Raw genomic sequence first — 144,179 nt, 5'->3', positions numbered from 1 at the left:
TCTGAAATTTAACTTGAAATTGAAATGTTAATAAAAATTAACAAGTGATTATCTGCATAGAATGCTAAACATTAATTAAAAAATTACCATGATAATCATGCATTGGATTAACTTTTCTTGTCATAATGGCTCTCTGCATCATGAGAACTGCAACACATATTAATTTAAGCATACTACTATGCTAATATGTAAAATAAATTAGATTGAACTATGAATATCTTACATTTCACATAAGTTATGGCATGCACATGCATATTATTAGTTACTGCTTATGGAAATTGGATCCCAAGAACCAGGTGCACTAACTCTTTTAAATGTATATGCTCAATGAAGAGGAAATGAGATAAGCAAAAGATTAAAAAGTAGTTCAGACACGTTATCAGCATTCTTTTACACCTATGATAATGAAAAAAGATAAAATAGAAAAACTCAGGTGCAGATATAACATAGAGAAGTTTCATCTTCCCTTATGCTTTGATCTCATAGAAAATTTAACCAATAAATCTAATATATGAGAATTCTCAAATGATAACTGTCCTAAAAAATGGATAACTTACATAATGTAAAAGTTCTACAATAATGAAATAATGTAGCAAAAAGAAACACAATAGAGAAAAAGACAACACAAGAATTTGAGTAAACATACATATTGCCACAAGACAGCTTGCTTGATCAGGACAGTAAGCACTATACAGAATCAGAGTTCAGGAATAGTTTCATCCAACATAATTTGGAAATAGTGTTTACCATCAGGACTAGTAATCTTCACTCTTCGGTAGTCCTTGGGCATAAAATGTAGGCCAGGAAAGCACATGTAGATCCTTTCAAATAGGAAAATGTTTCAAAATTACAAATAAATTATCAGGTGATCTATGTTGTCAATACATCCATGTTAACTACAAAATAAGCGTGAGAAAAAAAAATATGCAATAGTGTGAAGAACATGAAATGCAGAGCACGTCTGGCTCTTGGAGTATGTCATATGCATATATCAATCTGCCCAACATACCCATTGTGTGCATGCAAATGCATATTATTAGTTACTACTTATGGAAATTGGATCCCAAGAACCAGCTGCAGGAAGTGATAATCTGTAGTTGAAGCATGCGTTCAAAGCATTCATCTATGTGTGCATGAATGTGCACAACATGCAAGCTAAGGCAGCTACAGATGGAAGACTTGCACTTGAACTATGCCAACAGGTGAGCAATATCAACGACAATCTATTCCAGTGCTGAAACAACAGGTTGCATACCACAAATGTGCCAAAAAAACAAACAGATGTATCGAAAGAGACAGATGAACCAAAAAAAAAAAGAAACAGATGTAGCAAAAGAAACATATGATCCAAAAAGAAAATGGCAAAAAACAGATATTGAAAAAAGAAAACTAACATATATAGGAAGGAAGGAAGGTCTAAAAACTGACTGAAAAGAAAACAGAGGACAAACGAAAGATGGGAACATTAAGCCATATCAAGTATTTACCTCTTCCTCAGCTACGCGATTCAACAGATGTGAATTAGCCAAAAGTTCCGTTGGTACCTGAAACTACAGAAGGCAAAACCAATCAGCGACATTTTGGGTGACTCGTTTGGGTGTTCCAAAAAGTGCCAAAGAGAGGTAGAGGGAGAGGAAGAGCAAAAGATAAAGGGAAGGATCTTACCTGCTGCAATGGGAGGTGAAGAGTGGCCCAAACGCTTGTTAGTCCAGCAGACAAGCCATGAGGTGTGCCAGTGGTGGACTGGAGATCGACGGTGAAGGTGGCAGACCAGTGGTGCGGCGACGGTGGTGGCGCCAAGGTTACTCAATGCACAACTTTCTTCTGTTCAAAAATCAAAACCCTAAAACCCCATTGTAAAAGTTTTAAGTCGTTCTTGAATCCATTATCTACCACTAACAGGCCTAACGGTCCCCAACGGGCCCATTAGCTTAACCCGGACTGGGCCTGTTATGATGACGGTCTGGGTCGGGCACAATGGGATAAAGCCCGATAGACCAAAACAAATACCCGGACCTGGGCCCGAACCAGGCCGGGTCCCGGGTACCTGGTGGCGTCCCGGCCTGCCACCCAGGCCTAGTAGCCATGGAAGGAATTCTTACCCTGCTGGATGAAGCTCTAAAGAGCAAAAGAATTCAGAAAATCAGCAGGTTATATGTCAGTTTTGTGGGGGTAGAAATCATACTATGCAAACGTGCTTTGACATACCTAAGGCATTTATGGCCATGGCTCTAAACGGAGGTTGCAACAATGCTTGGTACCCTGATAGTGGTGCGACCTGCCACGTGGCTCATTCTCAACTCAATCTCTCATTCCTTTCAGTTAATGAATGCAATGTTATCTCTCATTTTACAAAAGACAACAATTGCTTGGTGAAATTTGATGCTAATGGATTTGTTGTTAGAGATTTGCTGACAGGGGCAGCTCTTTTCAAGGTTAAAACTAAGGATGGTTTGTACATATGGACTAATGAAGCCAGCAAAGGATCCAAGCGTGCTCTTATTCTGCAACATTCTAGAAGTCTTCCAGTCAACCTTTGGCACCAACCACTGGGTCATTCTCACTTGAAGACATTGAATTTACTAAAAAAAATAATATCGTGCCTTTGAATGATAGTAAACTTGATTTCTGTTCTACTTGTGTCTTGACTAAAATGCATTGACTGCCATTTGCTTTTAATTTAAGTACTAGCATTCATCCACTTCATTTACTTCATGCTGATCTTTGGGGACCTACCCCAACATGCTCTAGAGAAGGCTACAAATGTTATCTATTGATTGTGGATGACTTTTCATGTTTTAGTTGGATTTTTCCCCTTGTTAGAAAATCTGACATGCTGCCATGCTTTCAAAATTTTAAGATGCTTGTGGAAAAACAATTGGGACATGCAATTCTGGTGGCGAGTTTCTAAGCAATGATTTCTCAAATTTTCTCAGCTCAAATGGAATAAAAAGATGGCTCTCTTGCCACCACACGCCTTAACAAAATGGCGTTGTGGAGGGCAAACATCTTCATGTTGTTGAGACCAACTTAAGAATGATGGTTCATGCATCTCTTCCTCAACATTTTTGAGTTGACTCTTTCAAAACAACAATTCACATCATCAATCGATTGCCTAGTTCATAACTTGAAAATAAGTCTCCATTTCAAATTGTTTTCAAAGCTATCCCTCAATATGATTATTTTCAAGTTTTTGGATGTACATGCTATCCCTTTCTTGTGCCATATAGAGAGTCCAAACTCTCTCCAAAATCCAAAGCATGTGTCATTCTTGGCTATGAGACATGTCATAAGGGATACATATGTTTGGTTCCCATTACTAACATGGCCTTTATTAGCAGACATGTTGTTTTCAACGAGACCAATTTTTTATTTCATAGATGTGGTTCTCCAACCACTGAAATGGATGTTTGGAAAATGGATTTCCAATCATCTAGACCTTCAGTTCAAACTCAAAAATGAGACAACTCCAAGAAAGCTGATCTAATCCAAATGGATCCAAATATATAGTCTTACCTAGTCTAAATTTATGGGAAGAAGATCAGACTCAAAACAACCAGTCGACAAATTCAATTGATAAAAGTCATACTTATGGGATTCAAGAAAATGCTATTGATCAATCTCCTCTAAATCTCACCATTGATGTCTCAAGCAGGACTCGCCCATGATCACAAGGTCCCATGATGGAACTAGGTGACCCAAGGTTTACATGGCTGCTACATCTTTGAAAGAATGAGAACCAGCAAGTCTTGAGGAGGCTTTAAAAGACCCACGATGGATCAAAGCAATGCAAAGTGAAATGGATGCCATTTACAAAAATCAAACTTGGGTCCTTGTTGCACCACCTAAGGGAGTTAATCTAGTCGGATGTAAGTGGGTCTTTAAAATCAAAAGATGTTTATATGGGACCATTATTTTCTACGAGGCTAGACTTTGTGTGGCCAAAGGTTATAGCCATAGGGAATGAATTAAATATATACAGACCAGTGATAAAACCTACCACTATATGGGTCATCCTCTCTATTGTTGTGTCCAAAGGTTGGACTATCCATCAATTGGATTTTAACAATGCATTTCTTCATGGGATTCTAAAAAAGGATATTCTCATGACTCCACCACCAACATTTGAGAATACTGCTAAGCCTCACCAAGTGCGTCACCTCAAAAAGGCACTTTATGGCTTAAAGCAAGCACCCCGTGCTTGGTTTGAAAGACTCAAAGCATATCTTTTTGAAATTGGGTTCATGGAGTCATCAGTTGGCACTTCACTTTTTGTTAGAAAAACCGAAGATAAAGTCATCTTTCTGCTTATATATATAGATGATATAATTATTACAGGAAATAATCCTTAGGAAATTAAAAGGATTATACATAGTTTTGGACAAGCCTTTTCCATAAAAAATCATGGAAAATTACATTTCTTCTTAGGCATTGAAGTGTCACATCAAAAGGAAATTTTCTCGTGTAGGGAAAATATATCGAGATATTTGAAGGCGAGCAAACATGGAGAATGCAAAATCTTGTGTCACGCCTACTGTTCCAAATATTCCTCTATCCAAACTCGAAGGCAAAAGATTGGAAAATGAAACTCAATACTGACAAATCATAGAGCTCTTTAGTATGTCGCTTTAACATGCCCAGATATTACCTTTGCAGTGAATAAAAGCTTGCCAGTTCATGCACCAGCTCACTTCAACTCAATTGACTCATGTCAAAAGAATTTTATGATACCTTAAAGGTACCATACAACATGGTTTTGAGATATCAAAATCTAATTATTTTGTTTTATCTACTTACTCTAACGCAGATTGGGCTGGGTGCTCAGACAACCAAAGACCTAGTGGCTATGTTACAAAAATTGGACACAATATCATATTTTGGAGATCGACCAAACAACAAACAGTAGCAAAATTTAGCACAAAGGTAGAGTATAAGGCCATTGCAGGAGATCTTTTAGAAGTGATATGGCTAAATAACTTGATGAAAGGTCTGGGAATTCAAACTGTGAAGCCAATTCTGTGGTGCGACAACATTGGAGCAACATATTTGGCGGCAAATCCAGTTTTCCATGCATGAACATAACACATAGAAATTGAGTATCATTTTGTCAGAGAGAAGGTGGTAGACAATACAATTAAGATTAAATGTGTTCAGTCAAGATACCAATTGGCTGATATTTTTACTAAGCTCTTACCAATACCAAGATTTCATTATCTCAAGTAAATGCTAAGCGTCCTTGAAATGGAGTTTGTTTCAAAGGGGCATGTTAGAGATAAGGTTGCCGATCCTATTCATCCATCATCCTTTCCAATCTTGCAATGTAAATCAAATTGCTTGGATCAAGTCAAATATGAAAGAAATGTGATTGACACTCAAAAAGCAACAAATCCTCCAACGTTCGAAGATGCCAAAAACTGTTTCAAAAGGAAAGAAATTCAATTTTTCAATCAAGATCCAAAAATATCAGATCTTTACAGACCAGCTTGAAAATTCCTATTTAGCTTTATTTCCTCTTCTAAAATTTAAGTGTTGTAACAAGAGATTTCATTCCTTCCAGAATGGTAAAACATACAAGTAGAACGCATGACCAAAGTAAATATATAACAATACAAAAATGAGAAAATCGACCTCTAAATTTAATTCGCAAATTAAGACGGTGGACTGGTTCAAAATGTTGAACTCAAACACCACCCTGAAGAAAAGTTCAGGAAAAAAATCAACTCAGCTATGTGGTATTAATATGATAGTGCTGGTACTAAATAATGCAAACATTTTGCTTGAGGTAGGTGGCCCACAGGACCAGCTCCAGAAAATAATGTCAGAGGTCTTGTCAACATAACAGCCATGAAAGTTGAGCAAAATATGCTATTATGCTACTTTGGCAATTCACTGATCTTATATGACTTTACCACCGATGCCTCGGAAATGACGTGTTGAGAATTGTCTTCATATGTCACATGCCAGTGTTACCCTTGCCAGAGCAGATGACACCTTCCTGTATGGGCCTGAGTTTCCTGAGGTTTACAATGCCTTTTCGTATGAGACTGAGCTTGCTGAAGTTGACAATACGTGATCCGGAGATGGATGCTGCAGAAGTACTTGGTTCATGCCTTGATCGTGAATACCTAGATTCTGGTGTTCTGGATCTTGTAGCGGCACATACCCATTAAGAGACTGAGTCAATTGCCGCATGTTTGGCCTTGATTCAGGTGCAGTCTGTGAACAGAGTGGTTCAAGCTTTAGCACAAGGTCTGCTTCACTAGTGGAGCCAAAAACATTTTTCTGGTGGGGGCACTCATTCAATACCTATAATTTCTTTGGGGAACTTACAAATATAACAATCAAATATATCAAAACATCAACATAGTTGCCACACCAGGCACCATGTCGCTACACCACTGCTCTACTTCCTCCTCCACATAGCTCGTTCCGAGCATTTTATCCATGGCATCCAGTACTCGTCCACCTTTCCACAGAGAGTGGACCAACTCCACTAGAATCATCTCCTCAGAAGGTCTTTCGGGCTCAATCAGCCTCCTTCCACAGGCCACCTCCAGGAGCAAGGAACCATATGAGTACACATCAGAGCTCATCTTTAATTTGCTGGTGTGAGAGAGCTCCGACGCCATGTAACCTAGACTACCAACGACATGGGTAGTCTTGGGATTGGTACCATGGTCATACAGTTTGGCAAGCCCAAAATCACCCAACTTGCCATTTAGATCAGCATCCAACAAAACATTACTTGCTTTAACATCTCTATGCATGACGACTTGCTCCCACTCTTCATGAAGATACAGCAAGCCAAAAGCAATTACCTTTCTAATCTTCAACCTCTGTACCCAACTCAATCTGCTCCCTTCCATCTCAAAACGATGACAGTCTAGACTCCCATTCAGTATGAACTCATAAACCAGGAGTAGATCTTTGCCTCGTCTACACCAACCATGCAATTGGATCAGGTTTCTACGCCTTGTCCTCCCCAAGCTTGACACTTCTGCCACAAATTCCCTCATCCCTTGCTTTGAACCATTTGAGACTCTCTTCACTGCAACCTTGATTCCGCTTCTGGGCAGCACACCTTGTAGACACTGCCAAAGCCTCCTTTGCCCAACTCTTCCCTGCAACCTTTAGTTGCCCTGTAGATTTTCCTGTAGGGGTGCCTATGTGGGTAGTGCATCTCCCATCCGTCTATATTCTCAGACATGAGCTTCCTCTCCCTCTTTGTCAAATAAGATATGCCAGCCATGTTGATGAGAAATAACAGGGCCACTAATGCTGCAAAAATGAAAAGGAACAACTTAAAAGGCTTCCATAGTGGAGTACAATCTTGAGGAATAGAAGGAAGGCATGAGAGGTCCAATTCTGGTGCTTTTCCATCCATCATGAAGCTCCATGCCAAGATATAGTGCTTGCTTTCTAGCTTTTGAATGCCAGTAGAGAATCCAACATACATGTGTTCAAGCAGAATAGGGGATAGATCAATGGAATATGATACGAGGGAATGGTTAGGGACAATGGAGCTATGGTGACACTCAGCTGCTTCCCTACCCATCATACTCTATCCATGCCTGAATGGTGGTTTGGATGTCAAGAACTTTCTTGCCAAACTCTATATAGTAAGTGGCATACTTCAAGAAACTGGAGTTCACACCATTCACGTCGATGCACACGTGGTTTCGATTTGTGTCATTCAAATTTACCTGTTGAACAGTGTCGAATTCAACAGCAAATACATGATTGGCTGGGTTTCTATTGTTCCCCTGGTTGAAAAGGCCAAGGTAGCAGCCCCTTGTGGCCTGCGAGAAGTTGGTGGCCCGGGTAAAGCCATGGCCCCCTGACTCTGGGAACTGGGATACAATTTTGAACATGAAATGGGTACTGAACAATTGGGTTTTCTTAGCACCAGGGGCCTTTTTGAATTGTAGAATGGCAGGGTAGAATGCGTGGCATTCGAAGCAGATTTGTGGCAAGGTGACCATTGTGTATAAGTATAGAGACAAGAGAGAGAGAGAGAGAGAGAGAGAAAGAGAAAGAGCAAACACAAAACAGCTATGTGGTTCGGTCAAAATCGACCTACGTCCATGATAGTTTATCTCCTTTACAATTGTGGAAACTAAATAGCAATTTCAAGCTAGTTTGTCAAGATCCGATATTTTTGGATCTTGATTACAAAATTGAGTTTCTTTCCCTTTGGAACAGATTTTGGTATCTTCGAACGTTGGACCATTTGTTGCTTTCTTCTTTTGAGTGTCAATCACATTTCTTCCACACTTGACTTGATCCAAACAATTTGATTTACGTTGCAAGATTATCAAGAATAATGGATGAATAGGATTGGCAACGTTATCTCCAAATGCCCCTTTGATCCAATCTCCATTTTAAGGACGTTTACCATTTTCTTGAGATAATGAAACCTTGGTCCTGGTAACGCCTTAGTAAAAATATCAGCTAATTGCTTTTTTGACTGAACATATTTAATCTCAATTGTATTGTCTCCCTCCTTTTCTCTGACAAAATGGTAGTAAATTTCTATGTGTTTCGTTCGTGCATGGAAAACTGGACTTGCCGCCAAATATGTTCCTCCAATGTTGTTGCACCACAAAATTGGTTTTTCCTCAGTCTAAATTCCATGATCTTTCATCAAGTTATTTAGCCATATCACTTCTGAAAGAGCTCCTGCAATGGCCTTGTACTATGCCTCTGTGCTAGATATTGCCACTGTCTATCATTCGGTAGATCTCCAAGATATGATATTATGTCCAATTTTTGTAACATAGCCACTAGTGGATCTTCGATCGTTCGGGCACCTAGCCCAATCTGCGTCAGAATAAGCAGATAAAATGAAAGAATTAGATTTTTATATTTCAAAGCCATGCTTCATGGTTTCTTTAAGATATCATAAAATTCTTTTGACGTAAGTCCAGTGAGTTGAAGTAGGTTGGTGCATCTACTGGCAAACTTTGTTCACTGGAAAAGTAATATCTGGGTGTGTTAAAGTGACATACTGAAGTGCTCCCATGATTTGTCGCGTACTAAGTTTCATTTTTCAAATTTTTAGCATCAAGTTTAGATAGAGGAACATTTGGAACAGCAGGCGAGACACAAGATTTTGCATTCTCCATGCTTGCTCGCCTTAAAATATATTTGATACATTTCCCTACGAGAGAAAAATTCTGTCGTTTTGATGTGACACTTCAATGCCTAAGAAAAAATGCAATTTTCCAAGATCTTTTATAGAGAAGGCTTGTCCAAAACTATGTATAATCCTTTGAATTTTTAGATGATTATTTCTTCTAATAATTATTTCATCTACATATATAAGAACAAAGATGATTTTATCTTGGGTTTTTCTAACAAAAAGAGAAGTATCAACTAGTGACTCCCTGAACCCATTTTCAAGAAGATATCCTATGAGTCTTTCAAACCAAGCTCGGGGCACTTGCTTTAAGCCATAAAGTGCCTTTTTAAGGTGACACACTTAGTGAGGCTTAGCTGCATTCTCAAATGCTAGTGGTTGAGTCATAAAAACTTCCACCTTTAGAATCCCATGAAGAAATGCATTGTTAACATCCAATTGGTGGATAGTCCAACCTTTGGACACAACAATAGAGAGGACGACCCGTATAGTTGTAGGTTTTATCACTGGACTACACATGTCAGAACAATCAATTCCTTCTCACTGGCTATAACCTTCGGCCATAAGTGTGGCCTTGTAGTAAGCAATTGTCCCATCTAAACATCTCTTGATTTTAAAAACCCACTTACATCCATCTAAATTAACTCCCTTAGGTGGTGTGACAAGGTTCCAAGTTTGATTTTTGTAAAATTCGTCCATTTCACTTTGCATGGCTTTGATCCATCGTGGGTCTTTTAAAGCCTCCTCATGGCTTTCTAATTCTCTTTCTTCTAGAGATGTAGCAGTCAGGTAAATCTTGGGTCACCTAGTTCCATCTTGGGACCTTGTGATCATGGGGTGAGTCCTACTTGGGACGTCGATGGTGAGATTTGGAGAAGATTGATCAATAGCATTTTCTTGAATCCCATGATTATAAGTATGATATTTCATCAACTCAATTGATCAATTGGTTGTTTTGAGTCTGATCTTCTTCCCATGAATTTGGACCGGGTAAGAATATATATTTGGATCCATTGGGACCAAATCCAGCTTTCTTGGAGTTGTCTTCTTTTTGAGTCTCAACTGGAGATGTGTCTAGATGATTGGAAATCCATTTTTCAACATCCATTTCAGTGGTTGGAGAACCATATCCATGAAATAAGAAATTTGTCTCGTTGAAAACAACATGTCTGCTAATAAAGACCATGTTAATAATGGGACCCAAACATATGTATCCCTTATGACAAGTCGAATAGCGAAGAAAAACACATGCTTTGGATTTTGGAGAGAGTTTGGACTCTCTATATGGTACAAGAAAGGGATAGCATGTGTATCCAAAAACATGATAATAATCAAATTGAAGAGTAACTTTGGAAATAGTTTCAAATGGAGATTTATTTATGAGTTATGGACTAGGCAATCGGTTGATGACGTGAACTGTTGTTCTAAAAGAATCAACCCAAAAACGTTGAGGAAGAGATGCATGAACCATCATAGTTAAGCCTGTCACAAAAACATGGCAAAGTTTTCTCTTCACAATGCTATTTTGTTGAGGCATATGGGGGCAAGAAAGCCATCTCTTTATCTCATTTGAGCTGAGAAAATTTGAGAAATTATTGCTTCGAAACTGGTCACTAGAATTTTTATGGAAAATTTGTATCCCATGTCCCAATTGTTTTTCCAAAAGAATCTTAAAATTTTGAAAGCATGGCACCGTGTCTAATTTTTTAATAAGGGAAAAAATCCAACTAAAGTGTAAAAAAACCATCCACAATCAATAGATAATATTTGTAGCCTTCTGTAGAGCATGTTGGGGCAGACCCCCAAAGGTCGGCATAAAGTAAATGAAGAGGATGAATGCTAGTACTTAAACTAAAGTCAAATGGTAACCAGTGCATCTTAGCCAAAACACAACTAGAACAGAAATCAAGTTTACTATCACCCATAGGCACATAATTATTTTTCTTAAGTAAATTCAATGTCTTCAAGTGAGAATGACCCAGTCATTGGTGCCTAAGATTGACTGGAAGACTTCAAGAAAGCTGCATAATAAGAGTACGTTAGATCTTTCGTTGGCTTCATCAGTCCATATGTATAGACCATCCTTAGTTTTCCCCTTGTGAAGTGCTACCATGTCTGCAAGTCTCTAACAACAAATCCATGAGCATCAAATTCCCTTAAGCAATTGTTGCCTTTTGTAAAAATGAGAGATAGATATAACATTTTGGCTGATCGTTGGCACATGCACTGCATTCTTTAACTGAAAGGAATGGGAAATTGAGTTGAGAAATATGTTACTGATATGAGAGATTGGAGCCTTAGCACCATTGCCTAAAAGAAGTCCTTATCCACCTGGTAATCGACTTTGTCTTTCATGGAGTCATCACTATGAGTCACATGGTGGGTCACACCACTATCAAGGTATCAAGCATTGTCGCGACCTCCATTTAGACTCATGGCCATAAAGGCCTTAGGTATGTCAAAGCGCGTCCATGCAGTATCATTTCTATGCCCACAAAATTGACATATAACCTGCTGAGTTTCTGAATCCCTTTGCCCTTGAGAGCCTCGTCCAGTAGGGTCAAGATTTCCTTCTGTGGCTATGGCCACCATGACCACTACGGCCACTATTTGCCCCATAGCCACCATAGTTTCCACGACCACCATAACCTCCTCGTTGAGTAAAAAAGGCAGTTGCTGAAGATTCAACTTGTGCAGGGCTTTTAGAAGCAAGTAATTGAAGTCGACGCTCTTGATTGAGCAAGAGATCATGTAACTTGGAAAAGGTCGGTGGGATTTTGGACAATATCCAGCCTACCGCAATCTGGTCAGATTGATTCCATTTAATGTACTCCGGATTTATTTCAAGTGGAGGTGTGGAAGAGTCATCAACATACCTTAATAAATCTTTGCTAGACCTGGCACTTCGGAGTTGCGATTTCCAGAGGAGATAGTTGTTTTCGTCTAGCTTGATAGATATGAGGCTTGCAATAGCATTCCATTGAGGACAGATGGTCATCATGGTAGATTGCTAAAGCAAACTTGGCTCTGATACCATGTAATAGAAACAAAAGAGAGAGAGAGAGAGAGAGCACACGAAACAGTTACGTGGTACGATAAAAATCGACCTACGTACACAATAGTTTCTCTCCTTTACAATTATGGAAAATAAATTCTCTCTTCACAATAACTTAACGTTTAGAAGAGGAAAGAAATCTAAATAGCAATTTCAAGCTGGTCTGCCAAGATTCAATATTTTTAGATCTTGATTACAAAATTGCATTTCTTTCCCTTTGGAACAGATTTTGATATCTTCGGACGCTGGAGCATTTGTTGCTTTCTTATTTTGAGTGTCAATCACATTTTTCCATATTTGACTTGATCCAAGCAATTTGATTTATGTTGCAAGATTGGCAAGAATAATGGATGAATACGATCGACAACCTTATGTCTAAGACGTTGGTCAGGGAAAGAGCCCCCGTTCTCGTAATAGTTGCAGAGTTGGATAGGTTCAGGTCTGAGGATTTGAAGCCATTGAAGAGAAAGGTGTTGTTGAGAGAAGTTGCAGTTGATCTGCAGATATGAGCAAGAATGTGAAGGAGGAATATGAGAAGGAACCTTGAATAGGGAAGGGCCATGACATAGAAGAGGGCTGAAAATCATAAAAAACACAACGTATTCGTTTCCATGGTTAGGTGTCAATCGGCACTTTCTTAAGTATGGATGGGGAAGAAAAACTGGAATTTATTCGTAACTGGTCATTGGAATTGGAGGAGAATGAGTTCTCTATGCTGCGACCTCATCTACACTGTATGCTGCGACCTCATGTACAGAAAAGTTTACGTCAGGGGTGCACTCTATGATCAATACATAGTAAGTAAATAGCGTTATGGATTATTTTTTTATTATCTTATACTCTTATTATTACTTCCTTATCATTACTTCATGCTCATTATAAGATAAGGAGTGATATGAAATAATAACAAGAGTATAAGACAATTAGTATGAGATAATGATAGAGCCATGAGATAATAGATATAAGATAATAGGTTTAGGTATGAGATAACAGTACTGGTGTGAGCTAATGACAGAGGTATAAAATAATTAATATGAGATAACGAGATGAGCGAGACAAAAAAACGAAGAACTGTTCAAAAGGGTATATTGGTTATAATGATCTGCACTTACACACTCACATGTTGAACAACTATTATACTTGGTTCAATGAGATTTTTCTGGGTTCTGGAATACTATTTAACATAATGACCATACGTATGGTGAGAACTTAAAACAATAAACCCTTTAAATTTTAATGTCCTTTAGAATAGTACAGTTTTATTATATCATTTCAATTATCACATTTCACGTATCCATCACTGTGCATCCAGGAAATATTGTGGGCAGTAAAAGAAGAGCAAGATTCGAATGAGACTTATATCCAACGTGCCCAGATCCATTTATTCAGGCTCGATCATTTGTAGCTTGGATATTGAGTGAGATTGATCTAAAAATGTTGTTTAGGGATGTTAATATATCCAATTTGGATCAGATACCTGACTGAACCGTTCTGAAAAATCAGATATAAACAAAATTTTAATACCAGATTAAGTAACCAGATCAAATTCATATTTAAGAAGTGATATCCAATCGGATTCAGATTCAAATTCAGATACATATAAATACCCACTCTGGATTCGTATATGGACTCAGATCGGATTTAGTTTTAAAAAAATATTTTATATCCAATGTGCTTACATTTTGAAAATCAGCTGGATTCACTTCAAAATTTCAGATTCAGTTCAGATTTAGATTGTGAACCAGATTTTGGATTGGGTTCAGATATGACTTTATTTATACATATTGGAATCTGAATTCAAATCTGACTATGTAAATATCCGAAAAAGGAAATATGGTTAAAAGTATATCCAACTTAATGCCGATCCATTGACATTCTTAACATTGTTTGATAGTTTAAATTCACCCCCAGACATATATTTATACATGTTCAAGATTATCTATCCAAAATATTTTAATGAAGATAACAATAACTGATTATACGTGAAACATGAAGGGAAGGAATCACATACAAAGACTCTGGAAGATGCGTGGAACTTCTGTAATTATTGAAGGAAGAAGAAAGGTCCACGACTGGAAACTGGCTTGAACCCAGGGTAGGATTGCATTTGTGGTCCTTATTTTGTCGGTACAAGTACATAATTCTCAATTTTTTTGATTAATAAAGTTTGGGGATTGACCTCCCGTGTAGGTGTTTCCTAGAAATTGGACAAACTGAATAATTCAACGTGAGAGAGTTGTGAGCGTCTGGCATTTTACTAATAATTGATATTTTTTGTGTATGCACAAATTTAGAAAGTCAAAGCTCCCACCAAACTCCTTATCATATTAAGGTACATGGGACTATATATCAACTTGCATATAAGGTGGTTTCCGTTTGCAGCATAAAAGATTGATGCTGAAGGATTTGAAATAAAAACTGGCTGCCTAGAATTCCTACCTAGACTTTGCACCAACCCCTTATCTGAGTAACCGTTCTCCAAATAAAAAATCAGGCTAGTGGGTCTCAACTTATTTCCATCTCGTGTCAGTATATAACTATCTTAATTTTATTTATTTTCATATTAATCCTTCCCTTTTCCTTTATATAGGTCAATTGCACACATGCACATTCTCAAGAGATTAAGTGTTTATATTTCAAATTACAAAAAGTGACCAAGTCATAATGAAATAACAATTGGAAATCTCACTTAGTTTCAAAAGAAGACATAAGAATCACATCACAATTTGACCAAAATAAGTTTGAAAACAATATATTTTCTAACATTTTGAAATCTACGTTTCATCAAAAGAGTGAGTTACACTGGCTACTAAATCTTCCCTAAAAAGAGAATTCACTTGAAATCAAGTTTATATCTGATACCAAATCATGTGATTTGGCAAAAAGAGATTTCAAAATCAATTTATTTGCTAAGAAGATTTAGCTATATTTTGTCAAAAATCAATACATTTGCTAAATGAAGTTAGCCCTTTTCCCAAAAACTTAATCACAAATTGATCTCAATTCAATTCAAAATCATGCAATGATCTTCAGTTTGCAACAAAGAACTAGATATCCACCTCCAAAACCTCAAATTTTCAAATAAATTTTCAGTTTCTTGTCCAATATTTAATTGAAAATTGCTAAAAATATCAAGAAAAACTCCAAAATCTTGTGTCGAAACCACAATCCAAGTCAAGCTTGAATACCTTTGCCATCCAATGACACATTTTTTTTGTTAAAACAATGGTCTCCAATTTGAACATTGTTAAATTTTCAATTTTATTCAAAGAATTTACCCAATTTTCCAAACAAACAAGTTGAATTTTCAAATAGTTTACCAAACTAAGTTATTTTTTCAAACAATTTGTTCAAATTTCATTCCAATTTCCCTAAAACAAATTTCGAAATTGATTGTTCAGAACCAAGTTCAAAATGAACTTCCAATTGTCCTCTATGAACGAGAATATAGGATTGCGTCAAATGACATGTACGTGATCCAAGATATATTTAGTCTTTGGTCCAATTACCTTTGCTAAAAGCAGTAGGAACGGTTGGACCTCATCCCAATTAGCAGATCCATTTATCTTAAATTTTTTCTCAAAACCCAATTTGAAATATTGCTGCTTCGCGTAACTCCTCACACTCAATCGACACCTTAAGGATAGGAGGGGTGCTAACCAACAAGTATTCAACCATGGGATCGTAGGAGTGATTGTAGCTTAAAGCATTGTTATTTGCAAAACCAGATGCAAGGACTATCAATCCTGCAACATAAGCATATGAAACAAGAGATGTATGAGGAAGTAGATATTGATCTGCACTAGTGGGTTGTCTTAGTAACATGATTGAAAAAAAGAAAACCACCGTTATACAAAGTGAGAATCAATAAGGATAACATCAAAATTACCTATCTAAATTTAAACAACATACTCTTCAAAGACCTCAAAATAGTTCAACATGTAGCATGGACAACTATTAGCCAGTGAAACACTGTAGCACATGGGAAATGGTTAATACAACCCAAAAGGAAAATTGTAACCAGCTATAAAGAAACCCGTTCATATGCAAATAAAACGGAGTGAAACTTTCATAACATGCTAATTGATTTCATATGCTGCTTTATGACTGTTAAATTGTCCACAATACTCCTTGATGCCGAGTCATTGGAAAGTGGAGGAACATGAGTTTAGGTACGCTTTCTTTCTCCTTGGCCTTTGCTTGTGCAGAAACTAAAAGGATTGATAGACTAAGGAACATTTGATAAGGAGAACTTACAAGTGACCCAAAGGTGATGTCTGAATCTGGTTCACTTGAGAAGAATATGTTGATGTTCGGCAAGATTTCCATGAAAACTGTATTTGCAAGAAGAAAAATTTAGAAAGTTGGGTCTGAAGGAAACATAGAAAATACTTGACACCACTTTGTTTGTATTATACCTAACAGAATGTATCATTTCCTAGTTTTAACATCATTGTTGAGTTTTTTGTATCTTGTAGTTTTCATACCTTGAAGGCTTGAACTGAGTTGCCATAGAACTCAAGCTACGTTCAACTATTGATAAAAGAATCGATTACTCTAATTGATAAACTTTTTCTAGTTTCTGGATTTGCAGAAAGCTACCTCATATGCTGAAGCTTAATTTCTTTATATTCTTATGGCACTTGGCAGTGAATCACAAAGGCATCTAGAGGAGTGTTTATAGGAATATTGGCATCACTCTCTTTTTCCATAGAATACTTAAGATAGATATCATGTGTTATTAACTTCATTTTTTGAAAGTAATTTTGTTGTCTTACATTGATCAAATTCCTACCTATTGGTACTTAAGAGTTTGCTTTCTCTCATTTGTTGCAGGTTTCTTGCTCTGTTTCTCAAACCCAAGAAGTATCACAAGTACCGTATCTACTGAACTTCTACCACCATTCTATTGGCTATAGAGCCTTCATCTTGAGCATTACTAATGTGTTTAAAGGGTTGAACATATTTCAAGAGAAATTGTAATCAGAGCCATCATCTACCACCCTATCTATTGAACATCATTCTACTGGCCACAGAGCCGTCATCTTGAGCATTTAAGATTGTAATCAGCTAATTCTACGTTGCGTTATGTTTTAAATTTCAGCTACTAAATATGTAATCTACTAAATTTTAGGTTGTCCCTACATATTCTCGAATGCAAAATTTTAGTGCAGCCTTCACTTCTTTTTTTTTTACAGACTGAATTAGTAAATTTGTTACAAAACCATCAATTTGGAGAAAAGAAAGTTAGTTATTGGTGATGAAGGTTCAAAAATGTTGTTTAGGAAATTCTGGCCACCGCTGCTATTATTCCAGCAGCCATTTGGTGCCTTCCGCCGTTCATTTGGGGGATCCGGCCAAGGCACTCAACTGATCTCGAGCTGCCCTAGAGAATCTCCAAAAATCTCGGCTTCATTTGGGAATAACGTGTGCATTGTGGAGGATCTCCTAGGTGTTCACACCTAGCCGCCGGTGCACTTGGAGTTTCTGGTCGTCTCTCCTGTTTTCGAGGTAAGTGGATCTGACTTTTGGGCCTTTTGCCATCTCCACCGTACACCTAGCCCATGTGGCAAGCATCGGGAGTGTTAGAGATCCATCAAGATTGAGCCGAGGGATCTCCTTCCACATTTGTTGGGCTCGCCCTCCTTGTGGAATCGAGTGGGATTCTAGATCCCAAGATTTTAGGCTAGTGACCAACATTTTAGGCTTTTGAACCCCCTAACTCCGCCACTTGTCCCTAGCCCCACTCTCTTGTGTCCCACCTCAGCCTCCCTTCCTAAACTCGAGGAAGGTAGCCTCCACGCACCGTCCACCTCAGCCAATGCCTTAGGAGCTCAATACCCAGCTGGATTGCCATCCCAGATCATCGCCCCATTCCCCTCACTCGTCCTTAGCTAGCCGCCGTTCGAATTTGATCCAATTACCCCAGCCATTTCCATTTCCCCCTAGCTTTGACGCACATAAAGCTACCCTTCCTAGATATTAGGAGTTGACTATTGACCCTCGAGCCCACATTTGATTGAACCTAGACTTGCCCTCTTGAACCTAGTACACCTAACCCATCTCGTGTCCCACTTACAGCCCCATCCGAACTTAGTCATTAGTGGACCTACCTAGCCTAGATTACCCAAGCCCACTTTGGTCCACCGCCTAGGCGGCCACAGCCTTAGCACCCAAGGCAGTCCGTGAATACCTTCACAGCCTTGGCTCCCTCGTGGCCGGTGGATCTCAGCCCGCAACTCACACCAATGCTGCCGGCCTTGTGCACGTAACCAGCCCAGTGTGCGGCTAGGGGGCCGCCCTCGTCGTCCAGTTACCTACCGCGCTCGGCCAGGAGGGCCATCGTCTTCAGCATCATCGGCGTCCGCCCTAGCCTCCCGCAACCAGGCATTCAGAGTCCAGCACCGGCTTCCGTGGCCGCAACCTGCCTGCTGCCGGCCACTCTTATGACCTCTCCTTGTCGCCCATGGCCTGCTCCTGACTGTGATAGCGTGACGTCCGTGGCTACTGCTGCCAACGTCTGCCTGTGACCAGCGGCCAGTTACTACCGCCGATCCCCGTCTACGGTTGTCGGCCACCTGCGGCCAGATAGTCCCTGCCTTCGACCAGCGAGTCTCTTTCCTTGCGGTGGGTGACTCCCTACACGTTCCAGCCAGCATGGGTTCGTGACTTCTTCAGCCTCATCTGACCTTTGAATCAGGATTTCTCTGCCTCGTAGCTGCAATACCCGAGAGTGGAATCTCACCTCGTGGTTTTGATTTCTCGTACGTCAAGCTAGCCTTGGCCGGTACTTTCTGAACCCCCTATAGACTCGTGTGTGGTAGTTTTTGCTTTCGTTATTTGCTTTCAGCCCGGCTACGGCCATTGTTGTGCATAGAGGTACCTCGGAGGCTCCAAGCCGAAGACTCGCCCTCTAGCCAACTTAGCCTCCAACGGGTGGGTGTGGTTTGATTAATTAGGTTTGGTTTGATGGTTTGCTTGAGTGAGTTGTGAGAGATTTATCATTGTATTGCTTGCGATTTGCACTGGCCTCACCTCTCTTAGTATTTTGTAGTAGGATTGCCTTTTGGGTTGGGATTAATCTCACTTGTACTCCTAAACCTATTTGGATTTTAAGTCGGGGTTCCTGTCCGACTGGGTAGTGTCTTTGTACTTGTTTGCTTTAGGTTTAGCGTTAGGCTGTGTCAAGGGTGATCTTGGGGTAGGCGCGACCGTCGGCGTGGATTTTGGTTGATGTCGGGTTAGATCCTACCAATTTGGTATCAGAGCCGCCTTGGACGCAGTCAGAGGAGTTTGGTACACTTTTGGAGGAGATATCTACTTTCAGCTTCATCAACAAGGCAGTTTTAGAGCAGATTTGAGCTTCGGTTTTCTAGATTGAGCAGTGTCAGTTTTTGGTTTTCCAGACTTCCAGCATTATAGTCAGTTTTCAGCAGATTGTCCTTTCCGTTTTTGAGTAGTTTGTTCCCTGCCCGCCTCAACAATGGGCAAGAAGAAGCAAAACCTCGTGATAGATTCCCCTGAGATAGAGGAAGAGGACACATCTGCACCCGAGGAACAACCCTCGGCAGAACTTGCGGACAACACAATTGAGAAAATGGTCCATATTGAGAACGAAGTTCTCAAGATACGACATGAGATGAGTGACTACAAGAAACAACTCTCCAAACTCAACGAATTGGAGGAGATTAAAGAGATGATAAGGGTCAAGATGGGTAATCAAGGACCCCACCTCCCAACAATGACAAAGGGAAGGGTATATTAAGCGGACCCCCGAATGGAGACCCAAACCCTTCACACTATGGGGCGGGACCAAATCGGCCACCTCTAGGAGGACACAATGGCCGTAATGGGCAACACTACTCTTCTCCTGAACTGGAGAATTGGGACCCATTCGGACCTCAAGGTAGTCAGCATCGGCCCAGATTCGGCGGGCCTACATATGACCAAGGAGAGCATAGTCGAAGATGGGGAGACAGGGTCGACCATGACCAAAACATGTGGGAACCTTACAGGGAGCGCCAAGCAGCGCTTAGAAATCAGCCTCGTATTCCTCTTGTCCGAATAGACTTTCCAAGGTTTAATGGTAAGGAGGCTAGAAATTGGATCTTCCAAGTGGAAGAGTATTTCACCTGCCAGTGCATTCTGGAAGAGGAATGGCTTCAGACCTCCGTCCTCCATTTTGATGGTGAAGCAAGAAGGTGGTATAGGTGGCTCAAACACAATGAGCCAGCCACAAATTGGGAAGGCTTCAAAGAAGCCCTGTTAATTAGATTTGGTGAGTCAACCTATGTGGACTACGATATAGAACTGCGCAATTTGAAACAAACCTCAACAGTTCAAGAATACCAGAGTAGGTTTGAGAACCTAGCAAGTATGGTAGAGTGGATGCCAAAGTCTCTGATTCCTGCATTCATAGGAGGATTAAAGGAGGAAATACCGATTGACATGCTGGCAGAAAAGAACACCGAACTTGTAAAGTGTTTTGCCAATGTGCGATCTATCGAGGAACGGCAACAACGCAAACAGGCACTCCATCGTCCATGGAGAAACCAATTGGCCATTCGACCGAGAGAACACCCTCATCACAAGTATCTCCCACCCCCTCGTAAGGAAGAACCAAGGCCCACGTACAAGGGCAGAGCACCTCCCTCCTTAACTCGTGAACAGAGGGAAGAACTAATTAAGAACAAACAATACTTCTTGTGCAAGGAGAAATGGGATCCAACACATAAGTGTAAGCACATCAGGGTTTATGCAGTGGTTGAGGACAGCAGTGAGGAAGAGGAAGAGGAGGATCAGCCTCCTAAGATTGAAGAGATATACGACCCTGAACCAACTAAAGAACCAGAACCTGAGAACCCATCAGATACCATCTGTCACTTGTTGGCCGATCCAAACCGGCCCAATGCTATGAGGGTACCAGGGCGGATAGGGGACAGGCATGTGCTTGTGCTTCTTGATTTAGGAGCCACCCAAAATTTCGTGGGGGATCACGTGGCAGAGGATCTTGACTGCATAATGGAAGAGCATCCAACTCTCAGGGTTCTTGTGGCCAATGGAGCGAGCCTCACTTGCAATCGCAAGTGCACCAATGTAGAGCTCACTTTACAGAACGTTCCCTTCCGTGTGGATTTATTAGTTGTGCCTTTGTCGAGCGTTGACGTAGTGTTGGAAGTTCAATGGCTAGAGACTCTCGGGGTGATCTCATGGGACTTCGCCAAAATGACCATGAGGTTTCCTAAGGAAGGTGGCGAGGGACATGTTACCTTGAAGGCAGTCAACTCAAGTGTGGAACCAAGGACCGCACTTAGAACGCTTGATATTCAGCAACCAGCGATGTGTTTAGTCTCTGTGGCCAAGGATGTAGTTCCATAGCCAAAGTCAGAAGAAGAGGTACCAAGACAGATTCAGTCAGTCCTGGAAGAGTTTAGGGATATTTTTGCAGAATTCACAGGGTTGCCGCCGAAAAGATCGTATGACCATCGCATAGTCTTAACAAATGGGGCAGAACCTGTGAATGTGCGACCATACCGTTATGGATATGCACAAAAAGCCGAGATCGAGATATTGGTCAAAGAAATGAAAGAGAGTGGGATTATTAGACCGAGTGCAAGTCCATTTTCATGACCAGTCATTCTTGTGAAAAAGAAAGACAACACATGGAGATTCTGCGTGGACTATCGCGCTTTGAATGAAGCCATGGTCAAAGACCGACACCCCATCCCTCTCATCAAGGTCTTTGACCATGGCTTCATTCAAAGCACGATAGTCCACGCAGAATCTCCATGTGTTGTCTTTCTTTTTCACAAGAAGGACTGGTCATGAAAATGGACTTGCGCTCGGTCTAATAATCCCACTCTCTTTCATTTCTTTGACCAATATCTCGATCTGGCTTTTTGTGCATATCCATAACGGTATGGTCGCACATTCACAGGTTCTGCCCCATTTGTTAAGACTATGCGATGGTCATACGATCTTTTCGGCGGCAACCCTGTGAAGAGCTACCATTTACTCAAAGCTAGATCTTCGAGCAGGCTATCATCAAATATGTATGGAAGAAGAGGATGTGTCAAAAACAGTATTCCGAACTCATGATGGTCATTACGAGTTCCTGGTAATGCCCTTTGGTCTGACCAACGCCCCAGCTACATTTCAGAGATGTATGAACGACGTATTTCGACAGTACCTTCGTGACTTTGTTATAGTATTTTTTGATGATATCTTGGTCTACAACCAGTGTATAGAGCAACATGTGGACGATCTTCGCACGGTGTTGCAAGTTTTGAGAGACAACACCCTGTTCGCCAAAAGGTCCAAATGTAGTTTTGGACAGACATCCATTGGGTATCTGGGACACATTGTGTCCAAGGAAGGAGTCAAGGCTGACCTGACCCTGAGAAACTTGAAGCGATGGACCAGTGGCCTATGCCAAAAGACCCACGAGGGATGAGAGGTTTTCTAGGCCTCACGGGCTACTACCGTTGATTTATTCAGGGGTACAGATTGATAGCATCTCCCTTAACGCACATGTTAAAAAAGGGAGAATTTAAGTGGACAGATAAGGCAAAAGAAGCCTTTGCAAAGTTAAACGCGGCAATGGTGAGCGCGCCGGTGCTTGCCTTACCAGATTTCATGAAAGATTTCGTAGTAGAAACGGACGCTAGCAATGTTGGGGTTGGCGCGGTGTTGAGTCAGGATGGCCACCCCATAGCCTTCTTGTCCAAGGCCTTGACCAGCAGGGCCCACCCGTTGTCTACCTATGAAAAAGAATTATTGGCCATAGTATTGGCTGTTGATAAGTGGAGGCCCTATCTCATTGGGCGGAAGTTCATTGTGAGAACCGACCATAGTAGTCTGTGCTATATGGTCAAACAACGAGTCTCAACCCCAATTCAATAGAGATGGTTGGCCAAGCTTCTCGGCTACGATTTTGCTATAGAGTACAAAAAGGGGATCGAGAACTCCGCAGCAGACTCCTTGTCGTGCATGCCCGAGCATTTGATGAACTTGTCGGTTTTGGAATCAGACATTTGGGAATGTCTCATTCATGATCAGGATAGAGATCTGAATTTGAGATTGCTAAAGCAATTCCTTAGACAGAACCCAGATTCAATACCTCACTACAAGTTGAAGGGTGACGTTCTGTATAGGAAAAGGAAAGCAGTAGTGCCCAAAAACTCAACTTTGAAACAAGAACTATTAAAGCACTTTCATGACTCGAGTGCTGCTGGGCACGAAGGGGTAGCCAAGACCATGGCACACATAAACTCCCAGTTTTGGTGGGAAGGCCTCAAGGCAGACGTACGAGGATACGTCAAATGGTGTACCATCTGCCAACGGGAGAAGTACGTGGCAACTAAGCCTCCGGGTCACATGAACCCATTGCCCATTCCCGACAGGTCTTGGAAGGATGTTTCAATGGACTTTATTGACACTATGCCCCGGGCAGAGGGGAAGGAAGCAGTCCTTGTGGTGGTAGACCGCCTAACTAGGTACAGCCATTTCATGGCCCTACCCAAGAACTACCATGAGCCAATGGTTGTGAAGGTCTACCAGGACTATGTGGGGAAACTGCACGGCATGCCCCAAACCATTGTGTGTGATCGAGACTCCATTTTTCTCAGTGCTTTTTGGAGAGAGTATATGAAAATGGCAGGAACGGTCATAAATTTCAGTACGGCACACCACCCTCAAACGGATGGGCAGAGTGAGGTGGTAAATAGGACTTTGGAGACATACTTGAGGTGCTATGCTGGCGAAAGGCCTAACACATGGGTCAAACATCTATCTTGGGCTGAGTGGTCTTATAACACTAGCCATCATTCAGGAACCGGCATGACGCCTCATGAGGCATTATATGAGTACCCGCCAACTTCAATCCCGCGCTACGAAGTTGGTACAGCTAGGGAGGACAAAGTGGATTGTGCTCTGTGCAATCGCGATGAAATCCTGGCTACCTTGAAGAAGAATATTGAAAGAGCCCAAGCAAGAATGAAAAAAGCTCACGATAAAGGGCGGAAAGAGAGGGAGTTTGAAGTCGGCAATTTGGTCTGGCTGAAAAGACTGCCAATGAGACAGAAGTCATTGTTAGGGCAGCCTTACTCAAAACTTTTTCCCAGCTACTACGGGCCGTTTAGGGTTCTACAAAAAGTGGGAAAAGCTGCCTACAGAATTGCGTTACCTTCCACGGCACTAGTGCACCCGGTTTTTCATGTGTCCTGGCTTAAGCCTCACCATGGGCCCGTCCCTGAACAAGAGGAGCCCTTACCAGATGTTAGGCTGTGGTCGTACAGAATTTTGAAGCACAGATGGGTTACCAGGGAAGGTAGGGCAAGACACGAGGTACTCATTGAGTGGGAAGGAATTGATGGTGGTACGTCTTGGGAGTTGTTTGATACGGTCAGACCTTCATTGAGGCCGAGAGAGGCCGCAGAAGAGGCCGAGAGCAGTCACCATGGGCGGGACCAGCTCGCCCTACAGGGCACTGTGGCCGACCAAGGCCATGATGACCCAAATGTGGGTCAAGAGGGAGGAGTGGGTGGCGCAGACCAAGACCAAATCACCACTTGTGGGGTTAATATTGAACTTAGAGTTGATGCAGAGGGAGGAGAGGGAGGAATTGCAACGGCTCTAAGGAAGGTTCAAGAACAAGGAGGTGACCTAGGTGCGGCACTTGAATACCAAAGCGGTGGGTATGAGCCGGTCTAGATCAAGTCCACCTAGGGTCGGGTTGAGCCTAGACACTTAGGGGCAGCTTAGGGCAACTCCTAGGCAAATGGGGTCCAAATCCAAGCCCAGACTAGTGCAGGAAGGAGGAGGATCCGGTCAGGATTGAGGCAGTAGGTCTCGAGCTTTGCTTTTGCATTTTTGATTCAGCATTTTCTTTTGCGCTATTTAATTTTGCTTTTGGATTCCAGCTTTGATCCGGATCAAGTGTTAAGATCCGTTGTTTAGTCCAGACTATAAATACTTTTTAGACATTTGATTTCGTATGCTAAATTTGAGAATTGAAGTTCATTTGTTCCTTGACTCTCTCTCTCCTCACGGCTCTCACCTCTCCCCTTGCGCACTCTCTTTCCCCGTGCCTCTTGTCTTTTTCTTCCTCGTGTGTCACATTTGGGGAAATTGACCTCCAAAGTCGAATTCTTCAAAGGTATTCTCAAAACCAGCGGGCTTTTCTTCTCTCTTTGCCTAAATCTCTTCTTCTCTACTTGTCCACTCGCCCAAGGATTGACGGCTTGAAGATCTCTTCTTACTCCGGCGTGAAGAGTTCTCCACGTTCCACGAAATTCCCCACTTCAACTTGGCAATCAAGGTGCAGCCATCACTTCACCACTGTGAAGGCTAAAGGCCATGTCGTCCCCGGGAAGGCTCCTTCTCCTCTAGGCAACTAGGTGAGATTGAGCAATCGACTACACAGATTCACGTTGCAAGGTTAGTACGTTAATTTAAGAGGTGCAATTGTGTATTTTGTTGGGTTGATTTGAGTTAAGATTCGACCATAGGGAGTCATGAAATCCTCTCGGTTCCAGCCATGAGTTTCATTGCTTTCCCTCGGTAGAAGCTTTCCCCAAATCCACCTTTACGAGCCACAAGGAATCCCCTTGATTACTCGTGCTTGCTTCCATGGATTGAAGTAATTTCATCGGATAATTGTGACCGAAAAAGTCATCTTTTGCTCTCGGTTCTAGCTTGTAATCTTGCTGGAAAAATCAGAAAGAAAAAGTGAAAAAGAAAAAGAAAGAAAAGAGGCGAGAAAAGAAAAAGAAAACACCTAAAAGAAAGAATTGAACAAATGGCAAGCTAGGCAAGTTCGGCCCAATTTAGGGGGTGGCCGGAATTTACAAATTCCAGCCACCACTGCTATTATTCCAGCAGCCATTTGGTACCTTCCGGCATTCATTTGGGGGATCCAGCCAAGGCACTCAACTGATCTCGAGCAGCCCTAGAGAATCTCCAAAAATCTTCGCTTCATTTGGGAATAACGTGTGGATTGTGGAGGATCTCCTAGGTGTTCACACCTAGCCGCCGGCGCACTTGGAGTTTCCAGTCGTCTCTCCTGTTTTCGAGGTAAGTGGATCTGACTTTTGGGCATTTCGGCATCTCAACTGTACACCTAGCCCACGTGGCAAGCATCGGGAGTGTTAGAGTTCCATCAAGATTGAGCCGAGGGATCTCCTTCCACATTTGTTGGGCTCGCCCTCCTTGTGGAATCGAGTGGGATTCTAGATCCCAAGATTTTAGGCTAGTGACCAACATTTTAGGCTTTTGAACCCCCCAACTCCGCCACTTGTCCCTAGCCCCACTCTCTTGTGTCCCACCTTAGCCTAGTCGCCCACATTTGTTGGCAACACCTCAGCCTCCCTTCCTAAACTCGAGGAAGGTAGCCTCCACGCACCCTCCACCTCAGCCGACGCCTTAGGAGCTCAATCCCCAGCTGGATGCCGTCCTAGATCATTGCCCCATTCCCCTCACTCATCCTTTGCTAGCCACCGTTCACATTTGATTCAATTACCCCAGCCATTTCCATTCCCCCCCCTAGCTTTGACGCACATAAACCTACCCTTCCTAGATATTAGGAGTTGACTATTGACCCTCGAGCCCACATTTGATTGAACCTAGACTTGGCCTCTTGAACCTAGTACACCGAACCCATCTCGTGTCCCACTTACAGCCCCATCCGAACTTAGTCATTAGTGGACCTACCTAGCCCGAGCCTAGCCTAGATTACCCAAGCCCACTTTGGTCCACCCCCTAGGCGGCCACAGCCTTAGCACCCAAGGCAGTCCGTGAATACCTTCACAGCCTTGGCTCCCTCATGGCCGGTGGATCTCAGCCCGCAGCTCACACCAATGCTGCCGGCCTTGTGCACGTAACCAGTCTAGCGTGCGGCCAGGGGGGCCGCGCCCGTCGTCCAGCTACCTACCGCGCTCGGCCAGGAGGGCCGAGCCTTCAACTTCAGCAATGGCTAGGAGGGCCATCGTCTTCAGCATCATCGGCGTCCGCCCTAGCCTCCTGCAGCCAGGCATTTAGAGTCCAGCACCGGCTTCCGTGGCCACAACCTGCCTGCTGCCGGCCACTCTTGGCCTCTCCTTGTCGCCCGTGGCCTGCTCCTAACTGTCACAGCGTGACGTCCGTGGCTACTGCTGCCAACGTCTGCCTGTGACCAGCGGCCAGTTACTGCCGCCGATCTCCATCTATGGTTGCCAGCCACCTGCCTTTGGCCAGCGACCAGCGAGTCTCCTTCCTTGCGGTGGGCGACTCCCTACAAGTTCCAGCCAGCTTGGGTCCGCGACTTCTTCAACCTCATCTGACCTTTGAATCAGGATTTCTGTGCCTCGTAGCTGCAATACCCGAGAGTGGAATCTCACCTCATGGTTTTGGTTTCTCGTACGTCAAGCTAGCCTTGGCCGGTACTTTCTCAACCCCCTATAGACTCGTGGGTGGTAGTTTTTGCTTTCGTTATTTGCTTTCAGCCCGGCTACGGCCACTTTTGTGCATAGAGGTACCCCAGAGGCTCCAAGCCGACCTCTAGACAACTTAGCCTCCTATGGGTGGGTGTGGTTTGATCGATTAGGTTTGGTTTGATGGTTTACTTGAGTGGGTTGTGAGAGATTTATCATTGTATCGCTTGCGATTTGTACTGGCCTCACCTCTCTTAGTATTTTGTAGTAGGATTGCTTTTTGGGTTGGGATTAACCTCACTTGTACTCCTAAACCTATTTGGATTTTAATTCGGGGTTCCTATCCGACTGGGTAGTGCCTTTGTACTTGTTTGCTTTAGGTTTAGCGTTAGGCTCTGTCAAGGGTGATCTTGGGGGTAGACGCGACCGTTCTGCTATTGAGATAGACATACATTTATGTTTGCTTTTCATATGCTATTTTATAGATATCAACTTTGATTCCTTCTAGTTTTTACAGTCATGTGACTGTTTGCATTCAAATGGCATCTTATAGAATTTGAATTGCATCAACAATATAAGTAGGTACTTCAATGTACGGAACAGGGACAGGCATAGGAATTGGTGTGGCCTGCTACAAATATTAATGTAGCTTTATTTTCATCAGATGTATGCTGGAATTGAATCCTGAATCAGCTTTTTTCATTCATGATGGATATACTAGTGATAAAGTGCACGGAAAAAGCGAACGCCGGGTTTGCATCCTCTAAACCGGTGAAATAAAGTACCGCTAAACCCTGAATCGTGGCAATGTAAGACGTTAAACCAGCGACTTTTGCACCGGTAGAGTTAGCTGTAGCGATGAAATACATCACCACTATCGAAAACTCTACCGGTGATGCATATTCACCGCTATAGGAAACCTCAACATGACCAACTATGGTGCCAGTACCGGCATTATTTTAACCGGTATAGGCTTGTTTTTTGTAGTGAATTCTAAGGAAGGAGTGTCTTGTGCAGATATAGTTATCTAGACGTGAAGCTTGATACTGGTTAATTGGTATGGCTGCCTTTTCTCATTGGTTGTGTTTCGCTTAGTACCTGATGCGTGAAAATATTTTGGTCAACTGATACTTTTTTTTTTGGGAATAAAAGTAGGTAGCCTAGCTATCACCTAGCATGTCCTTAGTTAGAAAAATTTCTTTGTTAAATTGAGCAGTAAGTTACTCATCCTATATGCGTCAAGGGGCATAGTATAATTGGTTGCATGGGTAGATGCGTAGAAGAAGACATGTTGCTTGTTTGATTTCCTGGGGTTTTACATTCCAGGACTGTGAGAAGTGATATCCTGACACTCAAGTTGGAGGGTGTACCACACCCCGGCCCACACAGATCTGATGCAGCCAAGACCCCTGAAGCAGGGAGAATGGGGGGTCTTTTTGGTCTTTTTAGTACAATCCACCTTGGCAAAAGTTAAATGGCAAAAATACCTACACTAATTACAAGACACAAAATCAATACAAAGAACTAAACTCGACACTATGAATAAACCTCAAAATTAAGAAATATTGTTTTAAATTAAAGATACTATGAATAGGCCAAAGGCCCTCTCCCCTTTCGCTTGCCACTAGTATTCATGGCTACTTCGGGACCTGGGTAAAACATGGTCTACTTTAGTGTTTACGATTTTTTTTTCTTTCATTTAAATTTACCTTTTTCAAAAAGTAAGTAACAAATTAAGGATCACAAGTGTTCATAGAAAAGAAAACAAGTACATGATATGTGTGCACAAGGTTTATTAATATTAGATTTAGTTGCTACTATTTTAATCAAAATCTTTTTCAAATATATTTTTTTGACTTTTTAGTTTTCTATGTCCACTAAAATTTTCATTACATTAAATAATTACAACGTCGAATTTATTCTAGTTGAGACAAAAAAATTGTTTTAAAATCATACTCTTCCTTCTTATCATAATGTTTAATTTTCTGAAAATCATATAATTTGTCATCAACTTTTGGAAAGCTTATTTTTCCTCCAGATGCAGAATCTTTATAAAGAGAATAAATCCATGCAAATTTCTCTATTTTATTTATGTGGCAACATGTTGGTTGGAGAACAAAAGTTGTTACTTAGAGCTACGTATCAAGGGTACATTTCTTAATCATTTTCATTTCTTCACAGTCAAGAGAGAAAATCCATGAAAATTTATCTATTTTTTTTTGTGGCAACATGTTGGTTGTAGAATAAAAGTTGTAATTTAGAGCTACATATCAAGGGTATATGTTTTAGTCATTTTCATTTCTTCACAGTAATTATAGGTCCATTCCTTCCAAGTGCATGTAACCTAGATACCATAGATTAGTAATGTTGGCTGATAGATAACAAAATTAAAAAATCGAGGGCATTAATTTTTGAAATAAATTATTTAAAACATTCGAAAATAAGGTATTTAAATTTTATATGGAAATTTTCAAGAAATTCAATATTTTGGTTTCCACTCATATGATACAACAAAATAAATCTTTTACTTAAATATTTCTTTTTCATTCTATTGCAAAGCAAGTCTTTTTATTCATTTCAAATCAGCCATTGATGTCATTCTAGCAAAAAAAAAAAAAAACTCACGCAACAAAGCCATCCCTCTCTTTCGCATGAAAACTCGACAAAGGCATATGCAAAACCATGTGCGTTTTGCATATGATGCAAATGGAAGAGACAGACAAGGTCACATGTCTGAAGCACAGGGAAATGAAGCCTAACAAAAAGCACAGGTGAAATTTGAGATGGCATGAACAGGGAGCAGGAAATCTCAGAACACGGCATTGCAAGTTACAGACTTACGGTTTTCACAGAGCACATTATGAACAATCACGCCATTGCAAGTTACAGACTTACAGCTTTCACAGAACACGGCATGAACAATCTCATTTAGTCCACTCACTACCCCTTAGTCTGAGATTGTTCATGTCTTTCACAGAACACGGCATGAACAATCTCAGACTACAATTTACAAAGAAAAAGGGGAAGATGCACCTAATACAATATATAGGTTTTAAAGTTATCATGTACTCTGACCATGCAACATTGAGGTATTCTTTTAGGGAAGAAAGACATGAAGTCCAAGCTCATTCATTGGATTCTGAAATCTGAGATAAAAGGGGTAGTGAGAACTTAGTTGAAATCAGATATAAAAGGGGTAGTGAGAACTTAGTTGCAGACCAACTTTCAAGGCTCAATGTGGAGTTGGCAGGTGATCAGTTGCCGATTCAAGAGTAGTTTCCTGATGTGCAGGTCATAAAGGTCAAACAGTCACAGTTGCCTTGTTTTTTCACACATTGTTAATTATATGGTGGCTAGTTAGATGGCTGAACATAGGATAAACATGAGACAGTGAACTTTATGTCTCAGGTTATGTTCTATTGTTGGCATAACCCACAACTTTACAGATATGGTGCAAATAAAGTGATTCAGAGGTGTGTAGCAAAGGAGGAGTTCAAATCCAACCTTTCATTTGGTCATTCCAGGCTTGTAGAGGGCACAATGTACGTGGGAAAGGGGCTTATTGGCCATCTCTTCACATGCATTCTTATGAGTTTTATAACTATTGTTTGAGGTCCCGGTAGATAAGGAGCATTTCACAGGGACTCAATGCCAAGTCTGTCTACATAAATTTTATGGGACCATGCCAAACGTTGTTTGGAAAAGCACATATTCTTGTTGTGGTTCACTATCTTTCCAAGTGGGTTGATGCCATGGTGGGAAAAACAAATGATCATAAAATGGTTTTAAATTTTAATAATCTCAATAATGCTAGTTAGTTGGTGTACTACGAGAACTGCAATATCAATGTGTGGTGACTTCCCTTCTGAAGAAGTACTCTATGCATCATAAGTTCGCCACTCCGTATCATATAGGGATGTCCAACAGGGAGATTAAGTTCATCCTGGAGAAAACAGTCCATGCAGATAAGAAAGACTGGTATGAGTAGTTGGATGATGTATTGGGCTTATAAGACTGAATTAAGGCCCCAATTGGTATGTCTCCCTACTGCCTTGTCTTTGAAAAGGCATGTCAATTGCTGGTCGATTTGGAGCATAAAGCCTTTTGGGTTGTAAAGTTGAACTATGATTTTGCCCAAGATTGGGAGGAAAGACACAATTGTCATACTTGAAGAGGTTCAAAGTGATACAAGAATGCCAATATTTATAAGGCTTGAATGAAGGCTTTTCATGATACAACACATTAATAGGAAGTCATTCGAGCCTGGCAGAATGTTTTGCTCTACATTTTTCATCTGCATTTATTCCTTGGGAAATTGCATTCACGTTGAAATAGATTTGCTAGTGTATACCATTGAAGTTTCCTACCTTTTTTATGTAGTCTTCATTTCCTTAGCGGAGGTATAGTTTTTGGCAAGTTCTTGTGAGTTTCCTTGTAAACAAAAAAATGTTTCTTCTTTGCATAGAGAGGGTATCTCCTATCCATTAGCCCCTCACTTGGAGTCATTCCCTTTAATGGTCTTCATAGTAATGGTGGAAGAAGGTGAATGAAAAACAACAGTGTGAGACTTCCTGATTGTGGATGTAGGTTGTATAGCCGAACCACATAAGTTTGGTGTTCTTGTGTGATTGATTGGTTAGATCTCTTTGATGAAGATAATCCCTGACATGGTAGCAGAGCGTGGTTACCTCAAGTAAGTGCAAGTTTCTTTCCTCTCCTTTTTGTTCATGTCTTGAAAATCTCGAGTCCATGGCATCCGATCTTACCTAAGAATCAAGGAATGGGAGTTCCAATTAGAATAACATTTGGTGGATTACTACCAAACCCTTTTCGAGGATAGATTATCTCAGTTGGTCAAAATATGTAAAGTTCTTCCTAAATAGTTGATCCTAGTTTTGAAAAGTGGGAAATCAATGAATTATCTTAAATTCAATGATTCCAGAGATTAAAAGGAGCGAGTCTTCATAGGCAATTGTCACTGCTTAAAGACCGAACCCTGGGTGATGTATCCATGACTAGGATGAAGCTTGGGTGAAATTAAGTGGTCTTATGTATACTACGACTGCCCAAGAAATATGGGACAATGTGAAAGAAATGTATAGTGAAAAGTATAACCTAGCCTGAGCCTATGAGCTACAACAAGTGATTCACAACTTTAGTCCTGAAGGAAATTCATTCAATCAATATGTCGAAAATTTTGTGGAATGTTTGATGAATTGCTGCAATATTGCCCTCCATCCGTTGACACTTCTAAGACACACTTTGAAGAAGATAAAGTTTTTAAACTCATTGCTGGTCTTGGACCCAATTATGAGCAGTTTAGGAGTTAAATTCTATTGACTTCACCGCTGCCATTTTTCAATTCTATGTGTTCATTGATCCAACAAGACGAGCAACAAAGAAAAGCTATGAATCCAGTGCCCAATGTTAGCAAGGTTAAAGATAATCCACCTGATCAAAGGACAATGCAAGCTGACAAAAAAATCAGCCCGTCACACAAACAACTCTGGAACTAATGGCAGCCAAGATTGTGTTAAAGGGCATTTGAAGTTTAAGTGCATGCATTGCAAAAACTTACGTCATACTGGAGACTGTTGTTCGGATCTTGAAGGAAGGCCATCATGGGTTAACGATGCCACCGAAAACCCATCAAAAGGAGAATATACCAAGTGGCCAAAGGGCATCTAATGTACTTGTTTGACCAAATAACTAAGACGAGCCTCAGCACTACCGACCTAGCATCAGTTCAACCAATGCCTGAATCATCTTCAAATGACATAGGTAAGCGTTCAACCTCTTATTTGTCACATGCTCTTGATTTAGATTGGGTAGTCAACTCCAGTGGATCAAATCACATGACAAGTCAAGATCTTGTTTAGATTATTTTAAGCATGTTCAATCTGTTTATACTACCGATGGTTCTAGTATGATAGTCAAGGGAACAAGCTTTTCTACGCAACAGTCTTGTGGAGCGTTACATTCCTATCAGAACTTATATTGTCGCTCAGTGCATAGAGTTATGTGTTTGAATGTGTACTCTATGTTGTGTTGACTATTTATTGCTCAAATGGAATAACTGAGATGGCATCTCCATTGTTCTACCTATGTTATTTATGTCTAAATGGATGATGGCTTAGGGATAGGCCATACTTAGAATTATCTCTGATGCTTATTCTTATTTGGTTTTGAGTACTCACCATCAGAAGGGTTGTGGCTCAAGATCGTGATACTATCAAGACAGAGGGTGATAGTTGGCAATGTAACTGGCACTAAACCGTATCCTATTTTGGTTATGGGAATGCTTTGTGTACATATAGCCTTGTAGGATGATAAATTTTTATATTGTTATATTTTGTTAAAATCCTAGATTCAAAAATAGATAAACTGATTAATAGATCTGTAAAATGCTTATTTATGGGATATCCAAAAGGATTCAAAGGCTATAGATTATATCATTAGACTATGGGACTTGTCGAAAGTAAGGATGTAAAGTTCCTAAAAGGACTCAGTAATGAGGACAATGACCTAGTAGAATATCAAACCAATTTTCTCATACTTTGTTAGGTCAAAATCCAGTTTAGAATAAAGTAGGCTAGACAAAAATAAAATATATGATGAATCTTGGATTTATACCAGAAATAAATGTGTCCACATTTACACAAGCAGCTAAACTTACAATAGTATGAACTTATAAATTCTTATATATTTTTAAACGGCTAGAGAAAGTTTTTTTAGAATCTCATCATGATCATCTTTTTTAGGCCTTTTTAATGATGTAGACAATTAGTTCATCCTTGTAGTGATGTTGGTAATCAATTTATTGATAACATCATTAATGGCCATCTGCTTTGACTTACTACACGTGGTTTGCAACATATACTACAGGATGTAATATTTTGAATGATAAAAAATTATTAGAATATGCTTGAAAACCTTATGTAGAAGAAGTCACTATGTCTTTGTTAGCTGTTGGTCATAATGAGTCACAACCATGCATGCCAAATACATTTAACATTCAAGTCAAATAGTTAATAAGTATGTCACTCTTGTCTTTCATATATTACGTCAACTAGGGAAAAAAAAAAACATGTGATGGCCATACAACAACACTCTTTCAAAAAGTATAACTCAATCAACAGCTCTATCCATACTTTAAGGTAAGCATATTTATGTGTTCTTCTTATGCTTGTGAAAGTGAAATGCATCTAACTTTTTCCCAACATACACATGATTGATTAGGGGCAATAGATGGCACTCACATACTTGCATGGGTACTTGTGGCAACTCAATCAATGTATCATAATTGGAAAGGATATTCTTCACAAAATGTGATGGTAGTAGTTGGATTTGACAAGCAATTTCACTATGGCATGGAGGGAAGGAACTGCAATTGACTCAAAGTACTACATAGTGGACTTGATAATGAAAATGAGTATAGTGCACTTGATAATGAAAATGAGTATTTTGTTGTTCCACCAAGTGAACACAACATTTAATCTTTCATGTACATCTAATAGAGTGTTCAGAATGTGTCAGTTGATTGATAGTAAATGAGAATATTGTGTGGAAAAATATTATTTTGCTGATGGAGGATATCCAAATATTTTTGGCTTGCTAACTCTATGTGGAGGTCTGTGTTTCCATCTTTCTCAATTTAACACCCCCAAGTCATGACATATTACAACTCAATATGAATTGTTTAATTATCAATATTCATTATTAAGATCAACAGTTGAACTATTATTTGGATTATTAAAAGGGTGTTTTGATATAATAAAGCAAATGTTAACTATTTGTGTTTTACATGATTTCATTTTAGAACATAATCCTAGCGAGATCAGCTTTGGTAGTACCAGGAAGCTGTTTTTAGAATTAACAAAATAGAATATTGCCTTCTTAAGCAATAATTAATCAAAACAAACATGCACGTAATAGCTTCAAATAGCCAAGAAGTATCTACAGTAACTAAAGGCACATTTGCTAGCCCGACAGACTGTAGGTAGGGAATCCAAATTCAAATATTAAATGCCATTTCAGGTCAATCAAACATGGGATGGATTTTATAGCTGTTGGCGAATGTTTCATAAACACTTGTCTAGAATTTTCATCCCACCTTGATGGCTGGGACAAAATCCTAACACAGAAAAACTACCTTTTAGGGCATCAATGGCTCCAACAAAAGCCACAGATCCATAGTAACACATGAGGAAGCTGCATGTGAGGATGTTACATGTGAGAAAGTTGCATGTGAGCATGTTTTACGTTTCTCACAGTGATTCTCTGCATCAACAAGAGGCAAAAGCCTGTACGTCTCTCTCTATCTCTTGCTCACTTACTCTCTCTTACTATATTTTTATACCTCTCTCCTTCTTTCTTTCTCGTTTTATATAACCCTCAGTATCTCTCATTCCACTGTCTCACAATTTCATTCTTTCTCTGCCTGTCTCACAATTTGATTGAGCCAAGCCTTTTTGAGCAACTATTTAGAATTTTTCCAAATTCTATGGGATTCTATGTAGCTCTATTTTTGTGGAGGGAGTGTGGGGCAATGACCCCTTTCTGTAGTGAAGTTGGCGGGCGGGGGAGGGTGGGGGTGGAAATTGTAATTATGTATCATGCTTCCCCAATCAAAAACATAAAACTATGTATTTTAATTGTGTTTTCAAACGATAAAAGTTCACTACGTTCTCAATTTTAATGGAAATTCGATCTTGTGAACAGCAACAAATGCATGGAGGAATGAACAAGAAGTGGAAAAAACTCACATTTTAAAGCATATATGAAAATGGAGAAAAATATTCATTCCAACCACATATAGATAGTGATTCAGATTCCATCTGTACTGACTTGCTCACAAAAGAATTTTGCAAGGTTGATGTTTTTCGCACGAATGGATATTACGGATAGAGTGAGAAATTGAAGATGCATTATATGAATGTAATATGCCTTAGCATCACATGTGGTTCTCAAATCTTGATTTGATAATGGGATCATGATTTGGGTCCAGATCTGAATAAGATTCTAAAACATGAATATAATATGATACGAAGATCTCGATCATGATCTGATACCAAGATCTGAAAATTGAAATAATGGATCTCGACCTAATAAGACACACCTTAATCTGAAAATTGGATATGAAATCTTGATAAGGAATCTGGGCATGAGATCCGGATATGAAATCCAGATATGAGATTTGGAATTGATGTGAACCTCGACCTTGCTCGATCCATAAATTTGATGTGGCTAAGTGTTTTCTGATTGAAAATGGGTTCAATTATATACTGGGCATAGGTTTATTGGGCTCAGCTTAGGTGTTATTTTTGAAAACCAAATTCAATTGAGATTTGAAGTGGTTTTAGCCCAGGCTCATGCCCATTAGGTTTATTTAAACTTGTATGAAATGCTAATTAGGTTCAGGTGACTTCTAAGTTATGTTTTATGAAATATATGCATATAGTGGCAAAAGGCTAAAATAACCTTAGCATGAAAAATGAGTTTGGTGGGTCATGTGGGTGTGCTGATCACACTAGAAGGTGCGTAGGATAAAAGTAAGGCTTCTTGTGAAATTTGATTGAAGAATGACCCTTAATGTAGTTACCTCCAAAACTCAAAAACTCAACTTTCACAGGTAGTGAGAGTTTAGCCAATGGTAAAATGAAAACTTTTGGTATAAGCTACGTCCGTCTTGTCCAGAGCTAGAAATACATTGCTAAGGAGTTGCTAATCGCAACCATGTGAAGAAATCGAGAATATTGGATGCAGATCTATAAAGACGGATCATAGATCTGAAATTTTCATATGAGATTGACATCTGGAATTTGGACATGAGATATAGATATGGAATCTGGTATGAGATTTGGAAATAGTGTGAACCTAGACTTGTCTTGATCTGGTCTAAGTGCGGTCAGACTCAGTCACTCGTATTAGACCTGGGTGGGGTTTAGTTTGAAAATGGGTTCAGGCCAAGACTGGGCGCACAGTTTATTGGGCTCAGTCTAAGTGCTATTTTTGGAGATCTAACTTAGTTCAAATTTGAAGCAGCGTCAACCTAGGCTTGAGGCTGCTGGGCTGGTGTGGACTTGTATTAAATGCTAACTAAGGTTCATGTGGCTCCTAAGTTTTTTTTTTTTTTTAAATTATGCACATATTATCAAAAGACGAAAATACACTTGACAAGAAAAACAAGTCAGTGGGTTGCCTGACCATAATGTGAGGTGTGTAGGGTAAAAATAAGTCTTGTGAAATTTGGTTGAAAGATGACTTTGTTTGCCCTTCCAAAAGTGAATTTTTACAGGTAGTAATATGACCCTTTTCTCAACACTAGGCAAGCGTAAAATGGAAACTTTTAATCTATGCCATGTCCATCTGATCTGCAGCTAGAAATACCGTGCCAAGGAGTTGCTGATTACAACCATGTAAAAAACTTGAGGAATTGATCGTTCACAAAATTGAGTTACACTGAAACTAGATGTTTGGAACTGGACAACACTTAGTAAATCTGTAAAATGGAAATTGACCTCAAATATGGATTTATATTGAAATCAAAATCTAAAATGCTCAAGTCAGATGCTGAAGAATATGATCCTAGCTTGGTGTGAGCTAACATTTTTTGAATTAAAATGATTTTAGCTTGAACCTACTAAAGCTGGTGAGGGTGCATCACTCCGATCTTAGTGTTTTAAGTAGTGGGCTCTAAAACGGGTATTATTGATGTCTTTGAAGATAGATCTAGGGTTAAGACTCAACGTGTACATGACCTAGGTTTTTAAATATCCATTTGAAAAAGTTTTTTTTTTAAATCAATTGTAGAAAATCTGTTTTGGAAAGTGGTCCTGTATGGTGACTGGACTAAAACTAGTTGTTTATATGCTACAGCTATTGGCTAAAGGCATGCTATTGGGTTAGGTCAATCTAGTTTCAAACAGGGACACACGTCAGTGAGAGATGGCTAAGGTGTGCGTTGAAATCATTGTGCAATGCACGCTTAATAGGAGAATAAAACATGTAAAATATATGAATGATTCAGTGGAAGAACTAATTGAATAGAAAGTATAAAATTAATGAAGAAAAGAGAGAAGAGATGGGCATACCTGACCCATGCGTCTACCCTAAGACATTAATTTCGTTCTAGTTTAAGAAAGCAAATAAACTAAACTATTGCATTACGAAAGCAAATAAAGAAAACCAACGAGCTAAGCAACAAATAAACTATATTAAGGACGTGCAAAAAAGAATAACTAAGAAATAAAAACACTAAATTACAAATAAAAAAAGAAAGATGAAGGAAAATACTTGAGCCTGGTGACCTAACACAGCCTGCTCTCAAGACCTGTACATTGAGCTCGGTCAGGTCTTGGTTGAGTTCTACAGCAGCTCGAATTCAAGACTTAGACCGAAACTCTACGGAAATTTAAAAAGATTTAGCCAAGCCTTTTTGAGCATCTATTTAGAATTTTTCTAAATTTTATGGGATTCTGTGTAGCTCGATTTTTGTGGAGAGAGTGGGTGGTAAGCACCCCTTTTATAGTGGAGTATTGGGGGGGTGCGGTTACATGACTAAACTTTTAATCATGCTTCCCCAATCAAAAACACGAAACTATGTATTATAATTGTTTTCAAACGATTTAAGTTCACTATGTTCTCAATTTTAATCAAAATTCGATTCTGCAAACAGCAATAAGTGCATAGAGGACTGCTGATGGATTCACGATAAAGAATTTGGATTGACATTAAGCATGGAGAACAAATGGTGCATGAACAAAAAAAGGAGAAAACACACATTTTATATGAAAATAGATGTGAGAAAAATATTCATTCCGACGACATATAGATACTAATTCAGATTCCATCTACACTGACTTGCTCACCAAAGAATTGTACGATTGGTGTCCTCTCACACGAATTGATATTATGCATAGAGTGAAATTGAAGATGTACCATATGAATGTAATATGCATTAAGCTCACAGTGGTTCTTGGATCTAGATTTGATGTTGTGACCGATCTACAAAATGCATAGAAAAGGTTCCCCATTGACAATCGAGGAGAAGTTGTGAACTCACACTTTTATTGGATCTCCACCACCCATTAGAAAATCAGAGAAAATAAGACCACCACATCGAGCTTCTTCTTGCACTTGCTAAGAAAGAATGTCCAATGAGGATACTGTTTTGAACTGATCTACCTTCTCTATACTCTTCAACCTTTTCTTTTTAAGCTTTATCAACATATGGCAACTCAAACGAAAAGGGAAACATGGACTACAAAACACGACAGAAATCTGTACATTAATTGAAAGCATGATGTCTTCCATGATTTACTTTTTAAAAGTCATACTGGTTTTTGGCATGTGTATGGTTGTCTATGCATGATCGGTTTAATGGCTGTCACTATGGAGAAAGAGGAAAAGAGAACTTTGCTTGCTCAATCGATTCGACTGATAGTTTTTCATGTTGTTGGTAGCTTGCACTAAGCAGGCCCTCTCTCTGTAAGGCATACTTCACTATATATTGAACTGAATGATTGAGATTCTTCCACTCCAAAAGTTTTAGATCCAACATCTAGTTGGATAGCAATGCCAGCAAGGCTTGTTCTTCGAAATGCCCAAACAAAGGAGGGTCCTTTTGGTCCTATGAAAAAAACAAATTTGCATATATGCGATACTTGTAACTAGAAGTGGTTCTTATATTGCAGGAGATTCTTCATTTAATGTTGTTTAAAGAGAAAACTATGATATCTTGGAAGTAGGATATATCTAAAAATTTTTCCACTTTCTGGCATTGTACTGACTTTGGAATATCGTGATGTTTTGTTGTTGAACATATATTGGCATGAAATAGAAATATAGGGATGTTCTTTTTATTTTCCTTTTCTTTTTTCTCATAGAGGGGGAACAGAGATGGTCATGGTAGATGCGATCCCTTTTCCTCTTGAGATCACAACATCCAAGCCGTTGACTTTGCTTGGGAATGGTAAGGAATCTTTTCCATATCAATGCCCAAGCTGACTTTGGAAGCAAGAACTGAATAAGGTCCAAAAAAAAAGTAAGCAGTTAGCAGCTGTGGCAGTAATGGTTGAAGCCTTTAAGCTTATGCAGGTATGCGTTAACATATAATTGGCATGCAATATTTCATGTAACTATGTCTTCCTTAGCTTATCTATCATTATCACAAACAATATCAACATGGTTCTGAAAGTATGATTATGAACAGGATACAAACACATGATTGGTGGTTTCGCTTCCAAGGAAAAGACGTTGAATATTGGCCTATCTCTCTTTTCATCAGCTTGAGAAAGTGGGCTAGCTCTGTTCAGTATGGTGGGGATATCGCATGGGAAACAGTGACTTTCTAAAGTGGTGATACGGCAAGGCAACCTACATCTCCAACATTGCATAATCGTAATGACAATATTGATATGAAGACCCTTGAGCACTGTAGAGCTGTAATAACTGACAGTGGCTTCTACAGCTTGCAAGTATCTGACAAAGGCAATCTGTGGCTCCATAGATTCTATAATTTGTCACAAATTCTGATTCTGTTTGATGGATTCTACAGAAAATAAAGCAAGAAGTAGAAAAGAAGTAAAGATATGGATCTACCGTGATAGCATTATATAAATTCGTCTTTAGCGCCATTAATTTTTCATTGTAATTCATTTGTTTAATTAATAATGAAATTGCAATTTTAAAGAACTTTTCTCTTCAATTGATGTTTTATATATATATCATGCAACAGGTATATATTATACATATACAAGGGGGTAGTAGGGAGAAACGTTGCCTGGCATTTGAAAAGGACCAAAAGTTGCATTAGTGCTTCACCACGGTTTTCCCAATAATGACTTCTCAAATCTCATAGTGTCTGTTTATGTGGTTGTCCAACTTTATATTGGTGTCACAATCTGCATATATTTTATATTCTATGTGTTGTATATATGCATATTTTCCTTTGCAATTAGAGAGAGGCAGTTTGTGGATTATACATCTGTACATTATTGACTATGTTCCTATCATAATTGTAAAGATTCATTTTTAAAATTAAATTTGTATGGGCACAAACAAATCTTTTTCTGTACACTTATGACACATATTTGTGTCATTAGTGGAGTACTGGAGGACTTCATGAATTCACTGTTCATGTTCCATGATTCCATTCATGCGCCAATCAGGTAAAGGTTTGAGTTCTATAAGACAGGAGACTATTTGGGTCTCTTCTCAGGTTGCATTCTGAACATTTTGGAGATACCTCTGGTAATGGCAAGATTAATTAGTGACCACTGTACTTGGTTTGTTTTTCAGAGACCTCCAGGACTTGGAGGGTGTCGAGAGTATTTAGCTAGAGGCCTATAACATAATTAAGAAGAAACAAAACAAGATTAAAAAGAACTGTCATAAAACAGTTGCCAATTCCATTCCACCAAACTACAGATTTTTAACCTGGAATGAATATTTCACTCCATCATACACATGATGGAAAATTGGAATGGGAAGCACGATTCCATTCCATGGTTCCTACAAATAAATTTCTGGAAATAATATTCTAGTTCCACTATCCAAACTATCAAACTGTACTTAATAAAATCAATTGCAAAACTGTAATGAGAAAGTTTAGGTACCCAGCATGCTTCTTTTACGCTGTTGTGTGCTTTGAACCACTGTTCCCAGCTGAAAATATGGGTGGAGAACATAACAATAAGATGATTATAAGTAATTTATATGTTAATATATATACATACGTGTATATAAAGCTATGTGTAAAAATATAGTAATCTACAGTAGGCCTGTAAGGCCACAATCAAGTAGATGAAGACTGCCAAATATAACCTCAGTGTTACTGTTTTTCCCAATATCATCTACTCTTTCTTGCACATAGAAGTTCCTAAAAAAATCATCTTCAAAGGAAGATACCACTGCCTTTAAGATGCACCTATTGAGGATATTGTTACTCTATGTAGGTTAGTTTTTGCAAATTGTAAGTTCAATTACGTCTGTAATTTGTTTTTTTTTTTGTAGATTTTTCTTCCTTTCTTTCCTTCTCCTTTAAAGTTTCTAAAACTGTCTTGAAGCGAATGACACAAATCAAAAGCCATAAAAATGCCGCAAAATTTTCGGTTTCAAGAAAACCTATGTTTCTTTGCTGAGAAAATACAAACAGATAGTAAAATTTTAGGGTCTTGATCATGCCAGATACTACAAGTAAGCCATTGGATCAAATGACTTTGAATTTTGCAATACTAGATTGCATGTTCACACACTTATAGCAAATTAACGCGCTGTCAACATATCGACCATGACAAATTTCATCTCACAATATGGAGCACATAGTGCCAAAATTATTAAAACATATATTTATTCATATTCGTTCATCATACTCATAAGTGATGACTTTTTCCTGAAAAAATTTTCATCTTCATGGAATAACCCAAGCAATCAAACCTTGTACAGATCAGTTGTCTCATTCATTAAAGTTTGTCACTAGGGTAGTGGTCAAGTTGCTAGGTTGTTAAAAATGATCCCCTCTCCTCACTCATGACAGCAGAAACAAGAAAAGAAGCAAGTACCTAAGAAGACAACGATTGGCATGGTTCAGAAAAGCAATGGTTTTCTTACATCCATGGCTGCACTGAGTCCCCTTTCATAATAGGGTGAATAGTGCAAAATGAAAAAAAAATAATAACACTCCTAACTCACATATTTCCCCATAAAACATGGGAAGCCAATTAACATGGCATCATGCTTCACACTCCAATATCAACATCACAATGAGAAAATATGTCATCAACCACAGCATTAAGCGTGGGTAATGGACTCAAAAACCATGGCTGGTTGCACTTTCTCAGTCTTCATTGTGGCTATATCTAGAGGTTGTGGCAATAGTCAATGTAGCTATTGAGCTTTGTCTTGGTTTTGATTGTGCTGTTGCCACATTTAGCCACAGTTTAACATGACAAGTAGGCATGGACTTGGCTGTGGGCATTGCTACCATCAGCCATTGTTTAACCAAACCATTATCCATGATTTTGGCTATGGCTGTTTGTATAAATTATATAAATTATATATATATATATATAGACATATATAGAGAGAGAGAACTATAAATTTACATTTAAACTGAAGTTTTAAACGAAAGAGTTTTGCAATCTTTATTTTCAATGTTTTGATATAATTTGGCTCTTTATTGACACAGCTTAAAAGCTCTTCTTCACATAGTTGTTTCTCTTTGTCCATTGCCTTGACTTTGCTAGCTCTTGTGCTTCCCTCTCTAGAAAAATATCTACATATTAACTCACATCCTTGCTTCCCATCTTCCAACATATTAAAAACAGGGAAAGTGAAACCTGAAATTGCCTATATGCATGTTGTAGTAAGAAAGCATCCTTCTATGTTTCAGTAAATGTATGCCTAAATAAAAAATAAAAATGAACATAGCCAACTTCAAGAAATTTGAACCAAAATGATAATGTTATTTTGATTAGTTAACGAAGGGTAAAATTCATAGAATTCAAGAACCAATACTCAAATGCATAAATTTAATGTTTAAGGACCCAAGCCACAATTCAACCCAACCTATGTCAAAGAAAATCTGTTTTTAGTCATTTCTAGAAGCCAACCATTCAACATATCAACAATAATGTCTAGTTTCTCTTGGTTATTGACAAAGGTGAGACAAAGAACCATAGCTGTTTTAGTGAACAAATCTAAAAAGGCACACATAGAGCTAGTAGATGAACAAGAATGATTAAAAGCTACAGAATGAAGTGGAAAAGTGTTAGACATATTTGATATACAACTTGAAGATTAGCATTTATGGATACCACTTGAAGACAATCATAAAAATGTTTTAGATGTATTTGTTATTCCCAAAATTGCTGTTAATATTAGGTCTATTAGTAAGTTTACAAAAGCTTATGATTGTTTAATTTTTTTTCCTAAAGATGTTTTTTCAGGACATGAGTATGGAGAAATGATTGGTAGGCATTGAGCGAGAGGCTTTATATATCATCAAGCAGCTTGCTAGAGCATTTTTTTTATATAATAAGTCAAGTTTAGACTGTAGTCTTTCACAATATTCTCGGCTGGGACATGCACCACATAGAGTTTAATAACTTTTAATTCCAGACTTCTCTAGTGATGATTTATCATGTGATGCGTGTGAACTTGCAAAGTCTCCTAGACTTCCTTTTAGGAGTTCAAATTCTAGACATAAAGGTTTGCTTGATCTTGTTCATTCTAATGTCTGAGCACCTGCTCCAGTTGACTCCATGTTTGGTTTTATGATATTTTGTTACTTTTTTTGACAATGTCTCACAGGACGTGGTTGTATCTATTAATGCACAAACATGACGTAGCTTTAGTTCTTTAAAAGCTTTTATAATATGATAGTCATTCAATATGGCTTGAAAATTAAGCATGTTAGATCAGATAATGAGGAGAGTGCATTAATGAGGTGTTAAAAACATTCTTTTGATTTTCATGGTATTATGCCTCAAAATTTCTATGTAGGCACTCCCCAAAAAATGGCATGGCCAAGTGTAAAACTAAGCATTTGGTCAATATTACCCATTTTATTATGTTCACATGAATGTTCCTCTTATTTTTGGGTCAGATGGTGTCTTGTTGCTTGCTACCATGCTAATCGGTTACCTACTTCAAGTTTTGAAAATCAAATTCCAATGAAAATTTTGCAAAAATGAAGATTATCAGTGAGCCATGTCAAGGTTTTTTGGGTGCAAGTGCTTTATTTATATACAAGAAAAATTTTGAAATTCACTTGAGCAGTATGCAGTCAAATGTACTTTTGTGGGGTATTCCTCATCGAAAAAGGGTTTAAAATGTTTTGATCCGATGAAAGAATCCTTTATATTTCAAAGGATGTCAAATTTTTTAAAAATAACCTTATTTCTTGAAACATGAGGTTCAGAATCAAAATTGCAAAAAATGAAAGTTCTTAAATGCTGAACACTATTTTAGTGCCTACTTTTTCTTGTGACTTAGGTTCCCAACCAGTCTTGTTTGTCGATCTAGGATCTAATGCAGCCAGAAAATTTGAATTTCCTAGAAGTGGTGAAAGTGAAGAATCAGATCATTGTATCCAGAGTGATCAACCTCTGAGACGGTCTACTCAGATAACTCAGCCTGCGCCTAGATTACAAGATTACTATTTCTATTATTCACATTTTGAAAAAGGCCATTCACTTTAACAGTTTGATCTTGCTAGGTTGAGCAAAGGCTCTAAAGAGCATTCTTGTCCAATGTTTATGCCAATGGTGAACCATGCTATAATGATGAAACAATGAAGGACCCTAAATGGAAATAAGCAATGCATGAGGAAAATTGAAAGCTTTGAAAAAAAAAAAAAAAAAAACTTGGACTATGGTTCCTTTACCTTCAGGAAAAACCATTGTAGGAAGCCATTGGATATATATGATCAACTGCCACAGTGATGGTTCTTTAGAGAGTTGTAAAGTTAGACTCATAGCAAAGGGAATATTGAGAAGAAAGAAGCCATTTTGTTGAAACATTTGCCCCAGTAGCTAGGATAAGCTCAATCTACAATTCATTGTCTGTTGTTATGAACAGCCAATCGAGTGTTTAACAATTAGATGCAAAAAATGTGTTTCTTCAAGGAGAGTTAGAAGATGAAGTTTACATGGACCCCTGCCTGGATATACTTGTGACACTGGGAAAGTATGTAGGTTACAAGTGTCTACATATAGATTAAAGTATTATCCTATGTCATGGTTTTTGAATTTAAACTAAGTTCTTATTCAAATGGGATTTAGATGTTATACTACTGATTACACTATATTCGTGTGGCACTGTAATCAAGGTATGATATTTCTTTTTATCTATGTAGACAAAATATTATCGTGATTGGAGATGATATTCTAAAGATTCAAAGTATAAAGCGGACCTTGCACTCTAAATTTGATAGGAAAACTACAATATTTTCTAGGGATCGAGGTGACATGTTTGGACAAAGAAATATTTCTATGTCCAAGAAAGTACATTTTGGACCTTTTGAAAGACACAAGTATGTTGGCATCTAGAGCAGTTCATACATCTCTTGATGCTAACTGCAAATTGAAAGGGATCAAGGTGATTTCATTAAAGATGTTGACAGGACAAACAGTTGGTAAGTAAACTTATCTACTTCACGATTACTTGACCAAAAAATTCTTATGTTGTTAGTGTGATTAGTTAGTTTATGCACCAACCGAGATCAATGTGCATGGAGGCATCATACAGAATCTTGTGGTACCAAAAAAGGTAGTCCAAACAAAAGCATACCCATGCATAAAATGATCAATTGGATGCAGTTGGTTTTACTGATACAGACTGGGCCGGAGATCCTAACGGTAGAAGATCCATTATAGGTTTTTGCACATTTGTAGGATAAATATCATCACTTGGAAAAGTAAAAAATAGTCAATCGTAATTTGTTCAAGTGCTGAGGTAGAGTACAAAGCTATGTCATACTGCACATGTGAACTTGTATGGATCAAACCATTATTGACAGACATGAATATCCCAGTTAGTCAACCCATGGAGCTCAAATGTGATGAGATGGCAGAAATGCATATAAGTGTGAATTTGGCATTTCATGAAAGGATTATACACATAAAGTGGACTGCCATTTTGTCTATGAGAAGATTCAAAGCAAATAAATATTCATCACACATGTCAGCAATTGAGATCAATTTGTAGACAATTTTACCAAGACTCTACACCATGATCAGTAGAAGAAGATAGTTGACAAGTTAGCCCAGATTATAACCTGAACTCCAACTTGAAGGAGAGGATGCTAGTATATACCTTTGAAGTTCGCTACCTTTTTTATGTAATCCTCATTTCTTTATACGGGGAATATAGTTTTGGGCAAGGTCTTGTGAGTTTCCCAGTAAACATAAAAATGTTTCTTCCTTGAGTAGTAAGGGTGCCTCCTACCCATTATCCTCTGATGAGGAGCTATTACATTTAATGCTCATCATTGTAATGGTGAAAGAAGATGAATGAAAAGCAGGAGTGTAAGAGATTTCCTCAATGTGGATGTAGACTGTATCGACTAACCACACAAGTTTGGTGTGCTTGTGCTAATTGCTTGAACAGATCTCTTCTAGGAAGATTCTATGGCAGGACCTTTTTTTTCATTAGGGGCTGTGAAGATTAAGGACTCCCACTTCAAGAAGCAGTTTAAGGTTAATTGATAACGTCTAAAGGCCTACATCGATGGAGCACCACAAGCTGCTGATCTTGAGGAAATCAACTCGTGGTAGATGTGGCATAAGCATGATGATGTCTAAGTAGAGCACTTATGTATCCTATATATACTATACTACTTTAGTTAATAGTTACTTACTTTGTTTTCATTTACTTTTGTATGCCTTTTGTGTTTTAGTGGTGAGTAGTTTTGTTAGGCAGATGGAAGTTTAGTGCATCTTATTTGGAGCTACTCAATAAGTAGTCATGGTTTGAGTAATTACAATTATGGAATGATGATGATGTAGAAAACTACGTTTTCTATAAAGACATGGTGGTGCATACTTTCTTCTCATACTGATCAAGTTGTATCATTCCATTTCCCTTATTTTATTTCTGTTTTCAGCTTTCATATCTTCCATGCATAACATATTGGTCCAACAACATTCTAAACCATGGGAAATGGGTTGTTGGGGATCGTAACATTATAAAGCATTCTATTATCCTCACACCTTAATCTTGAAAATTTTATTTCCCCCAGTAAACTGCATTTCATTGTTAGCAGCAAGGGCCACTTTGTTGGTTTCAGGGGACTCGTGGTTGGTTTCCTAATGAGTGCTCGACCTTTCTTCTAGATCCCTCATGTATAAGAGGAGACAAAATTGTTCTTAATGGGGTCAGGCAGTTCTTCCATCATAAGAATTTAGCTACCCAATTGTTCATAATCACTCCCTAGACCGGCAATATTTGGAAGGCTATCTCTTGCTCCCTTTGTTTTTCAGCCTTAGCAAGATTAATGATAAGAGGAACATAAAAATCAATCTTATCCCATATGCTTTCAAACATTCCCATATATTTATCAATCCATCGATCCTTTCTTCAAACAGCCTGAATGTTGGATCAGTTGATATATCCACATGACAGTATATTATTTACTAAACATCTTCTTTTGTATCAACAAACATAAACACACTTTCTGTCTTTGGCTTTATGGAATTAATGAGGCAAGATGCAATAGTACCATCTGTCAAACTCTATTCTTTGAATTTGTTATCATTAGTAGGTGGTTTACACATACTTTGATGTTTAGATTTTTCAACTCCAAAGACAAGGAATAGCCTTTGACCATGATAGATAATTGAAACTATAAAACAAAATATTAGTAATCTTAAGACTAGGATTACCTTGTTCATGAACAACAATCTTGTGATCGGACCTATCGTTGGAAATTACTTATGAGCCTCATCATTGTTTCCCTCTTTCTCATTGGAAGCTCAGTGAAACTAATCTTTCTAGCTCTGATACCAGGAAAATTTGAGACGATGAAGATGAAGAAGGAAATCAAAAAACAATAAGCACATTGATTTACGTTGTTCAGTAAATGTTGCTTACAACCACTAGTGGAGTTATATGTAATTCTCGTTCATCAATTGGGAATTACAAAAGTTGACTAAAAAAAGTGGAGCTCGGGCGATACAAGATATGTATGAAATCTCAACAAGTCTGAAAAATACAACTGCTGGAGGGTAGGCCTCCTACCTTTTATTAAGAATGAACTAGGGCCTGTATGGAGAAATAATCAGGAACAAAAAAAAAAACTCATAGGGGTCATAAACCCACTGTCCAAAAAACACAAGAATTGGGTGAAAATCATTTGTTCCACCCCAAAAGCATCACTTTAATCAACCAAAATTCCTCTGTACGTTGGAGGAATATTATTGGCTATCTCCCTAGTAGGGAGGTCGTTAGTAGCATACAGGTTAGCAGCATAATGCTTGATCCAAGTCAGGTTGTCCCTGATTCTTCCTCTTCCTTATCGACCTGCCATAAAATTTATGATCCACCTTTTCTGGTTGGTGACAATTTTGATTTTGGTCTAGTTGTCTACTAAAGCAGAACATTCCATAATATGGTCAAAGATTTTTTCGTTCGTGTTGCCGTGACAGATGGAAAGAATTAATCTTTTCCCCTCCCTTAGGTACAGTCCTGATGCCACTATGATTTTTCTCTTCTTTCAGAAATTAACTGAATGCAGATTTCATTGTCACTAAGCAGTAACCAACTCTGTGGTTACTCCTGTTTTGCAACCAGGTGGAGCAGCTTTCCAAATCTTCTTTCCTATCTTTTAGACAAGCTTGGAAGGAGTCAACACAGACCCTCCACACCTTGCTTACTAGCCCAGCAATAGATATCTGTTTGTCCTCCACCATACACTGGTTTCAGTTTGTCCATGTGCTTGAAGCAGTGGTATGGAAGCAAAGTTTCCAGCATTTGGTTTTTCAAGCCTCCATGAGCTTGCAGCTGAACCACTTCTTGAAATCATCTTCTATGTTGCCTGAAAGGGAGATATGCTTACTAAAGAAGTTGCAAATTTAATTATAACTTTTGGTGACAACTTTACAACCAAAGAGGATATGAAAAGCTGTTTCTTCATCCTCCCTACATAAAAACCATCTGTTAGCAAGTGCCATTCCTTGTCTTTCCCATCTGTCAAGGATCAGGAGGCAGTTATTGATTGGGACATATAGAAACCATCTAGCTATAGGGTGGGCCTCTTTCAGTCAAATCTCTTTTTTGAATCAAACCCTGCTGGGAGTTTGGGCTTCCGACTCTTATAGGACAGATGAATAGAATTATTATACACAAAAAAAGACAAAAACCAGTGAACATAGACTAGTAATTACAATGAGGAAAGTGTAGCAGTAGCATCAAAACATGGGTTGGTTCGAAGGATAAAAAATCTACATCTTGTCTCTGAAATATTGGGCAGATCATGAGAAGTCCATGTTGCCTTCAAGGAACCTACAAAACCAGCTAAGCCAAACATTGCTACTAGTAACCAACAAAAATTCATTTCACTGATATCCACAAATTCTTGGATAATTCTTCCAACACTATGGTTTTGGCTCGGCCATGCCTCTGCTCAAAGTACCTAATCCCAAAATGGAGGGGGGTGGGTGTTGTCATACACTGCTTAATAGCAAACACCACCACCTTGCTTTGGCATTTTGAGGCCAGCACGAATTGATGCACACATATTTGTCTGCAATAACAGGCCAATCATCAATTATGAGCTCAGATTTTAACCATAGATCAAGTTCTCTCCGATCTTAGAATCTTCCTTTAATCAAAGGAGGAAGAGTTCCACACAGGCTGCCGAAACTCCCATATTGAGGTTCCTAGTTGGATTCATATCACGTTCATTAAAACTTGCATTGTGTCATCCAAATGATGATCTGAAAGCAACCTCCAGCATCGCATCTGCGTACCTCTTTTGAAGCTACAAGAAAGCCACCATTGGATTTCTTTAGAAAAATTTCTATGAGGAATATGTTGTCTACTGAACTTCAAAACAACTAATTTCCAAACTTTGACAGGCTTATGATAGTGAAAAAGGACATCTGTTAGGAACTCTGCTCTTGCTTGCAGAAAAGGGGGCATTGGTTCACCATTTGAAACCCCTTCGCCTTGAGATGGTCTCGAGTAGGTAGCCTCTCGTGGCTGGCTATGTACAAAACAAGGCCTCTTGTAAATGACTAAAGCAAGGGACTTGCAGAAAATATCCAAGAGTACTGCCACAACAAGGAACTATATCCAACTCCACTGAGAGAATAGAGACTTTCTAGCAGTAGGAAACAGGAACCATTGCATATTTAGGGAATTCGAAACCACCAATTTGTCCATTTTCTACGCATCTCAGTCCCACTAATGAGCTGGTTGCTGCCACAATACTGTTGCATCTCTAGGCATTTGTTTTAGGCTAGATTTTGGTCCCCATTTAGTTATTTTTTGCCATTCTTTTTGGGTTTCCTTATCCATTGCTTTTCATGGCTTACTAAATGGATGGAGGCCTATCCTCTCACAGAGAGTTTCCAAAGAAAACTCCTTATTCATTTTAAATCCAACATAATTTGATCTAACTACAATAAACTCATGCACTACTTATCATTGCTGATTTTCAAAACCGGGTGCGTTTTTTGCTTCTTATCTAAGTTCATATGTTCGAAAGGCAAAAAAATGTTTTCTGTACCAAGTTCTTGTTTGTGTTTGCACCTTCCATACGGATAACCATACGTTAAGGATGGTTAAGGAAGAAAAATTACCAAAACTAAGACATGTTTTGGAAATATCTAGACCTGCAATAACGACATGAGTTAAACTGGCCTGATTTTGGGAGTGGTTTTTCAAACAAGAACAAAAAAAAAAGTAGTTGAGGTAGTGAGAAAGAGATGAGGTAAAGCGCAACCAAAAATTGTGATATATATATATATATATATATATATATATATATATATATATATATATATATATATACTCAAACTAGAAAAAAAGTAGTTGAGGTAGTGAGAAAAAACTGAGGGAAAGGAAAACAAAAAATGTGATATATATAAACAAAATTTGGTTCAAGTAATTATTAAGATATTTTAGATAAGAAATCTTGAATTTGTGGATGTATATATTGAGAAATTGAATTTAAACGGCCTGACTTGGGGATATTAATTACTTGATCCCAATCCAGTTCCAAATTGGACCACCTTTTACCTATACAATTGCGTATGTTGAAATCCAAACCAAGCCAAAATAGATGGATCTGGCTTGTGTATATCCTACGTGCTTGTCCCTTTTTAATAAGAAAAAGCGCATTGGATATACACAGGTATGTACTGTTACCAAAAGCCAGGGTTGGGGTCCACCGGGGTAGGAGGATTGAAGAAGACACTGCCCCATCCTCCACGTCTTCCCGTGGAGCATGCAAACCGTCTCCTTGTTAGTAGATGCATGCAAATGGGATACATAGACAGGCATGTACTGACACCAAAAGCTAGGGTTGGGGCCCCGTCCTCCACGTCTTCCGGTGGAGCATGCAAACCGTCTCTTTTGAAAATGGGATAATATATATACATATGTATATTAAAATTGTTATCATTTTTTCTCCCAGCATACTGCCGTTAGACTAATTCCAAATAAGACCCTTAACTGCATACTTGAACCGGTTTGCTAAGCTAGATATAATTTATTTGTCCACACCAACCCACAAAATTTATTGATTTTTCGTTTTGCTGCATTCAATAATTAGCACCTATGTGTATACAATTAGCACCTTTGTATAGATTTAGCATCTTGAGAATCTAAAATTGTTTGTCTCTGCCCTTCAACCAGCTTATTCCATTAGATAAGAAAATATCTTCTACAGTTTTGTAAGGTGTGAAGGAGATTAAGCATTTATAAGAAGCCTGACATAAAGAATTTGCCGACATTTGACAACCATCTACATGCCACGAGTTAATAATTAAAAAGGTAGCTGGTAAATTTTTTCCCATGAACATCGAATTAACTTAAAAAAAATTATGATAGATTCACGAATCAAATAGAAAATATACAGAGCTGCCATTCATCGCCAGCTTCCTCTGCACAGCTTACATTAGGATAGATTCACTCACAGGTCTATTCATGCTTCCAAATAATGAGAAAAAAGAGCTGCCATTCAATGGAGAATATACAGACAGGACAACAATTAATGGCAGCTTTTCATCGCCAGCTTCCTCTGCACGGCCGGCCACAATTAAAGAAAGAAAGAAACGAGTTGACATTTGGTGTAGGATTTGCATTGACCCAATGCCCCTACCAATGTACATTGACATGAATGAGATCCTTATTTTTTGTCACTGAATTGCTGAACGGCTATCTTAAACCAAATGGACAATGACATATACAAACAAGTTGGAAAATAATTGGACGTGACTTTTGGGTGCTAACTAATTCCTCTATCCTTAAATTATCTTCCACACTTTCATTATTCGTGCCGTAAATTTTGAGAAAGTTGTTAACTGGATTAAGTGGTCAACTAAACTAATTTCTACACATTTTAACATAATATATTTCTGTGGCCTTCATCTGCATGGTTTCCCAAGAGCAGCTTTACCTGTTGAGTGTGCTTTTTAAATCCATTCATTTTTAGTTCTTGTGTTTCAAACCAATTTTCTAAAAGACTATGAGGCTAAGAGAGGCGTCGAGCCTCTCGGAGGTGAGGCAAAGCAAGAAAATTGGAAAAAACAACTAAACTGGCAAGCCTATTAGCAAGAAAATGATAAAACCCGCATTTAGTTCTTGTTAATTATCATCTTTCATATACATATAATACCTAACATCACACTAAGCCATGCCAAACAGATGCAGTACAAAAAATCGATCAATTTTACAACATGGGATTAAATGAAAATCATTAGTTATAATTTTAAATTTTATGCATGTAGGTGTAAATATAAAATATAAATGATAATAACAACCCTACGATTGTAATCCTTCAAGTCTATGTTTGGATGCTTAGGAGCTCAAGTTAGATATGTCAACACATGGTTCAGTTATTATGTTTTTTTTATTGAACCTATAATCTGCGATGAAAACAGGTTGGATGGTGACAAGAAGCACAATACAGCCCTTTCCCACTAATTTACTAAATGAAGAATATCAACAACAGATCATGAAGTTATAAACTAGCTGACTTTGTTCTAGTTATGCAAGAAAAGTAGTTTCCAGAGATTATGCACCTGCATTCACTAAAAAAACCTTCCACGGAAACCTGAATTTCATTGGAAAGTAGACACAACACAAACAGATAGGTAATGAAGAAAACTAATATATGGTTTAATAACATGCGCATATACACCCCAGCAGCAGCCACATCAGTGGTGACGTTAGAGGCAAATGAAGTTGCTGGTGTAGAGCTGACTCTACTGGTGAATCTGTCACCAATATAGGTTTTTTTTTTCAATTTGAAAAAAGAAAAGAAAAAAGGGGTGTGGTTCCTGATGTATATACCTCAGGCACGAGGCACACGTTCGGGTAAGTGCATGCTTCGGGCAAGAAGCACCTCTCCTCTTCACTTCCAGGCTTTTTTTGTAAAAAAAACGCCTTGAGACTACACTTCAAGATATGAAGGGTGCACCTTTTACAACACTACTTAAAACTGTCATACTTTAGGCTAACTCTTACACAAATGGAAATTAGACAGACTGGCATATGTTGTTGCATGGTTGATGGATGGGCAAAAGTTAAAATTATAACCCATTGCTAAAAGCACTACGAATTATTGCTGCTACATCATAAATAGTCGTTGAAACCAAAGTGGCCAACACTTCCACTGACAATTTTAATTTTTAGCAATCATGCAGCATTTAGCAGACCACTGAGTTCAATTCCCTCAATTATTAATTATTTTATTTTGAAAATACATTTAACAATAGTGCCTTTAAATATTCTAGTCAACTCTCCCCCTCTTTTTCTCTCTCTGTTTCTCCCTGATTGCTGGCCCATCCATTGGTGGTGCAGCATCTCTCTCCCTCCCCCTGCCTCTCTCTCCTCTCTTTCTCTTGCCCTCTCATTCAACCCAAACTCCGCTCTGTAGTTGTTCTCTCTGATAGTCTTCATTGATGGTTCATGGTTCATCTTACGTGGCTCTCTGCTACCATCCTTGATCACTGGTTTCTATTCTGGCCTGTGGTTGACTCTTCATTATCCTGCTCCCTGTTGCCCATCTCGGCTCCTGGTTGCAGGTTCCATTCCGGCTGGTTCGCACTGGCAGCATTCATCTCTGGTTTTCCACCTCTCATCCCTATTGTTTTCTGACATATTTTTCTCAGCACTTCTACTGGTGGATTCTGGCCTTCGTACTCTCAACTGGATTCACCTTCTATAGTCTCATCTTGTCTATCCAGCACTGACGTTTTATTGTGAAAGTCAGTAAAGGCAGTGTCATTGATACTTTTATTGGCATTTCTGCACTATATTGTAAAAATTAACTTTTACTAATGCAAAAGAATTAAATGTCACTGAAAATTGATTTTGATGTTTTATGTTTATTCTTTTTTCTCACACGATTATCCACCACTAAAGGTATAACAATTTTATTGATGTGTTGCTTTCATTAGCAAAACATAGTCACTAAAAGCGACGGACCTATATCAGTGAAAATTCCACCGCTACCGTCTCTTGAATTATTTTTTTCAAAAAAAAAAGAACTTGCATAACTGTTCTTCTCAATAGAGTGAGTTCTGGATCTTTGGTAGTTGTCTAGCAGGTTTGACAAAAATAAACGAAAAAATAATAAATAATAAATAAAATTAGTAAGAATGAGAACAATGAGAATTAAGAAAGAGAAAATGAAAAAGGAACTTGCAACAATGTTTAGCGTCCAAAGTTGAATGGCAATTAGCATCCTCATTTTTGCAATATATTATAAAATGAAGATGAGTTTAAAACAATAGGCATATAAAATACGTGGAGAGAGAGAAAGACAGAGAGTGAGGAACATACCTTTGAGCTGGTAGGATTGGGGAAATAAGGATGAAAAGGTATGCAAAAGGAGGATGGAACATCTATTTTTATTAACCGGCTAGAGATTTACTAATGTGAATGTTTTCGTGTCACTAAAAGTTTACATATGGGCGGGAACGGAAGGATGGGAAAATTTAAAAAATTAACCTTTATTGATCCAAAGTATCACATCACTAATGATTAGACTTTTTAAATTCAAAAAAATATGGGAGATCAAAAAATTAAGGCTTTTACTAACGTTTACAGGCAACGTCACTAGAAAGCAAAGAAAAATAAGATTTTTGTTGACATTTTGTGAAAAAACATCATTACAAACTTCCAATAGGAGAAATTCTATATAATTTTACTTACATTTTAAAGGGGATGTTAGTAATGATTGACCTTTTATTGACATTTACTTCACATGAGTGAGTTTTTACTCTGTAAACTTGTACCTCAAATATTCTCACCGCTATAGGCTTTTTGACAACACAAAAAGAGTAGTGCACTTCACGAGGATCCATTCTCGTCAGTATAGATACACACATTTACTGACATTTTAGGTGAGATGTTAGTAATAATGGACCATGGCTAACATTAGTTAGCAGTTTTGTAGACATATACGGGTGATCACCACTATCGGATACTTGACATAACACCAAAAGAACAATTAACTTGCAACGACTTAGATCCATGCTCATCAGTAAAGATTCACACCTTTACTGACATTTAATAAGTATTGCTAGAAATGATTGACCATCAATGGCATTCATAACATGTCGTTGAAAGTTTTCATCGTAATAGAGCTATACCAATAACCAGTTTCACTACTATAGGTTTTTTCTTTTGAACTTTGCAAAGGATAAAAGTTTTACTGACAGGGATCCATTGCATGTCCATATGATTCCCCTTTATTGACGTTTGGTTGGGAATGTCAGTAAAGATGAACATTTGTGACACGTGTTTTTTCATGTCAGTAAATATCAATTTTTTTTATTGTTATCTGCTGCTGGTGTGTTGTTTTCCATTTTTCAGTGGATAGTTTGCTCGAGTATTGTGGCCTCCTTGGTATGTGATTGTGCTTTGCTTAGCCTCATTAATGGCTCCTTTCTTGGCTGTTGTGGATCTATTTGGGCCATTCTTTGGTTTTGGGGCATCACTTTGTATTCTATTGTCTACATTGCTTTTGTCTTATTGACTTGCTATGTATTCTTGCATGTTTATCGGAGTTGTTTGACCCGTTTAACAAATTTTGTTTAGCAAGCCCTTTGTTTGCTACATATAGTGGTTTATGCCCTCCTCCACTAAGATTTGGTCATTTCTTTCTTTTTTATTTCATTCTACCCTAGAAGCAAGTATCTAACTAAAAAAAGGTTCTGTAGTAGCTTTAACTGTTAAACAAGATTATATTATCGTGGTTGGACTAAGAGCAATCTAGGTACCCACAAAATGCTTGGAACTGCCTCTGAGGAGCAGCTTGGTATAGCTGCTAGGACCCTGTCTTGCTTAAAATCCAGAATAAACTGAACCACTGGAAAGGAAACTGTTGAGCTATGCAGACAGATTTTGTTTGATCAAAGTTGTTTTCTTGGCCACTCCTAATTACTGGATTTTATTGTAAAATTTGCCAACTAAAATTTACAATGCCATGGAAGGATTATTTTCTAAATTGTTGCAGGGTGATTTTGGTTGATGTCATAAATTTCATCTTATTTCTTGAAGTGCTCTGTCTGACACCATGAACAAAGGGAGCTGTGTGGTTATTTGAAAGTTTACTGAGATGAATTTGGTATACGTACTCTATTATGATATAGAGCTATTTGTTGCCAATTTTTATGGGCAACATCTTGCAACGATAAATATCTTTCTAATAAAAATCATGGGATAACAGTTGAGGAAATAGGATATTGCTGCTATAGAAGGAATTATGGGGGTTTGGAAGAGTATTTACCAAGATATTGAATGAACGGTGAAATGTAGCTCATTAGCAAAATCCTGGTTTGATACCTGATGTGACAGTCCATTGATTAACTTTGTCTTAGGGGAGAATTTGTTAAATGTTGTAGATAATGTCTTTTTGGAAGTCTCGGATGCCATTTAATTTTATCATGCTAACCCTCACAGCTGAAAGGGAATGACCAGAGTGTGCCAAAGTTGCTAGGTATCTCATTCAATGAGAGAGATGACTATTTGATATGGTCTGATAGTGGATGAGTTATCTCTTCTAGAAAACAGGTGACATTATATCAGACTTAAAGCAAAAATGCTTGAATGGCTAGTCAATTCCCCAGGGCCTACTGGTTTACATATATTCAAATTTTGTAAACTGCAAGTGCATGCTAAAGTGAGCAGAGGCAACTGCCATGGCCAAATGTCATTGCAGTAGTGAGAATGCAATGGAACAGGGGCAACAACAAACGAGATAAACAAAGAAAGCATGAGCAGAAATTCAGGAGAGAAACAAAGCACTGACTTTTTTGGTTGACACCTCTCTCCATTACATTTCTTATTGCAAGTTATATGAAATACATAAAGAATGGTTATAGAATTGTGGTTTAGATGAAGTCTGAGATAATAGAAAATATTATGTACAATGCTTAATTATTTGATTGATGATTCTCCACAATGTGTGAATCTTCTCAACACTTGTAGAAGCTTCATTTAATTCTCATTTGAAGAGATCTGGATCTGAATCAATACAATTTTGCACAGCAGGCTCCCCCTGAAACTGGTGCATGCAAATCACGCAGGCCCAATTTGAACTTAAGTTACCGAAACTGAATTCTGTCCAATGTTTACGTAAACAAATCAACAAGTTGATTTTGAGTTGAAACATGGGCTCTCTGAATTACTCCATCTTTGATCAAGTCAGGAACAAGATGACAATTGATCTCAATATGTTTCATTCATTTGTGAAATATGGGATTGTCTGAAACATGAATACCCACCTTGATGTCACAAAATAATTAAATTCTTGAAATGTTTCTTAGCTGCAAATCATTCAATAATGCTGTCAGCCCACAAGTACCCCATCATCTATTGTTTCTTTTTGTCTTCCAAGAGAAAAAGGACTCACCTAAGAACATGCAGTAACTAGAAACTAATCATCTAGTGTCTCTGGACGTAGCCTAATCTGCATTGCAGTAAGCTATTAGTTGAAATTTTTGTTACGCATTCATAAATATTTCTTATCATGGATTGTTGTCCAAATATTAATTATTTTTATTGTTGCATCACAGTAAGATTTTCTCAACTTCTGGATAAATCTGCTGAGAACATAGACAGCAAGAAGAATATCTGGCCGTGATATGGTTAGATTGATTAAAAGACCCAGCAAATAACAATAACTTGATGGGCTCTTGAGCCACTTGACTTTCGTATAGGACAATTTTAGACAACTGTCTATTTGAGTGTCCCCCGGTTGCATTGCTAGCATTTCTTCTTTTTTTTTTATAATGTTATACATATGCTTCCTTTGAGATATATAAATCCCTTTTTTCTGTTCTTGACAATTCAATGTACTGAAAATATTTCAAGTGGCCAAGGTCTTTCATATGAAATTTGTAGCTAAACTTTCTTTCTGGTTACCTATGACTATGCGATTATCTTTATAAATCAGCAAACTGTAAAGTTGTTACCTTTGCTATGTGTGAACAATTAGCAAACACACTTCAATTGAGGAAATCCAAATTCAAGTTGGACAGTTGAGACCAATTTTTGGGTGCCTGCTTTACATCTTACAATGACATGATCAGCTTGCAAATTCTTGTCTAACCCTTGCTACCATATCATTGAGGAGGTTGAATGTGTACTTCCTCTTGTGTTCACATTGCAAAAAATGCATTGTGAACATCTATTTGGAACAAAAACTAATGCATTTTAGTTGCAACCATTGGTTGACAGATCGTAGTAGTAATTTTAGCAACAGAAGCAAACGTTTCACTGTAATCCAACCTCGGTTTGTAAACAGCCCTTGGCTACTAGCTAGACTTTGGACCGTTTGATTTCTTCAGTCACTTTATACTTTAGTCTATAAGGCGATTGGCTTAATTCCAGAAAGAAGATGCACTAAAATCCAAGTTTGTTTTGCTTCCCATGCATTAAACTTTTCAATCATTGCTCGACCCTAGCTTGGATCTTTCACAACCTAATTGCAGGAAGTTGGTTCACTAACTTGAGACACATTCAATAGAAATGAATGATGATTTGGTGGAAATGTGGAGAATGACAACAATACGTATTGCATGTTCATTATTTAGTGGTTCTGAGATCAGATTTTGTTCATGAAATGAATCAATTTCTACATACCTATCTCTGCTAAAGAATTTTTTTTCTTTCTAAATCAAATACAATGTATGCTTTTTGCCTAAATACATACCCTAGTAAAAATACATCTTCATTTTAACATCTAATTTTGAAGTTGAGTTCAAGTTGGTTGCAAAGCAAGGGCATCCAAAAACTTTCAAATGAGTATAGGATGGTTTTCGATTGCATAAAATCTCAAATGGTGTTTTGCCTTCTAATTTTTCACTAGAAGTCCTGTTGATTAACTTCCATTTCATTCCCCTGATAAACACAGAGGTAAATTTGCTTTATGTTTGAGAGCATAAGTGACATCAAGTATGTCCCATGCTTCCACTCTACAACACCAAATTTTTGTGGTGTGTAGGGGCAGACATGATAGTGTAATATTCCTTTACTTTGTAGAAATAATTCAAATCATGTATAAAAAATTCAAAACCCTTGTCGGTTTTGAACTTTAATTTGCTGTTTTTAAATTGGTACTGATTCATTTCACTTTAAAAAATTCAAAATTCAAATAATGTATAATAGACCATGTTTCATATTTATGTTCCATAAAATATGCCCACACAACTCTTGAATGATCATACACTATAGTTAATAGATGGTGAGCACTATTAAAGGAAGCAACAAAATAGGGTCCCCATAGATCAACATGCACATACTCAAATGCACGGTTTGCTTGGAAGTTACTCAGCTCAAATGGTAGTCTAGTTTGTTTGGGTAAAATGACATATTTCATAATACTGATTTTTCATGGAATCCTGAGCTTGGGACAACTTGTTTCTGAAGTTTGAAGGATGACCTAGGCACCAACACCACATGTTGATTTTGTTTAGTTAAGTCAATGAAGCAAAGGTGCTCTTACCTTCATGATCTTTAGGATGTGCTTGAAAGTGAAACAGTCCCTGCCACAATTCACTGTTTCAAATCACCATCCTAGAATTCAAGTCCTGCAGAAAAACAACCTTTATTAGATAACATAACAACACAGGATGTATGCGAAATCAATTGGCTAATAGACAATAGATTAAAGATGAAGTTTGGTATATAGAAGACTTGATTGAGCATGAGTTCAATCTCTACAATAGGTGGCATATACAACATTGTTATTAGTTAGTTTTATTGAAAATAAGGCAATGAGTTGAGAGACATTGATCATAAATTTCATAGATCGAGGTTTGTGGTCAATAGCTCCACTAATTATAATCCACAACTTGGATTGGGTACAAGACATACCAACAAAAGTAATTTGTGATGAAGAAATAGGGTTGTTTGGTTTTTCATTAAGCAACTGTTTTAGGAGGATTTATTTATCTATAGTGAAGGCTGGTGCCATCTCCTTGCTGGTCTGTTTAAGTAACATGTCAGAGGCTGAATTACTGTTGGCAAACAACTTGTTCTTCTCTACTTCAACCTATGTCTCAGTAACATGTTTCTCTGATTTTGATTCAGTAACATGTTTCTCTGATTTTGATTCAGGATTGTTGAATGGAGGTGGACAATCCTTCAGCTTAAACCTATTTTCCCTTGAATGGCCAATGATTGACAATGTGTGCAGAAATATTTCTTCCTCTGGTTCTTGTTTTTGGTTGATTTAGAGTCCTAATTTGCTGCTACTAGTCTAACATGATCCACAATTGAGTGCATACGAGCCTCACACTGCTTCTCTCCAATAAAACAAGTGAGTATACTTTCCCAATAGTGGAAAAAGCATCCAATGACAAAATTTTCCATTTAATGCTATTAAATGAGTCATTTAAACCCATTAAGAATTGTATAATACAATCATCTTGCTGCTAAGTTACCACTTTTAAAGGGCTTTACAGAAACAAGTAGGAAAAGTGCTGCATTATGATCATTCATCTCAAAGAGCTTCAAGTTTGGTGAAATAAATTGCGACTAATTGCTACTGTAATTCAATCGGCTTATGGTTGAATTTATTTGATACTTGCGAGGTGAGGTGCATTAAGTGAGTTATTCATTCAAGTCCATCCACACTTCCCTAGCCATTTGGGCAAAGATTAGGCTGGTAGCAAGTTCATGTAAAAGGGAGTTTAGTAGCCATGAGAGCACCATATCATTGTTGTGTCTCCAAAATATGTAATTAGGTGTTGTTACATTTGATTCAAGCATACTTCCATCAATGAATCTTAACTTATTCTTGGTGGAGAGGAGCCTTCACCATTGTGTCGCTCCACATCAAATAGTTTTCACCAGTAAGTAATTGGCACACAAGAATACACAATGGCTGACTACCCATGTGTGGTTCACAATCTTCAAATGCAATTTGAGATAATATAAAGTATCTTGTATAAAGCTGAATTATTTGATTCATGACTCTCTACCATATGTGAATCTTCCAAAGGCTTCCAGGACCTTCATTTGGCTTTCATCTGAAGAAATTTGGATATGGTTCAATACAATTTTGCACAACAATAATAGGTAGAGAGTATAGATTAAGGTTATGTTGGAAAGGTCTTATGTAAATAACAATAATGAGGTTAAGTATGAGAGATGAAAGGTACATTGTTTTCAGTGACAGCTATGTTTCAAGTAAGATTGTTTCCTTGCAAAATGGGCAGAGGATAGGGCACGTGGCCCAATTGATTTCAAATCTTTTTTGTTTTTTAGTATTCTTTTGTATAAAATTTTATTTTCCTCTTTCTCTATTTATGTATTCTTTTGGATTCCTTTATAATGTAATTGCTATTATGCATTAAAAAGACTTGTCGAACAAAGTAAAATTATAAAATCATAAAACAATTATTCCACCCCGCTTTTCTCATACAACAATATCCTTAGATTGTCATGTATGTTAAATTGCTTTTTTTTTTTTGAAAAATACACTAGTACTTCTTAATTCATTTATTTTTGTGGTAGTTGATCATTTCTTGATTCACATGCATTTCCTTTAAAAAAATTTCCATGCACTAGACTTTTTCATTGTTAATTTGCTATTGAGTTGTATGCATTTTTCCTAGTCTCGTCCAATGCCAAAAGTAAGTATTAAATATACTGACCAACCAACTTAGCTTTTGAAAGTAAAACAACAAAACCACAGAAATCATAAAATACACAATGAATAAAAAGACCCAATTTGACACATTGATAGCATCAAAATTAAGAAATATGGAGGATATCAGATAATAAAATGTTGAAAAAGCAGAATGGATGTGAATATCAGTATCCCGGATCTTCCTTTCCTCTGAAGGATATTCATGTGCTTCAATGTAGACCTTGGAAGGAGGTCATTGGTTTTTTTCGTAGGCCCAACCCTCTCAACTCTTTGGATGAGTGGTTGATATTGCCAGTATTCCATCTCGTGGAATATGGCATTGAATGTATAGTGTTGTTTTTCCTTTTTCTTGTACATATTCTCCATTCGTTTTAGTTTTTAGTAATAATGGCCAGGGAGAGCTCTTCCCCAGCAGTGATTGCTTCTGATAGCATCACAAGAAATATGGAGTAAAAGTGAATCATTGTCCACTATGTCGGTGTTTATGATTTTTTCTTATATTTAAATAATGGCCATCGCTTTCAAAAGGTAAACAATGATAGGATCATTAGAGTAGAAAAGAAAATTAGTAAATATGTATCTTCAAGGTTTAATGTCTGACTACATAGTTTTTATACCACCATTTTTAGTCAAAATGAATTTCAAATGCTTTCTTTTTTTTTTGCTTCTTATTTTTTTCCCATCAACTTAATTAGCTTCTGTTGACATTATATGACTACAAACATTGAGCTTATTTCAACATATAGATACAAAAATGGTTGTAGCTAGAATCATATTCTTTCTTGTTATTCTATTTTTAAACCCTGCAAAAATGATATAACTTGCTATAAACTTATGACTAACTTATTTTTATATATTCTAATGTAGTGATTTTATACTAAGAGAGAAATTTATAAAAAAATCATCCATTCTATTTTTTTAAAATAGAAACAACTGTAGGAAATTAAAGGAGAAAAAAAAGCTATTCTTAATTAAAAGTACGTACATTTTCATTAATTTTGTTTTTTTTCAATTTGTCTGTAATAAATAAAGGTGCGTCCCTTCCTAAAATAAAAGTCTAGTAATGCTAGATTAAAAGTACAAACTTATCATTGTTTCTAAACATATTATTTCATTATCCTGGCAACAACGTTAAAAATGGCTTTTCCTAAACCCATGCCAGTTTACTAATTTCGGCGCTGCATGTATGCATTTCTATGAAATAAAGAGCATGGAGACTTTTACTGGAAAAAAAATTTTTTTTCGGTCCTTTACAAATGGAGTCTTATTCATTTCATCCCAACATTTATGAATTTCCAACAAAATAAACTCATATGAATTTGTTGTTTTACAAGAACATTCCTGTCTTTTGCGGCTTAGCTAAATTCTCTTTTGCTCAAAGGAAAGAAAGACATTTCACTCGCACTTAAACTGTTTGAGTGTGAATAACTTTGTTTCCTTATAAGGGTCCATTTGAATACCGTGAACTAAGTACTTGGGCTTAAAACTGCTGCGTATTTAGGACTGCTATTTTCCTTGGTGGAATTTTTGTTTTACATTTCATTTACCTATTTCTTTGCCTTTATAGGACTTTTCTTAAGGTTATTGAGAAGTTAACAGGTAATTTTTTATTTTTGTAGCATTAAAGTTTTGAGTTTGAGTTGTGTTTGCTGCTTGGTGCATGCAACAAGCATACGCCAAAACAAAAAAAATGGGACTTTTTTTAAACTATTGAAAACAAAATGTCATTTTAAGTCTTTCACTTTTTTCAATTTCTTCTTTTGTCTTTACAAAAATTTTTTTTTTTGTCAAACAGGAACATTTTGTCATTAACTATACTGGTGATGCACAAAATTTCATGCACAGTAAGGCCTATAATCAGGTTTGTAAAGTTTCCCGTGTTCAAGTGGAATTTTAATACTGGAACTAAAGTTTCATTATGCGTCTAAACTCGAAGCGCTAAAGTTTCATAATTGTCTATGGGAACTTTGCACCGAATTTGAACTAAACTTCCATCTCTTCAGTAAAATTTAGTATATGCAAATGGGCCCAAGGGTGAAGTGGTGGAGGTTATATGAGTCTCTTGGACAAGGAGGTCTTTTCATTGTTGGTGCAAATCAAAGCATTGCAATTTTCAGCGCTCTTCTGTATTATGGTTATTCAGCTGTCAAGTTTTCTCCAGTTCTTCCTTGCCGTTCCTATCTGCAGATCACCTGCAACTAATACACCCAACAGCACCTTTCGCTGCAATGGCTTCCACTGGAAGACTTGATCTTATCTGGCTCTGCAACCATTACCAGCGTGGGGGGACATTCCCTGACCAACGGCCACCAAGATACTGAAGAAATAGACAAAGAGAGTAACTCTCAAGGACTCAGCAAGACCAAGAGTGACTCTTCTTCATTTATCTTTTCTTTTGTAGTTTACAATGACGAGAGGTACATCCATAAAATGTAAGGAGAAGAAACAACCTCAAAAACATGTAAGAAAGAAAAACGAAAGGTTATCTCTCCATGAACAAAAAGAAATACAAATAGAGTAACCAAATAGGCAATATCTCAATACAAAGAAAGAAAGATAACATCGTTAAAGGGCTCTCCAATCATATCTTGTTTAACACTCCCCCTCAAGTTGACAATCCGGGATATCCACGATTCTCAACTTGATCATCTTGGTTAAACTATCTTGTGTGACAGCCTTAGTAAATATATCTGCATATTGATCTTCACTCTTCACTAACGTTGTAGTTATCTCCTTGTTTTGAACTTTCTCTCACATAAAATATCAATTGATTTTTGCATGTTTTGTTCTTTCAGAAAAAAACAAATTATAGCTATGTGAATCGGTGCCTAATTGTCACAATACAAATTCATGGGCTTAACTTGTTTAAAGCCAACCTCCTCGAGTACAGATTTAAGCCAAACAAGTTCACAAGTGAAAAGCTGGAGGAATGAGAGAGCACAAGGGAATGAAAGAAGGAAGAAGATTCAGAAATGGAATCACTTGTATGTATGCTATTGATTATACAAGGTATTTATGGAGTACAAGAGAGATGACGTTACAATGAATAAGGCAAGAAATAAAATCATAGAATCAGATCCCAAATTAATAGTGATTGATATGATTTTATTTGTTGCAGAAATGATTTCGTAATTCAAGCTCTTTCCTAATTCAAGATCTTTCCCTAACAGCCTCCCGCAAACTGAACAGCGGCTCCATGACGTTGAGGTTGTTTCTAAAATCTGTGAACACCATTCCTCCTACAGCCTTCGTCATTCCATCCACTAATTGCTCTTTAGTACGAATGAAATTCACTTCGATTTCTCCTTTATTGACATGATCTCTAACGAAATGAAAATCAATTTCAACATGCTTTGTGCGAGCATGGAACACAGGGTTTGAGGCTAAGTATAGAGCTCCTATATTATCACACCATAAAGTTGGTGCATCTGATAATGCAAACCATAGCTCTTTCAGGAGAGATTTTAACCATAGTATTTCTGCAGCAGCACAGGCTAGAGAATTGTGCTCAGCTTCAGTGTTGGACCGAGCAACTGTTCTTTGTTTTCTAGAAGCCCATGAGACAACATTATTGCCTAGGAGAGCAACAGAACCTCTGGTCGACTTTCGATCTTCTGGACTGCCAGCCCAGTCTGCATCGGTGAAAATACTCAACTGCAAAGATGATGATCGAGTCAAGCGAAGGGCATGATGACTTGTTCCTTTTAAATACCGAAGTATTCTTTTGACCATCGTCCAATGAACAGTCTTTGGAGAGTGCATGAATTGACAAGAGCAATTTACACCAAATGCAATATGTGGACGTGTGAGAGTGACATATTGTAATGCGCCTATTATACTTCGATACATCATGGAATCCCAAAATAAATCCTCAGTAGCTGTAACAGATTTAGTGACCACCATGGGGGATGTTGTGGGTTTTTCACTGTCCATTTGAGCTTTGTAAAGAATGTTAGTAATGTAACGATGTTGACTCAGATATATCTCCCCAGGCCTTCGCTTGACTTCAATACCTAGGAAATAGGTATGGGGATCAAGATCATTTACCGAGAATGCATAGCCAAGCTGTTTAATAATACGAGAAACGAGAGACGGCGTGGATCCGGTGATGATCAAATCATCGACGTACAGAAGAAGAAAAATGTGATTGTCGTCGCGGGAGTAAATGAACAGAGATGCATCAGACTGAGAAGCAACAAAGCCAATGTCATGAAGGAAGCAACTTAAGCAATGATACCACACACGTGGAGCCTGCTTGAGCCCATACAAAGCTTTGTCTAGCTTGCATACATGATGAGGATAGGTGGCATCTTGAAACCCCTCTGGTTGAGCCGTATAGACATCTTCAGAAAGATACCCATTAAGAAAAGCATTATCAAAATCAAGTTGTCATAAAGACCAGTCAAAATGAATGGCTAAAGAGAGTAGTACTCGAATCGTAGTTGGTTTGACTGTGGGACTGAAAGTTTCTTGATAGTCAATACCGGCCGTTTGAGGAAAACCCCAGGCGACAAGGCACTCTTATGCCATGCGATAGAGCCGTGAGGATGACACTTGATTTTATACACCCATTTGGGACTGATAATGTTGAAGTCAGGTTGAGGCAAAAAAGATGCCATGTTTTGTTTTTCTGTAATGCTGAAAACTCTAATTGCATAGCTTGGCACCAACACGCGGAACAAATAGCCTCTTTAAACGTTCCTGGTTCTTCTTTTTCATGGATGGCAGAAAAGACTTTGGGTTTTAACGAGCCAGTCATGGAACAAGTGATCATTGAGTGAGAATGACGTGAAGCATCTTGAGTGGCTGTGGCGTCAATAACTATGACTGACAAAGGAGCAGCTAGTGAGGAGGACGCCAAGGTCATCGTGGGTGTAAGATCCTTGGTCGGCTACCCTAATGTGGGCTGAGCAGGCTCATGGATGGGCAAGCTGATACGGTCAGAAGAAGAAACCATAGCAGATGATGAAGATCCAATCATTGGTGGTGGCAGAACAGTATATGATGGGGATGAGGCTGGCTGTATTGGAGCAACGTGAGTACTTGAAGGAGGGCTGGTAATGTGTGGAAGCCAAGGAGATACAATATCATCTGAAATATTTGGATATTGATCAGACTTGCTTGGATGAGTTTCATCAAAAATAACATGCCTAGATATAAAAATACGGCGATGGCTCTTGTCATAGCATAAATACTCCTTATGATAACTAGCATAACCCAGAAAGATTCATGGGCGTCAATAATGGATAACATGTGGTTCCAAAAACCCGAAGATGTGTATACTCTGGATCTTTTTGAAAGAGCATATAAAAGGGTGATTTTCGCTACAATTTTAATGTTGGTAATCGATTGATAATATAAATAGCAGTTCGAAATGAATCAACCCAGAAATTATATGATAAACCAGCATCATAAAGCATGCTTAATCTCGTTTCAACAACATGATGATTTTTTCGTTCAACGATACCATTTTGTTCGGGAGTGTAAGGACAAGAAAATTGATGAAATATCCCATGTTCTTCACAAAACAAGGCTAAGTCAGAGTTGACAAATTCTTTCCCATTATCGGATTGAACGGAATATATGTGAGCATTTAATTGTTTTTCAACCAAGGTTTTGAAATTCTTGAAACATGGAACAACTTCAGACTTAGCTTAAAGAGGAAACAACCATGAAAATCTGGAATAGTTGTCAAGAAGAAAAAACTTGATGCCCTCACGAGAGAGAATAGGGGCAGGTCCCCATACGTCCATATGAAGCATTTCAAGAGGGCGTGATGCTTGAAAATCAGAAATTGGAAAGGGTTGTTTATGTGCCTTCCCATAAGACAAGACTGACAAACTCCTTTCACAATAGGAGAATTTATTGAAATGAACCGACTAGAGTTTAGAAAGCTAACAATCTTTTTGTTTGCACGACCAAGACGCCGATGCCATAGATCAAATGATGCTGAAAGTTTATTGATGCCTGAAGGAAACCAGCAACTAAACTCTGCACCCTTGGTTGAAAATGCCTCCATGTTCGATCGAACAGCCTTGATGGGGTAGAGTACGTTATGCATCTTTGGTCCTTGAAGAAGAACCTTGACCGTCTGTCGATCCTTAATAATAAAATCATGTGGTGAGAATTGAAAAATACAATCATTTTCAGACGTAAATTTACCCACTGATAAGAGATTATGAGCTATTTTAGGTACATGCAATGGATTAGTAAGATTGAATGAAGTCCTTGCAGAGTTAACTAGTAAATTGCTTGTATGCTTAATAGAAAGGGTTGAACCATTACCAAACATGATATTGCCCATTCCATCATATGGTGTTTTATTTTGCATCATCTCATCACTGTTGACAATATGATTGGTCCCTCTTGAGTCGGGATACCAATATTCACTCGTAGACTCCTGTAGATTCATGGCTGAAAATGCCCGTGTGATATCATGACACGTCTTTGCCGAATGCCCCTTCCGTCCACAATATTGGCATGTTACAAGAGTTCGAGAATGACTTCCATTTCTTGCATTGTTGTTCGGATGTTCATGTTGTGGTTGAGGCTGGAGAGGAGGTTGCCTTCCTCGTCCTTGGAATCGACCTCCTTGCCGACCCCTAAAGTTGCCTCGACCTCTACCGCGTCCTCGAAAAGTATTAAAAGCAACTTGATTTTCACCCTGCGGTAATGCCTGAATGGATCTGTTAGAGTTGGGCGTTGATGACTTGAACATCTCAAGTCTCTTCTCTTGAGTGAGTAAGAGATCGAATAACTCAGAAAATGTAATTGAGGCATTTGAAGAGTTAGCACTAATGAGAGTAATAAAACTTTCATATTCAATAGGCAAACCGTTCATCGTGATCTGAACAAGATCACTGTCGATTGTGTCTATTCCCGCCGCAGCTAATGTATCTGCAAGAAATTTGATCCATTCCAGATAGGTATGCATATCCATATTTCCTTTTTTAATGAAGTGTAATTCCTTCCTCAACAACATTATTCTCAATGGTGATTGAGAACCGAAAGACTTTTTCAGCATTTTCCATGCTCCATGTGCCGATTTGCTAGACACAATTTGCCTCAGCCAGTGAACACCTTGCAGCGATCCATATAGCAAAATCGGACTTCTTCCAGGTAGCAAAATCTAGATTAACTTCACTTTTGCCGTCCTTCATAATAATCTTTGGAGGAGGATGAAGTGTCCCATCAATGAACTGTACAAGTTCTTGGGACTCCATGACTGATTTCAGTTGGCTGCTCCATATAAGATAATTGTCTCTTGTGAGTTTGACATAGACAAGTGCAGCGATAGCGTTCCATTGGGTTGACGAAAAAGATGGGTTTGCCATCTCAAAAAGGCATGATAGTAGAGCACCAAGGAAAAGGCCTTCTCTCTCCAAGTTCTGAAGAAAAAAGGTTGTTGCCCCTGGAGGATGACAATGAGCGGCGACGGACTAGGTTTCGCCAATCAACAGGCTCTACAGATCAAAGGAGAAAAAGCTGGCGGTGACAGAGAGAAGAAAACGGAAAGAGGGTCTGACCAGTGAACACCTTGCTTGAAACAGGGAGCACCAAGAAGAACCAAAGGGAATGGCGACACTAGCAGCAGGCTGTGAGCACCAAGGGAAATGGGACACACTAAACACCGCGCATGAGGCGATGATGACAGCAGCAGGGATTGAGAAACGTTGGTGATTCTTCAGTGTCTGAGCACTGGCGACGCTTCAAAAATCAAGCGCTTCCGCCTCTGGGAACAGGACAGAGTCTATATATATACCAGCAACTTGTGAAACAGAAAAGACGGTGGCTGGCAGGAAGGACAATGGTGACCAGGCAGCCTGGTGGTGGTGCGATGACAGGGATGGCAGAAAACGTTCAGAGGCTGCTGGTCTTAGGGAAGGAGGCCCCAACAGAGAGTAAGGAAAAACAAGATTCACAGCGAGCCCAAGAAGAACTTTCAATCTTGTGAGAATGAAGCGAGCCCAGGAAGAACTTTCGATCTTGTGAGAATGAGGCTCTGGTACCATGAAAAGATTGAGGAATGAGGCACGAGGGAATGAGAGAAGGAAGAAGATCCAGAAATGGAATCACTTGTATGTATGCTATTGATTATACAAGGTATTTATAGAGTACAAGAGAGATGATGTTACAACAAATAAGGCAAGAAATTAAATTGTAGAATCAGATCCCAAATTAATAGTGATTGATGTGATTTTATTTGTTGCCGAAATGATTTCGTAATTCAATCTCTTTCCTAATTCAAGATCTTTCCTTAACAACAAGCAATATTAGCCGTGGCTTTATATTTTGCTTCTGCAGTTGATCTCGAGATGACGTTTTGCTTCTTGCTTTTTCAAGAAACAAGATTTTTTACAATTGTCATGCTTTTGTAGACTTTCTATGAGAGTTACTCCCAAATCAATCCGCATCAGTGTAACCTTCAAGTTTCATCTTGCTTTCAATGGCCAGTCTTCTCCTTGGGCCATAGGGTTCTCTATTAGGCTTGGGCATCAGCCTCGGTACCCAAAAAAATCACCCCAGGTTGGCCCCATGGGACCCGATTCGGACCGATTAATTTTTTTTATAACATTTTTATTTAATAATGATATATAATTTTTTTTTAATAATGATATATAATTTTTTTTTCAAAATATATTTTATATTCAAAAATTTGTATTTTATATTTAAAAATTATTGTTTTATTTTAACCGGGCCTGGCCCAGGCTCGGGTTTCGGTCATCGGGCCAGCTCAAGCCCTCAGGCTGGCCCGATGCCTAGATGTATTCTCTATATCAGTTGTTTGCATATTCATATTCATCCATTCCTGTAACATCTCTCCCACTTCACCCTTGGATTTTTAACAAGAGTCCATCCCTCCTCATTCTGAACTCTTTCATTTATTTCAACCAATGGCATCCTTCCTCTCCCAATCACGTTTGCTTCTTTGCTTCCCACCCCTTCCTTTTTATTGAATCTTCTTTCCCCCCTCCCTCTTCCCTCCACTTCTCATTTTTGTGTACCCTTTTTTTTATTTCCACTGCACTTCCCCATCTCTTTCTCAGAATTAAAGGCAAATCCAGGAGGTGCATCCGTTTCATTAAGAAATTTAACCCCCTCTAGAGTACAAAATGGATTAATACAGATGGTCGGGAAGAGATTACCTTTCTGTTTGCTCTTAGCAGGTATCGGGCTCTGATAGTCTACCATACTAGGCTTTCCACGGAGGCCTATCTTCAGTTGCCCTCTACCTGTTTGTTTATCCTTCCCTTTTATGACTCTCACCTGTGATCTGCACCCCTTTTCTGCTTCCTTCACCCACACGATTATCCACCATTCTGATATTTTCCCAAGGGTTGACAACTAATCCAGCTACCAAGCATCCATATGGGTGAAAGCTCCGCACCTGTGACAATAGGTTATTTTTTATTCATATGCAATTACTTGCTTATAGATTTCCTTCTCCGACACCCTCATATTCACCACTGGAATCCGCTGAAAGCACACTAGAATCTCCTCCCCTATCCTCGTAAAATTCTATCTACCCCACACTTTTGCGCATTTGTCTTCTGCTATGAAACCTCCCCCCATTACCATCACCACCCCTTTGAATGCATATTCATTCCATAGATGAACAGGCAGATTCGGTAACTGAATCTATAAGAGCATCGATTGAGATTCCTTGATCTTTAGTTCTTGACCTGGTTTCTAGTGGCTCACAAGCAAGATTCGTTTATCCACCGACTAGGCTCTCTGCCTCAACACGATATGTAGCTCATCTTTCGACTCAGCCCTAATCAAGAATCTCCCATTACCTATCACTGAAAATTTAGGATTCTTGATCATCGGCCATTGTTTACGAAGCGATTCAAATACAAAATTGAAGTCCAGGCCCAGCCGGGAAACACGTCCAAGCAGCCCTGCCACCACAACAAATCCAAAACGTTGTGCCAGTTTTTCATATGCATCTTGATGGAATGATATCATAGGCCCCTCATCAGTTAACTCTACTTGTGCTTCAGGAATTTCATCTAGGGATGGCTTTTATAGTTTTTCAACCATGTCCGCGCAGTTATGGCCTTTCCTTTCTCCAATCCTTCCCCTTCTTCCAGTGGTCGAAGATCATCCCGCAAAATCCCATCTATGGCTAGAGCCTTCCCAAAGCAAGCTCTCAACTTCCATTTTCAAGAGTGTGCCAGTCCAATGACAGCAAGGTTATAAAGATGAAACTATGAACCATGATTCCACCTCTAGAGGTAGGGAGGGTATGGTCCAGATTAAGGGGTGCTTTTTGTCTTTGTCCGCAATTCCATTTAAAAGGAAGTACTTAATGAGGTGATTGAGTCGCCATTCAATCTAGGCAGTCGACCATGAACAATGCAATATTATCATATGTGGCTTACTGACACTTACAAGTGACATTTTGTCCGAGCCATTTGAAACCCTTCACTGGCATTTCTTCTCTACCATGGGAACCCAACCGTGACGTACTTTTTTGGAGGCAGCGCGATTGAAAGCCCCTTCATTGATATCCTCTAGAAGCTGTAAAAAAACAATAGAGGCACTCTATGAGTGCCACCAAAGGATTTAATTGGTACATTGTCTTTTCTATAGAAGGTTCCTATTTTGGCATTTGTGGTATATGTAAATATTGTGATTAAGCATGAGTCACTAGACTTTCTGCTAAGCTTTGCGCAGCATCCTGCCCATAAATGGTTTCAGATTTTCAGTGACACTTGATACGTGCTATTGAGGATCAGTATTCTTGTTGTATCTTGTTTTGTTAAGAGTTGGCATTTAGTTCGTGCGCGCTGTCCTTAACAATGTTTTGTTCTAGGAATTATTAACAGAAAGCACATTTTAAAACTAGTAGCATTAAAAGTACGAACAAAATTAAAGCAAACATGAAAATGAGTAGAGGTAAGATAGTAGTTGATGAAAAATTGACCTTATATGTATGACAATACAATTTCACAAACATTATCTAAAACATATAAAATGCACTGAGAAAAAGATAGAACAATGTTAAACATGAGAGAATCAACTATGAAGTCTTGAACATTTTATTTGCTACTAAAGACGGTGGAGCGGGTAGATGATGAACTCCTCAACACCTAAAAGAAGAACAAAAGCGAGAAAAACTATCAAACTTAGGTAAGTAGTACAGATCATAGACATGTTTCTGCAAGCCAAGCATACACAGCTTGGAGTGGAGAAATGGCAGAGGGAAAAGCAAGATGGCTCGAACTCGGCTCCAAAGAATAACTGACATGGTAGAGCTTGTTCAAGTATGTGAGCAGCAGAAAGGTGACCTTGTTCAAGTTTGTGTCTACGCAACAAGGACATCACCACCAACGGCAGTATGAGTGAAAAGGAAGAAGAAGAAGAAATGTAGTTTTTTAGGTTTGTTTCTAGGATGCGCAGGTTTTTTTGGTTAATCTCACAATTTACCCTAAGCATAAGATAAGCTGGGCTTTTATAGACCGCCTCCTAGGGTTTTCCAATGGCCAGCAACGGACGGTTATGGCTAGAGAGATTAATGGGCAGTTTTCTTATTTAATCTTGCAACTGCAAATGGCCTCTCTTGCAGTTACAAGATGTAGAGATAGGGCTCAGGGCCACTATCCAACATCTCCCACTTGGCCATGAAATCTTCAGATTGCTTCTACTATTTATGGGTTTCCTTAATATTTAGTTACGAGGTTTTCAATGATTGGTTTATCCATCGTAACTTGAATTTTCTTTCAAGGTTTGTAGCAAGATTTTCCTTTCAATGGTTTCCGATTGCAGCCTTTTAAGTATTCAATATATTTTAGTTACGAGATTTTCTTCATGCACAAGTATTTCCATCGTGACATGTTAAAACTTAGTCCCATGTGGACTACAAGCTTTATGAAAAAAACATCAAGAATTCTCTTGGTAATAATGTTAGCAATCATGTAAGCATTTGAAACGTACATGTTTATTAAGTCCGTCTGGATACTTTTCAACTACCTCACAAAGAGGCAAGCCAAGATGTTCTTAGCCTCATATGGGCTACATGCTTGGCAAATAAATCATTAAGAATTCCTTTTGTTAAAAATGCTAGCAATTATATGAATATATCTTTTGTTTCATTCATATATCTGAAAACATTTAACTAATATAAAACCAAGCTAATTTGGACTTTCTTAATGTATACTGACAAGCTAAATTAGAAGCTTGTATCAAGTCCAACACACAAACTAATATACATTGAAAGCAAAGGGTATATTTCCTTTTATTGTATTCCATAATTACTTAATTCCTTTAACAATAGGAGTTCCAAAACATTTATTCTAAATTAATGAAATACATAGTCATATGACAAAAACATGTATTTGCCTTCAAACAGAGCAAAGGGTATACTTTTCAAATGTTTCATCAGCTTCATCAACAACACCTAATCTTTATCATGACTATTTAAAAGAATGAACAATTAACTCATAGTCTATCATACAAGCACTTTTCATCTTGTATAGTTTTCATCAATATACTCTTTCATAGAAAGAATTTCATTTAATTCATCATTCATATAATAATTTTCATGACCAAATATTGAAATCATAATAAACAAATAAATTGCTTACTGTCATGTCAGATTTGTCAAGTATTTCATAAAGTTCAACACATAGTTCCACTATTAAATGCATAGAACAATAATTCAAGTACTGTCATTCAAGTATTCCAAATATATATATACAAATCTAGACCAAAGTTGTATGTAAGGTGGATTTCAAGCAATAAATAGATCGAATTCCAAAAGCCACATGAATATAAAGATTTGGATTATATTAGCATAGATCTAAACTAGTAATATCCACAATACAACTAATGTGAATTTAAAACACATGATCTTCCCAACTCGTGTCAAACGCGAGTCGTGTGCGGTCAAACCACACCATGTCCTTTTTTATTTCTACCTCCATCCTCTCTATCTTTCCACTTCTTTTTCACTCATGATCTGTGCTGGATTTTACGAAGATAAACTCTCTCTCTCACTCTTTGCAGTGTGTTTTTCTTTTAATTGTTTGATTCTGATATCATGCTCTTTGTAGTGTATTTTTCTTTCCAATTCTTTTTATTATGCGATTCTGATATTCTCGTCTCATCTAGTGCAGCAGTGTGTATTTTTCTCTGTTTTAGTGTGTTGTTCTTTGTTTTAGTGTGCTGTTTACGTTTTTGGAATAGTGATGCAACCTGGTGGTTTGTTTATGTGGTCAGTCAAGAGAGGTTTTCTTAGAGAGACTTCATATTATCAGGTAGCTAGGTGGCTTTGTACTATTCTGTTATTCTTAGGTTTTTATTTTCCTGCTTTATTTAGCAAAACATTTTGAAGGTCTTAATGCATGCTTTCTTTGACTTACATTTTCTTTTTGCATATCATAGCTAAAGGCAGCATTGCTACGTTTTCTTAGCTTGCTTTATCTTTAGTTATCCTGTTCATTGTATCCTATTCACTGTTAGTTGTGATTCTTGTGAAATTTTCTTAAGTTCTATTTTTACTGTAGTGGTAAAATGCCTTGTTTTTCTCTAGTTTTTTTGATTCTCCGACTTCCTGAAAGCCTGATACCATAATAAAATGTGCATACTACATGCTCATATAGTCATATCTTGTTTGTATAACAAAATCATGGTTGCATGCTAAGCTGTCTGACTCTAAATCAATAGCCGGACACAAGTCAGTCATGGTCTAAACTCTAAAGCTAGTTGATGATGATTAAAGTATGCAGACTATCTATTCTTAATTGAGCTAAAATTGTGCAACTGACCCATTAAATTTGTTATATTTGAAATTTTCATTTTGAACTTTGAAGGTAAAACCATAAAAGATGGCAAACAGAAGGAAAGCAAAAGAAGTTATTTTAAATTCTCATGCAATAGGTTCTTCATCTAGTGTGAATGTGGATAAAGGTGATGTTTGAAAGTCTTCAACTCTACTTGGTGAAACATATGCATCCGAAGAACAGTGGTGGAAAGAAATGAAAGTGATCACTATAGATGTAGGCAGTGGTGGTGGAAATGTGCATTTTGTATGTAAATATTATGAAGGTACATTTGTAGGATATTACACAAGAATTAAGGCACATCTGTTCAAGTTGTCAGGTTTTCGAATTCAAGGATGTAAAAGTGTTTCTACAAAAGAAGCTCGAGAGTTGAAGAAGTTGCAAGATCGTGCTGATACAATCCACAACAGGAAGAAAACAAGTATTATTATGACAAATCCTAAGTGTTTTGATAGAAAAAGAAAGACTATAGAGACATGTTTTGATTCTTACGGAAGAGCGGAAATAAATAAAGTGGTTGCTAAGTTTTTCTATTCTACCTGCATTCCTTTCAATGTAGCTAGAAATCTATATTGGAAGAATGTTTGTACTATGCTTGCAACTAGCAAATTATCAAGATATATACCTCTCGGTTCAAAAAGGTTGCGAACATCACTTCTTCAGGATGAAAAAAACGAGGTTGAACAAAGTTTAGAAAGAAAAAAGTTTAAATGGAACACAATTAGGGTATCAATTCTTTCTTATCGGTGGATTGATATTCAAAGATGTCCACTAATTAATTTCATTGCCATGCACGCAATGAACCAATATTTTTGAAGGCAGTTGATGCATCTAGAGAATATAAAGATGTCAAATATTTGAAGCAATTATTTGTAGAAGCCATCAAGGAGGTTGGTCCTGATAAAGTGGTGCAGTATGCAAAAGTTTTTTTACATATTTTGAGGTATGATTTTCCAAATAATTTTTGGACTCCATGTGTTGCACATACTTTGAATTTGACACTAAAGGACATTTGCAATCCTCCAATCCAAGATGCAGATCCTAAGGTACATGAACTAATCTCATAGGTTCAAGAGATTGAAAAAGATGCAAGAAATATTAGAAATTTCATTGTTAATCACCAACGTGCATTGTCTCTTTTTAGTAGTTATTCTGATTTGAAATTGTCAAAGGTTGTTTTGCTTTGCTCAATTTCTTATGTTGTATTAGATTTTTTATATTTTTGTGGTAAATAGTTTTTTATTGTTTAGCTTTCGTCTTTAATAAAATGCAATGGTGGATCATGTCAATATTAGGAAGTAAATCTAGATGAATTTGATTTCGATGGAGAACACAATTTCTATACTGCTAACACGGCTTTATCTGATCCTATTGGCCCTATTATTCTTATTACAGCGTTCTCTACCATAGAATTCGGCCTTCGGGGTCGACCCAGCAGCCTCTATGAGGAAGGTAATATTCCTTTTGAGGAGTTTGATGATGATGATATCATCGAAAGCATTGCAGAAAATTAAGATATTAGTGGAACTCGAACTGGAACGCAACTTTGATTGATGATGTAATATGTATTGATGTATGAACTATGAAGTGTGACCTTGTGAACTGTGATTTATAAACTCAAAAGTAGAGTATATTTCTTGTTGAATGTTGAATTGATGATTGATGATGATATCATGATTAGCAAATTGTAATTTTGATGTTGTTATTTAATAAATTTGTGATTTATAGACAATTTTTTGTCATATATGTTCTAGATATATATATTATTTTTATAATAAAATAATAATAATAATAATAAATACTCTCGCCGCACCGCTGCACATAAATTTTTTGAGATGTGCCACACGGGCACCCGCACCCGCACCCCACACCTTGGTGACATAGGATGTCAGCTTCCTCTTCCTATGGGTCAAATAAGAAATAATAAATTATGATGATGAGATATAACAAGGCAACTAATGCCACCGAAATGCATCGGAACAGCTTGAAAGACTTCCATAGAGGAGTATGATCCCGAGGAATAGGGGGAAGGTGTGAGAGGTTCAGTTCTGGTGCTTTTGCGTCCATGGCGAAGCTCCATGCCAAGGGATAGCACTTGCGAAGCTCCATGCCAAGAGATAGCACTTGCTTGTTAGCTTTTGCATGCTAGAAGAGAAGCAAAGTAGCCAACGTACATGTATTCATGCAGAACAGGGGATGGGTGATAGGATAGGTCAATGGGATATGATATGACTGAACGAATGGGCTTGAGTGGGTGTGACAAATGGAGCTATGGGGACATTCAGCTGCTTCCGGTTCTTTCATACTCAATCCATGCTTGGATGCGCGTCCGGTTGTCCAGGACCACCCGTTCTTTCTTGCCAGTCACCATATAGTAAGCCACAGTTGCAGAGGTATTGGAGATCACACTGTTAACGTCGATGCCCACATGGTTTGAATCGATGTCCTGCAAATTTACTTGCTGAGATGTGTCGAATTCGACTGTGAATATATGATTGCTTGAGTTCCCGTTGTTCAACTCGTTGAAGAGGCCGAGTTAGCGGCCTCCAACAGCAGAGAAGTTGGTGGAGGGCACCACAACCAAGGCCTTGCCCTTGCCACCCGATTCCTGGAACTCTGATGCGATTTCCAGCACAAAGCATGTACTAAAGCATTTAGTTGTCTTAGCAGCAGGCAGTTTTTTGATTGCGGAGTGTTGGGGAAGAAGGCATGGCCTTTGATGCCAGGAAGTTCCGGGGTATGTCGTCAGTTAGTTGAAGACCCCCTGTTCTGGTGACGGGTGCAGAACAAGATAATATCAAGTCTGACCGATGGAAGCCATTGAAGAGGAAGGTGCTGTTGAGTGAAGTTGGAGATCTGCAGAATTGAGCAAGAAGGAAGAACAGGAGAAACCGTGAAAGCCGAAGTGCCATGATCGAGAAAGCGGCCAGAACTCGCAGAAGCGATCAGTGCTCGTTCCCGCCGGTTGGCGTCATGAATGCCTCCTATTGGAATCTGTTTGTGTCTGCTTATTGGAATTAGTGTTCTTTTCAGAAATAATTAGCTTGTGGTTATAGTTTATCGCGTCTTAATTTTTACCTTTTTTGCCTGTTATTTTTTTCTCTCGTTGCTGTTTGAAGAGAACTCTTGTCCTTACGTGGTAAAAAGGGAAATGAGAAAAGGTAATCATTCAGGGAAACCCAAACCATTTATTAAGAATGAATAGAAGAGTACAAGAATTTATTAGAATTTGTTAATGCACGTTGGAATTGAAATTAATAGAAAGACTTACTTTGTCAGGGAATGAACAAGGAAAACTTTTTCGGGTAGAAAATGATTTGCTAGCTATTATCCCAAGGATATGCATTCTAGATTAATAAATTCTTATATACGGTCTTAGAAGAACAAATAACGTAATTTTTTTTTATCCTGTTACCATGTGACACACCTTCTATTAACCTTATTAAAATATTTTCAAAAACATTTAGTAACCTAATTTTTAATTGAATTCATTATCGAAAAATTTTTTGCCTTCCTATTTTTAGTATTGTCACTCATTAACCTAGTATTACTAGTTTATATATTTTTTTCGATTATTAGAAAGGAATGCACCTATATTTATCGTGGAAAAAAAACTTAAGAAATACACCTATAAAAAGTTGTAACGTGTCTGTTTTATTTTCCAATTTGTTGTCTTGAGTAAAACAAAGATAAAATTGAAAAAATTCATAGATTTTTTTTTCTTTTTATAAAAAGACTACATTAGCGTAAAGATAATTAGTTATTTAAAATTTCGTAACTGATTAAATGATTTATGCAATGGTGTACAACAAAATACAAGACTAAAATTTCGTAACTGATTAAACGATTTTTGCAAGGGCGTACAACAAAATACAAGAAAGATCAATATAATTTTGCAACCAGTTTTGTTTCAATGGAAATCTAAAATTATTTAACGTTATGAGAACTTGGGATGTAAAGAATAAATAAAAATATAAACTAAAATATTTGTAGCGGAATAAAATACTTAAACTATGTCTAATAGTTGTGGAGCCAGATGTTTTTGTTGAGGAGTACTTGATTCAAGACCTGGGTCTAGTGTGGAACCGTATGTGGCACGTCGTGGGCTCGTGTCAATAAAATATATAAAGGAATGATATTATTTGACTTCAAGACAGGTCGGTTAGGAGAAGCATATTTAATGAACCTTAGTTGGACCCTCAGAGTTGTGGGATTAGCATTCCTTGAAAACTCTTTCATCATATTTCGGGTCCACGAATGCATGCAATTTAGATCTACATGATGATGCAATAATATTTTCAAAAAGTAAAGGTTAAAACTAAGTTTGACATCAGTCCTAAATTTATAATTTAAGCTTGGTTTAGGAACAAGGGTTAAATCAGTGTCATATATTTATAAGCCATTAATGATATGTTGACTTTCTGATTGAAATTTATTGTGACTGTTTTTCAAAATTATGTCTATTTTTTGGTTCTTAGCTAAATTCATTTTTTCGAAGGCATAAAAGGCTTTTCATATAAAATTCTTGTTTCTATTTACTCCTTTAATCACGGATTAGCCAGGAAAAAAAGTAACAAAGGTTATCAAGAGGGAGTGGGTTTTGAGAGGGAAAAAGCAAGTAAGGTAGCTACAGAAAAATTACGAAGGGGGGCAGGGAGGCCCCTGGGTGAAGGGGAGGCTCGGCCTCCACCTGCTTCCGAAAAGAGGAACAGTACAGACCCTCATCTCCTCCTCTCACTGGGCTGATAACTCCACCCAGTGGCGGAGATATATGGAGGTTGGTGTTGGTCACCGCCCACACCAGCCTATCAAAAATTTCATTATGATTGCTTAATAATTACATGGAGTGCTTATATCAGACCTGTGCTAGTGACTCGAGCACCCCTCAACCAAAATATTCTAGCTTGGCCACTGCCTTTCATCCCTCGTCCAGATAGTGGAGTTGCTACAGTCAGTAGTTTCTACACAAAAAAAAATTACATAATTTATTAGCACAATACACCAACTGCATACTTCTGTAGTATTGAAGTCACATATTGAGCCTCTCTGATTATAAAATGCAGAAACATTTTGAAACATGGAAGAAGAAATGAGTTGATATCTTTATTAAGATATTTTAGATAACAAATCTTGAATATGTATAAATACATATTTGTGAAATTGAATCTAAACAATCTGATCGAGTTTCAATGTAATCCCAACCCAGATCCAAATTCCATTGTGCTTACTGGTACAACTGCTAGTCTCGAAAATTCAAACAAGACCAGATAAATGATCTGGCCCTATTGGGGTGTAAGTTATTTCTAATTACTAGCTTTTAGTGGTACAATGGCGAACTACCGTTTATAAGGCCATGGAGGAATTGTTGTTTAAATTTCTATGGGGTGATTCTAATTTGGCTAGGTTCTAAGTCTATCTTATTTATTGGAGTAGACAAGAAGATGATGAAAGTGACTCTTAGACGACCGTAGATAATCACCAATCCTTTTCCAAAGCACTTTAAGGAAACAATATCAATGATCTGACACCCATCTACCCCATCCAAAAGAGCCCAATCTACTTTATTGACGAAGATCGAATGGAGGTGCCTTGCACAACGATGCTCTCCATATAACAATGACAACATTGGGCATTACTGTTACCCAATGTGTTGGTCGATGGTGGGGCAAGTCTAAACATTTGTCCATTTCAAATGACACAAGTACTGGGGATTAGAGGATCAGAATACGCACCTACACCTATCACGATTTATGGGTATGATGGACAAGGACAAACCTACCTAGGTTGTGTATTCTGAAAGTTGAAATTGCAGAAACCATGTTTGAGGTTCTATTCCACACAATCGACATAGAGTCATCCTTCAACATGTTGTTGGGCTTACTGTGGATTCAATTAGCCAATGCAGTTCTATGAACCCTGCACCAGTATGACCAGTGGGCCAAAGGCATGTATGTAGCCATGACATCCTTAGAGGATCATCAAGAATGTCATCTTCACCCAATATTAACCGTGCCTACTTTTTTTATATAAGTGTCCAACATAAAAGTTTGTAAAGAATATGAAACGATACAAATTTTCAGCAAGATGTCCTTGCACAAACCAAAGAACAGAAAGCCTAGTCATTATGGATCCAATTACAAAGATCACCCTCTATTAAAGCAATTTTCCCAAAGTGAAAAGGGATTCAAGCTCTTTCTATGTCAAAGGTATCAACCATTCAAGAAAAAATATTGCAAATCGGGAGTAAACTCTTTCAAGAGCAAAAAAACAGAATTGATCGAATTTCTCACCAAACATCAAAAGACTTTTGCATAGACTTATGAAGACATGCCAGACCTTGACACCAAATTAGTCAAGTACTGGCTACCTTTAAAACCGGAATGCAAAATTAGACAAAAACTAAGAAAATTTGATCCTTGACTTGAAGGACAAGTCAAAGAAGGACTCCAAGACCTATTAAAAGTTGAATTTATCCGGCAATTGACTATTTTGAATGGTTGGTAAATATCATGGTAGTTCCTAAGAAAAATGGCAAAATTCATTTGTACAATGATTTAGAAATTTGAATAAAACTGCTTCTAAAATGATCACCCGTTGCCAATTATTGACTTGTTAGTCGACAGTACGGCAAGACATGCAATGTTCTTCATAAATGGACACTATGGGTATAACCAACTCAAACTGTTCACTCACAGCCAACCCAAAATCTCATTCACAATCCCATGAGGGAACTTCTGTTACACAGTGATGCCTTTCAAATTAAAAACACTGGAGCAACTTATTAGTGGGTAATGACCGCTATATTCCATGATCAAATGCATAACGTTATCAATCCTTATGTTGATGTTATCCTAATCAAACAAGAAAAAGAGAAAATCACATCAATATTATCTCCTAAATATTTCAAAAACTCCTATAAGATAAACTTAGATTAAACCCGAAAAAAAACATGTTCAGAGGAGAATCTAGAAAATTACTAGGGTTTATGGTCAGCAAAAGGGGAATTCAAATAGACCCAGCTAAAACAAAGGCAGTTATATAAATGCCTCCACCATCTAATTTAAGAGGGTTGCATATTTTGCAAGGCCAAATCCAATCAATATCTCTAATTTGGCTATGAGATGTGAACCATTCAATTGACTCCTAAGAAAATGAGTTAAGTTTGAACGTGGATCTGGATGTCAAGAATCAATTGAAAAGATCAAGAAATATCTCCTTGTTCCTCTAATATTGAGTTCACAACTGACTGTGAACAAGCTAACACAAGGGGCATTGTTTTGCAATGTGTAACAAATTCCAATGAAATTGAATGATCAATGTTTAGGAATTGATATTGATCTTGATAAACAAAACAAATTGTGAAGGTTTAGCATGAAAGAAAAAAGTTATCAAACAAATGATTTGAGCGATGAGCTTGGGGTGAGTGTAGACGTTCATCTACTTCAAAGCTCTACAATACGAGTAGGCATACAACCTAAGGCAATACCTAGCCACTTTACTTACATCAGGCCTCTTAAAGCCTTTTGGACTTGAGCAAATATGTCTGGGAGGTGTTTTACACTTGGTCCCTAAGGCTAGCTGGTTTGGGAGATACCGGCCTAAAACTCGCTCCAAGAGTCTAGTAGAAAGCTTGATAGGCATGATGTTGCACAAAGCAAACTACATAAAACCATCAAAGTGGTGGAACTTTGGTGTAGCTTTAGGGGTGGTGAGGTATTTCTTTCAAGAGCAATAGGTGGCTCAAAAGAAAATCAAAATTCAAAAGCTAAAGCCAAGAAGGCAAAAGCAAAACAAAAGAAAAATTACTTGCCTAGGGACAGAACGTACGAAGCACTAAGTTCTTTAGACGTCAAATGCAAAAACTTCCTACGATTACAAAGTTTTTTTAAATCAATATTAATTCCTTTGCAGTGTTTCTTGTGAAATGGAGGAAAAGACTATCTATGTAAACGACTGGCCTAGGTATCACTCTTTACAAAAGACAGCAGCACTCCTGCGAAGAACAAACTTTCAAGTCAGCTTGTAAAAATTTGGCAGGCAGGTCTTTGCTGCTAAACAGCCTCCAATTTGCTCAGCAGCAAAGGTATACACGCCAAATTTTTCAAAATTTTCCTCAAAGACAATTTTGAAAAATTCTATGAAATATTTTGTGCAGGAGTCAATGTTGACCCAATCTAATATAGACCTGAGTTTAGGAATCCCTTACAAATTCAGTTTAGAATAATGAACTGCAAAACCAGAAGTTTTGTCAAAACTTGAATGAGATTTCAAGTTCGGCTAGAACTAATACTGAAATTCTGACATCAATCCAGATCGAGACCTAAAAGCTAAAATTTTCACAAAAATCCTGTCAATTTTATTTCAAAACAAAGAGAGAAGGTAGTCGGCACAACCCTCTACCTCTATTTCCTTCCTTAAAATTATTCTAGGATGACCAACCGAAGAAAAATAACAAAGGAATGATTCGCCTAGAGCAATGACATTTTAAAACTACTTTGAAGTCAATTCTGAAATTGACTCTTTCTAAAAAACTAAAACTCCAAACTTAAAACATTGGAAATTCTAGAACTGGCTTGGAGCTCCTTGATGGCCAACCAACTCAGATCAACCCCAACTGAGCTGATCCTCTGCTTTTAAAATAAGCCAAGAAGCTATTTGAAGAGAGCACACTCTCCTACCTTCCCAAAGCTCTTTCAAAAAATCAAGAGAAAGAGGCACCTCGGCATACTAAGGCTCAGCCAAATCTCCAAGCAACCTGAGAACTAGCCCCAACCTAGGTTTGCTCCTCAAATTTGCCCGATACTAGATCAAAGTTGATCTAGGTTGTCCATATATGTAACAAGTAAAAGAGCAGCCCAAACAAGCTCACACTATTCACCTCTGAAATTTGGGAATGGAAAAACCCAATGAAGTTAACCAGTTCTTAAAAAAAAGAAAATTAAAGAGGCGTCTATGAATAAGATGCTCATGGACATGCTCCCCTATCCTCTCATTTGGAATGAATGAGACCATAAAAATCTTGAAAAATTAAGAGTAGCCCAGCTGGGCATGCCCTTCAAATCAACTTTAAAAAAAAGCTTACTCTCTTAGAACAGAAAAAATCCTAAGTTCCAAGGTTTGAAAACCAGAAAATTCAAGTTACAAAAGATGAGACATCCATGAATGGTGTGTTTCCCTCTAGCTTCGATTTCTTCTTTGAAAAAATAAACAGACCTTACTAGAATCAGCTCAATTCCAGCTGACAACCTTCCTTGAAAACATGGAAAGGAGACCAGCATGCCTTTTTTCCTAGTTTCGGGACACGTTTAACAAAAGAAGGAAATGGATTGGTAGGGAAGGAGGTGCATGTTCCCTGCATGGTGACTTATTGCCCATGCAAAAATCAAGTGGAATTCTCCCCTTTATCACATCTGGTTCCAATAAAATGGAACAAATTCCAACACTAATGACTTGGTGCCTATAAATTGGACTCCATGCAAACCAGCAAGGGGATTCCTCTCCAGCCAACTGAAACTGCCCCAACGATCTCTCTCCGCCTAGCTGAAGCAGCAATAGGAAACAAATGTGAGCCCTAGATATAACTTAGTCTCAAACCTGAATTTATGCAGACAGAAAATGACTGTCTCGACGTCCAAAATAATTTTTAATAATAAGCTTGACAAGAATTAATAAAAGCTTAATCACCAAACCAACAAAGTTCACAAAGTGATCTCAACAAACAATGACGTAAATGCACCAAGTATACTTAAATAATATACTTGCATTATTTGTCAAGATAAAACTTACAAAAGTGAGGTACAAGAACTCACCTCAACAAATTCACGTAGTGATCTATCACCCAAGTACCCAACTCTTTTGCACTTGAGCATACACTTGAAACTCCCACACTCGACTTGAGGAAGTGCACACATGAACTAAACTCTTAAACTCTTGCTCAAGACACTCACCACTCACTTGAGCTTTTGATGCTTTAAAAAATGGCTAAACACTCCTATTTATAGGGAGGACTAGTCAGTGGTGGAAGAATCCACCGATTTCTAATTAATTTTTTATTTTATTTTAATCACATTGCCTTTAAAGAGGAAGCTCACAACTGCTTGTGTCTTCTCGACTCTTTTAAGAGAGTCGGTGATGACACTTTACAATCTCCCCCTCATTACCGACTCTCTACTCATGACTCCTAATATTCTTCTAAGATTGGCAAATGTTTGTACTGACAAGTCTTTGGTAAAGATGTCAGCGATTTGATCTTCTGAAGCGATCAATTGTATCTCACCTTTGAGTACCTTCTCTATGATAAAATGATGTTTCACTTCTATATTTTTCATTCCAACATGGAAGACAAGATTCTCTACAAGTCTAATTGCACTGTGATTATCACAGTGGAGTTTCACTGCATAATCCACATTTTGTTTAATGTCTGTCAGTAGTCACATCAACCACACACATTCTTGTATTGCATGAGATGCTACTCTACTCTGCTTTTGTTGTAGACAGTGAAACTGTTGGCTGTCTCTTGCTATACCATGAAATTGCACCACTTTCAAGACCCAATATATATCTCAAGCATAGTCCGCATCACAATGACCAACAACTTGACAGGTTGGTCTTTTTTCATAAAGTATAACAAAGTCAGGAGTTCCTTCGACATAAGTTAATATTCTGTTTACTGCTTCTAAATGTAGCTTCCTTGGAGTTTGCATGAATCCACTCACAACACCAACTGCATAGGCAATATCTGGTCTTGACAATGTTAAGTAAATGAAGCTTCCAACTAGCTGCCAATACATAGTGCCATCTTCTAGCATGTCTCCTTCATCAATTATGAGTTTCACATTTATTTCAATTGGTATTGGTATAGGTTTGCAACGAACATACCATACTTACGTAGTAAGTCATGAGCATAATTTTTTTGACTTAAAAATAATCATTTGGATTCGTAATCAATTTTCAATCCACGAAAGTGTCGTAACTCCCACAGCTCTTTCATTTTAAATTTCACCGTGAGATGTTCACGAATGAGATTAATTTCTTCCTTATCATCTCTAGTAATAATTAAAACATCAACATAAATTAGCAAAATAGTAATCTTCATACCTCTTGTCTTGACAAAGAGATTTGAATTTGCTGAGGCAACTTGAAATCCACTAAACACTAAAAATTCAGCTATTTTCTTGTACCATGCTCTGGGCGCTTGCTTCAATCCATAGAGTACTTTTCTTAGCTTGCATATGTACTCTAGCTTCTTTGGAAATTTGAATCCTTCGAGCTGCTTCATATAGATTTCATGTTCAAGATATCCATATAACAAGGCATTTTTCTTGCCATATCTTCCAAGATTTGGCAATGGCTATTAGAATACGTACAGATGGAATCTTAGCAACATGACTGAAAGGTTCTTCAAAGTCAATGCTAAACTGCTACTAAAATCCTCTCGCAACTAGTCAAGCTTTATATCTATCGACTGAGCCATCTGCTTTTTTATTTTATTTTATAAACCCACTTACAAGTAATGGGATTTACTCCTATAGGCTTTGGTATGAGTTCTCTGGTCTCGTTATGCTCCAATGCCTTCATTTCATCATTCATTGCAGCTTGCTATTTTTCAACATCCTTTGCTTCTTCAAAAGAAGCTGGCCCGTTCTCCTCCATGATGGCACAAACTGCATTTGCGTAATTGGGATTTTGTTTCGGTACTCTTGTAGATCTTCTTAGTGTTATAGGTGCTCCTTCTGGCTCTTTAAGTTGTGATCGTCTTTCTTCTTCTATACTTCGTTGTTGAAGAGGACTAACTCTTGTTCTCCACAGGTCTGCTCGTTATTCTCATTTTGGGCTATGTTCAGGCATTTGAACTTGTTTATCTAATTGTCTTGTTTCTATGTCTTCCAGCTCAGGTTGTCCTTGATTCATCTCAAATTGTATTTTGTTTCAAATATTTCTCTCAAAAACTGGAGAGTTTGGAAGCACCTTCTTTACTTCTGAAACCAGGATGATGCTTCATCGAAGATGACATCATGAGAAACATGAACTTGTCTTGGGCTAGGATTAGCAATTCTCCATCCCTTCCGATATAGATTATATCCAACAAAGGCACACCTTTGTGCCTTCTTGTCGAACTTGGTCTTGTGTTACTCAAATAAAAAACATAACGTACATAACCAAATACTCTAAAATAACTCACAAAGGGTTTTATGGAGCATTTCATATGGAGACTTAAAATTAAATTTTGGCAACGGTAATCGATTAATTACGTGTACATCTTTGCTGATACACACGACCCAAAATTTTGGTGGCATGTTCTTTGCATGCATCATGGTTCGACATGTTTCTGCTATATGACGATTCTTCCGTTCTGCCACTCCATTTTGTTGTGACGTATAGGCACATGTAAATTACCTTCGAATACTGCTTCATGTATGTCATAAACATGTCGAATGTATATTCGCCACCATTATCAATGCGTGGACACCGAATTCTATACCCAAGTTCTTTTCTCACCATCTAGTGAAACTCCTTAAACTTTTCAAGTGCTTCAGGCTTTTCTTTCATGAAATAGACCTAAGTATCTTAAAAAATCACCAATAAATGTGACAAAATACCACTTACTTCCAATTGATGGGTCTGGCACTTTTTCGAATACATTTGAATGCACAAGCTCGAATGGTGCTTTGGCTCTATACTTTCATTCTTTGAATGGCCTCCTGTGCGCTTTTCCATATTCACATCATAGGCATACTTTGTTTGTTCATACCTCAAGCTTTGGCAGACCAATCAATTCCCTTTATCGGACATCTCTTGGAGTTTGTTATATCCGAGTCTTTCATGCTAGATATTTGAAGTATTGTGCTTTCTTGTTTTGTCAACATATGTTGTTTCTACTGATAGGACATATATTGACTCAACTTTTCTTTCTTCAAATATGGGAGTTCCTTGAACATCTTTATTTGTATAAACTTTCACATCATTTAGGCCAAACATAACATAGTGACCTAAAGCTGTAAGTTGTGGCACAAACAAAAAGTTCTTTATCATTCCTGGAACATGATAAACATTCTGTAAATTCCAGTCTTTACCAAGGTTAGCTACAACTTCTGCTTCTCCAATATGTGTCACTGGGAGCTTTGTGTTGTTAACAGTAACAACAACTTGATTTTCATCATATTCTTTCATACTTAGGAACTTGCTCTCGTCACCAGTCATATGATTTGAACATCCAAAATCAATTATCCAATCAATTTAATAATTGATCTTTTCTTCTTTTTCTTTTATAGGTTTTATGTGACCAGAATTACATTTTTCGTGTTTAATATCCTCTTTAACTTCCACTAAGTATAGAAACGAACTTTTTTGTACAGTATCATTAGCTCCCCCATGTTTTTTCTTTTACCTATTTTGACTCTGCAGTCACGGTCAAAATGACCCAATTTTTTCTAAAACACTTCTTCTTTGGTCTCTACTGCTGAGTAGTTTCTCTTGTTTTCTTTTCTATCTTTTTCTCTTTCTTTTTATCTATGTTCCTACTTGGGGACCTAATAACTGGCTTAGTTAGCCATCGTGATCTTTGACCCTTACTAAACAAGGCTTCCTCATTATTTACATTCAGTGAAAGCCTAGCCATTTGCTTCACTCATGTTTCTTAATTGATCAAAAGATTCTCTAACTCCAACAAAGTTGGTTGAACTGGCCAGCCTTGAACACCAATTATAGAACTGCTAAATTCTGAACGAAGTTCACGAACAAGAATTATCCGCATACGGGCCTCACTAATCTTAGACTTAGGGTCAATTTGAGAAATCTCCCTACAGATCTTTTTAAACTTTATAAAATAATCTGCTACCAACATATACGGGCCTCACTAATCTTAGACTTAGGGTCAATTTGAGAAATCTCCCTACAGATCTTTTTAAACTTTATAAAATCTCCTTACAGATGTTTTTAACCTTCATAAAATAATCTGCTAGCAACATGTTTGCCTGAGTTAATGTAGCTAATTCATTTTTCAATAGTTGTAGGTGGGCATCATTAGCTCGAGAAAATAATGTCGCAAAAGCATCTCATGTTTCTTTAGGAGACTTAGCATCATGTATATGATCTAATAAATCTTTCTCAATTGATACCTTGATTGTAAATAGAGCTTTCCCTGCTTTGATTATCCATTTCTTCTTTACTTTCTCGTCAACAAAATTATTTGTTTCTGATCCCAATACTATATCCAATAATTCCTGTCCTAAAAAATACGACTCCGTGCAAGTTTTCCAATAGCCATAATTGCTATTGTTAAGCTTTTCAAAATTATTAATGCAACTGCTAATGCCTCCATAATTTCATAATATAATGAACATAATTAATCTCACTATTAAACCAGCCCTTAGACTGCACCTCATTCCGATACCAATTGTAGGAAACAAATGTGGGCCCTAGATATAACTTAGATCCAAACCCGAATTTATGCGGAGAAAAAACGACATAATCTCGACGTCCAAAATAATTCTTAATAACAAACTTGGCAAGACTTACTTAATAAAAGCTTAATCACTAAACCAACAAAGTTCACAAAGTGATCTCAACAAATGATGATGTAAATGCACCAAGTATACTTAAATAATATACTTGCGTTATTTGTCAAGATAAAACTTACAAAAGTGAGATACAAGAACTCACCTCAACAAAGTCACGTAATGAGCTATCACCCAAGTAACCAATTCCTTTGCATTTGAGCATACACTTGAAACTCCCACACTCGAGCTCATGAAGTGAACAAACAAACTAAACTCTTAGGCTCTTGCTCTAGACACTCACAGCTCACTTGAGTTTTTGATGCTTTACAAAATGGCTAGCCACTCCTATTTAATGCTAGCCACTCCAGCATTCTCGGCCCTCGATTCAGCGACTTAGTGCTGGAATAGAAGGCTGCAGCCAAGTGCTCCTACCTCCCGCTTGAGGCATATTGTCTCCACCAAACCAGGTGCCTCTAGGGTCCAGCTTGCACTTCCCTCAACCTTTCCATTCACTTAAGTCATCCTCCTCATGCTGCATTTATTTCACGGGGTTAATGGGTTAAAGTGCATGGCTATTGCTAAACAAAAAAAATGGAGAAATCAGTCCTGTCGAGCAGATATTAAGAGGCAGGCTGCAAGCATGGCCAGACAGCCTCCTCCATGGCCTGATTAGCAGCAACCATGGTGAGGATGTCACCACCCCCTAATCTTACTAATGCCTAATTTAATGGGCATATCACTGCCATTTTTCAGTAACAAGCAAGGCTGATCTATAGTTTACAAAGAAAAAATTTTGGTGGCATGATGCCTTGAATCAATCCGTAACCAGCCTAATGGCACTGGTTTACGACAGTCCGCTTTACCCAAATCTGTGGTTCATAGTGAACTAATTTCAGCTACCCATGATCATGGTGATTTGGCGAAACCAACTTCAAATTCCTCTAGGAATGGCCACACATTGATTTGGCCATTCATACTCCATGCGTTATGGCGGTCTTGCTTGACTCATGCTCCTCAATATTGGACAGCATTGAGTCATGACAGGTGAGATTCTGCTCAAATTGACAGCCACATTACTTTTCTAGAAACAGAATCCTTGGTGTACTTTCCCCTAATTCTAGTTCCAAAGATGCTACACATCACAATCAAATACATTGACTTCAAACACATGACAATCTTGCCGAAAACCAAAGAGTACTCTATACAAGTTCGTCGCATGAATGATGGATGAAAATGGCCAATGCATGTGGGGTGGGGTTTCTTGCTTTAGTTTGAAAGCTGGGAATAAGGTCCGGCTGGGTCACCACGTAACATGTATATATTAAAATTATATGTGCATGCATTCTGGTGATTTTCGCAACCATTCTAAACCTAAGCTCTGTTTTGAAAACCAGAAAATGGCATTTTCAAAATTAACCTATCCCACAAACAAAAATCTGATTTTTAAAGAGTTTCATTCGTGTGTAATTGTGATGATGAGAACACCATAGCTTGGAAGGGAATTTGGATCATTCATCTATGTGATGGATAGTTTTTAGAGATACATGTAAAAAGAGAAAGATGAGTGCAGTATATGAATGGGCAATGAATCAGACTCCATAGTCTCATCATATCAATTCCACCAAGAGTCGGATCAACTCAAGCTATGAGTGCAGTCCATCTTGTAGATGGAAAGGGCAATCAAATTGGGCTTATTTCAATATACAAATTTCTGAAATTTTCAGAAGTTTCTATGGGTTGAAAAACCAGCAATTAACAAAAATGTTTTATCTAGTTAGGCTCTAATGGAAATCTCTTGATCCAAGTACAAGTATTTTGGTCATGTTGACAGCCACAAAAGAAATCCGATTTTTACGAAGCCCATTTGGAAATAGGTACTTTCAAGATATTTTCACAATCAAAATCTATCAAATCTACAGAAGCCAAGCATTGCAATCAAAACCAATCTTTCAAAATCCTTCGTCCTAAAAAACCTAGAAGAATCCAAAAATGTGATTTCCTACCCAACAGTGCATTTCCTAAAACTCAATCCCTAAAAATTGGGTATTAAACCAAATGAACCTAATTTTGCCTACGTTCTAGGCAAAATGAGTTGAAATCAACCGGTCAAAATGAATCTTGGAATTCCATGAATTCTCAAAGCCAAAATTTCAAAACATAACTAAGCTCATGGACCTTACTCATAAATTTCCTATACCAAGGTGAACCAATGTCTATGTGGGATCCAGTTAAATTGTGCATGGAGAGGAATACAATAAAGTATGAATGAACATATAGTTTATCTTATGGAGGCATGTATGCACTCACTTCCCAAATGCATTCACTCTCCTACGCCAAGATTTTAGTGAGCAAAATCCCATAACTAAATCATATTATGAAAAAAACTTGGGCATCTCACTTATTTTGATGCAAAAACACAAAATTTCCAAAATGGCTATAAAACTAGAATTTTCAAATGTATTTCATGATATGGTTTTCCTCAAAACCAAACTGAAGTCAATTTCAGTCCAAAATCTACTCAAAATCAAGCACATTTTCATGACCTTTATCAAAATTCCCAAATCAAAACTTTGATTTTCCAAAATCAAGAAAATTCCCTACATCTGAACTTGAACTTCTAATTTGCAATTTTCAAAGCTCATTCCGGGATCAAAACCAACCAAATAAAATCAAGTATGTCAAAACTCACAAAACACCAAGTATGTCTTCAAAATTCAGACTATCTTCAAAATTTTATAGTCTAGCCAACTTCCAAGGTCGAATACTCAATCCAAGTTCCAAAAACAACTAACTAAACTTCAATTATCCGAATCCCCAACTTATTCAAATTCCAAACTCCCAATTTTCGAATTCAAAATTCCAATTTTAGGATCAAACCAAATCATCACATTTCAACCACCAAAATCTATGATTAATTTCATGATCCCAAATCAAAGTGATCTTCAAAATTCCTGAAGTATAAAAATATTTTTAAATCCTCATCCACAATGAATTTTAGAAATCCAAAATCCAATCGCTGCACATGCATGTGGGAAGCATGACTTGTCAAGCTTGAGGAAATCTAGACTTTGGATCGCTTACTCCTATCAATGCTGGCATGAATTGTCGATCACCATCCTGATGGGCTTGTCTCTTTCTCCTAAAATCTACTTTTTTTTAAAAAAAAAAGACTCATATTTTGCTACTTCACGAGACTCCCCCCCTCTCACAGGATGAGGCACGAACACAAGGGAAACAATGACAAACAACATTCGTTGATATAATTTATTATGCAATACCTAATTTGCAAGCAAGGTGAAGTTTCCATAGCAGATGAAGATGCTAGACTTGCTGTTAACATCTCACCACAAATAAGGCAAGCCTCTTGTAATGAACACAAACCATGTGTCTCACATCACAATGTGACATCCTTGTAAAGTGGAAAGAAACATTAGAGTCATGCTTTTCGTGCTTATTTTTCAAAGAACTCTTCTGTAACCAAGGTCTTGCTTTCTTACTCATGAAACACATTAAACAACCACCAAGGCCGCCCCAGTTCCAGAGATTAAACATTAGATTGCATGGTTGAAGCAACCCAAAACAATCATTGTGAAGAATTCAGGATGAGGCAAAACTGATGTACTTGGATGGAGAATTTTTTGCCTCTTTTTCTTCCTCTTCCCTAGGAAAAAGAAAACAAAAAAGGAAATAAGCACCATGCCTAGAACAAGTTAAGGTGTGACTGGCATCTATGCATGCCTGGACCGACACAGACTAATGATTATGCCTAGAACCACATGCATGCCTCTTTTTCGTTTTCTTGTTGAATATCCTACTCAAATTTAACATCTCAAATTTTTTTCTTCTTAGGTGAAAAATTGAATCCTACAAACGACGTTCCATACAGTCAATAGCACATACTCTATTGATGGAAATCAGAAGACATAGTGCAGGAGGATTAATCTAACAGTCATTTTGTAATTGGTCAAGGTTGAAAACTTAGTGCAAGATGATTAGCCTACCCAATCCGTAGCATTGTCTTGATCTTGGTATAAGTCTGTCATCAACTTCACCATTTTAGACATTTCAAGTCAGTCCATTTTTCTCTCTTTGTATATCTCTCACTTTAGCCACTTGATGTCCACTATCATTTTATATCTGATATTGACATTAATGTTGACCAGGGTCTCTTTATCAATTTAAAAAATAAGCATTATATACATATGTATATGTATATATATTAGCTCTTTGTCATTTAGATCTTGAATTTTAATCAATCTTGATTCGATCTTAAGCAATAAGTTTGGATTTAGATCTCAAGAAATGTTTTGTTGGATTTCAGATAAACGATCATGGATCTCAGGTTAGGGATCTTGTACGTTAAATATCAAGTATTGGATTTCAGATCTTAGACAGTAAACATGGGATCATGGATTTTGGATTTTGAACCTTATATTATGAATTTTGGATTGTAGAGTTAGGATCCTAGGTCTTACATCTTGGATTTCAGATTTTAGATACTAGGTTTTGGATCTCAAGCATTAGACTATGGATTTTGTATGTCAGATTTTGAATCTCAAATCTTAGATTATGGAAATTGAGCCATGATTTAAAATAATGGATTTTGGATCCTGAATTTCCACAACACGATATAATCTCTGTGACATCTTTATTTCAAATTTAGAGCAAGAATCCCTCAGATTCTGATCTCAAGTCTTGGATTTAGATTTAGATATCCCTGCTAGGTCCATGTTCCACTTCACATCTACATGGCCTAGTTTGGAATGCATCATTGTAGATCTAGGACCATCGATTTGCATTGATCTATGATGATCTGGATATGAATAAACTTGTATTCTTGAAACATCTTAGGGTCCCTGGTCATATGATGAGTAGCCCCACTGTCAACAATCCAATCACCGGGAAGGGAATTACCTTGATCACTAGTAGCAACAAGAGCCTGAGCTAACATAGCCCCATCAGACGTAGATGTGTCCTCTGACGTAGTAGAAAGGCGACTGATGTAAGCTTGTAGTTCCTTGATTTGATTCGGGGAAAGCCTCGACTTTTCACCACTAGAAGAACCACTCTGATTTGAGTCCTGCACAAGAGAACCTCGTCGACTAGACGGAGGGCGACCACGAACAAGTCTCTTCTCAGGGTGTAGATCCCAACAAAAGTCAACAGAATGTCCTGACTTGTGACAATGTGTACATCGCCTAACAGGGCGCTGGCCTGACACAGAAGAACGGCTAACAAAGGCCGAGGGACCACTCCCATGACTGGGGTCAATCTGCATCACTTGGCGTCTTTGTTCCTCGGATTCCACTCTGGCATAAACATCTTCTATTCCAGGAATCTCATCACAGTTGAGAATTTGACTCCGAATGGATTCAAACTCATCACGCAAGCCTCCAAGGAAAAGGAACGTCCGGTCCATCCATTCCTTTTCCCAGTACCGGGCATGATCAGAACCACAGTCACAGTTATCATTCACATGATAATCAAGTTCCTCCCACTTAGTTTTCAGGGCTGCATAGAAGGAGGCAACAGACAGGTCACCCTGTTTCAGAGAATAAATACTGCGTTTAATCTGGTACGTACGCAGAACCCTTTTCTTGCGACCATACATCCTCGCAAGCACAGTCCACATATCAAACGAAGTCGGCTTCCGCAGAATAAGAGGCTGAATATCAGCGGACACAGAGCTGATGATCCACACCTTAACCTGACTGTCTTCCAACACCCACGTCGCCCATTGAGGATCAGTTTTGCTGGGCGCCGGTTTGTCGCCTGTGATATAGGAAAGATGACCACGGCTTGTTATCCCAATCTCGAGAGCAGCAGACCAGGAGAGATAGTTGTCTTTAGTCAGACGAATGGCGTGACCTGGACCGGCAAGATCTCGCTCTTGGGGAGCTGCCCGCGTCAAAAACCACATCACTTTTAGGTGCGATCTCTTCCGCCATTACAAGCAGTCAAGTCAGACGCAACACCAGGCAGCAACAAGACAAATCAGCGGCGGCTGAAACACCAGCACCACACGGAACCCTAGGTGTCGGCGACGGCGCGCTGGATCGCCCGACGGTGGCGGCGCAGAGGCGTGACAGCGCTGGATCGTCCGACGGCGGAACAGGAGACACCCACGGCAGCGGAAGCTACAAATGGCAAACCGGCGGCGGCGTTGGATCGTCTGACGGCGGCGGCACAGAGGATCCCAAAGACGGCGGCGCGGAAAACTCCAACGGCGCAGGCGGCAGCGGCGCAGGGGCGACGGCGGAAACACGAGACGAAGCCGAACGATCTCACGAACCTGGCTCTGATACCATGTAGAAACATGCAACACACGAAGGAAGAAGAAAGGAACACACGGTATACGTGGAAAAACCTCAGAAAGAGGAAAAAACCGCGGGAAGCTCTAACCTAGGTGCACACCGCAACCCTAGGAGAGAGAAAATCTATTCGCTTAATTCAACAATTACACTTAAGTGAAGATTATATAGGAGGGAGAGAAAGAGTGTCGCCTAGGGTACCGAGCCAGCCTCGGTACCCGTGCCCCATGGGACCGGGTCCAGAATTGGACCCAGTTCCCCATTACAATCTATTTCAGCAGTCTCCAATAGATGCAGCTCGTTACATGGGAACATCCTTCAATGTCAACCTAATGAAAATTTATGCCGTGAAACTATCAACCCCAAAATAGGAACCAATGAATTTCTATTTGCAAGAAGAAACATTACAAGTAAAGAGAAGATGTTGGTGGTCTTTCTTTCTCTTCTACACAGAGGGCATCTTGTCGCAAGAGGAAGACCTGTAGTCTATGGAAACTATAATGCATACAAACCAGCATGCACTAGGGGTAACTTTGGGCTTCCAAATCAGATTACACCATTCCATAGTAATTTCTTTCATCCCTACTCTACACCATATTTGTTTTCTAGACTAAATAGGCTGCTAACTATCCTTCCATCTCAGATTACCAGGACCTTGAGTGAATCTCATCCGACATGCATTCCTTACAACATCAAATTTCAATAGAGCAGAGCTTTTTCTATACCGATGAATAGCCTTGATACTGAAACCCAGATCAGCTTCTACAAGACCATGATAATCTGTAGGGATTGATTTGATCAATATAACACCTTGTCAAAATTTGGCTATATTTCCCTATTTAAATCCAGCCAATCACTGTCCAATGCATTCAATATGTTCCTGAATAAAGATGAGGATTAGTTCCAGTATTACATCGGAAGAACCTTTTAATTTCTTGAACTTAAGCATGCAAATAGAGGAACATAGGTTCGTATCTGACACCACTTTGCGTCCTAGCAAAGCCAAGAAAATCCAAACTGGCCAAATTTGCCAGAGATTCAATCCTTTATATGTAAGCGATCAGACTGGAGATTTTGGAACATATCTTTCCAATCATAAAAACAAAGATCAAAGGGAGATAGTGGAAAATTGAATAAAAACATCGGAAATTGTCGTTAAGTGATGCCATCATCCACGTAACTATGAAATAAACAGGTCTGTTCCTCTATCCTTCCCCTTCTTCCGTATGTTATTCTACATATCCTGTAGGTTATCTCAAATTTTTCAAGATAATTTGTGCAATTATTTATTATACTAAAGCCAGCATAGTTAACAACCTTTGACTTAGACTTGGAATGGCTAAAGACTGGGTCTCCGAGTTAGAGAGTTGACTTGGTGACTTGGCTTTGTTATGTCATAAATTCTTATAGTGCATTTTTTCCATAAATAGATGAAAAAGGTAAGTCTGCTAGGACTTCATGTTTGATCGTCTAATTAACTAAAATTGAATAACATATAGTACGAGTATTTGTGTATGCTTAGTAAAGTTTGTCATATTTTACACTTCAAAAAATAACAAACTTTTGATAATGGTTCTCTCTCTATCATGCGCGCACACACACACACACACACACACACACATAAGGGTCACAGCCAGGGTTTGCCAAGTCAGTTAGATTCATCAACTAATTATATGTTCATTTTTATTGTGTGGTGTGCTTCAACTTGTATATCGGTATCCCCTCTCTTACTTGTACAGGGAGTTGATGCCACGATAACTCAAAATGAAAAACTGATCACTTATCAGGCCCCATTTCATCTGTTGCGCCAACCCTCTGTTGGATAGTGGCCATGAGCCCTATCCTCCTCTCATAACTGTGAGGAGGTAGGCTTTCAAAAAAAGTTTTCAAGCTGAAGATTTTCATTCTAAACAAACTTTGGTTTTACATTATATTTTCCTAAAATCTCTCACTAGCCCTAGCTGGGCATATGGGATAATCTATGAGGCTGGTTATATAAGCCCAACAATACTTAAAATTGGGGCTGAATAGAAAGATTACCCGTTTTGTGCCTCATGGAAGCAAACCCACAAATTCTTTCTTCTTCGATATCTCTCTATTTGTTCTCTTGTTTCAGTTCTTGCTGTTACTTTCTGTTTTGGTGCTTTTACCACTCGTGCCCTCATCCTGAAGACTACATTGGTAAACTTGCTCAGGACATAGAATGGATCAAAGGCTTCATTCCACTGCAAAAACTCTAACAGTGGTATCAGAGACAAGGAGATCAATATCGCCTGAAACAAGTAAAGTTCACTCTAAAACTTACTAGCATGCTAGAAAATGAAATAAACAGAAACACCAATAGAAATTTATCGAGAATGCAATATAACCTGCAGCATGCTAGATGATATAACTTGCAGCATGCTCGAGTTGGTCTAGTTAAAAACATAGGCACTAGTTTTGAAAAGATTATATATATATTTATATATATATATATTATATATATATATATATATATATATATATTTTTTTTTCTTGGCATGATGATGGCAGCCGTCTCCCTTACAAAATTTTGGTGCATCGCTGATGACTCTCTAAAAACTGTTCCTGTGTTGTCAATGGTTCCCTTAGAAACTTTTGGCATGTTATGAGTTTCAAATATGGGTGGGCATCAAACTAGGTACTTGACAGGCATAAAGATGATGGTGGAACCCGGTCCAATAACTAAACGGGCCGAGCTTGAGCCACCACAAGAGCTTCAAGATAGCCCGAGCCTCACTTTGTCGAGCCTTGATCCCAAGCTTTAGTCGGGATAGGTTGGAGTGACAAGGCTGGCCGTTTCAATTAGAGGCAGGTCCCAATAAATGGGCCAAATGCCATCAGCGTTGGGATGGGTTCTTGTCGGTTACCCTGTCACTATATATTAGACACTTGAAAAACAAAAAATTAAAATGAGAACGTGGAGACATGAAATAGTCATATTGACCACAAAAGCAACTATGATGCTCTTCAGAATACTCTTCCTTAATACAAAGATAAATATACTACCCTTGTTTTATTGACATACTAGTAAAATGCCTTTTGTTTGCATTAAAATTAATAAAATATCTATGTCACTGGCGAACCACATGTTTGACTGTCAAATATATTGGGATATGTTGTACATCAAGTAATAAAAACTGAAAAATAATTCAGGGGAAGAAACCAAATTATTAGAAATGGCAATTTTATGCAAAAATAATAAATTCATTTATTGGATACAAAAATTTCACGTAATTTCAGATCTTTTGTGCACATGAAAACAGTCACTTGCTCACATGAAAAGAAAAGTTAGATTCCTTCTGCTTACATAATGAAAAACACTCCTGTGACATCTGATTGTAGCTCTTATTGACAAGCGGTGTTTGTATATCAAATGTCCAATGTGTTATCTTCTATTGCATTTTTTTCCCTCATTCTCCAACGTCTGCAGTCACTTTCCAACCAGTTCTTTTGACAAACCGTAACCCAAATATGTACGGCTCACTTGCTATCTAATTCCCCCAAGTGTGGGTTGGCTTTAATGATGATTCATTGTGCAGTGACAGTTTAACAACAAATATCAGTTTTGGGGATGGTTGAAAACCATTCTCAAAATAGTGTGGATTGTTCCTAAAAATAATTAGGAATGGTCATGTTTTGGTTCTATAGGTACTGTAAGAAAATATCATAGCAATCCCACCATTTTCAAGAACCTATTAGAACCACTTTCGCATGAGAGAGGGCTCCCAGAACCCTTTTACTAGCAAAACTAAGAAATGATTATACAAAAAAGTACAAAAGGAAAGACAAAATCCACAGCATAAAGGTACAATTGAGAAGGAAAAATCCCTCATGCTGGGTGATGTTCCCATTCTACTGTGGACTCATACATATCAAAAAATTTCAACAGATGAAAAGTCTCTTTTGCTGGATTATATTTCAAGAACACAAAGGAACATCCCTTGTAGATAAAAGGATGGAAATGGGAACCAGCTATATAGAATTCAATCATAACATTTTGAATACGATAACTCCACTTCTTTGGCCCCCAAACAAAAGCAATCTGTCCCTGGAATGTCTAGTGATCAAAAGTTACTCGCAAGCTGCATCTCTTACCTGCAATCTCCTATGTCACGGCTTCACCTGGACAACTGCTTTAACACAAATACCATCTTTGGTTCTCATTACATATGAAATTCTTTGCATTTGTCCATTCTCTGTACAAATAAATTGGAACTCGAGTACTAAATTACTAAAGTTTGGTGAAGGATTCGTTGGAACTCCCATTTCAACCATGAGACTTCTGTTTGCACTTTTTAGACCAAATAACAATGGAGATGATATTTTGTTTTTGCTTTATACAAGCAAAGACTACCATTTGATAAGTATTTACTCTCATGTAATTGGTCCAAATTGACATGCCTTGCAACACCCAAAACAATAAATTAATCATGTTGCGTTGTTGTAAACATTTAGGTCTAAAAATCCAACACCATTCTCCTTATAAGGAATGCAAAGTGAACTCCAACTTAAAATACAAAATTTACATAAATTCGAGTTGTCTCCCCATGGGAAGCTGTTGCACTATCTCTCAACACCTTTGAAATTTTTAAAGCCATCATCCAATCACGAACTATTTGATGGATTACATGTTTAATTAAACTATTTTTCCTGTATAAGATACAAGATGCCCTTTCCAAAACTGCAAGTTGTGATAATACCTTCTTGAAACATCTCATAATAATAATTAATAAGAATGGGGACAACAGATCCCCTTGTCTAATGCTTCTATCTACATCAAAGAAAGAACCTTCATTACCATTAATTAGCATTGCTAAACTAGCTGTAGACATGCATTTAAGGAGTCTATGAATCCAGGTGTCATTAAGACCTAGTTTCTTTAAGGCTAATATGAGAAACTCACAAACTATACGATCATATGCTTTAGTAATGTCAAGCTTTAACATCACTGAACCATCCCTGCTGTTTTGTAAGGAATTAAAGCTCAAGGACCATAAGAATTTGTCTGTGGATTTTTCTGCTGGTAAAAATTCACCTTGGTGATCAGCAATAAGCTAGCCAATATAAATCTCTTTCTAACTACCGTTATCTTATCTTTGCTATAATTTTGTAAAGGCAATTGAAAAGTGCAATTGGCCTAAAATCTTTAATGCTTACAGTACCTTGAAATTTGGGATTCAATGTAAGTGAAAACAATTAATACTCTTAACCACGTTACCTAGTTTGAAAAAATCAGCAATAACATCCATCATATCTTCACCGATTATGTGCCAATAGAGTTTATAAAATTCAATAACAAACCCATCAGAACCTAGTGTCTTCCCATTTTTCATGTTAAAAACAGCTCTCAAAGCCTCGTATTTACTCACAGGCCTCAATAGAAATTCATTCTGGGCCATCTTTCAAATTATCAAGCATATCACATGTAGAAGAAAGGTTAATGTAAAGTTGCGTAAAACAATCTTTACATAGCTCATAAATCTTACTAGGGGTAGATGCAACAACACCATTAACTTCATTATAAGTCAAGTTTTACTTCTTGAATTTATGGATAACATATGCTTGAATAACTTTGGAATTTTTGCCACCATCTGAGAGCCATTTCACTTTGGATTTCTGCATCCAAAAAGAATCTTCTTCTTCTAGAGCTGCATCCAACTCGTTATGCAAAAGATGCTCCAGATTAATTGTGCTCTTGCATCATGGAATTCATTCAACTAAATCATATTTAACTCATCATGCTCCAGATTAATTGTGCCCTAGACTCCCACAGAACCAAAACTGTTTTGGTTTCATTGAGGGATACAAAACTTGGTATTTTCCAATATGCTTAACAGTTTAACCATGCTATATGGTTTATTCCATGCTTCTTTTATCATTGTTTTGCAATTCGCATGCAATGTCCATGCAAAAAGATAAAACCAAAACAAACACTTCCTGAAACTTTGCATCCCATATTTGTTTATGTGAGGAATAAGAGGCAAGCCGATGTAGTGCTAGGCAAAGTACATAAGCAGAAAGATGAATTCCCACATTTAGGATTGAGTAAGGCCCAATCCATTCTGCATTTAATGTTGCAGTCGAACCCTTATTATTATTCCAAGTGAAACTTTTCTTAGGATCATCAACAACATTTAAGTGGTGATTATTTAAGAAATTAGTAAAATCTATACAAGAGCTTATATCTGGCTCTCTTTTTTATCCTTAGGTCCCGTCTCAACATTCAAATCTCCCATAAGAGCTATAAGGTTGTCAACTTCTTCTATGAGCACTATTAGCTCAATTAACTGGTAACTTTTACTCAGTTTATTGGGATGTAGATAGACTCCCACAACAATAAAATTAAAATTATATTCTCTGCTTGCAAAGCACTTTAATATAAAAAACAGAAATAAATTGCACCAATACAATTAATTCAACAGGACACCAACCACATATGATTCTTGCATGACATAAATCACAACCTATATTAGAGACAAAGGCATATCTAGCATGTCTACTCGTCCATCTATGAAAATTCACATCATTTAACATTGTATCAATTACAAAAAAAGAGTTCAGGTTTAAACTATTGGAGATAGTTATTTACCACCCATTGGATCATCCTTCTTACTAGACCTCATATATTTCATGAGAGTAACTTCATGTCAAGAGGAATGAATTAGAACTTCTTCAATAGTCAGGGTGGGGCCAGAAATTTCCTTCTATGGGGCACTAAGCATACAGTTAACAATTTTTTAATTGGCTATGGGGAAGTGACTTGGGTCTGGTGCGACTGTCCTATATAACTGAACCCAGTAATTTAATCTTTCACATAATGGGCTTTGTGGGGCATGCACCCCACAATGCCCCCACTTATCTACACCCGTGCCAATAGTTAAGGGTGTATAGCAGTATGGAACCTAACCCTTAATAGGATTCTCTAATATCCAGAGATCTAAATTTGCAATAAGTTGGCTAGCAGTTGCAAGAGGCAGCACCCCTTGCCTGCAACGTTGTAAGGTCATTTATGTAATCTGCCCTTTTGCGGGTTTACCCTAATCCCCATATTTATGAATGGGTGGTTTTCATTGTATTCATATTTTTTATTTTTCTTATGTGGCAATGGAAAAACCCTATATGGCAGTGGACATAAGAGATCACTTGTCCTCGAACCACGTAAATCCTTCTGTCTTCTTCTTGTTCTTTCTCTTCTTCAGTTTTCTTCTCATGTATGCGACAAGAGAGTGAGAATGCATAATTCGTAACCATAGATATCAGAACCCAGTTCATGCTCGAGAGGAACAGTGGGAGCAATGGTGATGGAAGAAGGGAAGGTAAAGACCGAGAAGTTCAACGGCAAGGGTTTTGAAGGACGCAGTTCAAAGACTACATATATTAAAAGAAACTACATCAACCCATCACTAGAGTGAGGCCAACAATAATGTCACATAAAAATTGGTAGTTACTAGACATATAGCCACTCAAAGTCGTTCATTTGAGACTAGCCGAAAACGTCGACTTCAGTATTGTCAATGAGAAGGCAACTGTGGGTTTGATGAAGGTTGCAACAGATATGTGTGAAAAACCCTTTGCCTCAAATAAGGTTTATCTAATGTGTCGTTTATTTAATTTGAAGGTGACTAAAGGTGATTTCGTGACTCATCATATAAATGAGTTTAATGTGATTATGTCTCAATTGAGTTCTTTGAATGTTAATTTTTTATGACTACGTTCAAGCTTTTATTCTTTTGTTGTCATCATCGGACAGTTGGGATGCAACCGTGACTGTTGTGGTTAGTACTCATGGGTCTAACAAGTTGAGCTTTAGTAGTGTTTGAGACCTGCTTTTGATCATAGATATTCGTAGAAAAGAAGCATGAGAAACTTTCGCTTCTTCTCTCAATATTCAAGGCAGGGATAGGATGAACTGTATTCATGAGAGAGGTTGGTCAAAATCGAAAGGAATAAGTTAGTCCAAACCTCACGAAAAATGATGCTGGAACTGTGGAAAGCCAAGTCACTAGAAAAGAGATTGTAGATTATTCAAAAGGAAAAATAAAAAACATGAAGGAGAGTACAAATATTGCCATAGAGAGCATATATGAAGCCTAAGCATTGAGTCTACATAGCTTCATTGAATCCTGGATTTTAAATTCTGGTGCATCTTTTCACTCTACTTTAGGTAAAAACAATATGCAAAATTTTGCTGCAGACAATTTTGGAAAGGTCTATCTTGCAAATAATGAACAATCGGACATTGTATGGAAGGGTGATGTCGATATATAGATGCAGAATGGGCATGTGTCGAGGTGAAAGGCTGAAGTTAAAAATCAAATTGGCAGGAAAGTGAAATGCATGAAATACAAATATAGAGGTGAATATGACACCAAGGAACTCAAGGACTTTTATGCTGAGATTCGGATAAAGAAAACAATTTCAAAAAGACCACGACTTGTTGAACTCATGAATAGAACCTTGAATGAGAGGGCTAGGAGCATGAGCACTACAACAATTCCCAGGTTTATGAATGGGACCTGAACACCATTTTCACAACTGGTCCTAAAACCATTGAATTGGTTTAAAAACCATTTAATGCCTTCTCACCCTAAACCCTCACACTTTGCACGTTTCTAACTATTTCACCTCTTTCACTGTCTCCTTTCCCCTGATCTCCAATGTTTTTCCCATTCTCTGTCTCAGATTGTGTGTAACTTTATCAATTGCTCAGAACTTCAACCAAACCATCATGACCTTTGTGATATGCTAGCAGCTTATCTATAGATCATAACTTCATGCAAGCCCCTGATCATCATAGACTTCATGACATCGTATACAAATTTGTGCTGAGACTTCACAAGGTCATTCACTCATTGCTTTCCCTCTTTCATGAGCTACTGGATTCCTCTTTTTCTCACCCCCGTTGCCACCACTGCCACATGTGTGGCCATCAATCATGTTTATCCTTACCATTGGACAGCTTGAAGTAGCTTCATTTGCCAGAGTTTGTTTGATGTCAATACATTTTCGGTGAATGACGAGCAGTTGGAGGATAGATGGTGTCAAGTTCTGCCATGACTTTTTTTTTGTTAGAGTAACGGTTGAAGGATAGATTCCTATTCTTCTTCATCTGCTAAAGTAAGATATAGCTTCACACTGGTAATTATATATCGTGACTTTGTATTCTTCCATTGCAGTTTTTCTCCCTTCTTTAGATATTAAAAACCAAACAATTTTTAAAAACTTAGGTGTTATTCTATTTAAAGCTCTATGATAGTTTTTTATTTATTTTCTTTTAAGAATAGTTAAAAATAATTTTTTTGTCTTTACAATTAAATTTTTAATTAGTTCATTATCCTTTGTTATTAATTACTATTTGGCACTTTAATTCATGTAAGTTTAAATACATTTTTCTGCTTAGAACAATTGTTGGCATAAAAGGATTTATGATTGCCGTTGCTTTTAGTATAATTTTTAAACGTGGAGGAAATAAATTGTTTCACACTACATCTTTTTCTCCTTTGTGAGCAGATGCCTAATGTTCTTCAACTCATCACTTAACTACAACATATCAAATTATTGGTGGAGGTACCAAGAAGAAGGTAAGGCCAACGAGAGAAGACATCTTAAACCATGCTGAGTCTGTAGCATATTTCAGCATCGCATCTTCCTTGTCCATCAGTCGATTGATATTATACCCCCAAGCTCAGAAGGAGAACTAAACAATAAAATTTTATATTCCCAGATATTCAATCAAGAAATTGCAATTGTCTTTACTAATGTTGCTTCATCCTTGCCAGAGGCTCCCTTCATATCAAGGAGCTTTTTACCCTCCTCTTAACTAGTTGAGAGTCCTCTTTACAAAGCAGAGATGTCTCTTCTCAATTCTCTTAATCACCAGTTAGTGTGGCATCAAATTGCCAGCCATCATCTGAAATGACAAAAATTTTTGCACTACATGTCTTAACACCTTACAAAAGATGATGTTTTGTTCTTTCATAGAGAAAGTCTGCCCCTTATCTGTTTACTTGAACATTGGATTATAGGTGCTCATGTTTAAGACCCAAATGGAGGTGGACCTTGAACACCTCATGTTTTTTCCATGTCGAATAAAAAACTGGGGCTGAGAAGACTCCTATATGTATTGCTAGCAAAAATTGTCCGATGAGAGGTATATTGATAAACACAAGAAGGATGTAAATTCCAAAATACTTGCATAGGAAACCAAATTAAAAAACACAGCTTAAAATGAGTTTCTTCTAAATTTGCAATCTAACCTTGTAGATGTTAAAAGTAATATCAAGTGAGTCGTTTTTCCATTATAAAGCTAAGACAGTTAACAACTTTTGTAATGGCCAAGATATTGTGTGTCTCTGTGTGTGCGTTTGTCTTAAGAGAGAGAGAGAGAGAGAGAGAGAGAGAGAGAGAGATTTAGTAGGTTGCATAGACAGAGTGGTTGATGCCTCAATCTCTCTCTCTCTCTATGTCACTCCTTTTTGGCAGGTTTTTTTATGTTTCTTATGCATTTTTACTTCCAGATAAAGACATGGCAATGATTTCATCCATGTACACAGTTTGTATTTTCCCACTGATCATGTTTCATCTATAATTCTTCATCTTCCCTTTCATGTTGACTGACTGTACATAATTCCTATATTTTCTGAACTTATTGATCCCAATTTCCACATCATGGTAATATTTTGATTGGGTCCTTACAGGCGATTTTGTTGGTTCTGCTGCTAGACAAAATGGTCTTAGAGTCTGGTTCTTCCAATTGAAGTGGTAGATGATTTATGGTTTGTGATTCTATTAATAAAGGAGTTATTTATGTTGCTGGTAATTTATGAGAGATCTATTTTGGTCTTTTGATGTTCCCATATTTCTCTCTCTCTTTTTTTTTTTGCAACCAATAGTGACTCTATGCAACTTGAGATCGTTGCTGAAGATTTGGTGTTGTGATACAAAATCAAACAATGTGTTTCCGCATAGAGATCTCAATTGTTGATGGGTGAAATGCAAGTTCCAATCCTATGGTAAAATCTATGAGCTAGCTGCATTCTCACCTTGCAAGATGCGATTTGAAGGGGAGGGGGAGTTGTTGGAGTCGGACCCAAAACAGTTTGAATCAGATCCAAAGTGAAGAGGTCTAGGATTGTTAGTAGAAGTAAGCAGTACATCTATCTTACGCTTTGTTTGGATGGAGGGAAAGGGAAGGAAAGAGAGGGATGGAAAGGAAAGTGAGGAAAAGAGAATGGAATAGGAAGGGAAGGGAAGGGAATGGAAAGGAAAGAGGTGACTATAAAGCTTGTTTAGATAGAAAAAAAAAAAGAAATGATATAATTTATAATAATTTACTATAATACCCCTAACATTCAAAAAATTATCATTCAAATACAAAAATTTTTAATTTGATTTCCTGATTCAATAGAAGAGGAACCATACTTACACTCGACATTTCATTATATGGTAATAAATATAATAAAAAATTATATCAATCAAACAAAATGACAATTTCAGGTGCATTAATTGGATGGCATAAAAATGAAAAAAACTTGATTTTAGTAAAGGGGCCATTGTGAAATACCATCCAAGTCTCAAGCAGTGGCAGGAAGGGAAAGAGAGACAGACCTGGCGCCCATTGGAGTCTTGACCAGTAGCAAGGAGGGAGAGAAAAAGTCACACAAGGTCGGTTGATGTTTCTTCTGCGGGTAGGTGGAAACAGTAAGAGTATACATGGTAGAAAAGAATAGACATTTCCTTTCCTTCCCAATCCCTCCAATTTTGGAGGGATTGGATTTACATTAGAGCTCTCTTTCCTTTCCTTTCCCTCCTTTTGCAACCAAACAAAATTTTTGCTTTTCTTTCCTTTCCCTTCTTTTTAATTAATCAACCAAACAAAGGATTGATTGTTCTTTCATTCCCTTTCCCTCCCTTTCCTTCCATCCAAACAGGGCGTTAGAGTGGGTCGGTGGAGGACTTAGTAATATAATAACCCAGCCACAATGCTCTTTTTAAACAGGGGAGTATACCCTAATCGCAATGAAGATTTTTCTATTTGGAGAACGCTGGGCTTTCTGCGTGAGTGTGTAGTGTTCTGAGTTCATGTTTTTTGTTAGCAGGTTTGTTCGGATTTCCCGAATCATGGCAGGGATGACAATACGTGGCTTCCCATCTACGACCTCTCATTGTAGAGAAATTGCTTCTTCCTTTGGCAATCTCAGAGGTCAGGTTAGCTTCTTTAGCCAAGAACTGGTGGTTGGAGGCTTCCCCACAAGCCCCTGGACTTGTCGTGGCTAGGGATTCTGAATTTCTCTAACTTTCTAAAAGAGTCTCTCTAGTTCACTCTAAGCTTTAGTCAGGGCAAAGTTCTATTAGAAACACTATAAATTGTGCTCCTAAAAGCACGAGTTAGACTAATATATTAGATTATATATAAGATAGAGAGAGAGGGAGTCTCCCATTATGCCAAATGCCTGACATAAGGGGCTTCCTGTCTGGCAAAAAAGAGATAATCGCTGGTTGACAGCAACCATCACCCTCAGAGATGCATAATATTGTAGAATTGGGAAAAGGGAGAGAGATCGAAGAAGAGAGAATTTGTGGGTTTGCTTCCACGAGGCACAAAATGCATAATTTTTGGTTCAGCCCCAATTTTGAGTATTTGCTGGGCTTACTAACCAGCCTTATAGGGCTTTCCTACAAGCCTAGCAGTTAGGGCCAATGAGAGATTTCAGGGATATATAATGTAAAACCAAAATTTGTTTAGAATGAAAATGTTCAGTTTGAAAACTTTTCTTGAAAATCCTACCTCGTAACTGCGAGTGGGCCCTCTCACAGTTGCGAGAGGAGGGATAGGGCTCCTGGCCACTATCCAATATCTTCCACTTGGTCATGAAACCGCCAGTTTGCCTTCACGATTGTGGGTTTCATTAGACTCCAGTTATGTGGTTTTCTATAATTAGTTTATCTTTCGTAACATAAATAAAGTCAAGGTTTGTAGAGATTTTTTTACTTCAATGACTTCCCTTTGCAACCTTTCAAACATAGCTTAGCCCCATATGGGCTACATGCTTGGTAAACAAATCTTCAGAAATTGTTTTAGTTAAGGGGTCAGCTACCATATTATTGGTAGACATGTAATCAACTGAGATTTTATTATTCTCAATTATTTTATGTATATTATGGTATTTCACCAATATATGCATATTCTTGGACTTAATAGCTCTATGTTATTAGAGATATCGCTGTCTGATTTTCACAATATAGTTGAACTGGTTCATGACTAAAATCTAGCATCAAGTCTTTCAAAAACCGATTTATCCAAATAGCAAAGGCAGTTGCAACATTGCATGCTACATACTATGCTTCTTAAGTATGCTAATACATCCATGTTTCTTACAGGACTAGGCTATCGCTTCTCCTCGAAAGGGAAACACATATACAGATGTGGAGTTACTATCATCTTTACAACCAGTAAAATCAACATCAGAATAGCCAACTAAAGTTAATTCATCAGCTTAGTAGGACAATTTAAAGATTTTTGTTCCTTTAATATATTGAATTTTTTTTTACTACTTGCTAGTGAGGCCAACCAAGATTACTTTGGTAGCGACTCACAAGACCAATAGGAACGCTTATGTTAAGTCTTGTGCATAACATTGGATACATTAATCTGCCAACAGCCTGAGCATATGAGACATTTAATTTTTGTTGTTCTTCACTGGGACAATAGCTTTTGCTTAGATTTGCTCCTTTGGCTATGGGAGTCCGAATCAATTTGCAATGTTGCATTCAAAACTTCTTTAAAAGACAATCAATATATCATTCTAGGCTCAAACTCAAAAACATCAAGTTTTTATCTCGAGTGATATTTATACATAGGATATAAGATGTTTCACCCGTGTCCTTCATTTCAAAGTTTTCATTCAGCCAAGTCTTTGTTTTGAATCTCATTTTGTTATCATTTCCAACTAGTAAAATGTCATTGACATATAATGACAAGATGCAAAACAGACTCCCACTTTTTCAGACATATATACAGTGGTCTAACAGATTTGCTACATATCCAAGCTTAGTTATTGCCTTATGAAAGGCAAAATACCACTGTCTAAGAGATTACTTCAAGTCGCATAGGGATTTTTTCAACTTTTACACTTTATCTTTATTTTCTTTGATGACATATCTTTCTAGTTGTGTCATATAAATAGTTTCTTTTAACTCATCATTTCTAAAAATGTTTTTTTATATCCATCTACAAAATATCCTAGTCATAAAAAGCTGCAATTGCCAAAATTATTCTGATTGAAGCAAATTTTGCAATTGGTGAATAAGTTTCTAAATAAACAATTCCTTTTTTTGGGAAAATTTTTTTGCCACTAGTCTTGCTTTAAATTTCATGGCTGATCCATCAACCTTCTACTTTTTCTTTAGCACTCATTTACACCCGATGGGTTTTCTTCCTTCAAGAAGTTATATTAATTTTTAGACTTTATTTGTTTCTATGGATTCAATTTGTTCATCTATAGCTTTTCCACAATCTGACAATTCATGTGAATTTTATCTCTTCATCATATGTTAGATTATCTGACATTTCATCAATATGAACTAAATAGTATAGCTCCTCTGCCAAGTATACATAATAATCATTCAAATATAAAGGAGGAGCTCTATATCTTTTATGACCTAACAAAGTATGAGAAAATGAGGCACCCGAATCAATTTATTCTTTATCAATTTGTTCCCCAGTTGGTTCATGGTTACAATGTTCATATGTGTAAATTAGATCGTCCAATAGATTGGTTTGATATTCTACTAGGTCATTGTCCTCATTACTGAGTCCTTTTAGGAACTTTACATCCTTACTTTCGACAAGTCCCATAGTCTAATGGTATAATCTGTAGCCTTTGAATCCTTTTGGATATCCAATAAATAAGCATCTTACAGATCTATTAATCAGTTTATCTATTTTTGTATCTAGGATTATAACATGAGTGACAAATCTCCATCTCTTGAGATGACTCAGATCTGGTTTCACACCAGTCCACCTCTTCTAAGAATTTGTTGGGACTGCTTTGCAAGTCACTCGATTTATAGTATACATAGCTGTTAATGCAACTTTATCCCAGAATACTTTGGGTAAGTGTGCACATACAAACAAGATTCTTGCTAGTAAAAGAGGGTTTTGTGACACCTCTTAGCTACACTATTTTGTTGTGGTGTTCTAGGCACTATCTTTTCCTATTAATTCTTAGGCCTATACAGTATTTGAGGAAGTCATTTGATGTATACTCACTACCTCGATCAGACCTACAACCTTGATGTATTTGTCAAGCTGTCTCTCAACTTCATTTTTGTATTCCTTGAATTTCTCAAGGGCTTCATATTTATTATTGTTCAAGTAAACATAACCAAACATTGAGAAATCAGCAATGATTATTGTGAAATATAACATGCTAGTGTATATTTGGACCCTGAAAAGTTCACATCTGTTATGTGTTTCGACCCTGAAAAATTCACAAGCCCAAATTACTTCATAAGGGAAGAGATTTCTTACCATCTATCTATATAAACATGACTCACATTTCGCAAAGTCATTTACATTAATATCAGGTATTAAACTTAGTTGTGTTGGAGTCTTCATCTTGTTAATACTTACATGGCTTAATCTTTCATGCCATAAGTTTATATTGACATTCAATATAGAGTCAATATAAGCAGCACCTGAAAGCATTTCATTGAAATTAAACATGTAATGTTCTTTTACATATTTCCCTTTAGACATGGTGTTGTCATGTTTTCCCACTGTGACTTTTTTTTATATAAAACGAACATCGAAACCTTTTCCAATCAAAGCTGGAATAGACACTAGATTCATTCTCATAGAAGGAACATCAAAAACCTCATTTAGAATGACACTGGTGCCTCCAACATTGAGTCGATATGACCCGACGCTCATGGCATCACAATATGAATTATTTCTCATATAGACCTTTTGTACTCGTAGACCCAAGTCTTCCATACAGACCAAATCTTCCTTTGTCTTTTCTATGAGAAAGGTAGCCCAAAATTTACCCACCAACCTGTTAGTTCTTCATTTGCACACAGACACTCGGACATAACACATATGACTTCTTTGATGTAGTCCTCTTGATTTTGATTGATGTTGCTATTGTGCTAACCATCGTTGTTCTTCTTGTTCAGGAACTTCGTCCTGTAGTTCTTCTTCATGTGCTTTAGCTTCTCGCACTTGTATCATTCCACTACAATTCCTTGATGTCTATGAGAACCTATAAATTTGCCCATAAACTTACCATCATTTTTCTTTTTAATTTGTTTGAGTCTGATTAGCATATGACTATTAGAGGGTTTATATCCTGGGCTATCATAAGTTCTGCATCCTTTTTCTTAGTCAGGTGTTTTTTGCTGAATAGCTAGTTGGATGGGGAGCTTTTCTAGAGTCAAAAGTATCAAAGTGAAGATTCAAGGCAATGACTATCATGTCCCAAGAAGAGGCAAGCTATTCAAGATCGTACAGATCTGCATGTTGTCTGAAATCATGTTTCCCATTACGGCCAGGTCTTCAGTCGTGACCAATGTCTTGTTGACATAATCAACCACTCTAACTAACTCATTCATTTTATATGAATTATACTGCTCTAGGAGTAACTAAATATGCATCGTAGTGCTGGTGCTATACTTCGAGGAGATAACATCAAACATCTCCTTAGCTGTTGGATGGTCCTCAAGTACCCTCATTAGGTCATCTTTCATGATGGCTAACATAATAGTTTTAGCCATCAGATCATTTGTCTCAAAAACATCATAGGCCTTCTTTTCCTCATATGTGGGCTTGTCACCAAAGATAGAAAAATGATTGTCCATGACATGAATCAACCACTCAAGTGTCAAGGTCAAGAGGATCCTACGCTTCCATGCATGAAAGTTGATTTCATTGAGTTTTTCAGTCTTGCCAAATTCTAAGGCTTCCACTCTAAAAGTAATTTCTAAATTTGAATTTTAATGACAAGTTAAGAAAATCACAAAGAAGAGGACAAGCCACTGTTAAGAGTATATACACCATAAGAAAACATGCATATTAAGCCATTAATACTCTACCAATATTCTAAAATAACTTAAAATCAAGGAGGCTTCAATTCAGAATTTTATAAAGAGGTTTTCTTCCTTTATTTTCAAAATAATTTTCGAGACCCTCTTTTTGTTATTTTCATGACCCATAAGGGTGTCTTTATGCAATTTTAACTCAATATTTGGTTGCAAAACAAATTTAACTTTCGTAAGCCTCTTTATGAAAAATCTTTTAGCAAAAAGGTTGCGGCATTCATTTTCATTAAATCTGATCAGGTTTTGGGAATATGTAAAAAATGGTAAAATAAATCTGCAATTTTTAATCTGAGACTATAAATTGGGTTCAACATGAGTATTTCTCATTTTTTGGTTGTACTTCTCTATCCTCTTTGAATTCTCTCAGATAGGGTTTCGTCCGCCTCTGTCCATAAAGCTGATTCTGGTGGCTAACGACCGACTAACCAGCAAGCATCGGCAACCTGCTAAGCGGCAAGTATCATCGACCTAAAAGAAAAAATGCAGCACGGCGTAGGGAGCAACATTTGATTTGTCATGGGTCTGCCTGAAAAATGTAACAGTGACATAGGGCTTCACCGCGCAGCGAGCCGGCCAGATTTGAAGGTCCAGCGAAACCGTCTGCAGCGACCGAGTTGTAAGTTCACCGGAAAGAGGCAGCAACAGATTCTCTGGCTGCGTCAGATGGGAAAAAAACAATTGTGGCTTCTCCAGCCACACCTGGCAGAATAAACAGCCGTGGTGAATAAACAGCTATGGTGTTCCGTCACTCAAGCAGCACACAGCTAGAAGAAGCGGTAGCAGATTCTCTGGTTAAGCTTCAAAAACTGGTAGTGGTGGTTTTCCAAGCTATCAAGTAAACTACTTTACACCTTTTTCCTCCTTTTTTTTTGTTCTTTTCCTGTTTTTTTCTTCTTTCGAGCAGAGGAATCTCTATTATTTGTTTCAGAAGCACAATACTTCTCCTTATTTGTTATTGATGTTTGTAGATCATAAAAAAACAACATTCTAGTGTGTATATATATATATATATATATATATACATACATATATATATATAGAGAGAGAGAAAGAACAAAATAAAAAATTAATATGAAAAATGAGTTTTAAATATATATATCGGGCAGATTCGAGCATGGCAAATTTCTTTTATACCAACCCGAATGTTAAATAACCAATCCAAGTCCAGCCCATCACAGACTGGATACCCAATTACTTATCCGGTACCCAACCCTGCAACCACCTTTGGTCTGCCAGCCGCAACAAAAACTGTGGCCAGACCTATGAAGAAAGTATGAACAGACTTGAGCTGTTGAAAAATATATTAGACTTATGAGCCAAGTAATCATGTCCAAGATCTACAATAAAGGTCAATTTTTATTTTGTTTTATTTTTTATTTTTTACGTATAGTTTTGGACAACGGTGGTTGCTTTTGGAAAAGTATCTTATAAAATTCATCAGAAAAGGACTGGATCAACCATTGACTGTCAAATCCAAGGATGATATGTCTATATAAAAAATTCACAATAGATGCATTCTTAGGCTGCACAATGAGTTGAGCCAGCTCGAGCTCAACTGGAACTCGCTTGTCTAAACTCAACTCCAACTTTACTCGTTTAAAAACATGTCGAGTTCGAGTTTGAGTTCAAGTATATGCTTGAAATGTTAAATGAGTCAAATTCGGGCTGTAAAAACTCAACTTGGCTCGATTGCATAGTAAAAGTTGAATTACAATGAATAAAATATTTACATGAATAGTAACTAAATGATTTAATCGAGTTAAACTAGCTAAAAAGATGAGACATACTTAACATAAATTAGTTAAATGAGTCAAATGAGCCGAGTTCGAGCTGAATGTTGGATCATCGAGTCGAGCTCAAACTTGTTTTATGGAGCTCAACTCAAGTTCGAGCTCGAATTTTTTGAGTAGAATCGAGTGCGAGGTGGCCCAACTTGATCTTGACTCAGCTCATGTGCAGCCCTATGCGTTCTGGAAGTCATGGTCATGTGGCAACTGACTGCACCTTTTGCTATATTTTTTAATGACGTAAAACTTTATATATCCGCGCTACTCAAAATCCTTCATTCTCTCTCTTTTGACAGTTGCCAGTACGTACATTTGTTAGGCCTGTTTTAATATATTTAGTTGACGAGACTTAATGTCCCATTATAATGCGAGTACCCCATGAGGAAAAGGGAAAAAAGATGAGAGATAAAGAGCAGGTGCCGATAAAATGTTAATGCATAACAAAATTTGGGGACAAGAAGTCCCCTAGATACAAGAACAAACCGCAAAAAGAAAATTGAATAAAAAAAATATACAAGTCAGCAGCGGTCCATAAAAACGAATTTTGGTGAGGTGAAGAATGAGAGAGAACATACTGAGGTTGGAAGAGTCTAGCTAGTTGGGAGAGAGTGAGTTGAATTTATTTGAACAAAAGCGAATTTTGGTTCACATCATATTAAGTACATAAAAAAATTCAATTATTCATAAATATGAGCCAAAATTTGTGTGGGCTTCTCTAGTATTGAATTATTGCGCTTCTTCAATTTAATAATGCATAAATCTGAACCACGTAGAAAAAATCATTTTGATATCCTCATTGAGATATTTTGGATAGATGTTGTTCAGCATGTATAAATACACTTATTTAGGGACTGAATTCAAAAGAGAAAAGTGGGGAACTGATTTTTTTTCCTTTTTTGTGGATAGGCATTCTCTTGGATGAACTGCCTCGTGTTTCCTCATCCTTCTTTTGTTGCCATCATGCAGTCGATATTTTTGCTTACTTTTCACAAAACATCTGCTTTAGGTTGGAGGATGACACCTTATAAACTTACCTTTGCCCCCGTGTCTAAGGGTTCAGGGCATGCTTTGAGGACCTAAGTGGCAGCCGTGCCATCATCTGCAGTCCAAAAGAGCAGTAACCATCCAAATCAAGCCAACAATACACCACTTACATGCCGATGGGCTCAACCAGTTATGCTACACTTTTGTCGTAACTTGATGAACATGTCAAATAAGTTGTATAGTAGTCTAATACAGCTCCTATTCCAAATCTATTTACTAAGCCTGAGCCCAGTTTTGAATATAAATTTTCATTAGATCAAAATCCAATCGCTGAACCAAAATCTGGAATCCAAATTAGAATCAGATCCAGAATGCATTTTTTGGCATAAGAATCGCCTGGATCCACATTCTTCTGTGTTAAAGTTATACTGATCTGACAGCAATACTTTAGCTGTCAGATTTGAAATTCAAACCAAACACCAATGGAAAAAAGCAGGCCTGTTGGACATATGCCCAACCATGAAGCTTATCATTTACATCCATAAGCCTTGCTCTTTTTGGCTCTCCAGCAGAGAGAAATGATTGAAACGTGGATGGCGAACAATAATGCAACATTCTGAAGGCTACATATATTTTTCAGTTTTAATTAACCACGTGATCCTTCAAGTTAAATCCAGGTTGACCCCAGAAATACATGCGTGTTTGAACAGATGAATTTCATTGGATGCGCAAATAGTTAAGTTAGTGTACACCAAGAGATATTAAAAGGATTAGTCTACAACTGAAGAATTTTATGGAAAATTTTACCACTTGGGTGTTCATTATTAATATTCGTACCAACTCTTCTTGCAAGAAAGGGTGAAAGGTGTTGGAAGCAGAAGTTTCGCATGCTTTTGTTCAAGAATTGTTGGTCTATGTGTCTTAACAGTCTACAACTTGTGGAAAGTAAGAAATGTGGGCTTACATGATAATGACTGTAAAAAGGAGGCGGCAGCAATGGATCGAGATAACTCAATTCGACTTCAACTTGTTTGAAAAAACTCTACTCAACTTGAATAATTTATAAATGAGTTGAGTTTGAGTTTAAATTTACGTTTAAAATGTTAAACGAGTCAATTTCAAGTTGTAAGAACTCATCTGGTTTAAACTTGGCTTGCCTCAACTATGTAAAACTAGTTCATCATAGTTGAATTAGTTAAATGAGTTGACGAGTTGACGAGTTAACTGAGTTGAGCTCATTTTCAACACCATATAGTCGAATCGAGCTCGACCATGTGCTCTGGTTCCAATTGAGCTCAAGCTCGAGTTTTTTGAGATGAGTCAAGATCCAGCTGGCCCCAAGTTGGCTCGTGTACAACCCTGGTGGTGGTGGATTATTGGCTAGAATATTTTGGGATGATTTGGAACAACTTGTGATGGCAGCTTCTTGGCGGGTGAAATGAAATCTCTCTTTGGCTGAATAGAGGCCGGATTCTCCTCATTCTTGATCTTCCTTTTATCATCATTGGGTAAGGTGGAAGTGGGCCAGAAAACACCTATGCGTTCGTGAGGTTCCAGTGGAGTGGTATGGGCAGTTACGAGCACCAGCCCCACAAATTTTTGCTATGTTTATATATGTACCTTTTATTCTTTAGTTATTTGTAAATATTAAAGCCCCTTAAAGTATGAGAATGATTTAAATAATGCCCATCAGCTAAAAATTGCTAGTTCAACCACTGTTTTTTTTTTATAGCCACAAATGGGTAGAGATCTTCATATATCCAATTTAAATTGGATATTTGACCATTCCAACAAAATCAGATATAAAAAAAAAAATCTAATTAAGAAATAGAATTGAATTGATCAAAGATACAAAAATATCTGATCCAATTTGTATGCAGATTCAGACTTCCTATATCCAATCCTCTTACATGCATTTTGAAAATCGGTTGGATTCAGTCCAAAATGCGCATTTGGATTCAGATATGATTTCTCTTTATTTGTACTCAAATCGGAGTACATGGATATCCAAAAAAATGGATACGGTTAAGATATATCCTATTGGAATCCAATCCTTGACATCCCTATAAATAAAGAACATATGATTTTCTAATGGGCATTCCTTTGAATTTCATGTGGCATTGCTGCTTTGGTGGTAAATGCAGAAAGGACAGGATGGCATGCATGTAGCTAGTGAAATTGTTCAATAGAGGTGGTTGAAATGCATATGATGCTTCTTGGAGAATTCCTGTTGCGATTCTCAATAGATATCCTTGTCCATACTGAAAAGGCTTCGTTGTCTTCTTCATTTTCAGTCAGATTCAAGCAGGAAAGAAGGTTCCCAATGAAGGGTTCCCCCAGAATACCAGATCAAGAGATGAATTAGCGGATCATAGGGCTAAGTCGAAGCATGCGTCGCTTTGCGAGGGCTTTTTGGGCTTTGCTAATCTAATCCCCTGATCAATGAACCTACAAAATCCCTCAGATTGGGAAGCTTTGAACCGTAGTCTCATATCAATCCCGGCCGGCCATGATTCATCTATAGCCGAGACTCAGACAGGGCATCGAAAGAGTGACCGGAACCTGTCCCTGACCAGCTTGTGAGTAGCATCCCCTTCTCCTGTCGTGGATGGACTGTAGCCTGGTGGGGGGGGGGGGCTACAGAGATCCTTGTATGGAACCTGCAGCTCTTCTCAATCTTACCTTTTTTTGTGTTTTGCACTTAAATCAAAGCGGTTTATATATGCCTTCATGGTGCACCAAAATGGCAAAGCCATGGTTGTGTCAGTCCGTATATGCAGGTCGTTATAACCATTATACCCTTTTGAGAGGCAAAGAACCATCTTTTAGTTTTTTGTCATGCTCCTTTCGTTATCTCATACCCCTATGGTTATTTCATACCCATGTCGTTATCTCTATAAAGCCCTATAATTTCAAACAAATATAATGAGATATAAACATGTATATATGCATATATATACATATATATATACATATATAATCTGTTTAGTTTTATGAAGTATTGGGACCAATCAAACTAAGTATTAATCTATAGTTAAAATTAGAGGGGTGTGGTTGAGTAGAATGTTAGGACTATTAGAAAGAATAAAAGAGATATTAAATGGGGCTAGGAGATGCAAAAGAGTCACCCTTTTTCCTTTGGGTAACAGTAAATTTGAACGGAAATTTTGAGGCCAGAGCTTATTAAGCTTGAGTAAATGGCGTTTTCGCCTTCTACTTGCTGCTATCATAGTGAAAAAAGCTTTTGTAAAGATTGGAGAGAGAATGAGATACCTTCCATTTTCTTGTTGCATCTCTGGTTGGATTCTACATTGAGGACAATGACTTGTTCTCTTATCATCTCAACCACAAAGTGCTAGAGAAGGATGCTAGTAAGTTGCTGATTCAAATAGTCTCTGTTCAGGTAAGTGCACTACTTAATTTGGGTTGGCAATCATGAACGCATAGATATGGTTATGTGCAAAAGGGTTGTGTGGTAATCTAGATGTATATGATTATGTATGTGTAGTACAAGGAAGGAAAAAAACTGATCAGTCATAGTCAATCAGGACTGTCTCGACCCATAAATTTCTCAAGTACATATTTAGAAACAGTAACAAGCCATGTTTGGACACCTACGCAATATTAAATAAGTATGTTATGATCAGATCTTAAATATATACACATCTTGTAAAGAGAGAGCGAGTGCAGCAACTATCATAAACTAAAGTGTTAGTAGATTGCCTTTAGAGTACATAGATCCACACGCAGATTGAGTGAACAAACCTTATATTTTTCAGGTATAGAAATATTTAGACCTAAGTGCAGCATGTAGTTCTCAGATATTTAATATATTTAAATGTATATAAAGATATGTCAATGTATATGCATGCAAAATAATATATATATATATATATATATATATATATATATATATAGATGCTTTCGATAATATGCAAAGTGAAGCATGTGTTCTTTGTTGTGTAAGGAATGATGTTATTTGTGTTAAAGTCATCTTAAAACTGATGTAGTGCATAATTTTGTGAGAAATGTCTACTAACTTTAAGGAAAACAAAGCGAGAAGATTTTATTTGTCTACATGTCAATCATAAGGATACATCAATGATAAGATAATATTGTCATTACATGTATATATATGACAGTCATATAAATGTATCAGATTTGAGAAAAGATTGACCTTACCTGAACAACTATATGGATATATTAGAGGCAATATATATGACAATTATATGAGTACATCATGAATGAGATAATAGAGTTGTTAAACATATATACATGACAATCATATGGATATTTCATATATGAGATAATGTTGTTGTTACATATTTATATATGACAACCATATGAATATATCATAGATGAGATAATGTTGTTGTTACATACATATATATGACAATCTTATGAATATATCATACATGAGATAATATTGGTTTTGCTTGAATATTTATGACAATCATATAGATATATCAAAGATGAGATAATACTGTGTGTACAAGAACATATATGACAACCATATGTATATATCTATATGATTGAAAAATGGAGTATACTCGAGTTAAGCAAAGATTGATATCCAATGATAACTCAATAAAATCATGAAAGTAACAAAATAGGAAGAAAAATATACTATGGCTGTTGACTCTAGAAAATTGTCAAGCAAAGTCTCGTTCGAGAATATGATTCCGAACAAATAAATGATGGATTGACAAAGAGCAATCGATGTCCCAAATTATGGAATTAGTAAAATACGATGAAATAAACCCTATGAGTACTGAGGATAGAGAATTATGAGGAAAAAGAAAGTATAACCTAAGCCAAGCAAAGTTGGTAATTGAATTAGAAAATGTGAGGTCAGACCAATGAATAAATGATGATGATGGATTGATAAAGTATGATGAAATATAGATTTTGAAGCAATTCTACAACAAAAATATGGACTTGTCAAAAAATAATTGACGACCCATGGGAAGCAAGACACACTATGTATATTGAAGCTAGAAAGTTATTGGACTCCATATGAATGAGGGAGAAATAATGCAAGACTTGAGTCATGTGAGTTGGTAATTGGGCCAATAGGTGGTCATGAGGTTGGACAAATAAATAAGGGATTGACAATGTATAATAAAATGTATATTTCGAAGCAACTCTAGAAAAAATAGACTTGCCAAGGAATCATTGATGATCCAATGAAATTATGGAAGTAGTAAAATGTGAGGAAAGACACATCATAAGTATTGAAACTTGAAAAAATATTTGGCTGAAATGAGGGCAAAAGAATGCATGACATAAGTCATGCAAACCTGGTAATTGAGCCAATAACTGGCTATCATGTTTAGAAATATGAAGTTGGACAAACGAATAGATGAGAAATTGACAAAGTATGATAAAATGTAGATCTTGAAGTAATTCTGATAAATGGATTTGCTGAATGACAGTATTTGAAAAATCAATGTCATTTAGATAGTTGGGTTAAAGCATGAGCTCATGGTGTGATCATGTTGAAGATTATATAGAGTTGATCGAATGAAACATTGATTTAAATAAGAAAACAGAACGAAAAATTATTAAATTGATCAAAATATTGTGAAAGATGCACATGCGATCATCATACAATGATAAACATCTAGCCCTTTCTAAGGCCACCTCTGTCATGCATATATTTGGAAAATGAGCATAGGACCTTAATTAAATTGGGTTTAATCAAATTGTTCCATATAAGATATGCTAATATACCTTAGCCAAAAGGCTTGGTACGAGCATAAAATTTTTCATTTGGCAACTAAGGAAAGACACTACAACCCCGCTGGTTTTTAGGAGCACCAAGAGATGTCCTTTTCTCATCAATAAGAAGTCGTTTGGGAGATGAAACATTCTGTGGATGTCCCTTGAACCTGCTCCAAATATTGGGGCATATTCATGAACAAAAGTTTTAATGTTTCATGAATCTACCTCAAGCCTTAGGGTAGGTTTATAAGACACTCACAAAGTGTCCCTGCTGCCAAACAGACTCTACAGGAATTAAAAGGATTAGTCTAAGGTGCAAGGAGTAAAGAAAGACACAAGAAAGATGCAACTATGTATAGAAGGGTTCAAAGGTGCCTCAAACAAGAAGGACCCTTTTGGTGGGAAAAATCAACAGGCGGAGGGCCAAGAAGGATATACCACCTAGCAGGAAAAGACACAAAGCAAAGAGCAGTGGAGAAATAAAGATGAATTCTATGCAAAGAAAAGGGAATGACCAGTTTGCACAATCATAACTTGCGAAAACCTAAAATTTTCTTGAATCAAGTCAGTCATGAAACCTAACTACTTGAATATCACAAGTAAACTTTTGATTTGGCCCATCCGTGAAGAGGGACACTGATCAACATGTTTATTTTAATTACATATGCTACCTATGAGAAAAAATATGTGGTCACATGATTGAATTAATGCATAAAATATAAGAAAAGTGTAAAATAATATATAGAAGGTCTTCATTAATCTAGATGGCATGTTGATAAATAAAACACTGATGAAGCTTCAGTCTCTATTAAAAGTCCAAAACAATTTCAAAGTTGATGAGGGCATCTTGATTTCAAAGTTCTTGTGGTTCCTTAACAGGGAACAAAAAATATAATAGTGAATGGAAATATAATATTTGTTGGCTGTTGCATTAGAAAATTGGTGCATTACTGTTTCAATAAGCAAGATTTTTACATTATTATTCATCATTATTTTGAAGTATATGTAGTCTGGACTAGGGATATTATGCTTTGTGAAAATATTATGCAAGTCGTATATCATGTGATTTATTAATGTGAAGGAGCCATGAGGATGAACCACATTAAGGTAGTGTACTGGAATAAGAGTGGAGTAGCAAGGTTTGCAGCTCAATTAGACTAGTCTCTCTTCTGAAGGAGGAAAAGCTTAACATTGGTTGTAACTTGTAAGGCATGCTAACTAAAGATGCAGTTTTTGCAAATTTATCCTATAGTACTATTTCCAGAAGAAAAGGTCTAATACGAAATGGTATTTGAAATTCTAAGAGTTGTTAGCTTTGGAGATCAGATACCTAAGGTTGTAAAAGGCTATATGGCAGTTTTTGGGACATTTTAAAGTAAAAAGATAGGAATAAGGCTGTTAAGGTCTTTTTTTTTGGCATATGAGCCTATACATGTGTGTGCTTATGGAGTTGGAATGGATCCTTCCACCAACTGTTCCACTACAGGAATGATGGGGCATTTCAATGAGACAAAATTCCCTTAAGATAAATGTTTCATGAATATGGTTCAAAGATGGAGTAGATTCATAGAACACCTTAGAAAGATCTTTATGGCAGATTCACATAACAGTTACAATCTGTTCTACTTACTAAATGAGCCCCTAATGTCCCAAATTAGCAATCTTTGAAGTGCATTTTCCAATTTATTAATGTGAACAAATTGGTAGAAATAACACATATAATTGGTCAAATAGGTGAAAGGGTTTGGTGAGAGTTATGTGCAACTGCTTAGTGTTTCGAAAGACATCCATAGAGAAATTTGGAAATGGCAGGGTCAAGGGGAGATAGCTATTCTTGCAGCATAAATTCATGGAGACCCACATGAAGCTTGGATCAGTTTCAACCACCAGGCTGGAAAAAACAAGAGCCATGCTGGAGGGCAAAAATATCCGCAACAGTAGAAGACAGATGTATGTGAAACAAGAGAACATGTGGGAATTTCTAGGCCTATACCGGTGATGGTTTATAGCGATCAAATATAGTGGTGCATGTCGTGAAGCATCTCTACATATCATGGCATGTATAGATCATGGGCATCTGTCGTTGGCACAAGAATTTGGTTTCACGAGGTTAGGGCATGTGCCTAGGGTCTTCTTGCACATTTCTTTCATTTATAGAGAGATCTGTGTGTTTTCTAGGGGAGATTAAGTTTGTTAACGGCTGTTTGAAGAGTTTCTTTGAAGATTTTCTGCAAATGCTTGTGTTTTCCTGTTTGTCGACACTTTTTTAGGTCCACATGTTAGTGTTGTTCAATTCACCCCTTGAAAATCTTGAGGATAGTAACAGAGGTATATTACTCTGGCTGCATTATGTTTTTCTCTTACAACCAAACATTTGATTTGACGAGATTGAGTCCAATACAAAAATCCATCACATGGGGTTGTTCTTTTTAGAAGGTGAAACTTTGTCAATTTCACATGAAAGGAAATCAATGGAAAGAAAGGGATATGGAGAACGTGAAGATCCTGAAGCACAAGGAAAGTGGGAGGATCATGCTGTTTAGCCAGCAGTTAAAGACCTAACGTTTTGCATCAATTATCTTAGTAACGACCTCTCTTTTTCCTTCTTCATTCCAACTCCAGATTTTATCTGTAATTAGAACATTAAAATTATGGTTTTTTTATGGATTGAGTGATTTTCATGTTTTTCAGTCTTTCATACTATATCTGAACATCAATAATGATAGTTCTTGCGTGTGCTTGTTGATGGCAACTTGGAGGATAAGCTATTTTGCATTCATCTTAGAAGTGTTGAAGACCCTTCTTGAAATAAGAAAAGATTAAATTTTGCTGGGAATTAGCATGGGTGATGTGGCAGCCACATCACACAAGCAATGATGGCCATCTTTCCACCTAAGTGACCAACCATTGGTTGGTCCATGCCACTTCACAAGGGTGGGCCAGCCCAAGGAGGGGGATTTTCTATTTCAAAAACTTTTGAAAAAAAAAAAAAAGCAAGAGGGGCACAACCAGCCCTTGCTCCTCCATTTTAGGCAAAATCAAAGTCAAAAAGAAAAAAAATATATTAAACCCCCGAGGAGGGGGGGAGGGGGGACGATTTTCATATTCTAACACTTGTGCTCTCTCTTTCCCTTCCCGTTTTGTTGCAGCCAAGAAGAAGAAGAAGAAGAAGAAAAAGAAGAAGAAGAGAAGGAGACAAAAAGATGAGCAGCTGCCATTGTCCAAGCTCTCTCCCCCTTTCTCTCATTTTCGCATTTCTTTGCTTCTGGATTTGCTAAGCTATGGTACTTCATTGGACTCTTGCTTAGGATTTCTAGTAGCAAAATCATCTTTGTTGCCCATTGTTAGCAAGAAGACTTCTTTTTTTAGCTTTACTAACTCGAATCCAAGCTTGCATTCTTGCTTATGATTGCTTGATTTAGAGAACAAGCAAAAGACAAGTTCCAAACACCGAGGGTGAGCACAAGTAGGGGTGATTCTAGCTTGTTCTTCACTTATTTTCACTTTTTACTATTTATTTTCAAGTTCAATATTCGTGGGAGAGTTTCATTTTATGTTCTTATTCGTGGCTGGGAATAATGTCCAGCAAGGATGAGCTTCCAGTGTACATTGTAATGCTTTCTTCATGCATGAATCAAATTTTTTAAAAAGCAAACCCATGGATCTATCTTCTAAAAGAGCCCCAAGGCCACACCCCTTTCAGAAATAGCTTGCCTAAACTCATTTTTAACTCTTCGCCATGAGGGGGTTCCATGGTGAGAGAGAGACATATTTGCTGCAATATATAACATAATGGCCTATTAGGGATGGATGGATTCTCCTGAATTTGATCCACCCTCACATGGCAAAAATCAGAGAAACTTGCTTAAGCATTCTCTTAATTTCTTCTATTTTGACTCATTTTGATTCATGCATTCGTGATCTAATTTATTAAGGGTGGTAGTGAAGATTAGAAACTTGTTTTCACTCTTCTCACATAAAAAGCCTAGCCATGAAATATCATGGTCTGTGTGCTAAGAGGTCCCTTATTATATTCTCATTATAAGATGCAAAACAATTACATATATATATATATATATATATATATATAGATATATATATTCTATACATGTACAACCTCTTATTGAAACTCATTTTCCTCTCTAAAATCAGGTTGGAACACATTTTAAAACTGGCTTAAAGAAAGGAAATCATCATGTTGGTCTTCGTAGTTCAAAACAACAAGATTATTTAATATTTAGTGTCAAAACCTTGTCTATTCCAGCAATACATGCGTTAAAGTGCATGCATATTACTGAAGTCAGACCTTGATGTCATGAAACTTAGCTTAAAACTTCATAGTTTGAAGTCATTGCAACGTTATAACTTAGGTACTTTCTTTAGAACTGGTACTCTAAGAACATTTTAAAGAGTTTTTGGTTTCATTCATACATTTCTAGGCCCTCCCTCTGGGCCCGCCTTCGCCACCAGTAGATTACTATCCCAACGTATTTTACGCCCATGCCACCACGCTTATGCAAGCCATACGCATTTGGAGAGAGGAAGGGGGATGAACGCGGGGTTGCACTCTTCGTGGGCCCCACTTATTTTTTATGGTAATCCAGTTTTTGTGATAATGACAGTTTGGATCCTCTGGGTGGTCCTTTTTTTGCAGCCCACCTGCCCCCGTGAGGCCCCCTTGCACTGTCGCACTGTTGGGCTTTTGTTGTTTGGAGAATCTGTGGGCCTCCACGTTCTCCCCTCCCCCTCCCCCTCCCCCACAGCTCGTTCTATTTTCCCACCTCCTATCAGACTGCGTTTGATTCCCAGGCATCCCTTGGAAAATCGCTGTCTCGTTTCCCCCTTTTTTTTTTCTTCGCGTTCACGAATTGCTTTGTTTTTATGAAGAGCTTTCTTACTAAGGAAAGGACATGGAATTGAATTGAGTCGTTTCAGTTTTAGTTTTTTCAACAAAGAAATTCAATTTCAATCAAAACTTTTTAGTGAGGGTGAATAGTATTTTGTTCTCCCATCCATTGGAATAAGAGTCCAAGCTTCCACCCAACTTCTTGTCTTCATAAAGTATCAGGTTTACTTTCAGTGCTTAGGGTAACTCTTCTATTGACCTTCTATTAAACCATATACTTCATGAACCATGCCCCATTTTTTTTTCTTTTCTCAAATTTGAAAAAAAAAAACTACATTGGTGACACTTTCACCAGGAGAGTCATCTCTACACCAGTAACGTCACCACAGATGTGGCTGCTGGGGTGTGTATGCGTGCATGTTATTAAACCATATCTTAGTTTTCTTCATCATTTTTCTGTTTGTGTTATGTCTATTTTTCAATGAAATTCAGGTTTACAGAGAAGGTTTTTTAGTGAATGCAGGTGCATAATCTATGGAAACTACTTTTCTTGCATAATCTATGGAAAAATGTGTTGAAAGTAATTTAGTTGACCGCTTAATCCAGTTAACAATTTTCTCAACATTTACGGCAAGAATAATGAAAGTGTGGAAGATAATTAGGGACAAAGGAATTGGTTACCACCAAAGAGTCACGTCCAATTATTTTCCAGCTTGTTTGTATATGTCATTGTCCATTTGGTTTAAGATAGTCGTTCAGTAATTCAGTGAAATGAAAAATAAGGATCTCATTCATGTCAATGTACATTGGTTTCTTTCTTTCTTTAATTGTGGTCGGCCGTGCAGAGAAAGCTGGTGATCACAAGCTGTCATTAATTGTTGTCCTGTCCGTATATTCTCCCTTGAATGGCAGCTCTTTTTTCTCATTCCTACGGATTATTTGGCAGCATGAATAGAACTGTGAGTGATTCATGAATCTATCCATTTTTTTTAAGTGAATTCAATGTTCATGTGGGAAAATCTACCTGCTACCTTTCTAATTATTAACTCATGACAAAGATGGTTGTAAAATGTAGGAAAATTATTTATGTCAGGCTTCTTATACATACTTAATGTCTTTGACATCTGATAATACTGTAGAAGTTATTTGTTTATCTAATGGAATAAGCTGGTTGAAGTCGGTGGCAGAGGGAAACAATTTTAGATTCTCAAGATGATAAATCTATATGAAGGTGCTAATTGTATACACATATGTGCTATTTATTGAATGCAGCAAAATGAAAAATCAATAAATTTTGTGCATTGGGGTGGGCAAATTAATTATATATAGCTTAGCAAACTGGTTCAAGTATGCAGTTAAGTGTTTAATTTGGAATTAGTTTAACAACGGTATGCTGGGAGAAAAAATGACAAAATCGCAATATGTATATATATATATATATATATATATATATATATCATTTTCGATCATCTATTAACAAAGAGACCGTTTGCATGCTCCACAGGAAAGCCGTGGAGGATAGGGCAGTGTCTTCTTCACCCCGGTGGGCCCCAACCTTGGCTTTCAATACATACCTGTCTATTTATCCCATTTTCATACATCTATTAACAAGGAGACAGTTTGCGTGCTCAATGGGAAGACGTGGAGAACGGGGAAGTGTCTTCTTCCACCCTCCTACCCCGGCGGGCCCCACCCCTAGCTTTCGGCATCAGTACATACCTGTACATACTCCATATATCCCATTTTCATACATCTATTAACAAGGAGATGGTTTGCGTGCTCCGCTGCAAGACGTGGAGGACGGGGAAGTGTCTTCTTCCACCCTCCTACCCCGGCGCCCTCCTACACCGGCGGGCACCAACCCTGGCTTTTGGTATCGGTACATAGTGTATATCCAACGTGCTTTTCTTATTAAAAAGGGGAAAGCACATTGGATATACAAAGGCCAGATCCATCTATTTTGGCTTGTTTTGGATTTCAAAACACGCAATTGTATAGGTAAAGGCGGTCCAATTTTGGATCTAGATTGCAATCAAGTAATTGATATCCCCATGTTGGGCCGTTTGAATTCAAGTCCTCAATATATACTTACACAAATTCAAAATTTCTTATCCAAAATATCTTAATAAATACTTGAACCAAATTTTGTTTATATATGTCACACTTTTTTTTTGTTCTTTCCCTCAGTTTTTGCTCACTATCTCAACTACTTTTTTTTGTTTGAAAAAACACTCCTATATATATATATATATATATCACAATTTTTGGATGCCCTTTCCCTCCGTTTTTTCTCACTAACTCAACTATACAGCAAGCCCTTTACGTCTTTGAAAAAAAAATAAAAGGAATGTTGCGAACAAGCAAAGAGAGGGATGGTTGCATCAGCTTATTTTTTGCTAGAATGACATCAATGGTTGGTTTGAAATGAATAAAAACACTTGGTTTGGAATGGAATGAAAAGGAAAAATTCAAGAGATTCATTTGTTGTATCATATGAGTGGAAATCAAAATGTTGGCATGGAATATTTAGGGAAGGGATAACATATTTTTTTAAATCTTTTACAAAGCATTACTAATTTATGTTATGTAGGTTATATGCACTGGGAAGGAATGCGCTTATAATTACTGTGAAGAAATGAAAATGTTCAAGAAATGTACCCTTGATATGTAGCTCCAAAAACCAGCTTTTATTTTACAACCAAAGTATTGCCACAAAAATAAAATAGAGAAATTTTCATGGATTTTCTCTCTTTATTGTGAAGAAGTGAAAATGATTAAGAAATGTACCTCTAAGTAACAAACTTTATTCTTCAACAAACATGTTGTCACAGAAATAACATAAATAAAATAGAGAAATTTTCAAGGATTTACTGTCGTTATAAAGATGCTGCATTGGAAGAAAAATAAGTTTTCCAAAAGTTGATGACAAATTATAAGATTTTTAGGAAATAAAACATTATAACAAGAAGGAAGAGAACAATTTTAGAACCACTTTTCTGTCTCAACTAGAATAAATTCAACGTTGTAATTATTTAATGTAATAAAAATTTTAGTGGATATAGAAAATTAAAAAGTCAAAAAAATATAATTGAAAAAGATTTTGATTAGTAGCAACTAAATCTAACATTAATAAACCTTGTGCACACAAATCGTGTACTTGTTTTCTTTTCTTTGAACGCTTTGTTCCTTAGTTCGTTATTTGTTTTTTGAAAAGACATAAATTTAAATGAAAGAAAAAAGATCATAAGCAGTAAAGTAGACGAAGTCTTACCCAGGTCCCGAAGGAGCCAGGAATCCAAGTGGCCAGCGCAAGGGAAGAGTGCCTTTGACCTATTCATAATATCTTTAATTTAAAACAATAATTCTTAATTTTGAGGCTATCAATTTGTTGAGATCAGTTCTTTCTATTGATGTTGTGTCTTGTAATTAGCGTAGGTATGTTTGCCATTTAACTTCTGCCAAGGTGAATTGACCTAAAAAAATCGAAAAGACCCCAAATTCTCCTTTCTTCTGGGGTTTTGGCTGCATCATATCTGGGTGGGCCGGAGTGTGGTACACCCTTGAACTTGAGTGTCAGGATCACACTTCTCACAGCCCAGGAATGTAAAACCCTTGGGAATCAAACAAGCAACATGTCTTCTACACATCTGCCCATGCAACCAATTATGCTATAACAATTGATGCATATATTATGAGTTAATGCTCAATTTAACAAAGAAATTTTTCCAACTAAGGATATGCCAGGTGGTAGCTAGTTTACCTACTTTTACTCAAAAAAAAAAAAAAAACGATCAGGAAACCACAGAATGTTTCACGCATCAGGCACTAAGTGAAACACACTGATGAGAAAAGGCAGCTATACCAATTAACCAGTATCAATCTTCTCATCTGTATAACTATATCTGCATAAAGCTCTCCTTCCTTAGAATTCACTACAAAAACAAGCCTATACCGGTGAAAGTAATGCCGGTACTGTCACTGTTGTTTGTCGTGTTCGGGTAGCCTATAGCAGTGAATGTGTGTCATCGGTAGAGTTGTCGACTATTTCATCGCTACAGCTAGCTCCACCGGTGAAAAAGTCACCCTAAAAGCTTAGGTTGCCATGACTCTGGGTTTAGCGGTCATTTATTTCACTGTTTCGAGGTGACCCCGCCATTCTTTTCCTTTTTTGGTGCACTTTATCACTAGTATGTCCATTATGAATGAAAAAATAAAAACCTGATTCAATAGTAAAATTCTATAAAGGATTTAAATCTTGCATACATCTAATGAAAATAGCGCTACATCAATATTTGTAGCAGGCCACACCAATTCCTATTTTTGTCCTTGTTCCGTACAGTAAAGTACCTACATATAGTGTTGCTGCAATTCAAATTCTACAACATGCCATTTGAATGCAAACGTCACAAGGCTGCAAAAACCGGAAGAAATCAAAGTTGATATCCATAAAAATAGCATATGAAAAGCAAACATAAATGTATTTCTATACTACCTCAATAGCAGAAGTGATCAGCAATGTGTAAAGTACATAACAATTTCCTAAACAATTTTTTTGAACCTTCATCACCAATAGCTAACTTTCTTCTCTCCAAATTGATGATTTTGTAACAAATTTACTAATTCAGCCTGTAAAAAAAAGAAGTGAAGGCTGCACGAAATTTTTTCATTAAGAAAATATGTAGAGACCACCTAAAATTTGGTAGATTTCATATTTCATAGCTGAAATTTAAAACATGACCCAATGTAGAATTAGATGATTACAATCTTAATTGCTCAAGAAAACATACCTGAACTCATGCTATTCCTCTTTCCATCGACTCAGCATCTCAGAGCATTGTGGACAATTTATCAATCATAAAGCAGCATATGAAATCAATTAGCATGATATGAAAGTTTCACTCCGTTTTGTCTGCATATGATCGGGTTTATTTATAGCTGGTTACAATTTTCCTTTTGGGTTGTCTTAACAATTCTCCATGTGCTACAATGTTTCACTGGCTAATAGTTATCCATGCTACATGTTGAACTATCTTGAGGCCTTTGAAAAGAATGCTTTTTAAATTTAGATAGGTAATTTTGATGTTATTCATGTTGATTCTCGCTCCATAGAATGGTGGTTTTCTTTTTTCCAATCACGCTACTAAGACTACCCACTAGTGCAGATCGATATCTACTTTCTCATACATACCTTGTTTCATATGCTTATACACCAAGATTGGTAGTCCTTGCATCTGGTTTTGCAAATGACAATGCTTTAAGCTACAATTACTCCAACAAACCTGTGGTTGAATGCTTGTCAGTTAGCACCTCTCCTGTCCTTAATGTGTTGATTGAGTGTGGGGAGTTACCCAAAGCAGCAAAATTTCAAATTGGGTTTTGAGAACATCTTAAGAGAAAAGGATCCACCCACCGGTACGATGTCCAACTGTTCTTGTTGCCTTTAGCAGGGGTAATTGGATCAAGGGCTAAGTATTTCCCGGATCATGTGCAAGTCATTTGACGTAATCCGATATGTTTGTGCATAGAGAATTGAAATTGAAATTGATAGTTCATTTTGTTTTGAACAAGTGATTTCTAAACTTGTTTTAAGTAAATTGGAATGGAATTTGGACAATTTTTTTGAAAAATTAACTTATTTTGGTAAACTATTTGAAATTCAACTAGTTTGTTTGGGAAATTGGGTAAATTTTAATAAAATTGAAAAGTTGAACAATGTTCAAATTGGAGACCATTGTTTTGATTACACAGATGGCAATGGTGTTGAAAATTGACTTGGAATGTGATTTTGACCCAAGAGTTTAGAGTTTTTCTTGATAATTTTGGTAATTTTGAATTAAATATTGTATAAAAAATTGAAAATTTATTTGAAAATTTGAGGTTTTAGAGGCAGAGATCTAGTTATTTTTGTGAACTCATGATCATTGCATGATTTTGAATTGAATTTAGATCAACTTGTGATCAAGTTTTTGGGAAAATGGCTAAGTTCATGTAGCAAATGTATTGATTTCGGACAAAAGATAGCTAAGTTTTCTTAGCAAATAGATATATTTTGAAATCTTTTTTTGCCAGATCACATTATTTGGTATAGATATGAACATGATTTAAAGTGAATTCTTTTTTTAGGGAAGAGTTAGGTGCCAATGAAACTCACTCTTTTGATGAAATGTAGTTTCCAAAATGTTAGAAAATATATTGTTTTCAAACGTATTTTGGTCAAATTATGATATGATTCTTCTATTTTCTTTTGAAACTAAGCGAGATTTTCACATTCTTATTACAAAATGACTTGGCCACTTTTTGTATTTTGAAATATAAATACTTAATTTCTCGAGAATGTGCATGTGTGCAATTGATTTTGGTGTTTGAATGCACGATAGAAGAAGATAAACTATATGTGACATTCATTCTTCTCTCTCATAATCTCTCAACATTCATTCAATGTAAATATTTATTTCATAATCCACACATACGAAGATTGATTTTTGGTTGGAATGTAGGACTTTCTCTAAGTGTGCTTGATATATTATTAAGCACAAGAGTTAGAGAGGCAGTCCACAAGCTTGAGACTTGAGAGCAAATCATCAAAATTATGAAAATCATGTAAATGATATTGAAATCAACTTTCAAAATATATGGGAGATGTCAAGGTTATCTTAAAATAGCCATAAAATCAGGTTTCATACTGATTTATGTAGCTGAAAATCAGAAATGTCGATTTTCAGAGAGCTTGTTCCTTGGAAAATGATGACAAATTATTGAAATTTTGCTTGTCTTTCTATAAGTTAAGCCTTTAAATCAGCAGGGGGGATGTTCCTCTTGAAGGCATGCTCTCGTTCATGTTGGGCATTCACATTGGGCTTAGACATAAAGTTTTGGAAACTTTCTTTTCTAAAAGCAAAATAGATTTTAGATGTCTTTGCTAAAGATTCATCCATTCTATGGATGATTTCCACACATTTGATCTTCTCTTTTGGTCAAAATGAAAATTAGGTTTTGAATATAAATTTGGAATACATTAAGATATTGATTAATCCCATGCAAATCTAGAAATGTATGAATGAAACCAACAACTTTTAAATTTTTTTTAGGGTCCTGGTTTAAATGAGATTAAAACTTTCTCTAGTTCTATAGAAAATAGCCAAGTCATGGCTGAATTAACTTTGCAATAGCTCTAAACTATGAAGTTTTAAGCTAAATTTCATGGCATTAAGGTCTGATTTCAGCAACATGCATGCACTTTTATGCATGTATTGCTGGAATAGGCAAGGTTTTGAGGTAAAATATTAAATAATCTTGTAGTTTTGAATTACAAAGACCAAAATGAAGATTTACTTTCTTTAAACCAGTTTGAAAACAAGTTCCACCTGATTTTAAATAATCACTCTCTCACCGTAGAATCCTCTCATGGCGAGGAGTTAAAATGTACATTGGATCGTAGCTCACCTTAACAGTACATTATTCCCAGCCATGAATAAGAACTTAAAATGAACCCTCCAATAAATATTGAACTTGAAAAGAAACAGAAAGAAGCAAACATGGATGAAGAACAAGCTTGAATCACCCCAACCTTGTGGTTGGCTTTGGTGTTTGGAACTTCTTTTTGCTTGTTCTCTAAATCAAGTAATCCTAAGTGAAAATCCGAGCTTAGATTCGAGTTTGCAAAGCTAGAAGAAGAAGGTCTTCTTCCTGAAAATGGGGGACAAAGATGATTTCCTTGTAATAGAAATCCTAAGCAAGAGTCCAGTGAAGTACCCTATATTTGCAAGACTAGGAGCAATCAAATGGGAAAATGAGAGAGAGAGGGAGAGTTTGGATGGTGGCAGCTCCTCCTCTCCTTGGCTCCTTCTTCTTCCTCCTTCTCTTGGCTGCAATGAAGGGGGAAGGGAAGGAGAGAGCACTAGTATTATAAAAATAAAATCACCCTTCCCCAACCCCCCACCCCCACCCACCCGACACCCCCCCGGGCCTCAAGGGGGCTAAAAAAGATTTTTCTTCTTCTTTTTCATTTTGACTTTGATTTTGCCTACAATGGAGGAGCAAGGATGGGCTGCACCCCCTCCTTTTTTTTGTTTTTTTCAAAAGTTTTTGAAAAGCAAAACCCCTCCTTGGGAGACATTCTTTTGGTGTCACATCCTTGGGCTGGTCCACCCTTTTGAGGTGGCATGGACCAACCGATGGTTGGTCACCTAGCTGGAAAGATCATCATCATTACTTGGGTGATTATGGCTGCCACATCACCTATGTTAATTCCCAAGAAATTTTTGTACTTTTTTTATTCCAATGATGGTCTCACCTTGTCAACATGCATGAGCTAGGTGGGTTTGGTTTAGGTCAAGTCTAACATGACTTTGACCAAACCCAATTGTGAATTTAATTTAAAACTTTGGGTTTAAACCTAGCTTCAAATTATAATTCAAACTTTGACTAGAAAAGCTTTCACTTTGACTTTGAACACACCCTCTCTCTTGGGTGTGTTCCAGTTTGACTTGGATCTGCTAGGCTTTGACCTAGAGACCTATATTTAAATTGCATTGAATTGTAGACTTCTTTATCTATAAATTCAACAATTCATTTCATTTTTTAAATTTATTATGTCAAATTGAATTGTAAAGGACATCTTTATCCAAATTTGGGTGAAACTGGGTTTGCCTTGGTCAAAACCCGAATTGAGATTGTATAATTGTATATTTGACTCGTATGACTTAGAAGTTCAAACACGTAATTGATTTGCTTAAAACACTAAATTAGGACTTTATCATTTGAGCTTGATTCAGAGAGACAATTTTGTCATAAAATTGAATTGACGGGATGGTTTGATCATGGTCAATGTCCAAGTCATGCTTTGACTTCAACTAAATCCAATGCAGTTTGATGATTTTGACATTAGACAACATTCTGTTATGTTTTTTGATAATTCCAATTTGGATTGTGTTTCAACTAAGCTTAGTCAAAGGTATGTAGGGTTTAGTCAAAGAGTATTTGGTCCATGACTACATTGATTGATGGGTTCAATAGGTTCAAGTTTGATGTAGCCTCCTAGGATTGGCCTCACCATTGGTCGAGCCTCGGCTGTGCAGGCCATGTGGGGCCACACATGGGTCCCACATGACATTTTGGATATCTTGTTGGATCCTATTTTCGATTTGTAATTCATATTTGAATTCATAGTTAGATTTGGATTCAAAATGACAATTGCAAATGGATTTGGGTTGCAAACCTAATTTAGATCCAGTATTGTGCACTGAATGAGATTTGGACTCGTAGTTTTGCATTGGGATTTGTGCTATGAGTTAAATTCATGATTCAAAGCTAATTGAGTTTGGGTTGAAAATTCAATTTGAAATTAAGCATTTTCACAATCATTTCTGTTCTTCGTATGTTTTTGGAATTGCCTCCTGAAGTTGAATGAAAACATTTCAGGTGTTAACACCGTCCTATTTTAACAGGACAAATTTCTGTATTGATGGTGTACTATCAGAATTTTCCCTGTCATAGCATTTTTTTAACACGTTTTCACAGTATTTGCAAAAACTGTTTTCGGAAGTTTTGGTAAAACCGAAAACCTCCATTTAAGGTTGGGAATTGCCTTTAGTTGTGCAAATTATTCAATGTTGTAAGATGAATACTGCAATATATGTGTGTTTTACGTAACTTCTTTACTTATCGTAATTTTCCAGCTGGTTGTGATGATGATAGTGTTTCTTCATTTTTTGAATAAGTGACCATTCTTGTCGATTATTTTCCAGCTAACCCGACATGGGTCTGTGTGCTTTTACCATCTTCTATAAAAATTTGTGAAGAGCCCAGCGTGAATAGTTTGTGGGATAGAGGAGTCGTAAACTTTTGCGGACATAGTTGCTTTACCTACAAGGCTAAAAAATGATACCTACACTTGTAAATCTACCATGCATAATATAATTATGCTTTAAAGTAAAACATGCACAAGATCAAACTGTCAATGAAAAGGAACCTTCACTTCTATTTCATGAAACTTTTGGTGCAAGTTGATATATTGGCTTCTAGTGAATCTAAAGCTCATCTAAGGATGAAATGTCTTAATCAATAAACAAAATATTATTCTTTGAGGTGCTAGGACATGCTTAGGACAAAACTTCTCAAGTGAAACTCATCTTGTGTATATATTATGTACATGTGTTTGTGCTTACCTTTTGGTACACATGCCATGGAAAGTCTCAACTCATACTTGTGATGTCATCTTAGCAAATAATAGTAGTTCTTCTTCGCGTATAATATGTAGTTCCCTTCATAAGCAGCTTTTTATGGTTTTAGATTATTGGTTGAAAGTCTGTTAAGATCCAGCTTCTCCCCGGTTTACTGGATTCAACAAATAGGCACATAATAAATATTGCCAAAAGAACTTAATCATCTAATACCAGCAGATAATATTTTTTTTTGTCAGTCTATGAAATGCTATGTTGTTTTTGCTCAGTTGTCAGCTCATTACATCCCTAACATTTCAAACTTGGTGCTTCAGTTTGCTTCAGTGAGGTCTCAAATCATACCTCAGTCCAAGGTGTGCATCGATACCTCAGTCCAAGGTGTGCATCAATTTTTTCTAATAATAAGCAAATATACTTTTAACAACAATATGATGGAGCTGATATCCGTGATTGCCCAGTTCGAATGACAAAGGATGGAGTTCCGATATAGCACAACAGCTTCTACATCAAATTTTGTTTCTCTTTTGAAAACCATTCCAGAGATTTAGTAACAAGGAATGTTTACCTTCAACCTAACATGGGAGAAAATTCAAAGCTTGTGTCATAAGTAATAGCTTGTTGACAATGATTATTTTCCAGAGTTACTACATAACGAAAAAAAATGGTAATAGTAAGCATCAATAAACAAACTATTATTCTTTGAGGTGACAGGACATGCTTAGGAGAGAAACTTCTCAAGTGCAAATCAACTTGTATATGTATTATACTATTATGTGCACCTGTCTGCGCTTACCTTTTGGTAGACATGCCATGGAAATTCTCAACTCATACTTGTGATGTCGTCTTAGCAAATAGGAGTAGTTCTTCTTGGTGTATGATATGTAGTTCCCTTCATAAGCAGTTTTTTATGGTTTTAGATTATTGGTTGAAAGCTTGTTAAGCTCTCCAGCTTCTTCTAGTTTACTAGATTCAATAGATGGGAGCATAATAAATTTTGCCAAAAGGTCTTAATTATGTAAGTTGTATGAACTTATGAATATCATCTAATACCAGCAGATAATATTTTTTTTGTCATTTTATGATATGCTATGTTGTCTTTGCTGAGTTGTCATCTCATTACTTGCCTAACATTTCAAACTTGGTGCTTCAGTTTCCTTCAGTGAGGTCCTAAATCATACCTCAGTCCCAGGTGTGCATCAATTTGGAGCTGATATACACTTTTAACAACAAGCTATATACGATGGAGCTGATATCCTTGATTGCCCAGTTCCAATGACAAAGGATGGATTTCTGTTATGGTTAAGCACTATGGATCTTTTGGCTAGCATAAGAGCTTCTACATCAAATTTTGTTTCTCTTTTGAAAACTATTCTAGACTCAGCAACAAGAAATCTTTGCCTTCGACCTAACATGGGAGGAAAATCAAACCTTAAGACATAAGTAATAGCTTGTTGATAATGTTTAATTTCCAGAGTTATTACATAACTAAAAGAAATGGTAATAGTAAGCAATCACCATTGAACCACTTTATTTACTTGAGAAGAAATGGTAATAGTAAGCAAGTCACCATTGAACCACTTTCATTCCATTGCGTATGGGACTGGACAAACACACACACACACACACACACACACACACACACAAAGGCTTGCACACACCAAATAGGAAGCTTTCAAATTCAAACATTTTTTCCCAACAAAAATGAACGAAGGTTAAGGATAAAGAACATAGAGGGAACATACCATCCTAATTCTACACACTATGTAGTAATATTGGCATCTTTCTTATATTGGCTCTTCCACTATATACACATCATTACAGAAGAATGTGTGGATACAGTTGTCGACTAGATAAACATTTGAAAAGAAAATTGATAGAAAGAGACACTTTGAGGATCAACCCATGTCATAGAGCATAACATGACTTTAACTAAACAAATAATGGCATTGACTTGAACCAAAGATTTCAAAGGAGAAAAGAAAATATTATATGGTAATATTATAAGGGAAAGATAAAAACTAGATAACATTATATACATAGAGATCTAAGGAGACAGTTTTTTTTTTTAGTATAGCCAAGAATAGTTATTACCTTTTGTAAGGGCTGAAGTTTTTCTTTGGCATCTTGCAGCGAAACACATGCATACAAAAAAAAATGAGAAACAAGTTTTAAGGAACAAAAATGGTTAGCTAGAGAATATCATGCTTACCTCATCTCCAAGATTTTTGTCAAGATGAAGATGCAATGCCAAATTATAATATGCCTTCTTAATCCCTTAATGTGATACAGTTTTTTCAACACCTAGAATCTATATACACAAAATATAAACAGTATGGCATTGTCATTATATTTGAGAGATGAAAAAGGAAGAATACCACCTTCAACAATAAAGTAGACAAGACATTCTTAACCTAAAGAATTAACATGATTTAAATAGGGAAGCTCACACTCCTGCATTTTTTCATTTGCATAACGTTGAATGCAAAAGTCAGCAGTTGCAACAGTTAAGATGGTTACTTTTAGAAGAGAGATGTGAACTTCCATACCAGTCTGTTAGAGATATACCAAGAAAAAACCATCATATACCAGGAAAGTTTATCTCATACAATTAAAGGAAAACCATGTTTACACAGAGGATCTTGTGGGTGTCCATACCTTGTTTACACAGAACAGTTCTGTGAGCATTAAAAAAAATTGCAATCTGAAGCATTATGAAGTACTGATATATATATATACATACATACATACATACATACATACATACATACATACATATATATATCTATATATATATATATATATATATATATATATATATATATATATATATATGGTATGTGACATACCTCAAGTCTTGAAAACTTCTATGGGTCAGGAAAGAACTGAGGGTTGTGGTGTATGTTTCTAAATAAGGGCAGTACCTTCTAGTCTTTGGGTATGAGGTATCCTGTTGATGCATAATAAATAAGTTGAGCATTTTCCTTGGTGTTTTTATTATGATTTAAATCATTTTTGAACAATATGTGCAGTGATCTGACCTTTGCAATCCACATCTACTACTGCTTCCTTGTAGTGTCTCCGTAAACACCAGTAGCCATCCATCTTTTTCAAAATCTTATCATTGTGCCATGACAATTATACTTATATTACAACCACAAAAAGGAAAAAACCAAGAGAATAAAACTTTTAACAACTATCAGGTTTTGCCTTAAATAGAAAAAAAATGAAATAAAGACATGCTCTAGAAGACCTAGTGGCTGATGGCAGTTAATTACCCCTTTTATGGTTTTAAAGAGGCAATCCTAATCAGCCTCATGGGTAATTCCAAGTGCTAGAGGCCCATGAAGACTGATATGGATCCTTAGACTACTGACACTTATAAAAAAAAATTGAACGACATAATCAACAAGAGTAGATAACCTTAGGAATGGTTGAAAAAACACGAAAAAGGTAAATTGCACTCACCTTCAACACTTATGGGATGGATGCAAAATAGCTTATCCTTCAACTCTCCATCAACAAAAATCAGTTGTGCCACACTCAAGAACTATTATTATTGACGTTCAGATATAGTAGGAAAGACTGTGAAAAACATCAAAATTACTCAATCCATATAAAAAACAAACCATATTTTTTATTTAACAAATAGAGATTAAAACTAGTGCTGGAATGAAAAAGGAAAAAGAGAAGGGCATTACTAAGATGATTGATGCAAAACGTTAGTGTTTTTTTACTGCTGGCTGACCAGCAGGATCCTCCCACTTTCCTTGTGCTTTGGATCTTCACATTCCACATACCCCTCTCTTTCCATTGATTTCCTTTCTTATAGAATCGACAAAGTTTCACCTTCTGGAAAGAACAACCACATGAAATCGATTCTTGTAGTGGACTCAATCTCATCAAACCAAATGTCTGCTTCTAAGAAAAAAACACAATGCTTCCATAGTAATACCACTGCTACTATCCTTTTCAAGGGGTGAATTGAACAGCACTAACATGCAGGCCTAAAAAAGTGCCCCCAAACAGACGAACATGAGCATTTGCAGAAAATCATCATATAAGCTCTTCATACACCCATCAACAAACTTAATCTCCCTGAGGAAAACACATTGATCTCTCTACAAATGAAAAAAATGCACAAAAGCAAAAGCCCTAACCTCATGAAACCAAATTCTCAAGCCAATGACACATGCTCATGATCTATACACGTCAAGATATAGAGAGAAATCTTGAAGCATACATGCTCCTGCGTTAAGAAGGGAGAGAGAGGTGATGAGGAAAGGGCCCACCTTGGAAGGGAATGTCAAGCACCTTGCCCCAGATTGGGAACCACAACTTTTTCCTCAGTTGAATTAGGTTGGGATGGGGATTTAATTGATGGTGGTGATGGAGTCGTATTTCTGGAGCTCGGAAAACACATCCCCTGCAATATGGTCAAAGAAATCAAGATGCTTCACGACATACACCAGAGAATGGCCAGAGTAGCCACTACCTTTGGTGCAGCTGCAGATGATGAGGCCGTGGACCGCCTGGCCGGCGGTGATCTTGTGGTGCTGAAAGGTGTAGAGCAGAAGGCCAATGGGCCCAAAGAGGGAGGAGTAGTCAGACTTGGGGCTCAAGAGGGTGGCGACGGTGGAGAGAGTATACGTGGAGGAAAGAGAAAAAAATTGGGGAAGAAAACTATGGGGGAAGAAAGGAAAAAGGTTTGGGTGGGAATAACGGGTGATCTATACCAGTGAAAAGGTCACCTGTATACCCAGTACATTACTCCCGTTGATTAATCACCACTGTATATTTCATTGAAATAAATTGTCACCAGTGAGGCCTTTTTTTTTTCAGTGGAAGGGAGAAGATCCCACATGTTCTCTTGTTTCACATACATATTTGTTCAACTGTTGTGGATTTTTTTGCCCTCCAGCATGGCCACTTTTTTTCCAGCCTGGTTGTTGAAACCGATCCAAGCTTCATGTGGGTCTCCACAAATTTCTACTGCAAGATCATATCCATCTCCTCTTGACCCTGTCATTTCCAAATTCTCTATGCATGTCTTCTTGCTGAAACTTACACCAACCAGTTTGCACATAACTCTCTCCAAACCCTTTCACTGATTTGACCAATTATATGTGTTATTTCTACCAATTTGTTCATATTAATAAATTGGAAAAACCACTTGCAAGATTGCTAACTTGGGATACTAAAGGCCCGTTTGGTAAGTAGAATAGTTTTAACTGTTATATGAATGTGCCATAAAATGCTTTCTAGGTTTCTATGAATCTACCCCCATTTTTGAAACATAATAATGAAACAATTAGCTTAAGGGGATTTTGTCTCATTGAAATGCCCCATCATTCATGTAGGTGAACAGTTGATGAAAGAATCCATTCCAACTCCATAATCACACACATGCCTAAGATCATATCCCAAAAAAAAACCTTAAGGGGGCGTTTGGTTGGCAGGAAAAGCACTGTTCAACAGGAAAAAAAATTCAAATTTTTAAAACTTT

General features: G+C 37.4%; 1 protein-coding gene across 1 annotated transcript; it reads right to left on the bottom strand.

The window, feature by feature from the left end:
• Positions 1 to 6,350: 6,350 nt before the first annotated feature.
• LOC116257229 (L-type lectin-domain containing receptor kinase SIT2-like) lies at positions 6,351 to 7,016 on the bottom strand. Its single transcript, XM_031633836.1, has one exon. It carries the CDS (start codon positions 7,014 to 7,016, stop codon positions 6,351 to 6,353), a length of 666 nt encoding a protein of 221 aa, XP_031489696.1.
• Between the last annotated feature and the right edge of the window lie 137,163 nt (positions 7,017 to 144,179).

Source organism: Nymphaea colorata, chromosome 7 (assembly GCF_008831285.2).
Source record: "Nymphaea colorata isolate Beijing-Zhang1983 chromosome 7, ASM883128v2, whole genome shotgun sequence".
Lineage (NCBI taxonomy): Eukaryota > Viridiplantae > Streptophyta > Magnoliopsida > Nymphaeales > Nymphaeaceae > Nymphaea > Nymphaea colorata.
Note: the sequence above shows the minus strand (reverse complement) of the source record. Positions and strands in the feature narration are given on the sequence as shown.

Excerpts from the sequence above, each read along its gene's own strand:
- LOC116257229 (XM_031633836.1), bottom strand. The coding sequence starts at position 7,016 with ATGAGGGAATTTGTGGCAGAAGTGTCAAGCTTGGGGAGGACAAGGCGT.